The 143,792-nt window shown below is 35.2% G+C and overlaps 11 protein-coding genes, 2 long non-coding RNA genes, 3 other non-coding genes and 5 pseudogenes across 19 annotated transcripts; 10 read left to right on the top strand and 11 right to left on the bottom strand.

Moving 5' to 3' along the window:
- The first annotated feature begins 4,439 nt into the window (after positions 1-4,439).
- On the top strand, positions 4,440-22,384 carry LOC120198222 (annotated as a pseudogene).
- LOC120198221 (ataxin-10-like) lies at positions 22,373-35,409 on the bottom strand. Its single transcript, XM_039199579.1, has 4 exons — positions 35,406-35,409; positions 32,101-32,107; positions 23,566-24,179; positions 22,373-23,457 (listed from the first exon to the last, which is right to left on the bottom strand). The coding sequence occupies exons 3-4, from the start codon at positions 24,170-24,172 to the stop codon at positions 22,565-22,567; spliced, it is 1,500 nt and encodes a 499-aa protein (XP_039055510.1). The 5' UTR covers positions 24,173-24,179; positions 32,101-32,107; positions 35,406-35,409; the 3' UTR covers positions 22,373-22,564.
- Positions 24,725-51,912, top strand: LOC120198219 (tetratricopeptide repeat protein 27-like). 3 transcript variants are annotated; one of them, XM_039199577.1, is made up of 21 exons: positions 24,727-25,196; positions 25,534-25,675; positions 29,037-29,368; positions 29,973-30,054; positions 30,136-30,415; positions 37,109-37,167; positions 37,575-37,664; positions 38,121-38,212; positions 38,369-38,467; positions 38,595-38,672; positions 46,283-46,367; positions 46,494-46,552; positions 46,683-46,752; positions 46,956-47,047; positions 47,858-47,920; positions 48,041-48,107; positions 49,791-50,054; positions 50,431-50,547; positions 50,775-50,927; positions 51,358-51,502; positions 51,874-51,912. In XM_039199577.1, the coding sequence occupies exons 1-20, from the start codon at positions 24,781-24,783 to the stop codon at positions 51,451-51,453; spliced, it is 2,736 nt and encodes a 911-aa protein (XP_039055508.1). In that variant the 5' UTR covers positions 24,727-24,780; the 3' UTR covers positions 51,454-51,502; positions 51,874-51,912. The 3 variants fall into 3 exon arrangements, 2 of the variants coding, with proteins under 2 accessions (XP_039055509.1, XP_039055508.1); XR_005523342.1 differs by lacking the exons at positions 51,358-51,502; positions 51,874-51,912 and adding an exon at positions 50,244-50,313 and having other exon boundaries at positions 24,726-25,196; positions 50,775-50,799; XM_039199578.1 differs by lacking the exons at positions 50,431-50,547; positions 50,775-50,927; positions 51,358-51,502; positions 51,874-51,912 and adding an exon at positions 50,121-50,214 and having other exon boundaries at positions 24,725-25,196; positions 49,791-50,063.
- Positions 51,913-54,025: 2,113 nt separating this feature from the next.
- Positions 54,026-55,072, bottom strand: LOC120198454 (annotated as a pseudogene).
- A 540-nt stretch (positions 55,073-55,612) lies between these two features.
- Positions 55,613-55,684, top strand: TRNAM-CAU. Its single transcript has one exon. It is a non-coding gene; the product is annotated as a tRNA-Met (tRNA).
- A 192-nt stretch (positions 55,685-55,876) lies between these two features.
- LOC120197945 (flavonol synthase/flavanone 3-hydroxylase-like) lies at positions 55,877-56,983 on the bottom strand. Its single transcript, XM_039199345.1, has 2 exons — positions 56,575-56,983; positions 55,877-56,490 (listed from the first exon to the last, which is right to left on the bottom strand). Exons 1-2 carry the CDS (start codon positions 56,928-56,930, stop codon positions 55,899-55,901), a joined length of 948 nt encoding a protein of 315 aa, XP_039055276.1. The 5' UTR covers positions 56,931-56,983; the 3' UTR covers positions 55,877-55,898.
- A 1,836-nt stretch (positions 56,984-58,819) lies between these two features.
- Positions 58,820-63,284, bottom strand: LOC120198455. The gene is made up of 11 exons (XM_039199801.1): positions 63,089-63,284; positions 62,872-62,922; positions 61,840-61,970; positions 61,421-61,543; positions 61,226-61,296; positions 60,619-60,785; positions 60,216-60,269; positions 59,609-59,718; positions 59,147-59,260; positions 58,932-59,057; positions 58,820-58,847 (listed from the first exon to the last, which is right to left on the bottom strand). Exons 1-11 carry the CDS (start codon positions 63,263-63,265, stop codon positions 58,820-58,822), a joined length of 1,152 nt encoding a protein of 383 aa, XP_039055732.1. The 5' UTR covers positions 63,266-63,284.
- Positions 63,285-65,723: 2,439 nt separating this feature from the next.
- LOC120197819 lies at positions 65,724-67,108 on the bottom strand. 2 transcript variants are annotated; one of them, XR_005523316.1, is made up of 4 exons: positions 66,976-67,108; positions 66,780-66,886; positions 66,056-66,121; positions 65,724-65,973 (listed from the first exon to the last, which is right to left on the bottom strand). It is a non-coding gene; the product is annotated as an uncharacterized LOC120197819 (long non-coding RNA). The 2 variants fall into 2 exon arrangements; XR_005523317.1 differs by having other exon boundaries at positions 66,056-66,115; positions 66,773-66,886.
- A 152-nt stretch (positions 67,109-67,260) lies between these two features.
- On the bottom strand, positions 67,261-68,592 carry LOC120197821. The gene is made up of 3 exons (XR_005523318.1): positions 68,498-68,592; positions 67,495-67,603; positions 67,261-67,318 (listed from the first exon to the last, which is right to left on the bottom strand). It is a non-coding gene; the product is annotated as an uncharacterized LOC120197821 (long non-coding RNA).
- A 782-nt stretch (positions 68,593-69,374) lies between these two features.
- On the bottom strand, positions 69,375-71,504 carry LOC120198456 (heavy metal-associated isoprenylated plant protein 41-like). Its single transcript, XM_039199802.1, has 3 exons — positions 71,293-71,504; positions 70,949-71,147; positions 69,375-70,368 (listed from the first exon to the last, which is right to left on the bottom strand). The coding sequence occupies exons 1-3, from the start codon at positions 71,492-71,494 to the stop codon at positions 69,375-69,377; spliced, it is 1,395 nt and encodes a 464-aa protein (XP_039055733.1). The 5' UTR covers positions 71,495-71,504.
- Positions 71,505-90,249: 18,745 nt separating this feature from the next.
- Positions 90,250-91,471, top strand: LOC120197862 (40S ribosomal protein S19-3-like). The gene is made up of 4 exons (XM_039199258.1): positions 90,250-90,393; positions 90,564-90,654; positions 90,748-90,931; positions 91,399-91,471. The coding sequence occupies exons 1-4, from the start codon at positions 90,310-90,312 to the stop codon at positions 91,469-91,471; spliced, it is 432 nt and encodes a 143-aa protein (XP_039055189.1). The 5' UTR covers positions 90,250-90,309.
- Positions 91,472-92,368: 897 nt separating this feature from the next.
- LOC120198294 (DCN1-like protein 1) lies at positions 92,369-98,859 on the bottom strand. Its single transcript, XM_039199631.1, has 11 exons — positions 98,640-98,859; positions 97,928-97,989; positions 96,148-96,284; positions 95,751-95,809; positions 95,591-95,614; positions 94,863-94,945; positions 94,688-94,752; positions 94,444-94,493; positions 93,954-94,055; positions 93,384-93,443; positions 92,369-92,706 (listed from the first exon to the last, which is right to left on the bottom strand). Exons 1-11 carry the CDS (start codon positions 98,640-98,642, stop codon positions 92,569-92,571), a joined length of 783 nt encoding a protein of 260 aa, XP_039055562.1. The 5' UTR covers positions 98,643-98,859; the 3' UTR covers positions 92,369-92,568.
- Positions 98,860-99,919: 1,060 nt separating this feature from the next.
- Positions 99,920-102,743, bottom strand: LOC120198457 (annotated as a pseudogene).
- Positions 102,744-105,094: 2,351 nt separating this feature from the next.
- LOC120198458 lies at positions 105,095-107,550 on the top strand (annotated as a pseudogene).
- Positions 107,551-118,014: 10,464 nt separating this feature from the next.
- On the top strand, positions 118,015-121,269 carry LOC120198566 (metal tolerance protein 10-like). Its single transcript, XM_039199877.1, has 6 exons — positions 118,015-118,214; positions 119,638-119,750; positions 119,930-120,175; positions 120,287-120,367; positions 120,475-120,705; positions 120,808-121,269. Exons 2-6 carry the CDS (start codon positions 119,703-119,705, stop codon positions 121,150-121,152), a joined length of 951 nt encoding a protein of 316 aa, XP_039055808.1. The 5' UTR covers positions 118,015-118,214; positions 119,638-119,702; the 3' UTR covers positions 121,153-121,269.
- Positions 121,270-122,381: 1,112 nt separating this feature from the next.
- On the top strand, positions 122,382-122,469 carry LOC120198663. The gene has a single exon (XR_005523386.1). It is a non-coding gene; the product is annotated as a small nucleolar RNA snoR116 (small nucleolar RNA).
- A 94-nt stretch (positions 122,470-122,563) lies between these two features.
- LOC120198662 lies at positions 122,564-122,668 on the top strand. Its single transcript, XR_005523385.1, has one exon. It is a non-coding gene; the product is annotated as a small nucleolar RNA Z103 (small nucleolar RNA).
- A 6,482-nt stretch (positions 122,669-129,150) lies between these two features.
- LOC120197903 (14-3-3-like protein GF14 kappa) lies at positions 129,151-129,909 on the bottom strand. The gene has a single exon (XM_039199299.1). It carries the CDS (start codon positions 129,907-129,909, stop codon positions 129,151-129,153), a length of 759 nt encoding a protein of 252 aa, XP_039055230.1.
- Positions 129,910-130,985: 1,076 nt separating this feature from the next.
- LOC120197956 lies at positions 130,986-132,287 on the top strand. Its single transcript, XM_039199353.1, has 2 exons — positions 130,986-131,411; positions 131,505-132,287. Exons 1-2 carry the CDS (start codon positions 131,101-131,103, stop codon positions 131,989-131,991), a joined length of 798 nt encoding a protein of 265 aa, XP_039055284.1. The 5' UTR covers positions 130,986-131,100; the 3' UTR covers positions 131,992-132,287.
- Positions 132,288-135,277: 2,990 nt separating this feature from the next.
- Positions 135,278-135,828, top strand: LOC120198304. Its single transcript, XM_039199642.1, has 2 exons — positions 135,278-135,668; positions 135,754-135,828. Exons 1-2 carry the CDS (start codon positions 135,334-135,336, stop codon positions 135,773-135,775), a joined length of 357 nt encoding a protein of 118 aa, XP_039055573.1. The 5' UTR covers positions 135,278-135,333; the 3' UTR covers positions 135,776-135,828.
- Positions 135,829-137,454: 1,626 nt separating this feature from the next.
- Positions 137,455-138,297, bottom strand: LOC120198459 (annotated as a pseudogene).
- Positions 138,298-143,792: the final 5,495 nt, after the last annotated feature.

Consider the following 143,792-nt stretch of genomic DNA (forward strand, 5'->3'; position numbering starts at 1 on the left):
AGTGTTTGATAAAGACATTTTAATTGGTGTTTCTCAAAAATAAATTGTGAAAGTTGATAGTAATTATTGGTGATTTTGTCTGAAACATATGTAATTATCGATAAATTTGAGATAAATTGAATAAAAAATAAATTAAATTAATACAAATTAAATTTAATGAAAAAATGGATCACGATAAAAAAAAAGTTACTTAAAAAAACAAACATGTTTACATGTTTGAGATATGCCATGTTTTGGAGAACTAGGAAGCATTAATCTACAACCGAAAAGAAAATGAAGGTCTTAGACATCAAAATTGGTGGTATTATACATTTTATCAAATATGTATTTTAGAAAAAATAATAATTATCCCGTGACAAATAGTATCAAAACGACCCTTTTATTGTTTGATTTACATCGAATGTTTCAACAATAGAGTAAACATTGCGAACAATTATGATGATATAAAGACATTATAAGATTTTTTTTAATTAATCTAAGGTAAATACAAAATAGTATTTATTCGAAGATAACTCACAATCATTTGACCTTAAACACTCGTACCCCTTATATTTATGGTGTTCGAACTCAAAACCTCAAAAAAAAATAAAGACATCATAAGATTAAATGAAATAAAATATCACACTCCATTTTCAAAATACAAGAGATATTATAAATTTATTTTATTCTTATTTTTACTTAGAAAAATAATTTAAAAGACAAGAAAATGTCACCAATGTTTTGTTGGAATGGTGTGATAGCATTGGAGGTGCTTTGTCTATTCCATATGATAAAAAGAATTAATAAAAATATTTATAGTAGTATTAATGCTATAAAGTAAAAGAAAGTCCATCTATGGTTTATTATTTATTGTTTTCCTCAATCATAAGCAAACTTTTAAATCTTAGCATAAATCTGCATTTAATTGTACTCAAAGTACTCTACACCTCACGTTTCCTTTCATACTACTTTTTTTCTTTAAAGTAACCTTCAAATCTAAGCAACAGTTTGACCTTTAAACATTTATTTACTAAGTATTAGTTTAATCAAGATTGAGGAATCTTACTGATATGATTTGTTGTTATCTCATAGTTCAAAATAATAAATAAATGGATTGTTTTTATAAATAATATTCAATTCACACATATGTATTTGATCTAAACCCGATGAATTTCGACTGATTCTAATCTAATTAGTTTTTTTATATAAAATTTAAATCAAATCAGGGTAGGTTTTTTATGAAGGATGTGATCAAATTGAATTCAGGGTAAAAGTAAAAAGTATGACCATACTCAATAAATATCATAATTATCCTTTATATATTTAGGGATTATTACAATAATATCATTCTTTATATTATTATTTTCAATTAGGTCATTGGCACACACGCACCCACCCACACCCACACATATATATATATATCTCAAGTAGGGTCTGAAGCGAGTGTGTATTTTGTCCTCAAAGATAGGATCAGATTACAAATCTGGCATGTCCTCATAAAATTGAGTTAGGTAGAATGCGAGTGGAGGAATTTAAATTTTGGATCGAGTTTAGGTGGACTAAAAACCAAACCCGATCCTACTTATGACCATCTTTAATGCTCATATTTTGGTCAAATATTTATTGTGGTATCTCTATTTTAAAAATATTTATTTAAGTACAATTATTAGTATTTTAATTGAATATTCAGGGATGGTATTACAAGTAGTATCCATTATTAAGACATCTAGCCGCAGTTAGCAACAGTCTTTGATGCAGGTACCATAACATTACGCGAATTGATACTTTTAACTAACAAGTTAAATAAAAGTTAAGATACCAATTTGAATATCCAATACAAATGTGGGTACTGTTTATGATATTATATCATAAATGAATAATTGGACTATTTTTTATTTACAAACTAATTATTTTAATGTGCAATCTCTTAAGCTTTAGGTCGGTGGCCATTACTCGCTTTCTTTATGTTTTTCCTGCCGGAATTTCTGTGATATAAAGATATGATAGCAGAGGAGTGGGGGCATACGTGTTTTGATTGGGATCCACATTTTAAATTATGGAATTTCAATACCTATAAACTAACAACTTGTGCCCAATTAAATATGGATTGGGATTGGATGTTGATGTTGAGTAAGTTACAAATTTATTGTTTAATTTTTTAATTTATATTTTGATTATTAAAGTTTTAAAAATATATTTTATTTTATTAAACTTTTAATTTGTTTTTATTTTGATTCTTCATTTTTAAATACATAATGGTGTTATGACTGACATTTTGAAAAAATGTGAAATGCCCTCAAAACTTTTTTTTGTGTGTGAAAAAAAATCATAATTTTGAATTCTCCTGGATTCATCATTAATGAAACATATTCTTCCAAATATTATGGTGGGAAAATGGGGAATGAGAAAGTGTGTTGTATATTTTGATTCTACACTAATCAGATGATGGGTATTATATATTATAATGATTTGGGGTTTCATGGCATTTAAGTTTAGGGTTAAGTTTTATGAGTTTTAAAGTGATTTAGATAAAACCTAAATTGATAGAGTAATAGGGGACAATAGAGTCGATTCGTATATATTTTGTTCATGTTAATAAAAATAATTCATATCAGCATATGGGGCTGCCATGTCGCCCTTGTATTTATGATTAATACTCGAATGATTAAAATAGGAGTAAATAAAAAATTTAGTGAGTAAACTACAAAATTTTAAACTTAAACAACTAAAATAAGAGTTAGAACAAAGTTGAGTGATGAACTTGGAATTTACCATTTGATTTTCGAAACCAAATGAAAAACTTATTTTTAAATTTTAGTTGCCATTCGGCGTCGATTAAGATCTTTGCGTTTCTATAAAGGAAAAAGCAAACAATATATAATAAAAAATTGCTAGCATTTAATTAAATACACTAAATGAACTATTATAGAAATATATACACCAATTATATTTTAAATTTTAGGCCTATTTTGACTTCTATGATTATATGTTATTCAATAAATTATTTTATTTTTTGAGATTTAAGATTTAAATTTTATGATAATATTTTTTTTAAAATTTATAACGTGAAAATAGAAGAAGAAGAATGAGAAGAAAAAACTTATTCATACTATAACTAGTATGAATTTATCGTTGGTGCTTGATTTTTAAATTTATTTAATTATTAGTAATTAATATCTCTAATCGTATTTTCTTTGGTTGATAGATGACAAAATTAATTTTGATACTGATTGTCAATCGTTTGTATTTTTTATATATTAGGTTGGGTAGCCCGCCATGAACTCATGGGTAATTGAAGTCAGGACATTGCGCAGAAATATTTGTTAGGAGATGTAAATTTAAAAAACATTATATTGAACTTTTAGGGGTGTTGAGTTATAAAATTTCAGATATTACGAAATTAGATAATTAATAAAAAATAAAAAGAATTACAGTATAAAAAATTTAAAATTTTTAGGAGCACTCCCTCGGTCCTAATAGAACGACATAAGTTTAACAGGGCTATCACATGGTCTTTGTTGGGTTAAAGAGTTAGCTTTAAGTCTTAAATTTATTAAATGCTAAAATCCCAAAGTTTAACAATAAGCTTTAAATTTATAGATTTAAATGTTTTATCAGTAAACTTTAATATTACATTTCATAAGAATAGTATTTTTATGTATTAACATACGAGTTAGCAATAAATAAATTACACAATAATTTCAGATCACTCACATGATTTAATTTGAATAAAGAAAATTAATATATATTACTTATTTTGAATAATTTTTATTTTATTTTATTTAAATTTCCGTTATTTTTAATTTCAAATTTGAATTTATATTATTATTTTTATTTTAACAAATTATTTTAAAATGTATATAATAGTTAAACTGTATATTTTAATATAACCAAACGTAACATAAAAATCATAATTTTGAAGGCTTCGTGATTCCATAAGGACGGTAACCAGGGCTTCTTCCTTGTTTTAGCAAACACTGATGCAGGGCCAATTTATTATCACGTTCATTTAGGGTCAGATATCTATCATATACCCATTAAGCTCTATTATTCTAACAAATATTGAGGCCTATATATCTAAGTATTACATTCCTATTTAGCACCTATCACCTATTATTGTAACACTTACAGGACGCAAGCTTGTTTCTTTGTCATGCATGGGAGAAAAAGTTCGCCAACATGCAAACAAAGGTACAAACCCATGCATTTTGATGTTAAGGAAAGGATCACATGGGAGCAGAGTCTACGGTAACAGCGAATGCATGGGTTATTAAAAGGCAAGGGTAGCCAGAAGAAAAGAAGAAGAGAATTTTCGAAATGTGGGTAAGGTCTATTCTTTTTTGAATCTTTCTCTTAATCTAATTGTTTCGATTTTGGGTACTCTTTACAGTTTTAATCTTTTGCATTTGTTTTGTTTGTTAGATTTCTAGTTTAACAGGATGATCGTTGTTTATTTGTTGATGCACCGGGTTCCGATGATTCTCATCGCAGTTGTTGCATTGCTCATCGTAACTCCGGTAATCGGTTACCGTCTATTGCCGGAATTAGAACCCAAAAGCTTCGTGAAATTAGAGGTCTCATCAAAGTTGGACAACATAAGATATCACATGGGACCTGTCCTCACCGCCGATGTCAGCATCCACGTGTAGATATCGAATTTCATCCATTGATATAGTTTTATATAATATGTTTTTATTATTACAAACTATATTATAAAAAATATTCATTCATTTCTTTTATTTAAATACAGGCCCAATAAACAAGTTACAAAATAACAATGGCCCAAGTCAGCTACCCAAGCCCAACAGCAGGTCAAGCCTGGTGCAGCAAATTAGGGTTGTTCCAAACCCTAGCTCATCCCAGCCGCCAGCGTTAATGGTCGTTGGATCTAGACTAGATCCAACGGTTCACAATAGACCCCACTTTAGGGTTTCAACCTCCACTCGTTCCAGCGCCGCATGCATGTTCCAGCGCCGTTTCCACTACGGACTCCTCTACACCGAAGACTCCGCCGGCCGTTTCGCTCATCACCAACACATGAAACACAAAGCAACGTCGTGTGTTAGTCAACAACAAGAAACCGAGTTTCACTCGGAATCAAATAGGCTAAACTTAGGATATTTTTGTACTATAAATAGAACACATAAACGGTTGTAAAAGAGGAGAGGATTTTACACTTGATTCACACACGAGATCACTGTGTAACAACTACTTACACACAATAGTGAAGAAGGTTCAAGCACTTGTAAGGATTTTCAAAAAAAATAATAAAAGATAACTTTTTTACCTTGTTTATTCGTTTCTTTCGCTTCTGCATGTTGAATGTTGCTAGAAATTTGGCTTGGAAGCCTTAAAAACCCGATTTTTAGCCAATGACTGAGAGGGAGTTCTCGGAACTTTGATTCCAGATCTACGCTCCCTAGAGGCTGTTTTGCAAAAACGACGTGCATTTTCGGAATGAGGGTGTAAAGATCTATTGAAAAAATAAAAGTTTTTTAAATTTTGCTGCCGATGAACGGCGACCGTCGCCTTTCAACGGCAGCGGCGAGGCGACGATGGGTGGCCGAAAACTGGGTTCTTGAAGACCACGACGATTTGTTCTTGAGCCTCAAGAACAATCAGAGAAAAATGATGGGGGGAGGCTTTTCTGTTTCAAAAATGAGAGAATATGAGAGTTTTAAAAAAAATTGACTTAAATACTAAGCCCGTTCGACCCGCGCGACCCGACCCAGTGGTCGAGGAACCGCGTGTTTTTCCTTTAAAAAGGGTAAAATTCGCTTTTTTGACCTTCCTGTTTTAAAAATTTCATTTCACCCCCCAAATCTGATTTTTAAACCCAATTTCCTTTTGATTTTGACCCTCCAGTTTTAAAGGTATGTCATTTTGATCCCAAATCCGGTTTCCAAACCTCGAATTCTTCAAAACTGGCCCTTAAATTTTGATTTTACTTCAAATATGTCCTTTTTAATATATGTATATATATATATATATATATATATTTTTCATTTGTTTTATTTTTATTTATTTTTATTATCTTTATTTTTAAGTTAAATAAACTTTTTTTTTGGATTGATTTCTGTGCTCATGATGTATATATTCTACTATTATGTATGTTAGCTGTGCATTCCATAAATTTACTGGGTTTTCGAGCGTTGTGTACTTCCTAAAATATATATATATATATATAAATTTCAGTATCTTGCATGTTAGTTGTCATGCATTTCTACACACCTTTTCACTATGCATTTCATAATATATATATATTATACTATTATGCAAGTTAGTTGTGCATTTCTACACATCTTCTCGAGCCTTGTGCACTTCCTAATATATATATATATACATATATTTCATTATCATGCATGATAGTTGTAGTGCATTTAAAAATTTACACATTTTTTTATTTGTGCATTTCATAATATAGATATATATATTAGTATTATGCATATTAGTTGCTATTTGTGTGTTTTTTTTCCTTTTAATTTCACTACGTTTTTTATTCTTTTGTTCTTTTTTTTCTTTTATTATTTTATTGTTTTATTATTTTCTTTCGATTTACCTTTTTGAATATATTTTTTATTTTATTTTTCTTTTTTGATTTATCTTTTTTATTGTTTTTTATATATTTTCTTTAATTTATTTAATATTTATTATTATTATTATTATTTTAACATTTCTGACTTTTTAAAGAAATTTTAAATCCATCAGAGGTAAATAATTTGGATCATATGTTACCTTTTAATTTAACTTGCAATTTTCTTAATTAAGACAATTGGAAATTACGTAGTATCAAAAGGGCGGTTCAAGGGTGCTAATCCTTCCTTGACCGTAACCGACTCCCGAGCTCGACATATTTCTGGTAAGACGCAGATTAGGTAAGAAATAGGGTATTCGATCAACCCATTTATTTTTAAATAAATGATCGGTGGCGACTCCAATCCACATTTTTCAAGTTGAAGCCCAATTCCGGGGCCCAACCAAAAGACGGTTGCAACAGCTTGGCGACTCCACTGGGGACCAGGTAAGTGAGTCAGGCTAAGGTAATTTCCAGTTGTCTTTTTAACGAAAAGGGTAAGTTTAAATTTTAAGGTAATATTTTGATCCTTTTTACTTACTTTTGATTATATTTTCGAGTAAATAGTTGGATTAATCGTTTTCTCATGATTTCAGCCTTCAAAGTTTTTTTTTCATCTAAGGCTCTATACCCGAGCTTCAAACCCTATTTTAAGTGGGGGTAAAAGCGACGCCTTCGTGTGAATTTATTCACCGTGCAGGCCTAGCAAGTAGCCTTCATGATTCATATACCTTATGTCTTCGTGTGAATTTATTCACCGTGCGGGCATAAGGGAATGTGTCCTATCGAGTTTAACTTAGTCCACACAAGCCTGTGATGGGTTTAGGACTAAGGGTCTGGCAAGCCCAAAGGGGCACCGGCAAGGAGAACTCGAGTACCTTTTTTTAGAACCTAAACCCGAAGACTACAAGAAATTAGGGCTCACCCCAAAACCATATTTCCGAAACCTAGGATATTTTTACCTTAACCATGTCTTTTTTTTCTTTCGTCATTTATTTATTTATTTATTTTACTAACATTTTTGCCTTTGTATTTGTTTTTTTAGCATTTGCATCATAACAAGAGGTTATTGATCTTTAAAAAGTGTTTATTACACACAAAATAATATGAATTAATGGACAAAGGTGTTGTAATACAAGAGATTAAGAACGCCGAGGCACGACTATGGTCTGAGATGACTCAGAAAGAGAAGGGAGACAGTGTTCAGGGGAACTACGTGTCATAGCTGGTTAGCTATGCCTCTGTCAGCCTGAAACATAATGATGTCCAAGAGTTGCGAAACATTTGGGACAGTTGGAAGAATGACAGAAAGCAGAAGTTCAGCCAACGATATGGTGATATTGCCCTCTTACTTCATGTCAAGACTGATGAACCCCTGCTCCGAGCACCGATTCAATTCTGGAACCCGGGATATAGTTGCTTCACCTTTAACCGGGAGGACATGGTGCCCACTATCGAAGAGTATACCACGCTACTGCACTGCGAAAACATCATACTAGAGAAGGCATATATCAAACATATCAAGGGTCAGCCTTTTAAGAATGGACTGGCCAAGATTGCAGGGGTTGATGAAAAGTGGGTGACTGATCGACTCCGACACAAAGGTAACGGGGAAGGAATCGAGTGGATCCATATAAGCAACTAATGAAGAACCACCCTGATGAATGGAAGACTATAGATCTTTTTGCACTGTGTCTGTACAGTTTGATTATCTTTTCGAAGACTTTGGGGTGCATCGACGCAGTCGTAGTAGAACTATTTGAACAACTTCCAAGGCGAGTCAACCCAGCGCCGACCATCTTAGCCGAGACCTTTCGGTCTTTTAATCATTGCAGAATAACTGGTGGAGGAAGGTTCATTGGATGTGTTCAACTCCTTCAAGTCTGGATTCACAACCACTTCTGGAAGACTAACGGGGTAGCCTACCGCCGATTCAGCACTACCTATTCACCGTTGGGAGAGTTCATCACTATGAAATGGCATGAGGGCACTTCAAAGGAAAAATGGTTGAAGGTCTGCACTCATATTCAGGACCGGGATATTACCTGGAGAGCCCCTTGGTTGTTCCTCAGTGACGTTCTTTTTCGATGTGGGGATTCTGACACTATGATCGTACTTGGACTTTGGGGTGCAGTTGGGTATGCTCCGTTATTGGCACTTAGACAGTATGGGGCACTTCAGTTTGTCCCAGCAACATACATATTATCTACATCAGAGTTTGTGTATCACGGTGATAGTTATAAGAAGAAGATCAAAGAGATAGCCGAGTCATGGGAGAAAGTATCCCGGATGCATGTTGTGGCTACTAAAGATATGCTCACTCCAGACTATTTAGAGTGGCGAATATTGCGAAAAAACAACAATACCCCGGTGCCAGACTGTGAGGACACATAGACCATGGAGGAACATCTCAAACCTACCCCTTCTGAACTTGAGATAGTCAAGGCAGAGTTTGAAGTTGTGAATAATGAACTGAAGCAGAAGATAAAGGAACTTGAAGCTGAATGTTATCAATGGAAACTCAAGGCCGACTCACAGAAAGATAAAGCAGACAAACTAGAAAGAGAACATAAAAGAGTCCGTTTTGAGCTTGAAGACTTGAGAAAGGGGTATCAAGATACGGTCAAGGATAACTCCAAGTTGAATGTGTCTTATGAGTACTGAAAAGATGAAGCTCACAGCTTGAAAAGAAAGTTCGAGGGGCCTGATGAGAGAGCCTGGAAAGAACAGATAAAAACTGCCCAGAGACGCTTAGTAGACAGCCAGCATCAAAACCAACGCTTGAAAATCCAGATGGCTGATCTGGAGAAACAACATGAGAGAGATGGAAAAACAATAGATGAGTTAGAAACTATTATAGATGGGTTCAAAAAGCAAGCGAGCGAGCTTCAGATAGTACCCTTCGACAGGGGTTTGCAGTGGCGTTTCCGTTGGGAGCAAGCACAACAAAGGGTAAAGGCCAGAGACGCAGTTATCCGAGACTTCCTAGATCAAGTACAGAAGGCAGCTCACCATCTACATGGCCTGGCAAGGGAAGCTGGAGTGGTTCGACAAGGTATACAACCAGTGACAGATGAAGGAATAAAACTTGTCAACCTACTAGAAGTTGTTTGGGGTTTAGAGGGTTTAGTTCGAATGTACCTTTGATTGTTTTTATGTCTCTTACAAGATAAAACATTTTTGTCTAAATAAAGATTATTTATAATAATGAATACTTTTCTGGATCAGTTCCTCTAAATCGTATACATCATGCATTGCATACTTTGCATTTTATATTTCATGTTTATTTTTATATTTTCCATGTTTTTACATTCATATTAACTAACAGAACATGTCTCAGAAAGGGAAAGAGCAAACACCAAGCTTACCATCGCAAATATTAAATACGCATCACCCGCACAATACCCGAGCAAAGAAAAGACAAATGGAGGCCATAATGGAAAAACTCGAGGAGAACATGGCAAGATTACAAAAAGAACTGGAAGATAAGATGGCTCAAAACAGTCAGAGCACTCTGGAGTCTATCAAGAAAAACCAGGAATCCTTGGTCGACCAAATAGTGGCCAAGTTATCAGGTTTACAGCAAGCTAGTGCAGTAGGGGGAAGTCCCTCCGAAGGGGTAACCATATCACCAACCTCACAGGTGATTATGTCACCCGAGATCTTACCCGTACCACAAGAAAACTCTTCTGCTGTCAAAGGAAAAGCACCATCTGCTGTAAAGGTGCAAACTTCCAAAACTAATCCTGATAATCATCTGGATGATTACAGTATCCCGGATTTCAATGAAGATGACAAAGCGAAAAAGATGGAAGAGAAGATCAGGATGATAGAAGATCGAATAAAAATGGTCCAAGGGGACCATGATTATTATGGAGTGGACGCAAGGGAGCTGAGCATGGTTCCAGATTTGGTGCTTCTACCAAAGTTTAAAGTTCCTGAGTTTGAGAAGTTCAATGGGAACAATTGCTCACCCGCCTATATCACTATGTTCTGTCGGAATATGACAGGATATGGAGGGAATGATCAACTCCTGATCCACTGCTTTCAGGAGAGCCTATCTGGTTCAGCTATCCGTTGGTACAATCAGCTCAGTCAAACACACATCAAGACATGGAAAGACTTAGCCAAGTCTTTCCTATAACAATATAAACATATCAACGATATGAGACCAGACCGGGTTATGCTGCAAATCCTGGAAAAGAAGCACAATGAGAGTTTCCGACAATATGCGCAGCGATAGAGGGATTTTTCTGTACAGGTTCATCCACCCTTGGATGAAAAAGAGACTAGAAAGTTGTTTGTACAAACCCTGAAGGCACCTTACTTCGGACACCTGGTAGCAATTACATATGGAGGTTTCTCAGATTTAGTCATGGCCGGTGAAATGATTGAGTTGGCCATTAAACAAGGAAAAATCGAGGGATGAGACTCCAGTAAGAAACCTCCCATGAAAAACAAAGACCGAGAGATCAACAATGTCAACACTTATAACATCAACAAGGGTGTTACGGTCTCAAGCTCAAAAACCACTGCAACTGTACCATCTAGTACTTCTACCCAAACTCAAAGGGAACCAAGGAGGGAAAGGGAAAGGGAGCAGTTCGATCCCATTCCCATGACATATAAAGAGTTATATCAACAACTCCTCGACACTCACGTAGTTTCACCTTACCCAATGGATCTAATAAAGCCCCTATATCCGAAATGGTATGATGAGAACGCGAACTGTGAATATCATGGTGGTGTGCAAGGGCATTCGATTGAAGGTTGTCTCACATTCAAGAGGCTTTTACAACGAATGCGGAACAAGAACTGGATCACCTTCAACTCTAAAACACCAAACGTCGCCCAGAATCCCTTGCCTAATCATCCGGAGGCCGGAATTAATGCAGTCATCACCAAAAATGACAGGAGAATCAAAACCAATGTTTCATAAATCAAAGCTCCTTTGGCTTGGGTATGGAGCCAAATGGTAAAGGCAAGGCTTCTTGTATCCCAGTCATATGCAGTAAAAAATGAAGGTGGTAGCTACTGTTGTTACCACGACGAAGAGGGGCATAAAGTGCAGGAATGCCCCGAATTCAAGATATTAGTCTAGCTTATGATGGACCCGAAAGAGCTGGAGTTTTATGAAGAAGTTCAGGATTCCCCAGAAGCAGACATTTGCGCTACCGGAGAATCATCAGAAAAAAGACTCGGCAGGGGTAGTCCTTTAATCATCACCCCTAAGGCAAAGACGACAACGACAACTCCACAAGCAAAGGTGGTGATTACAACACCTCGACATTTTCAGTACAAGGACAATCGACAGGTGCCATGGAAGTACGGATGCCAGGTGAGTACTTACAAAGGATGTGACAACAATATGGGGCAAAGACAACTAGAGCCCTTCAAGGAAGACGTATTGGCTATCAATGAGCCTATAAATGAGGAAGAAGCTAAAGAATTCCTCAAATTTCTGAAGCATAGTGAGTACAGTATTGTAGAACAGCTCCACAACTTGCCAACACGTTCTTCAATGTTGACACGTTTATTCAATTCAGAAGCACATCGGGAGGCACTGTTGAAGGTCCTGAATCAGACATTCGTGCCACAAGACATACCAGTCAGCAAAATAGATCGACTGGTAAATAATATTCAAGCTGATAATCTCATCACATTTTCAGATGATGAGATTCCATCCAGAGGAAGATGCCGAACGAAGGCATTGCACATCACCACCTACTGCAAGGGGCATGCTCTGCCAAGTGTATTGATCGACAACGGATCAACCTTAAATGTGATGCCTTTAGTAACTTTGAAAAGGCTGTCAATAGATACCTCGCATATGAGAGCCTGCCAGAACATGGTCCGAGCATTTGATGGGACCAAAAGAGAGGTTATTGGCAAGATAGAGGTGCCACTGACTATCGGACCTGCTACCTATGATATTGAGTTTCTGGTAATGGATATCATGCCTTCCTACAACCGTCTTCTGGGAAGGCCATGGATTCATCAAGCTGGTGCAGTTCCATCCACATTGCACCAAAAGGTTAAATTTGTTATTGACGGGACCCTAGTAATTATCAATGCTGAGGAAGATATTGTGGCAAGTGTGACCACGGAGGCCCCATACATCGAGGTGGAAGAGGAAGCGGTGGAGTGTTCGTTCCGCTCCTTAGAATTTGTGAATGCCACCTTTGTGGCAGAAGGAAGAAGGATTCCTAAACCCCGGCTTTCCAAGTGTACCAGGATGGAAATCATACAAATATTGGGATGAGGTGCCAAGATTGGAAGAGGGCTTGGAAAGTTTCTGCAGGGAAAGATTAATCCAGTCCTTTCTATTTCAAAGCCAGACCGGTTTGGGCTCGGCTTTCATTCCAGTTACCATGAGAAGAGAAAAGAAGTTCAGAAGAACCGAGAGAGAAGACTAGCCAGGTTGACTCGAAGTGAACTTTAATGGGAGCCCATGACATTCCCGCCTCTTTGCCATACATTCAAGTCAAGTGGTTATGTGTTTCAGACCACATTGTCAGACTTAGAAGCGGATTTGGAAGATTTAAGCATCAATGTTTTATCCACTGGGAATGCTGATGACACAATTAGATCTGGGATATGCCCTCTGCCACTTGGGTTCGTGCCAGCCGTTGGTCGGTCGAAGAACTACCTGTGGTTTACAAGAATCTTTCAGAGTAATATTCGAACTATCCCTATTCGCCTATACCCGAGGCAATAGGTGATCTTTTGTAAGGGTTAATAAACATTATGTTCGAGTTCAATAAAAGATGCATTTTTTCTTTTCTCATGGCAAACAAATTTTCCTTTGTTTCTTTTTGAATTCATTGTCTATCTTCTTCATTTCGATACTTTATTTCCACTTTCCCTCAAATTTAATTCTTGATTATTTCGTGTGGGATATTTTCCTCTCACACATGTACATTTCCCTTATTTCAGATTCCCAGATAACAATAATGTAAGCACTAATGATCCTGATCCGGAGGTGGATTTTCAATCGGCCATTTACCTCGGGGAATTTGATGAGTGCGACACTGAAGAGGAGTGCAACTTGCCTACTGAATTGTTGAGAATGGTAGAAAGAGAAGATAAACAAATACTGCCCCATAAAGAAACAATCGAAATCTTGAATCTGGGTACTGAGAAAGATCGAAAGGAGGTTAAAATCGGCACGACTCTTTCGACGGAAGCAAGACACAACCTGATAGACTTACTTCAAGAGTACAAAGAGGTGTTCGCCTGGTCGTATCAAGACATGCCTGGATTAGACACGGATATGGTAGTCCACAAACTACCACTTAAACCATAATGCAAACCAGTGCAGCAGAAACTGAGAAGGATGCGACCAGAAATGCTCCTTAAGATCAAGGAAGAAGTTAGGAAGCAATTTGATGCTGGTTTTCTTTAAGTGGCCAAATATCCGGAGTGGGTGGCCAACATAGTGCCTGTGCCGAAAAAGGACGGGAAAGTACGCATGTGTGTCGATTACCGGGACCTTAACAAGGCAAGTCTCAAGGACAACTTTCCCTTGCCACACATAGACACTCTGGTGGACAATACAGCCGGGAACAACTACTTTTCATTCATGGATGGATTTTCGGGGTACAATCAGATCAAAATGCATCCCGAAGATATGGAGAAGACCACTTTTGTCACGATGTGGGGAAATTTCTGTTACAAAGTGATGCCTTTCGGATTAAAGAATGGTGGGGCAACATATCAGAGAGCTATGGTGACTCTTTTCCATGACATGATGCACAAAGAAATCGAGGTTTATGTCGACGACATGATTGTCAAGGCACAAACCGAAAATGAACACGTCGAGCATTTGAGAAAGCTCTTCCAAAGATTGAGGAAGTTCCAGCTTCGTCTGAACCCTAACAAGTGTACTTTTGGGGTAACATCCGGGAAACTGTTAGGCTTCGTAGTCAGCAGAAAATGCATAGAGGTTGATCCTGACAAAGTTAAGGCCATCCAGAATCTATCTCTAACTCGAACACAAAAGGAGGTCCGAGGTTTTCTGGGCAGATTAAATTACATAGCTCGGTTCATATCTCAGTTAACCGATAAGTGTGATCCAATCTTTCGACTTCTCCGAAAAAATAGCCCTGGGGCATGGGATGAAAACTGTCAGATTGCATTCGAAAAAGTGAAAGAGTACCTGTCTCATACTCCTATCTTGATGTCCCCCATCCCAGGCAAACCTTTGTTCTTGTACTTATCCATATTCGAGAACTCAATGGAAGAAAAGAAAGAGCCATCTACTATATGAGTAAGAAGTTCACCGGTTGCGAGGTCAGATGTCCTCCTATCGAGAAAGTTTGTTGTGCTTTAGTCTGGGCTACAAAAAGACTCAGACAATACATGTTGTATCACACCACATGGTTGATTTCCAAATTAGATCCTTTAAAATACATGATGGGTATACCTGCTCTATTTGAAAGGTTAGCCCGATGGTAGATATTATTGTCTGAATTCGACATGGAGTACGTGAGCCAGAAAACCATAAAAGGAAGTGCCATATCAGATTTCTTAGCAAGCAGAACCAATGAGAATTATGAGCCATTAGACTTTGATTTCCCAGACGAAGACTTGATGGCTTTATCCTTAGAAGAAACATGTATTTCAACAGACAGTTCCTGGAGAATGTACTTCGATGGGGCATCAAATGCATTAGGGCATGGTATCGGGGCCATCCTGATCTCTCCAGAAGGGATTCACTACCCATTTACCAGCAGACTGAACTTCGATTGTACCAATAACATGGCAGAGTATGAGGCATGTGTCTTGGGAATTCGAGCTGCACTGGGGCAAAATGTAAAGACCTTGCGGATATACGGAGATTCAACATTAGTAATCTATCAACTCCTTGGAGAATGGGAAACCAAATATACAAAACTGATGGAATACCGGAAGCTAATACTGGATTTGCTCGAAGAGTTCGATGAAGTCACTTTCCACTTTGTGCCAAGAGAAGAGAATCAAATGGCTGATGCTTTGGTTACCTTGGCAGCTGCATTCAAAGTTGGCAGGGAGTCCGAGATGATACCAATTGACATGCAGTCGTATGAGTACCCGGCTCATTGCTACCAGATTGAAGAAGTAAAAGACACTAAGCCTTGGTACGATGACATTTTACAGTATATCAAACATCGAAGCTATCTAGAGGAGGCCACTGAAACCGATAAAAGAACTATTAGAAGGATGGCAGCTGGATACATCCTTGACGGAGAAGTCTTGTACAAGAAAAGCCATAATCAAGTTCTGTTAAGGTGCGTCGATGCTGAAGAGGCAAAAATGATAGTGGGAGAAGTACATGACGGAGTTTGTGGAGCACATGCAAATGGACATATGATGTCGAGACAGATAATGAGATGTGGATATTTCTTGTCCACACTAGAAAGTTATTGCATCAACTATGCTAGAAAGTGTCATAAATGTCAGATTTACGGAGATAAAATAAATGTTCCACCACATCCGCTTCATGTCATGACGTAACCATGGCCTTTCTCTATGTGGGGCATGGATGTAATTGGACAAATCCATCCAAAGGCTTCGAATGGTCATCGTTTCATTCTTGTAGCTATTGATTATTTCACTAAGTGGGTAGAGGCTGCTTCCTATGTCAGTGTCACTCAATCTATTATCTGTAAGTTTTTGAAGAAATAAATCATATGTCGGTATGGTTTACCTGAAAGGATCATTACCGAGAATGCTACAAACTCGAACAATAAAATGATGAAAGCTGCTTGTGAGCAATTCAACATAAAACATCATAATTCTACTACCTACAGACCAAAAATGAATGGTGCAGTAGAAGCAGCAGACAAAAACATTAAAAAGATAGTGGAGAAAATGACTGAGACCTACAAGGACTAGCATGAGAAGTTGCCTTTCACTTTGTTCGCTTATCGAACCTCAGTACGAACCTCGACTGGGGCAACTCCATTTTCACTAGCTTATAGAATGAAAGCAGTACTGCCCATTGAAGTAGAGATTTCGTCACTACGGGTCTTGACAGAAGTCAAACTAGATGACACAGAATGGGTGCAATCCAGATACGATCAGCTTAATCTGATAGATGAAAAGAGATTGAAAGCCATTCACCATGGTCAAATCTATCAGAAACGAATGATTCGAGCACATGACAAGAAGGTACGCCCAAGAATATTCCATGAAGGAGATCTGGTGCTAAAGAGAATTTTGCCAGTTCAGAAAGATTTCCGAGGAAAATGGATGCCAAATTGGGAAGGACCCTATGTCGTGAAAAAGACCTTTTCCGGAGTGGCCCTTGTCCTGGCCGAAATGGACGGACCTGACCTGCCACATCCCATCAACTCAGATGCAGTCAAGAAATACTACGGTTAGGATGAAAACCCGAAAGGGCGTCCTAAATAAAAAAAAACGTTTAGGGCGAAAACCCGAAAGGGCGCCCTAGATAGAAAAAAGAGAAAAAAGAAAAAGAAAAAGAGCAAAAAGGTGGGTTCAAGGTGAAAACCCGTAAAGGGCATCTTGCAACCAAGGATGGGTCCAAATTGAAAACTCGAAAGGGTAATTTGGATAATTCAAGAAATCCAGACAGTTGAAACCCCCGACATCTAAATTTTCCATAGGCTCATCGAGTCGGAGAAAGGTTGCACTCTCCTGAATGTTGTCGCATTCTCAAAGATCCTTTGGCAAAGGCTGTATTCAAGGTCACCTAATGGCTTTTCAGCTCAGAAGTGCCCACATTATTGAAATCTAAGATATTCGTTTATACCTCATCATGTCTTCATCTTCCAAAATGGTTGTCATTAATAAAAGACACTCCTTTTCTCTACACCAATTCATTTTGAGCATCTTGGATTGCGCTTAAACTTAATGATTTATTCACTCATGCAAAAGATATTCGTATATTACTGCACAAAGATTCATTGAAAAGTACAGGTACTCGGAAGCTGATCAGAGCTCATGCATATACTTAAGATGGTCGAGAGGTAATTCTCTGATCAAGGATAAAAAAACAAACATCAGATTTGAACATTTGAAGAATTCAAGACCAGGGGTCGAAATCCTCAAAATTCCATACATGCAATTTGTTGAGATCCACTTTAAAAGTTTCCATGACGGAGGATATCACTCAAGACAACACAAGTTCAACTTCACAACGAAGGGACGGCTGGTTGTCAACAAATAACTTCTCAATTTCGGAGCCAATTTCAACTTCACAGTGAAGGATATTGGACTCCAGACAATGCAAGTTCAACTTCACGACGAAGGGACCGCTGGTTGTCAACAACAACTTCCCAATTTCAGAGCTAATTTTAACTTCACAGCGAAGGATATTGGACTCCAGACAACGCAAGTTCAACTTCACGACGAAGGGACCGCTGGTTGTCAACAACAACTTCCCAATTTCAGAGCCAATTTCAACTTCACAGCGAAGGATATTGGACTCTAGACAACGCAAGTTCAACTTCACGACGAAGGGACCGCTGGTTGTCAATAAACAATTTCCTAATTTCAGAGCCAATTTCAACTTCACAGCGAAGGATATTGGACTCCAGACAACGCAAGTTCAACTTCACGATGAAGGGACCGCTGGTTGTCAATAAACAACTTCCCAATTTCAGAGCCAATTTCAACTTCACAGCGAAGGATATTGGACTCTAGACAATGCAAGTTCAACTTCACGACGAAGGGACCGCTGGTTGTCAATAAATAACTTCCCAATTTCAGAGCCAATTTCAACTTCACAGTGAATGATATTGGACTCCAGACGACACAAGTTCAACTTCACGACGAAGGGACCGCTGGTTGTCAACAAACAACTTCTCAATTCAAGAGCCAATTTCAACATCACAGCGAAGGATATTGGACTCAAGACAACGCAAGTTCAACTTCACAACGAAGGGACCGTTGGTTGTCAACAAACAATTTCCCAATTTCAGAACCAATCTCAACTTCACAGCGAAGGATATTGGACTCCAGACAACACAAGTTCAACTTCACAACGAAGGGACGGCTGGTTGTCAACAAACAATTTTCCAGTTCCAGAGCCAATTTCAACTTCACGACGGAGGATATTGGACTTGGAAGGGGCCACTCATGGTTTCAACTTCACAACGAATGAAATCGTGCATACAAGCAGCATCCATTTTTAGATTGGATTTCAACTTCACGACGAATGATATCCAATCATCAGGTTCAACTTCACGACGAATGAGCCATATGCAATTCTAACTTCACAAACAGATTGACCCAACTTCGCGACGAAGGAGTCATCTATAACACCACAACACCAAAGTCTCCAGGTCAAGTTTCACCTTCACGACGAAGTATCTTGAGCCAGAAGACGATTCAAAAGCCACTTGCCAAAAGCTATGAGTTTGATTTCAACTTCATGACGAAGGATATCACGCTCATAAGTTTTCAATTAAACTCAACCTCACGACGAGGGAGTCATTTCGTGATTCATATTGACAAACTGGTTTCAATATCGGGTTTCAACTCCAAGACGGAGGATATTTGACGTGGCCGAAATTTATGTCTTTTAATCTTTGCTCTATTTTTGTCATACGATAATGAGCAAAGAGGGGCAGCTGTAGACATCGAATTTCATCCATTGATATAGTTTTATATAATATGTTTTTATTATTACAAACTATATTATAAAAAATATTCATTCATTTCTTTTATTTAAATATAGGCCCAATAAACAAGTTACAAAATAACAATGGCCCAAGTCAGCTACCCAAGCCCAACAGCAGGTCAAGCCTGGTGTAGCAAATTAAGGTTGTTCCAAACCCTAGCTCATCCCAGCCGCCAGCGTTAATGGTCGTTGGATCTAGACTAGATCTAACAGTTCACAGTAGACCCCACTTTAGGGTTTCAACCTCCACTCGTTCCAGCGCCGCATGCATGTTCCAGCGCCGTTTCCACTACAGACTCCTCCACACCGAAAACTCCGCCGGCCGTTTCGCTCATCACCAACACATGAAACACAAAGCAACGCCGTGTGTTAGTCAACAACAAGAAACCGAGTTTAACTCGGAATCAAATAGGCTAAACTTAGGATATTTTTGTACTATAAATAGAACACATAAACGGTTGTAAAAGAGGAGAGGATTTTACACTGGATTCACACACGAGATCATTGTGTAACAACCACTTACACACAATAGCGAAGAAAATTCAAGCACTTGTAAGGATTTTCGAAAAAGATAATAAAAGATAACTTTTTTACCTTGTTCATTCGTTTCTTTTGCTTCTGCATGTTGAATGTTGCTGGAAATTTGGCTCGGAAACCTTAAAACCCCGATTTTTAGCCGATGACTGAGAGGGAGTTCTCGGAACTTTGCTTCCAGATCTACGCTCTTTAGAGGTTGTTTTGCAAAAATGACCCGCATTTTCGGAACGAGGGTGTAAAGATCTATTGACAAAAAATAAAAGCTTTTTAAATTTTGCCACCGATGAACGGCGGCCGTCGCCGTTCAACGGCGGCGGTGAGACGGCGATGGGTGGTCGGAAATTGGGTTTTTGAAGACCACGGCGGTTTGTTCTTGAGCCTCAAGAACAATCAGAGAAAAATGATGGGGGGGGCTTTTCTGTTTAAAAAATGAGAGAATATAAGAGTTTTAAAAAAAATTTGACTTAAATACTAAGCCCATTCGATCCGCGCGACCCGACCCAGTGGTCGAGGAACCGCGTGTTTTTCCTTTAAAAAGGGTAAAATTCGCTTTTTTGACCTTCATGTTTTAAAATTTTCATTTCACCCCCCAAATCTGATTTTTAAACCCAATTTCCTTTTGATTTTGACCCTCGTGTTTTAAAGGTATGTCATTTTGATCCCAAATCCGGTTTCCAAACCTCGAATTCTTCGAAACTGGCCCTTAAATTTTGATTTTACTTCAAATACGTCCTTTTTAATATATATATATATTTTTCATTTGTTTTATTTTTATTTATTTTTATTATCTTTATTTTTAAGTTAAATAAACTTTTTTTTGGATTGATTTCTGTGCTCATGATGTATATATTCTACTATTATGTATGTTAGCTGTGCATTCCATAAATTTACTGGGTTTTCGAGCGTTGTGTACTTCCTAAAATATATATATATATAAATTTCATTATCTTGCATGTTAGTTGTCATGCATTTCTACACACCTTTTCACTATGCATTTCATAATATATATATATATATATATATATATATATATATATATATATTATACTATTATGCAGGTTAGTTGTGCATTTCTACACATCTTCTCGAGCCTTGTGCACTTCCTAATATATATATATATACATATATTTCATTATCATGCATGATAGTTGTAGTGCATTTAAAAATTTACACATTTTTTTATTTGTGCATTTCATAATATATATATATATATATATATATATATATATATATATTATGCATATTAGTTGCTATTTGTGTGTTTTTTTCCTTTTAATTTCACTACGTTTTTTATTCTTTTGTTCTTTTTTTCCTTTTATTATTTTATTATTTTCTTTTGATTTACCTTTTTGAATATATTTTTTATTTTATTTTATTTTTCTTTTTTGATTTATCTTTTTATTGTTTTTTATATCTTTTCTTTAATTTATTTAATATTTATTATTATTATTATTATTATTATTATTTTAACATTTCTGACTTTTTAGAGAAATTTTAAATCTATTAGAGATAAATAATTTGGATCATATGTTACCTTTTAATTTAACTTGCAATTTTCTTAATTAAGACAATTGAAAATTACGTAATACCAAAAGGGCGGTTCAAGGGTGCTAATCCTTCCTGACCGTAACCGACTCCCGAGCCCGACATATTTCTGGTAAGACACAGATTAGGTAAGAAATAGGGTATCCGATCAACCCATTTATTTTTAAATAAATGATCGGTGGCGACTCCAATCTACATTTTTCAAGTCGAAACCAAATTTCGGAACCTAATCGAAAGACGGTTGCGACACCACCCAATCTGGTAAGGCGCGTGGCAGAATTCCCAAAAGAATATTATCCGCGAGTTTATCAACTCAATCTCCGCCGTTCATTCCAAGCATCCTACGGTTGCCGGGTAGTGGAAGACCGTACAGCTGTACACGGACAAAACGGGCGCCAACGTTTCCCGTAGGGTTCACGTAGCGGAGGAAAACGATTGCTTTTACTCCCATGGGAAGTCCCTCACGCGCTCATCAATGCAGTACGTGATAAGAAGCGCTGTAACAGCTGGCACGAAACCGTTGCCAGTTACCAAGAGCGGGTTGTACCTCTTGCTCACATCCGCTGACGTGGACGTGCAGAATTTTTGCAACCAGATTTGTGGGTTCCACAGTTTGACGTGGAAAACAATCATGAGGTACACGCTCCTATACGCATGGGTGGGTAACTCAGCAAAGCTTTGCCCGCAAACATGCGCTTTCCCTTTCTCCGTACCAGAATACATCCCGGGGTTCAAGGCGTTAAAACCACCCAACAGTGACGTGGGAGTGGACGGGATGATAAGCTTTATCGGACACGAGCTGGCCGAGCTGGCCACCGACCCACTTGGAAACGCATGGTACTCAGGGCAAGAGGTGGGTCGTTTGTAAATAACGGATATATGCGAAGGTATTTATGGAACCGTAGGTGATGTGCCTTACATGGGACATGTATTGAAGGGCAAAGATGGCGCCACGTATAACATGAATGGAATCAAACGTAGGTACTTGGTTCAGTGGGTCTGGAATCATGTCGTGAGTAACTGTACTGGGCCTAATGCTCTTGATCAGTGGAATCATGTCATGGGATTTTGCTATAATTAGTGTTAAATAGTTATCATAACATCCGTAATTGCACACTGCAAGCACGATTTAGTATTATGATTATAATATTCATTACAAGGACTAATCCAAGCAAAACCAGAAATAGTCGGTCTTGTTTCCATGTATCAATTCCTCACATAACTGCCCAAATCAAAACACAATTTCAAGGACAATGTCATATTTTCTAATGAGTCAACTACACTAAAATAGCTAAATAAAATTACTCCACAGGCTTTTGGTAGCTTCCTGGGATGTTCACGAGCTTTGCGCGACGAGTGTTTTGATCAACCTCCACTCTGAGACCAAGTCTGGTGAGTTCAGGTGTGTCGACCGTCCCTTGTAACTGTAAATCAGCCAGAGTCTGTTGGTTTTCTGCATTACCTTCTAGTAAGTTTCTCACAGACCAAATCCCCCATTCCCTCAAATACGGGTTGTCATCATCAGTTACACACTGCTGTAACAACAGTGGAATCCCATTCTTCTGTCTTATTTCATCCTGTACGATCTTGCTTCTATAGGCACAATTTCCGATTACCGCAACCAAATCTCTCCGGAATCCTTTGTAAGGGCAGAGCTTAGATGAAGGCAAAATCTGTTCTTGGTTTTCACTATCTTTCAGGGTTTTTCTTATGGTTGATGGCAGCTCAAGATCACGAAGCAAAGATAATAAAATGTCTAAAAGTTCATTGGAGAGTAACATACCAACATCTACCGAATCTTTCTTCAAGTCTCCTACACTGTCTCCGGCACAGATATCCCTCAAAATAATGAGAGAATATCCCATAACATCAACCGATGTAGAGCCAGTTGGAAGACCAGACTTGCCTCTAGTGGTAAAATCAACAATCGTTAAGGATCTCTTAAATATTTCAAGAACACACGATACAGAATCATCGGGAACTCTTACTTCATCAATTCTTTCATTTAGAATCTCGGACATGATTCTCAGAAGAAAAGCCTGCTCTGATGAGAAATAATTATCCCCTAAAGCAGTGTTTCCCCTGTTCTCAGAGGCATTGCCTTCACATAGTTTAAAGAAGAGTGATGGGAAGTGAATGTCCTCTAGACATAATCTTGAAAGAAGTAACTTAAACCAATCTTCTCTGAAACCAACTGAGGCAACAACATTAAGAGAAAAATTCAGAGTTAGCTAAATCTATTTAAAACAAAGTACAGAACACAATAATAAAAAACATAAAATCAAAGGCTCATCATCAGCACCTGAAGCAACAGTACGAATTAAACCTGCTACAATTGGCAACCCCGAGTATCTACAGAGTTCAGTAGCCAGTCCAGGTCTTCCACCACAACAGGTGTACAAAATCATACATAAAGGATCACTAGTCTCCTGACTAGGGATGCTTGCTAGCATGAAAAACTCATTTGGGAACAACTCAAGCCAAATAACCTGTTGATGCTCTACTCCAGCCAATGAAACATTTGCCAGAACTTGCAAACTGATACGAATAATTCCAAGTTCCAGATCAGAAGCAAGTGCTGCAGACCTCAAAACAGTGGCAACAGTTTCTATTCCATTTTGCTCCAAAAACGAGTTCTGATTGGCAACTCCTCCGGCACATAGATTCCTAAGAAGCTTCAAAGATTGGATGAGATATTCTCGACTTGATGTGCGATGGAGAGATTCTACAAGCTTCAAAACAGAAGGAAGGATATTCCTTAATGCAAGTTCTGCACGGCCAACAGCATCCCTAGAAGCTTGTATAAGAATCTCAAGGGCTTCACGTAGCGAGGATGAATTTGATGCGCTAAGTAAAGGCTGCAAAACATCTTCCCGATCGTTGAACTCCGGCAATGATTCTCCGACCATTGCAGAACTCGCAAACAAGATAAGACAATTATATGCAATAAAAGGACATGAAAATCAATTCACATTCTTCAGAAGTTAATGATATATCTAGAACCAAACAAGCCGTCCCAAATAATTTACAGTTTTTTTTCAAGGACTACAAATTCAGAAGCCATATATAAAAACTTCCATCTTCTTCAAGCCCGTAAATTTGCAGATTCAAACAAATAAAACAACAATCATATGGGTTAAGCTTAATCCAGTAGAGTGTGATCGTATGATAGTAACTGATAAAACCAAACAGAGAAGTGTAAGGCACCTGCTACTCTCTGAATCTCCTTAATCCTTCTTCTACTTCTCCTCAATGTGGGGCTTTTGTTGAAAGTTTCAGTGAAAGGGAATGGAATATGAGAAGCTGAAGAAAAGATTCAATTTGGGATTTAGGTTTTCTTTTTCGAAGTTAATCCTTTATAATATATAAATATTGACATGTCGGTATAAATAACGCGCGTGCCTCTCAAATACTTGGTAGTAAAAAGTCGTTAATTGACACATTTAGCCTCCAATTGAACATTTACTTTGTAAAACCCTTAAGCCCTTGATTTCTCTGGCTTTTCTCTAGTAGCTCCATGAACATGGCGGAACGCGAAGTAGAAATCCTACGAGGGCATGAGCTACGACTCCTTCGCTGCACCCTACGTCCGCCTCCGTCTGATTCTTCTTCTTCTCACTTCCAACATTCAGATGAATTTGCTACTTCAATTCCTCCTCTCCACGCTCTTATCTCCAACTTCCTCACTTCCGTCGAGTCCGGTGACTACTTCGGAGCCCTTTCCTCGGACGCCGCACGACTCGTCCTTGCCTCGCCCGACTCCGACCTCTCTTCTCACTCTCCCGACCGAGTTTACTCCGAGTTACTAGACCGAGTCGAATCGTTCATTAATGAACCTTCCATTAACAATGCGGAGAAAGCTTGTAGGGTTTTTCTTGTTGTGTGCGTTGCTGTGGCAGCATTATTCTGGTTTACTCAGTGTAATTTGACTGGGTAAGGCCTTCGATTTCTATGTAAATGAAATACCGTCTATTTGCAACTCTTTTATTGGCCTCCTGCTTTCCGAATAATATATATTATAGGAACCGAGTTTTGATATAAATTCCAACAATATTCTCTAAAATCGGAATAAATAATTTACGTTTTCATAAAGCCAGAAAATGTGTTCAGTATTTTATTTTTATGTAAAAAATATGTCAAATTTGAGGTTGCATCTAGTATTTTGTTTGTTTTTAATCATTTATGAATTTTATTTTCTGCTAATACTTTTGTTATAAGACTAAATTTTTCTCTCCTTTTTTATATAAAATATCATGACTTCAAAAATTAGGCCCGTGGATGGGTTACCGAAGCGTCCACTACCAATGAAGGCGTGGTGGGAAGGAAGTGAGATGGTGGAATGGGAGAATTGGGCGAGGAATCAACTCATGGCTGCTGGCTCAGATTTGCTTGGCAAGTTCTCTTATCTTCAGGTATGTATATTATCAGTTCATAAGCCTGTCCTCCAAATTTATAGAAATAAAAATTGTTAAGTTCTTTCTGTTGTTGCTGCTTTTACTATTTGCTTTTCACCTATGAAGTAATGATCAAAAACTTTTAGATTGCAGTCTATAAGTGAAAGAGAAAGGAGTTTGAAGAAGTAAAACATGGATGAATATTTTTCCTTAAATCATTATAATATTTTAGTTGGCCTTTTCTTTAGTTATTTACTCAGTTTTTTAGCCTCATTGTAGAAACCAAGTAGGAGAGTAATAGAGAGACTGGTTTTTCTTGATAAGATGTAGGAGCTGGAGGATGGAAAAGTGGTGGGTGATTTTGTTTATTAATGCTTAGTTAAGATAGAAGGTGATAAACCTCCACCGGATCTTCTAATATCATACAACGTGTTAGTGAGAGAAGCGGGAGCTTCTCTCTAGGGCCCAGGTGTTTTAAAAAATAAAAGTGGTTTCTCCTCCGACAGTGTTTCGTCGTCCGCTGCCGCCGTCTGCCGCCGCCGTCAGCAATCCGCCGCTATACTCGAACCACTGTTTGACGTCGTTTTTTCCTGGGATGGTCGTCCGCTCAAGGTGAACACAGATCTGGACCTTTTTTTGCGAAAAACTCTGTCATTCGTCGCAGATCTACACTCCGTCAACTGCAGATTTACGCCGCCTCTCGCCGGCCGAGTTCGACTCCGCCACATTACCGATCGCAGCGCCTTATTGCGACCTAATCTCGAGCTTTCTAGTGTCGAGCATCGTTAAACAACTGAGAAATCACCATGGAACCCCAACCCCCGTCTTAGCCCAGCCGTCTTCGAGGGTTTGTTTCAGCTGACGTGAGGCATTCTACCGTCCCTCCTTCATCATTTAGGATTTCACAACTCCTTGAACCAGACAGCAGTGGTGCAGCCGGTGATTTTCCTATGGAGTCTGCCAAGGAACTAGAAGCGAGAGTTAAGGCTCTAAAAGCACTAGTGGCAGATTTGAACAAGCGGGTAAAGGATTTAAAAATGAAGGAGAATGCAGTTTCACCAGGAAATTTTCTCAGAACCTCTGGATCCGCCGGTGCAGCCTCTTCTTCTTACTCCAGTAAAGACATACGTGAAAATGAGAAAGAAAAGGAGAGGTCAAAGTTTCGGAAACGGAACAAACGAGTTTTTACCAGACGCATGCTGGCCGGATTGAGGCAGTTTGGTAACTTCCCAATTCCCCCGCATGCTGCTAGGAACGATGTTCTGGCAGCCTTGGCACGTGAGGCTGGTTGGACAGTTGAGCCCGACGGCACCACTTACCGAAACTCTCCTATGCTCCAAAATCAACAAAATTTGGGAACTTATTCAGGGAGGTCGGGTGATAGTCCATTATCATCCAATCCTTTGAAGAAGTGCTTACAAGAAGGGAAACATAGAAATGGAAAGTTGTCTTTAGCACACGTAAAACCAGCTCTTTCTGTTGCTCATGTTGATCATAATGGATCCAAGGAGATCAATTCGAAAGGGTATTCCAATGTAAAATTGTCCGAAGTGGTGGGAAGTAGAAGAAACGGGTTTAATAATCAGTCAAAGGAAGGTCAACCAAATATCGTCAATGGGTTCAGAAAGGGTTGTTACACGATTTTTATCGAGAACCTTCCAGAGAAGATCCATTGGAAGAGACTTGGATCTATATTTGGCTCACATGGTCAAGTTATTGATGCATTCATTCCCCAAAAAAGAAACTCGAAAGGGTTTCGCTTTGGGTTTATTCGCTTTGCTATAATTGAAGAAGCAAGGACAACGATTTCTAAGATGAATGGTAATCATATTTACGGCAACAAAATTAGAGTCTTTCTGGCTAAATATAAACCTAGACAGTCTTTCTGGCGAAAGTCCTCGACAGCTGTTCAAAGTAAGTCTGGGATGGAAGATCTTCCGAGGTTTAAACACTGTGAAGTTGAGGGTGTTGTGGACAAAGATAAACTTCAAGTGTTGAACAACTGTCTTGTTGGGTGGTGCAAGAACTTTATCAAGATTGGTAATCTTGCTAACCAAATACAAGCCAAAGGACTAGCGGGTTTCACGCTAATGAGAGCTGCTGGAAATGTAGTTCTAATGGTTTTTGAGGACTCGGATTTGTTGAGAAGCGTGAAGGAAGATAAGTTAGAGACTCTTGCAGAATGGTTTTCCAGAGTGGAAACTTGGTCAGAGAGTCTTGTGGTGGAGAGTCGGCGCGTGTGGTTAGTTTGCGAAGGTATTCCTTTTCACGCTTGGAATTGGGATACTTTAAAAAACATAGCTACTAAGTGGGGCAAGTTAATAGCAATTGATAACAGTTGTGAGTTCCCTTCGTCTTTTGACCGAGTTAAAATTCAAATACTTACAAATGCTCAAGGGAGAATTGATGAGTTATTAGAGTTGAAGGTCGGGGATAATTTATTCAAAATCTTGGTGCATGAAGTTGACCCTTCCTTCAAACCTAATTCTTGGGTCCCTGAAGATTGCGATATCTCTTTAGAACTTGTTCCTCCAATTGGACTGTGATTGTTCGACAGCTGTATTCAGAGGCGTTTTTTAGTTTGTGGTTGTAATTGTTGGTTTTTGTTTTGCTATGTTATCTTACATCTTGAGGTGTATTTTAGAAATAGGGTTATTGTCTTAGGGGCTTTTTGTTTGAAGATGTAAGATTTTTAGGTGATATGGTTTGTATTGGTTTTTATTCCCCTTTGAGGGTTCGGTGTTACCACTTGTACTTGGTCTTCTATTTAATAAAATATGAGGTACTCTTTTTTCCCTTCCAGTGTTCTTCAACATACTTTTAAGTATGTGGAAGAATATGAAGGGAGTTTTTAATGAGACCTCCAACTTCTATCAAAAAAAAAAAAAGATAGAAGGTGATAGGAAAGAACATAGAAGTACTTTCTATCTTCATCCATGCTAACAAAAAGTGAATCCAATTTGAAAGATTATTGAAGAGGACATGGGAGACATGCCAGTTGAGTGTTGCTAATTTACAGTTTTGTTTGCTGTTTGACAAATTATTAGGATTTTGTTGTCTTTTTTACTTGACGTCTGCAATTTATTTTTGCCTTTTCTTAAAATAGAAGCAGATGATGAAATGCAGATCATATATTATAAAAAATGATAAGTTAAATAATGCACGCATGTACATATCTAGCTGATTTCAACTCTTTATTGTGATTTCAACTATTGTTTTATACAATAATATTAACATCTCCGTATAAAATCTGAAAATTGAAATCTGTTCCTCGAATAATTTGAGGATTTAGTTTGTCGTTGTGGACATGTTCTTGATTTCAACTTTACAGTTTGATTTCTATAAATTTACTTAAGATTGTCTTTTTTTTGCTTTGTAGTACATAGTTTTTGCCAAAATGTTACTCCTGAAGACACGAGATCTACTATTTGAAGCAAGTGTCACGTCCACATTTAAAATCAAGAGCATTTCTTGGTGGCTGTTTAGAGCTTTACTTATTCATCAACGAATTTTGGATGAGCGGTCTTCTTCACTTTTTGACTTATTGCAAGTATTTAAGGGCGAAAATTCTTATCATTTTGGAAGTTTGGAAAAAGTGACAAGTTACTGGGGTGATCAATTGCAAGATGGGGAAGCATCAACAATTGTTTCAATGGTTCATTTAGAAGCAGGGGTACTAGAATATATTTATGGCAGACTTGATCATTGCAGGTGAGTTTCAAGAAAATATGGTGTAGGCTTATTACCGATATATTGATGCTTATTTCGAAGGGTATTAATTGAACCAATTGATAGGAAAATTTATACATAGCTTGATCTGATCTTAATGGAATTGTACATACATTTGTGGAGCTGTTCATTATTGCATCAATTAACTGCTCATTATTTTGATTCATTGTTGCATGCTTCAGAATTTGAGTGATAAGTCTATTCCAAGTCTCATCTTTTGCCTGTCAATATGTATTTGTGATATTACACAAGAAATAGTTGTTTTTAACAGGTTTTACCTAGTCGACCACACCTTTTCTCAAGGCATGGTAGTTGCTTACGGGTTTTTTTTTAGTGTCAACATTTCATGCCATTTTTGAAATATGTAGAGGGAAATGTGATTATTGAATAATAAGGGAAATTTTGAAAGCCTTGTATTCTCACTCTTGGAGGTCATGTTATGCTTTGCTATTTTTCTCTTCAGCACAAACCTCTTTTTAACTCCAAACCATGATTATTTGATGAGTTGCCTGAGGTTCCTAGTTGTACAAGGTTCTTCTGTTTTGAAGCTTATTTTTGTTCATTGAAGTCAGTTTCCTCGTTGCAGGTTAGACTTCGAGTCGGCCGAATTGGCTGCTGGTCTTCAGCTCTCTGTTACTGGCATTCTTGGGTTACGAACTGTACATCAGGTAAACTTTGAGGTCTTCATAACGCATTTGTTATGAATTTTTGTTCAATTATTATTAATATTAGGAATCATCTTTCCTTAGGTAGAACCAAAGGCACAAATGATATTGGTTGCAAATACAAACTCGGAATCAGGAAGTGGTGATATAAACACTTCCATAACTCCCAACAATCAGTTGACTAGTCCAAATGTCAGTGAAGCGTCTGACATATTTATGACTCCAAAGCTGGTAGAGAATGGTAATGATTTTGGAAAGAATGAGTGTGGTGGTGTTGCTTCCACTTTAACAGCAGTCCAGCAGGCTGTGGTTTTAGCACAATGCCTGCTAATTGAAAAGGGTTGTCCACATGGTGAAATGCAAGGTATGGGGATCAAATATTATTCTATTGGACCCTTTTACTGGTATGAACGTTGCTTTTGGTTTTTGTAACATGGTATTATAATTATTTTGCTAAGGCGAGGAGTCTTCAGAAAAATAAAATCTTCCTGAATCAGTAGGCATGAATTTGAATTCATTGTGGGTGCCTTCTTTATGTAAAGTAAGGACAATAGGCTTGACATTGTTATCTAAGCTAGGAAAAGGTCTTGACATCATGAATATTGTGTTCTTTGTAGTCTCTTCTTGTATAGTTTACGCCTATTCATATTAGATTTTTTCATATTCTTGTGCGAGCATCAGATGTATTGCCTCCAAAAGTAAAAGTAAAACCCTGTTGCTTAAACCATAGCTCCTTTTCACAAGCACTTCTTTTTTTTATTCCTAGTCACCCTTCAATTATTCCCTGTCCTTGCTTCAAATTAATGAAGTGATTCTTTATCTTCTGCCGCTGTTCGCTTCTCAGATTTTAGCCTGTTTGGATTTGGCCAATGAAGAGTAAAAAAATGCTCACAAATTTAAATTATTCGAAATAATTAAGAACAATCAGTTTATTTGTTTATTTTTTTTTTGATAGGAATAGGAGGTCTCGTTAAAAACCTCCATCATCGTTGCCTCTTAAAAAGAGGCAACAACCTGAAGGAGGAAAAGAGTACCTCAATTTTATTAATAAACCGAATTACATAAGATACACTTTACACTGACAAATCCTAACAGAAACACAACATACCAACGATGACACTCAAAACGTTCAACCTATCCCCTCCTTAGCTAGCTTGTCCGCCTCACAATTACAGCTCCTAGGGACCCATCTAACCAAAATGTCCTTAGCAGAAACTAGGGCAGCAATGTCCCCGACCAAAGTTCTGAAAAAAGAGGGGGTCAAAATAGGCCTCAAGATCCAATCCACTACCTTAGAACAATAACTCTCTATCACTAATCTACCTTTCCCCGCCCAATGAGATGAAAGAAAAACAACAATTCCCTCTTTAATTGCTTTCAACTCAGCAAACAAGGGCGGACCAGGACCCACAGCAGTAGAGAAGGAGATAAGCTTAGAGCCGTTCGAGTCTCTCAGAATTCCCCCTATTCCTCCTTGTAAACCATCAGACCTTACCGCCCCATCCACATTGAACTTAAAGAAATCTGGTGGAGGGGGGTGCCAACACGTATCCTTCCTCAACTTAGGAGGGCACACTCCAATAGTGTCAGCAAGCCTTGGATCCCCTACCAATAAGTCGACTTGGATATTTGCCTTAGGATATTTTGCTAAAAACCAGTTCGCCAGCCTGAATTTGGAGATGAAAAACAGTAAAGCCAAGTCAAGTTTACCGTTTTCGAACACCACCGAATTCCTAGCTATCCAAGTAGACCATAAAACAACACCGGGGATAAACTTCCAAATAGAAGACGAAGCCATAAGATGAGGCCAAGAGCACAATAGAGACTTAGGGTCCTTAGGCAGAGCAGTTACTACATCCCAAAGACAAAGGAACTTGCTCCATAACTCCCCCGCAATCGGACACACAATAAAAAGATGTTGAATTGTTTCATCAGCCTTAAGACATAAAGGACATAAAACATTATCCAATGGTATCCCTCGCTTTATCAGCTCTACTCTAACAGCCACAAAAAAGTTTGAACCTTTGGAGGAGCCAAACCAGACCACACCCAACTGCTCCACTGGAAATTCCCTCTAGATCTGCCCGAGATGGTCAATCTACATGATTTAGCCGAGAACTGACCGTCACCAATCCCAGACCAGGCCAAAAAATCATCGACTGACTCCAACAATCCAATGTTGTCCAGCAAGGACATTAGGGAAATCCACTGATCAAGTTCCCAGTCACATAAATTCCTCCTTAATTGAATATTCCAAACCCAACCACTGATTTCCTGACTACCAAAATCAGCTACTCTCCCCCCTTTATTAGTAGAAAGAGCAAAAATCCTTGGAAATTGTTCTCTAAGAGTTGAATTATTTACCCAAACATCATTCCAAAATGCAATAGATCTACCATTCCCCACTTGCATCTTCGAGTTTGACCTCAAGCAATCACCAATTTCATCCCTCTTCTCATAGTTACTCCTAATACCTCTCCAAACCCAAGAGTCTTGAGGAGAAACTGCCGAACTTAAAGATAAGGATAAGTTGCTGCTATTGTGAATGCAGCAGAGCAAGTTCTTCCATAATGAATCCTTCTCGTTAGCAAACTTCCAAACCCACTTCCCCAGTAGCACTCGATTGATCAAACTCAGGTCCAAAACACCCAAGCCCCCCTCGTCAAACGGTTTACACACCAAATTCCAATTAACCCAATGAATCCGTTTTCTTTCTGGACCTTCCCCCCAAAGGAAACTAGCCATTATAGAATTCAGCTTACGATTAACCTTGGGGGGAATTTTAAAAATGGACATGAAGAAAATCGGCAAGGATGACAACACCGTCTTCACTAGCACCAATCTCCCCGCTAACGATAGAGTTGAAGCTTTCCAACCCGCTAACTTCGAAGAAAAATTCTGGATCACTGGTTCCCACAGCAGATCAGAGTTCTTGGACGTACCAACCGGAAGACCAAGATAAGACATAGGCAGAGTACCCACTCCACAGCCTACCACCGAAGCCCTTTCTTCTAAAAGTTCCTCTCCCAAGTTAACACCGAACAGCTTGCTCTTGGATAAATTAAGATTTAACCCTGACATTAGACTAAAGATCCTCAACACTCTCCTAACATTCAGAATTTGAGTAGGAGAATCCCTGCAGAAAATAATTAGGTCGTCTGCAAATTGTAGGTGGGTCAACAAGAAAAGATTATTCTCCCTACCAATACTAAACCCTTCAAACAAACCATTATCAGCAGCCTTTACCAGCATAAGGTTCAGCAGTTCCCCTACTATATTAAATAGCAGAGGAGACAAGCTGCAGCCTTGTCTTAGCCCTTTGCCCATCATAAATTCCTCAGTGGGAGAACCATTCACCAGAACCGAAATAGAAGCAGAGGATATGCATAGATTAATCCAAGAAATCCACTTATCTCCGAAGCCCATAACTTTCAAAAGCCTCAATAAGATCGGCCATTCTACCGAATCGTAAGCACGCAGAAAATCAGCCTTAAAAACAACTCCTTTCCTCCCCCTTTTCCTCCAAAAATCAATAGCTTCATTAGCTAAGAAAGCACATTCGTGCAGCTGCCTACCCGGGATAAAGGCAAACTGAGTAGGGCTTATAATATTTGTAATGACAGACACTAGCCTTCTAGACAGAACTTTAGAAATAATTTTGTACAGACTGCCAACTAGGCTAATTGGTCTGTAGTCTTCAATGCCTTCCGGGTTACTGGTCTTTGGAATCAAAGTAATAAAAGCGTGGTTAACCCCATGCTCCCATTTCCTTCCATTGTAGAAATCTTCAACAAACTTCATAATAAAAACCTTCAGGCCGGGCCAGAATTTCTTAAAGAACCCCATCGTAAAACCATCCGAACCCGGCGCTTTGGAGCTGTCTGACTGCGAGATTGCCTCCCACACTTCTTGCTCAGAGAAATGCCTTTCGAGAATTGTCACCTGATCATGATTCAGTTTAGCAAAGTTCAGATCCATAGCATCCACCTCAAGAGTTGAATTCGAGTTATAGACAGCCTTGAAATAGTCAGAGATAAAGCCTCTCAGCTGAACAGGGTCCGAAACAACCACCCCACCCACCTTCAATGCAGAAATGGAGTTAATTCTGCTTCTATTCGTTGCACAATGGTGGAAAAACTTGGTGTTTTTATCCCCCTCGTTATTCCACTTCAATCTAGACCGCTGTAGCCAAATACTCTCCTCCTTCCTATGCAAATTCCACAGTTCCTTCCTCGAACAGACAAGCAGTTCCCTTTCTTGAGCAGAGATCCCCCCACTCTGAAATTTCAGCTCCAATCCATTAATCCTCTCCTCCAAATCTGAGATTTCTACCGAAAACCCTCTGTGATTAATCCTTGGCCAATTCTTTATAGCTAGCTTAGTCCCTTTGAGAATGGAGAATAAGCCCCTACCCCCGAAACCATTCCTCGAAATTGCAATAGAATTTTCAACCACCCCAGGAAACCCCTCCTCCTCCAGAAGATAATTAAAAAAAAACGAAACGGCTTAGGACCCCAATTAAAACTTTCCTCAGCTAACACGACAGGATTATGATCCGAAAGGGATTTAGGAAGCATTCTTTGAATCACATTAGGAAGAAAATTTAAAAAAGATCCAGTAATAAGAAATCTGTCCAGCCTAACCCAAGTGGGGAACTCTCTAAAATTACACCAAGTGAACCGCCCCCTACCAGCGGTAAGTCCATCAGATTATAAAAATTAATAAAAGATCTAAACAAATCCATAGAGTGCCAATTCTGAGTAAAACCACATTTCTCTTCCGGAACGAGATAAGCATTGAAATCCCCCCCTATACAAACATGCACATTCAAACTACCCGCATAACACATGAACTCTCTAAAAAACTCTTCTTTGTCAGCCTCTACTGATAGGCCATATACATTTATTATAACACACTCAAAATTACTCAACTTAAACCTCCCTGAAATAGCCAAAAATCTCCTGTCCTTATGCTCAGAACCGGCCTCGAAAACATCCTCATTCCACAAACACATCAAGCCCCCTGCCGAACCATCAGCAGGAGAAAAGCTACTGCCCTGCAGGAAATTAGCCCCTAACTTCCTTCTCAAGCCACTACGACAGACTGAAAGCTTAGTTTCTTGTAATAACAGAAGGGACGACTTTTCAATAGAGACCAACCTAGCCACTGCTCTGATTTTTTCCTTCTTCCCTAGCCCCCTAACATTCCAAGTAATAAATTTAAGATTAGACATGCGAAAAAAACCTCACAACACCCCCTAACACTCCTACTCAGACGATCAGGAATCATTACATGGCCCCTTCAACTGCAACTTAACAATCTCCTCTTCTAACACCTGATTCCCCCCTTTAAACGAGATTCCCAGCATGTCACAAACCTCCCTAGTAGCAGCAGCTTCTATCCTAGCTTCCACATAATCCTGCACAGACTGCGTGGGTTCCCTGCCTTGGTCCAAGGAATCCCTGACCAAACTCCTAAACGCCCTACTATAAACTCTATCACAGAAATTAATGACCACTTCACCTTCCGAGCCCACACTGCCAGAGTGAGTAGGGGCCACTCTAAACCGTCTCTGAGAACTAAGGTTGTTAGATCGTGAAAGGACCTTGACTGGACTGGTTCTATCTCGAGGAGACGAAATAGGATCTCTAACACTCGAATTAGAACAGCAATCCTCATTAATGTTTAAACTGAGGCCCTCCATGACCAATTTCATGTTCAAAGGACCCACTGAAATAGTACCCGGACGGAGATCCCTAAGGCTACCTCTCTGCCCATCAGACTGCTCAATAACCAGACAAGCCTCCTGGCCACATTGAGAAGACTCCCCCTCCTCCCTAGTACACATCCTCCCCACCAAATAACTGCCAACTTCTGCAGGAAGGTTTGATCTAATGTTGGAATGAGTAAAGCATTTGTCCCCGGCCCAATTACATGCCGGCCCAGAGGGACAAACCGCCTTAGGAGAGACAAGGCAGTCCTCATTACCATCCAGCTGGGCCTTAACGACTGGAAGAGAAAAATCTCCAAGTCCCAAACCCCTTTTACAACCTTCAATAAAGTCCCCCCCACCTTCCTGCTGACTTGGATTCCCACCACTTGCTGTCTCCCCATAGCAAACATTCACATCCCCCATATCCTTTAAAACAACATTCTCAAACTCATTCCCCTTGATAAGCATACCACGCCCACGTGAATTATCAGTCGCTCATTGGTTCTTTGTATGGAAGTTTCATCCTATAGCCTTCATAAAATTATTTTTAAACTTTAGAAGTCTTTGATGACCAATTTCGCTCACCTTCATCTTCAGTCCAGAGAAGTTCCAGGAAAAGGGAAACAATCACATGTACTGTTTGTGGAACTTTGTAGCCATATATTGAGAATGATTTTGTAGCTATCCCTTCTATGTTTTATCATCGCATTGTTATTATAGGTCTGATATTATTTAAGTTCAGAAAAATAAACTGAATTCTTCATTGGCTAATACAAAAATACTTGAATATATAAGTATGGAAACTAATATATCAATGAGTCCCTTAGTCCTAACAACACAAATTAAGATCCCTTAATTTAAGAGATTAATATACACTGCATAATAATGGAAGTTATGGATATCTCCTTATTTAAAAGAGTGACTGAGTTCAGGTGTTAAGTCTGGTCAGTCATTCTTGTGACTGTTGTTGTAGCATAGATGGTTTCCGCTGTGTTAGTGTGGTTGTGTAGGGTTTTTTCGGTTGCTTTTGGTTGTTTGTTTATGTTGGGGGTGGCCACCTGGTTGTATCTTTTGAATCTTATGGTTAATGGAATCTTAAGGCACTCTTTTCCTCCTTCCGCTGATTAAGGAGCTTTTTTACAAGATCCTTTAATCAATAAGGAGGTTTTTAACGAGGCCTTCAATTCCTATAAAAAAAAAGAGTGACTGAGTTTCGACAAACTCGGATATTATCCGTATAGAATAGGAGTTGGTTTTATTACCTATCTTTCCTATCAGAAAGTTAAATTAAATGTCTAGGCTACTTTTCTTTATTTAAAACTTACTGCTCTATTTCTGTTTCAGGTTGGGATATGGCTCCGTATATAGAGGCAATTGATTCTCAAAAACCTTCGTTCTTCATTGTAAGCTGATTAATGCAAAAGTGTCTAGTTATCTGGGTCAAACAAAGTTGTACACAAGTTTGTTTGAGGGGTTTAAATAGTTAATATTTAACTGTATTAAATGTGAATTAAATTCCTAGATGTTCTTTTTGATTTACATATGGAGTTTTTCTTTAAACTAAGTTTGCCAGAATTGGATATGCAATCTTAATGTAGTCGAGATAGCAACATGATGCTTGTTGATCAGAAGAAAGATGATATAACCACCATCAGAATTATCTATTTGATGAACTATCAGTTTTTAATGAGGCCTGAAATTCTTATAAAAAAAAAACTATCAGTTTTTTTAATCGCAAAAAGTTGTTTGGCATTGAAATTATCTTAAACGACATTAATTTGGATTGCTTCTTGCTTTAAACTTTTGTCAGTTGAAGTGTTTCTGTAATACATTACGAATTCGATGGGAGTCTACTCGCAGTCGCACAAAGGTGCGTGCACTACAGATGATGGATAACTTGGTAAGAACAGTGTCCATACATTGATACTTTTTCTGGCCTCTTTTAAAAATATGGTTTGGCTTTGCCATTTTATATTCCTGCTTGTCCTTTGCTTATGTTCGGTTTTCTTTCTGTAATTGTAGTGTCCAATTAGTAATGTTACATTTATTACTATCGAACGTTCTTTTTTGGTTTGCAGCATACACTCATAACGTCTACATATTAATTGATACCCTATACTAGAAATACCATGATGGATGTCAAAGTTTGATGCCTTTTCTACCTTTGTGTTGAGTAACTAGGCATGCATCTTGTAGGAATTTTTCTAAGAAGTTAACTTTTGATGTTTATAAGAAGCTGCTTCTTTTATCATTGTTTCTTTTCTTAAGTCTACTGTATGTGACGTCAACTTTTTCAGTTTTAGTATTTTTTGGAGTCCATTTTGTTTTTTAACAAAATTATTCTGCACTATTTCAGGTTGAGAGTATTCATAAGCCTTCACTTGGGGTTCCACTGAGGCTTCCTTTTTGTTATGCTGTTTATATCCCGACAATTCCTGCTCTTCGGAAGTAAATATATTTTTGTTTTTGCATTAGGTTACAGCATATCTTATAATGTTGTTGGCTGTAGTTTGTATATGTATCTTCTTTAATAGAGCCAATTATTTTAACAATTTCTTGCAGTGTTCCTTTATTCACTTTTTCTCATTTTCCTCATAATTTTAGGCAATATGGTGAGATTTTAGTCAGCTGTGGTTTGATTGGAGAGGCCCTTAAAGTCTTTGAGGATTTGGAGTTGTGGGATAATGTAATATACTGCTACAGGTATGATGAACTATATTGTCTCTTTTCCGAGTTAGATTTCCTTCTATGTTCATCCGTACATTTTGTTCTTTTTGGAACTCTATGTTTCATATTTCAATATCATGTGAAATGTGACTCGCGTAAACAGAAAATTGGAGAAGAAAGCAGCTGCATTTGAACTCATCAAGAAGCAGCTGTCTACAGCACCAAAAGACCCAAAGTTATGGTATGTGGATTCACCTATTTTATTGATCTTCTCATATTGTATTTTTTATCCCTTTGATTTCAAATTAAACATGTTTGTTTCAAAGCTTGTGCCTACGCTAAAAATGCCAGTTTCATTGACTTGGCTTGGCTTTTTTTCGTTGCTTCCTAACTTGCTTTCTTTCTACCTGCTTTTACATTCTAAATTTGCTTAAAAGAGGCGATCAGAATTAATTGAACTTGAGCAAATAACTAAAACGTAGACTGATCATAACATAAAAATTCTATGTAGTAAGTGTTCAAAATATTTTTTTGGTTTTATATCGAAGTGCGCTTTTGCCTTCGTAAAGTCAAACATCAATAACAAAGTTAACAGCAAAGAGTATACATTTCCACATTTCATTTTGATTTTAGTATAATACCAATCCTAACATAACAAGTCTATATAAAAGTAAAATCATACTTGCAAAGTGCACTTTTGTCTTTCAAAAAGTTAGAAATTGGATTTCAAGTGTTGAAAAATTTAGATTTTTCATTTTTAAATCTTTGGAACTTATTTACGTAGTTGACGAATTGTCGAATTCCAAAGTGAAAAAAAATTAAAATTCAATTAAGAAAATAAAATTTAAATTTAATAAAAAATTATAAATTCCAGTTGGGACCTGCCAACAAAACTTAATTCCCTGTTTACATACAAGTGAAGTACGATTGTCATGCAATCTTAACAACGATGATGAAGATGAATCCATTTTTGAAATCTGTAAGATCTAATATGTTACTAACAAGCATCCGTGAAACGGAAAGAAAAAGTGAGGCCATCCTCCGATCCATCACTATAATCAAAACTAGCAATCAACTTTCACAAAAATGCACCAAGTCTTCCCTTCTTAGGTCTTTCAAGGTGGAGAGAATGCAGAAAGTTAGAGAGAGAGAGAATGAGTTTTCGAAAAGCAAGTTTTCTGTTAACAAGTTTAGAGAGGTCCATGGAGGAGTTTTATGGTCAGCTTTTGTTGACAATCTTAGTAAGCAAGTGCGTCGTAGTGAGTTATGGAACCGTTTTAGTGTTTATGGGAAAGTTATTAAGGTGTTCATTCCTCTTTTTAATAACAGACCGAAGTATAAGGTTAGTACGTTTGCTTTTGTCCACTTCGCTTGTAAGGAGGATCTGTGTAATGTAGTGGAAAATATGAACAATGTCCTGTTTGATGGAAGGAGAATCTCAGTGTCTGTAGCTAAGTATCAGAAAGCCTCTCCGTTAAGGAGGCAGGTAGATGAGAGGGTAGATGGTTCATCTAGTGGGGCATCAATGAGGGAAAATGTGGGAAGAGTTTTGTCTAATACTGAAAGGGCTAGGAAGATGGAGTTGATGGGTAGGTTTTATGATGGTAGGACTTTTAAGGATACGGTTGTTGGGGTGAACAAGGTTCCAGAGGGTGTCAAGAAGGACAATTTTTTTTCCTATGGAGGAGAGGAGAAAACCTATGGATGTTTTTATTCCGGTGGATGATAGGGTCTGGTTAAGATCGTCTCTTACCGGGATTTGCAAAGCAATATTTGAAGTAGATTTTGTGCAGAAAGCGTTAAGAAATGAGGGTTTCGATGTTAAGGTCGTTAGATGGGGCTTTGCAAAAAATGCTTGCTTGGTTGTTTTCCAGTCGGCGGAGGAAAAAAGGAGGGTGACAGAAGGAAACTGGGAAGCTCTATCTTTCTGGTTTGAGTATTTGGAACCTGTTTTGGATGAGGGTGGCATCCCCCAACCTTTTTTGTATGGTGTCCATTATTGGAGTGCCATTAAATTGCTGGTCCGTTCCTTTCTTTACTAGTTTGGCATCTAGGTGGGGGGAGTTAGTGAAGATCAAAGACGAAACTGCCCAAAGAGTGGACTGCAGGGTGGCGCATCTGCTGATTAGGGTCGTCAGTCCTTTTGACATCCCTGAGCATATGAGCGTGAATACTTACGGGAGGAAATTCCTGATCAAAATTAAGGTGGAATGTGGTGATGATTTTTTTCCTGAGTTGTCAGGATTGGTGGAAGAGGATGTTCCAGAGGTTCCTGGGGCGGGGAATTCCGCTAAGTGCAGTCAAGAGGACGTTCAGGTGCAGAATGGTTGGCACGTGGGTTGTCAAGACAAGTCAGGAGCTCATTCTAGGCTGTTGGAATGGGCCCAAGGATCCCACCATGACAATGTCTTGGAAAATGGAAAAGGTTTCAATGGGTGTTCAAATTCAATATTTAATTATTCGGTGGACAAGTGTAGAGGAGTGGAAGATGCAGTGGTTGTCTCCACCCAGCATGGGAAGTCGGAAGCCTTTATTGGAGGAATAGAAGGTGGAATGTGTATGGGGGGTGAGTCTCTTGAGCATGATAAAGTTGACTGGGAGAATGGGCTTCGGATAGGTACATCAAGTCCAGTGTTGAGTGGTCTGGACCCAGTTATTGGCCAAAAATTCTGTTCTGCTGCAGATAAGATTAACGATCCAGCTGGGATTGAAGATGGTATGGGGTCTGTTAAAGTGGTTAAGGTGGTAAGCTCATCAGGTGGTTCACAGCCTCGGTCTGCAAGTTCTGTGAAGTCCGGCCCGGTTCGCAGGAAGTTAGTTAGGAGTTTCAAGAGGTTTTACTGCAGGTCTAAGAGAAGAAAGTTGTGGATTAAAGACGTGCAGGCTGGTAAGAAGGATTCTCGAAGGGAGTCCAGTAAGGAGTTAAGTAGGGCTGCAAGTTCAGAGGGTGGGAATTCTGAAATTCCAGTAGCTGCTGGGTCTTCAGAAAGAGACAATGGTGGTCCAAGGATGAGGAGTCTTAATAGGAGATTTAGAAGATCACTCTTTAGGGAAGCTGTGGAACATGCCAGTGTGTCCACATTATCCTCATCAGCTTTTCCTGTGCTGTTGGAAGAAGCTGTTGCTACATGGGAAATCAGTAAGATTCTGGGAGTTTCTTTCAAGGAAGGGAAGGATGCTTTTTTACAAAAGATTATGGACTTGGAAAAAGGCTCGAGTGCGGTCAGCTGAGGTCGGGGGCAATTCATAGGTTTTTTTCTGGTTTTGTCATATAAGTTTAGAATGCAGAGGCTTATTATTTTGTCTTGGAACGTTAGGGGGTTGGGTAAAAAAGAAAAGCAGAGAGTTGTTCAGAAATTAATCTCAGAGAAAAAACCATCTTTTCTTTTTCTTCAAGAAACAAAACTTGAGAATTTACCTTTCGCTTTCTTGAGAAGGAGTGGATTGAATAAGTTGCAAGGTTTTGTTGTGTCTCCAGCAGAAGGCTCTTCAGGAGGTATTTTTAGTTGTTGGGATGAGTCTGTTTTTGTGTTAGAAGAGCATCATATTCATAAGAGGTTTTTAGCAGTGTTCGGGAAATTTAAGTCCAACCAACTTAAATGTGGGTTTATTAATGTCTATGGTCCTTCTGTGGAAGAAGAGAAGGCAGGGTTTTTTGAAGAACTGGGACTGTTCATTAATGGTTACAATGTCCCTTTGTGCGTGGGAGGAGATTTCAATGCCTACTTAACAGAGGATGAGAAGGATGGTATGGCTCAAAATAGGAACTCGATGGAAATCTTTAGGCTTTTTATTCAGCAAACGGGTCTTATTGATTTGCCTCTAATAGGGGGGAAATTTACATGGAGCAGCAATCGGGATGTTCCAACTGTTGTTAAACTAGATAGGTTCCTGGTTAATGTCAGGTTCTCAGAAGAATTTTACTGTATCAACCAATTTTTACTACCAAAGTCTATCTCGGATCATAATGCTATTGTTCTTGAGAGTGGGGAAGATAATTGGGGGAAGAGGCCTTTTAGATTGTTCAATTATTTAATGTCTGAGGATGGTTTTGAAGAGAAGGTGGTTGAGTCCATTAAGGAGTTCAAGGAGGAGAAGAAAAAAGCTGGAATTTTGAGCATTCTAAGGAATACAAAGGCAGCCATTAAGAGCTGGTCTGGGGTAAGGAAACAGTTTCCACGGCTGGATATTGCTGCTCTGGAAGATAATATTCATCAGTTTGAATTAAGTTTGCAGCAAAATCAGAGTGCCAATGTAGATGTCAATGCGGCAGAATTGAGGAAATGGAGAAATGAATTGTGGAGACTTTACAGAGTTGAGGAGCAAATTTGGTTTCAAAATTCAAGAGAAAAGTGGGTGAAAGATGGAGACCGAAATTCTAAGTTTTGTCACACAAGTGCTTCCATTAGGAGGAGGATGAATTCTATGAATGCAATTCATGTTGATGGTAAAATTATCAAAATCCGGTTATTATAAAGTCTACTGTCAGAGAACATTTTTTTAAAGCTTTTAATCATCGTTCTACCTTGGAAGTGGAGGATATTAATTTGAACTTCTCAAGAATTTCTCTCGAGCAGCGTTTGTTGTTAGAGAAGGAGTTTACGGAAGAAGAGATTTGGGATACCATAAACTCGTGTGATAGTAACAAAGCTCCTGGGCCAAATGGGTTGAATATGGGTTTCTTCAAAAAATTCTGGCCTCACTTGAAGAGGGATATTCTAAAGTTTTTCCATAATTTCTTTTTGGGAAAGGAGTGGGAGAATGGCATTAATCATTCTTTCATTACCTTAATCCCGAATGGTTCTAATATTGGGGGTTTGGATGATTTAAGACCTATTTCTCTCGTAGGAGGGATGTACAAGATTCTGTCCAAGTGTCTGTCGAGAAGGTTGAGAGGTTGCATCAAGGATATTATCAGTGACTCACAATTTGCTTTTATTCCGGGTCGACAAATTTTGGATTGTTCTTTTATTGCTAATGAAGGTATCGACTTATGGAGGAAGAAAGGTTTGAAGGCTTGTGTCTTTAAGGTGGATTTTAAGAAGGCTTATGATACGGTAGATTGGGACATTCTCTTTAAAGTTTTGGATAAAATGGGTTTCGGATCAAAATGGTGTAGCTGGATTCGGACTTGTGTCACTACAGCTTCGATGTCAGTGCTGGTTAATGGTGTTCCTACGGATGAATTTTCGTTGTCTAGAGGTCTTAGACAGGGTTGTTCCCTCTCCCCTTTGCTGTTTAATCTTGTTGGTGAATTGCTTAATCTTCTGATTATCCAAGCAGTACAGTCAGGCCTGTTTTGTGGCCTGACAGTTGGCAAAGACGAGAATGTTGTTAATTTGTCTCATCTGCAATTTGCAGATGATCTCATCATCTTCTGCAATGCATCGAAGACTCAGATTCTTAATGTTAAGAGGGTTCTTCGAGTTTTTGAAGTTATGTCAGGCCTTAAATTGAATCTCACTAAGAGTAAATTATTTGGGATTAATATTTCTGAGGAAGTGGTTGCTCAGTGGGCTAATGCTATAGGTTGTTTGGTAGGTCATTTCCCGTCCGAATATTTGGGGCTTCCTCTTGGTGCTAAGAGAAATTCCCAGCACATGTGGGATCCAGTAGTGCAGAAGTTTTACAACAGATTAACAGGCTGGAAGGCTAAGACAATGTCTATGGCAGGCAGATTGGTTTTATTAAAGGCAGTTTTGTGTGCTTTACCAACCTACTATATGTCCTTGTTCAAGATTCCTGTTTCGGTATATGATAAACTCAATGCTATCATGGCTAGATTCTTATGGGGAGGAGGAGTTGGAGGTTTGCTTATGGAGGAGGTTTGCTCTAGTTTTTTGTCGTTCAATGAAAAACTACCTACTAATGCTTCTTGGATCTGGAAATCGATGGTTAAGAACCATTTCAATGAGGATCAATTTGGAACTAAGTTTCGAAGTTTGTTTAATGTTAGGATGGGGAATGGTGGGAGTATCAGATTTTGGTTTGATAGTTGGGCGCTTGATGTCCCTCTTAAAGTGGTTTTCCAAAGATTGTTTGCTCTGTCGATAAACAAAAATGGGAAGCTTAATGAGTTTGGGGAGTTTCGGTCTTCAGTTTGGGTTTGGCATATTCAATTGAGAAGGAATTTAAGTGATTGGGAATTAGATCAGTTTGCTGAGTTAATGGATGTTATCCATAATTTCACTCTAAATAATGAGATGTCAGATGGTATGGTTTGGAGAGGGAATGGGGAAGGAATTTTTTCTGTTAATTCGTGTTTGAAGTCTTGCTGTCCTGTTTTGACAGCAGATTCTTTTTGGATGAAGCATATTTGGAGGGGTTTAGTGCCTCCTAGAGTGGAGATCTTCATGTGGCAGGTCGTGTATCAAAGGTTGCCAGTTAAACTTGAATTACAGAAGAGAGGAGTTTCAGCAATTGTTGATGTTGTTTGTCCATTATGTAAGAAGGTGGATGAATCCTCTTCTCATTTATTTTTTACTTGCTCGGTCGCGTGGTCTATTTGGAATAATTTTGAGATTTTGGGGAGTTTGTTCAGTGTTACAAGCTGATGCTAAAAGTTTTTTGTTAGCTTGGGGAGATTTGGTGCCTAGTTCTATAATTTGGTCGTTCATTCCGGGAGTGGTGTTTTGGACAATCTGGAAATGTAGGAATGCGATTGTGTTTGATAAGGGGAGTTTAGATCAGACTGATCTTTTCTTTATGGCAAGATATCGGCTGGTTGCATGGTTCTTAGCTGTCTATAAGGAGACGTCTATTCTAATGGACTGTCTTATTTGTGATCCTGCGCTTGGGGATTGTTGCGCTAATTCTAGATCTTCAGTCATTAAAATTAAGGCCTGGACTCGGCCTCCAAAGGGCTACATAAAGTTGAATGTGGATGCAGCTGTTACTGCAGATTGGAGGAAAAGTGGAGTTGGGGGAATTCTAAGAGTGGAGAATGGCTCGGTTGTGGGTTCTTTTCAAGAGGCTTCTGGTCCGGGTCCTCCCATTTTGATAGAACTAATGGCAATTAAGAAGGGTTTGTTTTTCTTTGCTTCAATCCAGCAACAGTTTGAGGATCGCTTGATTGTTGAAACTGATAGTAAAATTGCGGTGGACTGGATCAAGAACTATGATAGATGTCCCAATGTATATGTAGACCTTGTGAACGAAATTGTTACTAAGTTAAGAGGTTTGGGAGGCATTATTAGATGGGTTGCTAGGTCAGCTAATGTTGAGGCTGATGCCTTAGCTAAGGCTGGTATTGGCTAGCTTTAAAGTCTTTTGGTTATGTTTGGGTCTGTTATTTTTAAGCTATGGGTTGGTGTGTATAGGGAGTCTATATGATTGTTCCCTAAGTATTATGTAATTTATGCGTTTTAATGAATTTTAAGGCACTCTTTCCCTCCTTCCGCTGATTAAGGAGCACTTTATGTTCCATTAATCATGAAGGGGGTTTTAACGAGGCCTGCCATTCCTATAAAAAAATATATATATGTTACTAACAGTTTATCTAGAGTAATAATAAACTAGTGTAATAAAATAAAATATTAATTTTTTTAAAATTTACCTTTTCAGAATATGATATTTTTGATAATTTTAAATGAGATATTTACTTTCATAAATAATTATAATTAAAAATTTTATAAGAAAATGAAGTGTTTATCTTCTTAGTCCTCTACCTGTTGCGACTGAAAGAGGCAGAAACAAATTAAATCAATTGAATTAATGGCATGATTGGCATCATGCATTTACTCTGTGTACTAGTTTTTGGTTCGGTTGTTTCTTCTTGAGGGATCAAAGAGTCATCACCCTAGCTTATCATAGTAGCTGCTATGATTTTAATATGTAATTTTTATTTTGTAGGTGTTCATTGGGTGATATTACACATAGTGATACCTGTTATGAGAAAGCCTTGGAAGTTTCAAATGATAGGTCAGCGCGAGCTAAGGTGACTGACTTAGGTTTCTTATAACTAAATTGGTTTTAGTATGTTTTGTTTTAGTATTTTCATTATAATGGTCTTTAATTAAATTTTCATTTCCTTTTTCTTATTACTTCCTTTTGTATGTGCCAGCGATCTCTTGCTTATAATGCATATGGAAGAGGAGAATATGAGAAGTCTAAGATCTTATGGTATGTTTACTTTATTGCTTCTCTACTTTTCTGTTATAATGTCTCATAATTTTTGTAGCTTATAATTTATTTGGGTCGACATAAAATGAAAAGTATTATTTGGCTGACAAACTGATTACACTTGAACCAGGGAGTCTGCCTTGGCCTTGAATTCATTGTACTCAAACGGATGGTTTGCACTTGGTGCTTCTGCACTGAAGGTATGGAGCTTGATATTTCTGTTTTGCTTCTTGCGCTAGGCAACACGTAGATCTATTTATCAGGTTTTGCACCAATTTTGCATGCAGAGAGTATATATAACAGTATGGATTTCTCATTCAAAAAATAAGAAGAGATTTTTAAAATGCAGGTTTGTTTCTTTGTTATAAACCTTTTAACTTATGATTAACATTATCATGTACAGGCTAGGGATATTGAAAAGGCGCTTGATGGTTTTACTCGTGCCGTGCAACTTGATCCCGAGAATGGAGAGGCTTGGAACAATATTGCTTGTTTGTATGCCCTTTTCTCTTTCATCGTTTATCTTATGTTTTCATTTTCTTTCCCAAGATATATGTACTTTTCTCCTCTTCTGGAAATGCCAATCACTGCTTTTATCCCTGGGATAATTTTGTGTTTGGGGATTCTCCAATAAAATGGGGTTGGGTTTTATATTTTGCAGCTTTAACATTTTTTTCACAGGCTCCAATTATTATTTTTCTTATATATGCATCTTAACTTTGGATTAATAACATTTTCTAGATTAATGAAGAGCTCTCTACCCATGTCCTCTAAATGAATGTTGGACACGGATGCTTCATGGAAAATGAAGAGCTGGAGCAACATAACATTCTACATTTGTGCCATACTTAATCAAAAAGTACAATTAATCTGTAAAAGTGACATCTCTGAAGTGGAAATAAAGATTTACAGTTGGGGTTATCTAAAGATTTTGGTTTGGTACAAGCTACTATTGAAGAAAGTTTTTGCCTATGACATACTACGGAACAATTGTTTATTTTGTAACTAACAAAGTCATGTTCAAGTTTCATTTAGACTCGTTTGGGAGTTTAGAGATGTGACTTTTGAGATCTTTAAAGCTTGGTTCCTTGACTTTTTGAGATATATCTTTGTTGAACCGCCTTTTGTCATATCTTTTGATCTGAACCAAATATCACTATTTGAGTTTTCTGCTTCCTTCTATGTGGGAATTACTCTGTCATAGTTCTTATCCACTTTGATGGAAATTGTGTCATTATTTTCGATCGTATAGATTTTGGTTCATGGAAAATTTAATCAATTGGAACATATCTGTTGATCATGCAGGCATATGGTTAAGAAGAAGAACAAAGAGTCCTTTATTGCCTTCAAGGAGGCCTTGAAATATAAGTAATGCTTTTTTTTACTTTGATTAAATCACACAAATCACACATTATGCAAACACCAGGCCTGTATTTTCAAACACACTGTTTATTGGTGTATGGTACTTGCAATCTGTTTTGATTACAGACGGGACAGCTGGCAGATGTGGGAGAACTACAGTAATGTTGCTTTTGATGTTGGCAATACTGGTCAGGTAATAATCCTGCCTAAGCTGTATGGTTTTGAGGTGTTACTTAGCTGGTAAGAATTAGCCATGTTACCATACCCCATCTGGTATAACATTGTGCAAGTCCTCTCTTTGGCCCTTATCGGGGGGCTCTGTTTGATTCATGTGAAGATTGCATTATGCAGATGATAGGTAAAATTTTATAGCATTTAACTATTATTCCCTGATTATTTTGAGTTTCAGATTATTCAAGTTTAAGTTGTTAGGTTAAGTTTGAGTTCAGGTCACTTTTATATATATATATATATATATATATATATATATTTTTTATAGAAGTAGGAGACCTCATTAAAAACCTCCCTCTTAGTTGGCTCTTGAAAAGAGGCAACTAGCCGAAGGAGGAAAAGAGTACCTCAATTTATTGATAAGTCAATAATTACATAAGATTACACCATTACACTTGTAGCAACCATAAACAGCCAAACCCAATTACTACTTGTAATAAAAAACTAAAACAGTCATCCAATCCCCTTCTTAGCTAATTTATCTGCCTCCCAATTACAGCTCCTAGGAATCAGTCTAACAATAATCCAAACCCTTTTTTATATTAACTTGTAGTTTTATTTATCTTTTCTAATAACACACACACACACACACAGAGAGTATGCTTGATCTAGGTTTAATGTTGTCATTTGACTTAAGCTGAGGGTCAGTTTTTGGTTGATCTGGGTCTGGATTACCTCAGGTTCGTTGTTTACTCAAAATATGTTCAGTGGGTTGGTTGCAGTTTTTTCTGTTTATTCAGGTTTGGGTTGTTTAGATTTAGGCTCTGCTTAGAGGGTGGAAAGAAAAACGTCCAGAAAGGAGAAAAAGTAGGATGGAAAACATGTTATTTCTTCTGTTGATGTGCTTTGTATGAAAAAAAATGCAAAATGGAGAAATTTTTTCAAGTTTTTCCATCCACTGCTTTTTTTTTTATGGATTAATTGTCAGATCTGTTGAAAGAGGTTTAATTGACAGCCTCTCCCTCCATTTGCTGAATGTGGACGGATTGGGTTTGTGGGCTTGGAAAGAAAACATCCATCTCTCTCCTTTTCTTTTCGTTGATTTTCTCTTTTATCGAAGCACACCTAAGATCCACTTTGTTTCCCCTATTCCATCCTTTCAGTTTTCTGCTGTGCCAAGCAAATCCTTAGAGTTAAATTAGGTTAAGGGGTTCAGCTTCAGATTGTTTGGGTGGATTATTCCGGTCAGTTTAGCCTTTTCCCGGTCCTCTTTGAACCCAGGAGAAAAAGGTTATTCCTAATAGCTAGTAATATGTTACAGACAGTTCACTGTACTGTCTTTGCCACGCTGCTGGTATGAACTATATGAATCTGCCCCGTTGTGTAAGATGCTAAATGATGAAATAGTTAGTGTATAAATGGAAACGACTTTCAATGAGATAGAAAGTAACTTGTGGTTTTGAATGAGACCATTTGGTAAGATAAATCTAGACCTTTTTGGATATAAATGGAAGCGCTTAAATTATGACTTAGTTTTGTGCATTTAAATGAGACCTTGTGACTATTCTTTCTAGTTAGTCACAAGATTCTCTTCATGTGAGCATTTTCTCAAGTGGCCGTTAGTTGAATGACTATTACTTTCATTTTGAAGTAGAATATACATCTTTTGTTTTTTTTTTAATATTCTTTTTACTTATCTTTGTAGGCGCTGGAAGCTATTAAGATGGTTTTAAATATGACCAATAATAAGAGAATTAATGTTGAATTACTCGAAAAAATCATGCAATATTTGGAGGAAAGGACTTCAATTAGACTGCCTGCTGTAAACAATGTTGATGATCTTTCCATTCAGACCAGTTTCAATGCACTTGTAAATTCTGTTAACCCATCTGGAAATGCTGAGCAGACTGCTGGAAATTTGGGAGGAAATGAGCATTTGGTGGAGTTTCTTGGGAAAATTCTACAACAGGTTTCAAATTCTTTCATGGTTCTCATGTTCTAGTATCTTTTCTCCTTATCACGAGTGTTGGTGAACTCTCTCACTTTGGGAGTTAAAAGTTGTCTCCTTACAGGGTTCTAATGCTTAGCGCCAATCACAGAACTTCTAAATTTGTTGTCATATGGATCTGTATGTACTTAAACATGCTACTTTAGGCAGGCATTACTTGGGCTGTGCGATGTGGCTAAATTATGCCTATGTTGATGATATACTTGCGTTTCTAATTGAAGTGAGGCTACTCTCTTTGTAGATGTAGCTAAGATACAAAAAAGTAAATAAGTTATGCATTTGGAAACAGTAATTACTATCACCACAATATCTAATGCATTTGACTTGTCCGATACAGATAGTTCGAAGTGAAAGTCGGCCAGAATTGTGGGGCTTATATGCAAGATGGCATAGAATTAAAGGTGACCACACAATGTGCTGTGAAGCACTCTTGAAGCAAGTTAGATCATATCAGGTATCTCCATTTACATTTACAGTGCCTTATATGCTATTAATGCTATTAATGCTACTGTAAATTTTATAATTTTAATTTTTTAAATCATTATGATCGACCAACTATATATGCTTATTTGAGCTTCTGACTCTGGACTGGGTTAAGTTGTAAACTCTTCCCTCCCCAGGAGAGCTTTTTAGTGATTTTATTGTTGTTATGCCATGAATTTAAGTCTCTCTCTGTCTCAGGGATCTGATTTGTGGAAAGATAGAGACCGCTTTAAAAGCTTTGCACAGGCCTCGTTGGATCTTTGTAAGGTCTACATGGATATCTCTTCTTCTACCAATAGTCGTCGAGAACTACTTACGGCTGAGATGCACTTGAAGAACACACTAAAACAGGCAAGTTGTTTGGTATTACTATTGTAGATTGCGTTGTTGCCAGCATTTATGATTTATCTTTTCTATATTTTAACTTTTAAACATTTTCCAACTTTTTACGTAATTCATTTTTAGTGATTCATCTGTAAGGATTTGAAATATATTCGTTTTCATCATACATTTTAAGTTGAAGATTCTTTAGGCCCCAAATGCATGATCAATCCAACAAATCATGTATATTGAGCATTAGATCTAACAGTCCGATTAACTAAAACAACTCAAAACGAAATGACTTTGCAATAAATAATTGTTACTCGAGTGTAGTTGATCTCGACTTTTTCTTAGTCACTAGTGCATGGTAAGTCAGTCATTTATGTTTATCCTTAGTCATGTTGTAACAACTTGCTAGAAGTATGAATTACTTGTAATGTTGTTGTAAGTGGCATTTTAGGCTGGGGCATTTTCAGACGCCGAAGAATTCAGGAACCTTGAAACTTGTCTTGATGAAGTAAGAATAAAGCTGCAGGCAGAGTTTACAGCTACTTAAAAAGTCGGAAGTAAGAAAGTTTTGCAGGATTCACTATCCACTTCTGAAGGTAGGCTTGCACCTTCTTTTATTACCATGCGAATCTATGTTTTTTGTTTAGGCTAAATTTGTGTGGTCATAATTGGTGTTGTCAAGATGGCGTGTCTAGGCTAAATCATGTATATTATTAGCCCATAAAATATCAACATAACTGCAGATAAACTAAACCACCGTTTAGAGTTTATTATCATCTTGATATATACACTTATATATGTATATATATATATATATTTGGCACATATGTTGACATTTATATGTGTACACATATTAGGCACATACATAAGAAAGACGCTCACAAAAACATAATCTAGTGCTTGGATGGCACCTTGATTCCACAACATTAGTCATAATCGTACATTGTCTCTTTTCTTTTTCATGTAGGGAAAACATGGCTGACGAAACGAAGGCGATACAAATTACGAATTGCTTATCTTCTCCATGGTTGTTCCAGCCAAGTGGTCAACGGTAGCCAAGAAAGCCATAGTCAAAATAAGAAGAGCAAAGAATTCCCCTACAATTAGTTTTTGTTCTAAAACCATATTTTCTCTATGCACTCGAGTTTTACCAGGTGGAGGACTTAACTTACTTTTGGAGAAATAGAAACATAATTTGAAGATCCTATGCGTTTACAAATGTAATAGTTATGTAAAACAAAAGATTTATCGTCTTCAAGTTGTATGATTTGTGTTTTAGTTGTTTTCTTTAAATTATTTTATATCCGATACTAATATTTAACCATGGTCATCATATTAAAGGATTTGAAAGGTTTTCTTTCCATCGGCTTCCCTGCCTTGCTAGTCCCTAAAAGTAAAAGAAACCATTTACAAAGTTTTTTGGTATCGGGTTCGTGTCCCTTATGCTGTAAAGCTGAAGGAGACTACTCAAGTAATTGAAGGTGTTCAATCATACTCTGCAAAACATTGTTGTGGGGGTTCAATATCTAATTCATATGTCTTCCATTTTTGCATTTTGTAAGAAAAAATGTATTCTACATTCAAGAATAGTTGGAAGTGAAAATAGGTAGTATCGCATTTTCAGTATTTTAACCTAATCAATACATGCTATGGTTTATGGAATAAATTCAAGACCTTACAAACGAGTAAGATCAAAATTATTATACCACAAACAAAAAAGAAATATTATGCAAAAAAGTTACGACTAAAATCATCGACGAAAGGATGGTAATTTTTATGAGGATTCACGTTTATGGGTGGTAAATTTTTTTAAAAAGTATTAAGAAAGATTATTTATTTGTTTAAATTTAATTTTTAATATAATATTGAGGGAAGATACAAATACCAAAATTATAAGTTTCAGGTTTTCTCCAACAAATCAGAGTGCCGCAGCGGAAGCTTGGTGTGCCCATAACCCACAGGTCCCAGGATCGAAACCTGGCTCTGATATGTGGAGGTTGATTTCTTCTCTAACTGTTTCTAAAAATTTTACTACTTAGCACAGCGCAATCATCTAACAACCTAAGGATAGAGCTTTCTCTCTTCTTTGGCCAACTGCGGAAAGTTGATACACCTGATGTTTATCTCAAATCCTTCGATCACAGCAACCTTTATTTGTAGTATCCCAAGAGAAATCGGCAAATTAAGCAACTTGATAAGCTTGTACTTGCATCATAGCCAACTAAGTGGCATGGTTCCTAGCAAGATGGAAAGTCTTGCATGCAATCAGAAACATACACGCTGGGATCCCTACGCAATGTTAAGCCTCTCGACTCGCAACTTCTTCAAGTTTTTTTATTGCCACACAATGCAATTTTTTTTGGGGATAAATTGAGTGTTTTTATTATCCAAGAAGCAGTCAAAACCTGCTACAAAGAACAACTACATCATCAACAAAAGAAAACTACAGCCCCCAAGCAGTTAAACCTGCTACAAAGAACAACTATATCGCCAACAAATGAAAACTACAGCCCCCAAGCAAGACAAAGACTCTGATTTACAGCATCAGAACTAATGGTTTTGCTATACACCTTGATTCAAACAATGCCTTTTAACTCCCCTAAACTGCCTATAATTTCTTTCTTCACATATACAATATATGTAGGCACACCAGGCCACACGCAGAATATACACCAAGAGTGACTTCCCTTAAAACCGAGAAATGGCCCAGTCAGCTCACCCCAGCTTCTCCCAAGTCCGTACACACTGCAGAGTCTCAAAATAGACTCCCAAATCTCTCGAGAAAAACCACACTAAAAAAATATGTGATCTCGAGACTCCTTCCCTCCTCCATCACATATCCGGCACCCCTCATCCACATGAATTCCCATTTTTATCAACCTATAAGCAGTAGGAAGTCTGTTAAGTATTGCCATCCATGCAATAATAGAATGCTTAGGAACATTCGTAGAAAACCACACAAGCCTCTGCCATTCAACTTTGTCCTTCCTACTACTAGTCTCACACCACAACCATCTAGTTGTTATCCTTCCCCAATCAGGATTACCAGCACACAATGCAAATTGAAAACGATTACAGACAAGAAAATGGATAACACATTAATGATGATAATGTTCCATTTAAGAAGTAATTTCATAATGGATTATTCCTATTTGATCTTCAGGTCTAGCGGGAGGATGAGTCTTGTATTGCTGGGTGATTTGCCCATGTCTTTGGTGAAATGTGGCAATGGTTCAACCCATTTGTCTCCCTGCAAGTTATGGAAGAAGGCAAAAGAGTATCGACTTCTGTTTAGGCCTCACCACTCCATGAGTCGCGCTCTTGAATTTGTTGTTGCTCAATACCTGAATAACATCGCATAAGTTGACGACTAATGTGCCTTTTGTAGGGATAACAGGGATCCATTCCCCGTCCTTGCGAACTTGCAGACCACCTGCATCATCCTGGAACACGAAGCTGAAGCAATTGCCATCTTCGTGTTGTGTTAAGCCGTTGTTATAGGAATTGGTGGCGGGGAAGTAACGGAGAGCCACCATGAAATCCCAGCTCTTGTCATGGTTGAATTCTTTGAGGAAGTTTTTGGGGGAGACCCAAGCACTGATTCACGACTCTCTCCACAAGTGCGGCCGTTTTTGTCAACTTGGAGAATACATCTTCTGGCACTTGTCTACCAAACACAGTGAATGATGTCTAATGAGATATAAGTTTCATCCATCTTAAAATGGTTGGAGTATTAATAGTGTGTTAGCTAACGATTTTATCTATATCGGGAGTTTTTTATTCTAATGTTAAATATTAGGGGGTAAAATGTTCAAAAAAGAAAAAAAGAATAGAGATCAAAATGATAATTTTAATAAACTTTAGGGGTTGTTTTTGATATCATGACTTTACAATAATAGTCGTAACTTTTTATAATTTTGAATATTTTCTCTTTTTAATAAATTTAATAATTCTATCCCAAAAAAACCTCAAATTCAAATTTGATTATTAATAACTGAGTTTAAAATTAAATATAAAAATTAATTATTTTTTTATAAAATAAACAAATTTGATTGAACCTAATCTAACAAACTCAAACTTTTTTTCTTCTCAAATTTCAAGTTAATGCAGATCTCTTTCCTATTGAATTCCAGTTATCTCAATTACACCTCCAAACCATAACTCATATTTTACACAACACATAATTGAAATTAGCATAGACCAATAGTCTAGCGATAATTATATATACCAGCAAGTGCTATTTGTTTTTAGTATGTCTATTTGGGTAAATTACCCTAATAGTAACTAGGATTTAGGATGCTATTGATTTGGTCATTCGAAAAATTTTAATCACTCAATTGTTAAATTCTCGAATCGGGTATGACTCGTGGTACCACCTTGTAATAATATGATCTTATACACTACTTTAATTTGCATGGCTTTATACTTTATTCTGTCTTTGTACTGACACCTTTCTATTTGTTATAGACTTATAGGTCTATGTGGAGCTTGTCTTTTTATGCATTATGTGCTATTAAAACAGCAGTAAAAGCTTTGCACAGGCCTCGTTGGATCTTTCTAAGGTCTACATAAATATCTCTTTCTACCAATAGTCGTCGAGAACTACTTACAGCTAAGATGCATTTGAAGAACACACTAAAAGAGCGTGGTGAGTTCTCAGTAAAAAATAATTGATATTAACTTAATTTTCTATACCAAAGCAACAAATCAGAGTGGCGCAGCGGAAGCGTGGTGGGCCCATAACCCACAGGTCCCAGGATCGAAACCTGGCTCTGATAATTTGAAATTTTTATCGTCAGCTTTCTTGAAATGGCATGGTTCGTAGCACGACGGAAAGTCTTGCATGCATTTAAGAACACTCACACTGGGAATCTGGGATCACTACAAGCCTCTCGACTTTGAACTATTTCGAGTTTTTTTATCGTCACGCAAAGCAAATTGAAAACGATTACAGATAAGAAAATGGATAACGCATTAATGATGATGTTCCATTTAAGAAGTAATTTCATAATGGGTGATTCCGATTTGATCTTCAGGTCTAGTGGGAGGATGAGTCTTGTTCCTCACCCTCAATTGCTGATACTCACTAAATCGAAAACCTCTGTATTTGGGAGGTTTGCCCATGCCTTTGGTGAAATGTGGCAATGGTTCAACCCATTTGTCTCCCTGCAAGTTATGGAAGAAGGCCAAAGAGTATCGACTTCTTCCTTTAGGCCTCACCACTCTGTGGGTCGCGCTCTTGAATTTTTTGTTGCTTAATACCTGAATAACATCGCCTAAGTTGACGACTATTGTGCCTTTTGTTGGGATTACAGGGATCCATTCCCCGTCCATGCGAACTTGTAGACCACCTGCATCGTCCTGGAACACGAAGCTCAAGCAATTGCCATCTTCGTGTTGTGTTAAGCCGTTGTTCTCAGATTCTGTGGCGGGGAAGTAACGGAGTGCCACCATGAAATCCCAGCTCCTGTCATGGTTGAATTCTCTGAGGAAGTTTGTGGGGAGACCCAAGCACTGATTCACGATCCTCTCCACAAGTGCGGCCGTTTTTGTCAACTTGGAGAATACACCTTCCAGTACTTGTCTACCAAACACAGTGAATCAAATTTGTCAAGTTGATGGAACATTTTTTGTTTTTAGTCCATAAATATAGAAGAAAAAAACATACTTGAATTGAGGAGGGTTTTGAGGGAAAACGTTGAAGCTAGATCCCGGTGGAAACATCAAAAGATACTCATTCTTGTCGGGCGATTGTTGAGGCCGAGTGTTGTATCCGGTACGGATAGGCGCATCCGACGGTGCACTGCTTTTCAGTTTCTCTTCGGACTGATAGTCGAAGAAAATCCTGGAAAGTTCCAGGGCACGTTGCAGCAAGTCTACGGGCACACCATGGTTCACGATTTGGAAGAAGCCGTGCTCTGAACAGGCTTTTGTAATGATTTCCATGGCCTTTTTCTTGCCATCCACGTCATCTTCGCTGAAAAACGGTGAGAGATCAACGGTGGGAATCAGGGCCTCAGCCATAACCAATGTTATTCCGACTAGCTAGATCGATTCAAGCCTTTTCTTTTGCATTGATGAACTGTGGGGATGTTTTGTATATAAAATATTAGGATGCAAGTCATTCCAAAATCAACCACCCACCCACTTCAGTTGTTTTTTTCTTCAAGTTGTGTCTTGTTGCTAGTTGATTAGATGCCTTTTTCCTTCAACAAAATGGATAACAAGATTCTCTTTCAAATGCCTTCACGATATATAAATATAACAAAAGAAAGAGACAATCTCTTGCCAAAGTGGATGTACGGTGATGGCACTAAGTTCAAGTATTTTTATGCTTGATTTACGTTACTCCAAAGCAGTACCAGACATTTCTAGGTTTAATTAATATTATCTTCTTTCACTGCTAAATACCATACTGTAGTTAGCTCACATACCTGCAACTACTCCAATTATCCTTCAGTTAATTTGTTATAACCTTTAGCTATTCTGTTGATAGCCAATACTCTATAGTCACAACTAAACTCTTGTACATAATAGAGGATTAGCTTTTGTATAAGAGACACATAGTAATCATTTTGAATAAAAAGATAAGTTCTGTATAGTTTTATGTTCTTCATCTTCTTGCTTCAACTTCTTTAAAGTTCTTGCATACCATTTCTTTATTTTATTGGGACTTTTGGCATGGTATCAAAGCGTGAAATTTCCGGTCAATAATTGATTCTAGTGACCGATAAAGGTCAAGACTGGTCGTGGTTATGGAGGCTGATCACGCCCTCATTGTCAGTTGTACGAGAAAACTGGACATTTGGTCCATAGGTGTTACTATCATATCGATCAGTCATTTTATGGTGTTTCTAGAAACAACAAAAACAATTCATTTGTTAACCATTGCTATTACAATGAATCTACACTACCAGTTACTCAACCTTTGAATGTTTTCTCAATCTGCTTCAGTATTTTTTTGAGACTCAAGGTTCCACAATATGCTGCACCAGTTTCAATAATGAATGCTCTCCTTTAGTTCTTCATCAATTATTACATGCTCCAACTGTTAAAAAAAATATTCGACCGTCCATAGCAATCATAAATTCCAACTTTTATTCTGTTTCCATCGTGAGGTAGAAAAGAGATAAATGATGATGAGGTGATTTCATCCTTTCTGTGTCTTATTCAAGAGCTTTTATAATGTTTTTAACTGTGGGTGTCAAATATCAATCATAAGGTTATTATTTTCATTTGTAGGTTAGCAGACTAAGTCTAGATTTGATTCTAATAAATCACATGGGCCTATCAGATATCATGTCGAAAGTTCTTGTTTCTCGAGGTGTAAGACTCTGGAGGCTCTTTCTCTGGAAATGTTCTCTCGAGACCATGACTGTGGAAGGGTTCTCAGGAAGCATTAAAGCGCGGAAATGATATAGCGGAGACCTTTGGCGGATGTATAATAATCCTCTGATGAAATTTTTTCCGTATCTTCTTCCTTCAACGTCAAAATTCAGTTCCTTCTCATTCTTCCTCTCAGTCTCTTAGCTTGGCATAAAGTTCGTCTTGTAGCAAAAGTTATTCTCAAGAAGTTGAGTTTGATTATCATTAGACTTATATTCCACAGTCTGTGTATCAAAAAAAATTCTTAAAATGAAGAAAAAAATTACATATGAATTTAATACTCGGGTTCAATACTCAAAACAAATCTATGCCTTAAAATGAACAAGGCTCTATTAGTTAATTGTTCTATTAGTACATGGTACATGCAATACACTTTGTTCAATACACACACATACAGGTTAAAGAAATGCTTACTCATGAATGAAAATAACCCATCTTTTATCGCAACAGCACCATATGCATTCCACACAACTTCATTGATCGGTCCAACCATCTAAAAAGTTGGTTCAGATGATATTTATCACAGGTTAAATGATGTTGCAGCTCCCTTGACGGCTGAAGAAGGCAGACCAACGATTAGTCACTTGAGGGAACATATGACTGCATTTTTAGTAAATGCATACAAGATATGGTACGTACCTTATTGTTCGTTCATAACGGGTCAAAATTTGCTCAAATTTAAGCCACTTCGGACACGTCTCTTCAAGATGTACACTTTTTGGACCATAAACGTAAGCCTCAAAGATGAATTGCAGACTCCTTCCCCTGCTTTGCCACAATCAGAGATGCCACAGGTCCTGTTAGGTTATGGAAACAAAGCAGACATTAAATGATATTTATAGAGTTTAACCTACCTTCCTTCATACTCTGATAACCAAGCCAAATACGCCGCTCCAAAATACATGGACGCAAACGGATTCGTCAGATCTCCTACATAATCAACTCGATAAGCCCTATAGCGCATCTCTCTTCACAGACAAGTTAGGAGTTTCAGAAATATTTGCTCATTGCTATAAAATTAAAAAATGCTAAAGAAAAGGCAAAATAAGGAAATAAGCTAAGTTCTATGTTAAGAAGCCAATAATCGTGCGAAAAATCACGGTATTAGATCGTAAATGTACGGTAAAGTTTAGGTATAAGCATCATAATGCCTCCAAGTTGCACAAAATAACTTCATTTGAACCCAAGGTCACACATTTCTTGCACGAAATAACTTCGAGCTAGAAAAGGTAGAATGGACGTATACTATGGGTTTAAGTTCTTCTGCACACATTTTTTCATAGCAAAGAAACTCAGTTTCTCATATTTTCACTCACGTGTAAAGCCAGAAAGCAGTAGAGTAGTCAATTCCCATTAGTCCAGTTGATGATTCGTTCCCGTCTATAAAGCGATTGCTAACAATATCGGCCAGAGCACAAAGTACTGCCTGTACAAAACGTTAAGTGTCGGGATAAAAGTTAGTTCCTTCACCTTCCTACAACTTAGAAACCTTATTTATGACACTCAAATATATGAAGTGTATTCAAAAGGCTGAACCAAAGACAATGCAGGGCACTCTTAGTTAATATATTATTTACAAGAACTTTGCATTATATGCAATAGTTGACACATTTATTCATCATTACCAATGCATTTGAAATAAGAAATTACCAATTAATATACCACTGTGCACTTATATAAGATTATATTCTTATTTTTCCTTCATATTTTTGGGGACACCAAGAGCATGCTCATACAGACTAATCACAAATTCTAGCCCTACAGTTTGATTGTGAAGCCTAGCTTGTGTACACTTTAATTAGGTTCATAAAACAAATGGTACATGCTAAAAGTGTTGAAATTTACATGAAACAATCATTCGCAAAGGGAAAAACATATATAATTAACTGCCTGGTAACATTTTCCTATTTCTTATGTACTTACAGGATTTATTCCCCTCGTACTGAAGTACTTGGAAACAATTATTTCTGCAATTGCCTGCATTAGGAGCTCCATGTCAAGAATTTTAAAAGCAACACTTTAGCTTGGTAATTAGAAAGATGAACAGCAAAATGGCAGAACATTTCTGGCTATATCAAAGCAACATTCTGTAACAAGCATATGGAACTGTTGAGGAATAATTATAAAACTAGTTTAACAGGCAACCACTTTGGCACTTACACTGTTGACCCTTAAGATCCGGCATTATATGCCCTTTGGCACAAAAACAAATACTTATCTAACACTGGAAAGGTAATGATACTTTACCTGCACTCTTGACAAGATGTCGGAAAAGGAGAAAGAGAAAATAGTTATTTCAGGATATTAGTTTTCTGTGGATTCATACCCTCAGTTCTACTCGAGAAAGATAAGGTCTCTTCTCTCTATCACAGGAAAACCGCACATTTCCCCTAATTTCCTTAGATTTAGTCCATTCCTTGAAGACATCAAGATGATTCCACATCAGTTCCATGTCTTCAGAGGAAACTCTAATGTCCCAATATAGGTCATCGCCTGCAGATCCACCATAGCATATCATCTAAGCTAGCAATATAGACATGAACTACACAGAAGTAGAGTATAATGTTCAAAGAGGGAAAGGCCACTTGATGAGATTTTGTGTGCTCCGTTTTTTTCACCGAGTCAAAGATTAGATTTAGTAGATTATCCATGCCTGTTATTTTTACTAATTTTAAAAGAGACTATATAGTTACCATTTCACTACTTGAGTTGTTTAAATTAAACTCACATTTCATGCTAAAAAGAGCATAAAATCTAACAATTAATTGGTAAAACAGAGACATAGAGGTGGCTTCACTTTGCCTTGCTTTTATTTCAGTAAAAAAAAGGTTTGCATTACTAGATATGATGAAATAAAATTTGATTACAAATAGACTGATAATAATGACTAAAAGTAGAATAAAAAAACTACAATTAAATGAGCAAAGAATAACCCTTAGACGGTGAAGCTGGTGAAGTTGGCGAAGTTGGTACTTCAATATGCAAAGGACCATCAAAATGTTTTCTGCACAATAATGTTTCAAACAATACAATAGTTAATTTTAAATCAAATACCTGAGAAACCTGTATGCATCCCTTGGAAAAGTATCATAACTAAATGGAGAATTTATAAGAGGGATTATAGAAACCTTGATTGAAAACGTTCTTTCACTAGCAGATAACCCTTCCAAAGAGGCAGGGTTGATTTATGATTTGCTTTTCTTGCACTACCACCTCTATATGCTCTGACGACAAACTCTTCAGTCCTAACTCTGCAAATTCAACATTGATGAGAGAAAAAAAAATACAATATTATTCTATGATCTCATAAAAGAATGTCGAGATGGATACAAATCGATTACTGTTAACTCACTTGCCCTCAAAGTTCGATAACCATTTTAGGTAAGATGCTCCAAAATAAACATTTACGAAAGGCCTGTATAGAATATCTGGATCTTCATCGACTGGAAATAATAAATAATTTTGTTCCCTGCCAGAATAAACTTCAACTTTATTAGGGTTGGCTTAGTTAGAATGCACTCGTAGAGGAACAAACATAAAATTCTACCTGACAATCCACTCAGCTACTTTAGGGTCTAATTGAATGAGTCCTATTGTAATCAGATTGTTTTTCTTATCATATCGTGCTGCAAGAGGCTGTCTGTCACTTTCTAGTTCCGCAATAGCACAAATCATCTCCTGCACAATAGTGAAAATTTTACTTATCCAAAAGAAGAAAAAAAAATTGAAATTTTATTAGGGTTGGTTTTTGAGCAGGATAGCCTGTAGTAACTAGTAAAATATGGATTCACCATAGTTTCCATTTAGTTGATTTATATGGACAGTTTAGATTAAGTGAAAAACCCAGGTGGTATACCCCGAGTAAATGGGTACATGACATACCTAGTGCAAAAAAAAATGTAATACAGGGATATACTGATAATTCACAGAAAAATTGTTCCTTTTCCTTCACTTAGTTTTCATTGAGTGCATGGTTTTTCTCCTTATTTGCATACAGGATTTTCTTAGAAAGTGAGTTATCGAACTTTTCTGTGCATACTCCCCTCTGCTTCGCTTCAAAGAGAGATTACTTTTCCTTCACTTAATGTTTATGAGTGTCGGACATGGATATTTTCTTCAATTTTTTTCTAAGGCGTCTTAAAACTGCCTTGTCATTAAGAAAATTTAAAATAACAAGAGCTTTCCATTACTATTTTAAAGTTCTGGTTTTCGGGACTTCTCGACAATAATATAAGAAGAATAAGTAAAGGCTGAAAATATAACGATTTAAATCACTATGCTATACTAAATTAAAACTAAATTGCACCTTGGTTATATTTCTACCTGGAATAACACGGTCTAATACTTCAAACGTTATCAGTCCTCATGTTTTTTATGCAAAGTTGTGCCTTTTTTTTTTTTACCTTTTCCGCTCCTAGTGTAAAAGAATAGTTCATTTAATGACAAGGTGAGAGTAGATGTGAAACTAAAATCAAACAATTATTTCAGACACCTAATATTAAACATAACCTCCTCACCAGAACTACAATCTGACAAGGAATGCTTCACCAGAACAAAATTCGGGTTATAGGTGACATACCGGATCTACCTGTGAATCGAATTGTCTACGTGTAACGATTTCAGCCACAGCCTGAAAGAACAAGAAGCAAAAGAATTTATAACTTCTCAACCATACAAGCTTTAGGAAAAATATTCGTCAAGATTAAGGAACTTTATGAAGTTCTCATCGTCTATCCGAAAAGGACAAACTACTCAATCTTTCGATAACAGCATGATATGCCATTCAAGTAAGCTACCCTCATCTCTGTTTGTGTCAAATAAGGCTGTCCATCAGGATCCCTTAATAAGTGAACTCTTAACCCTTTAGTCTCTCCAGCATCTTCCCACTCGGTTCTCACATCAGGGTGGTTCCACATTGCTTCCAAGTCCTCGGGATCAGCACAATCATCCCAATATTTGAAACTGACACTCATCCTCACAGGAATGCTCAATTCTTTCTTATGCCATCTATCTATAAGAATAGAATCGGGTTTGATTAATGCTCCAACATTTATATTAAATATCAGACGGTAAACAACGAAACGGACAATGGAAAATGCATTTACTCTATGTTGAGAGAAAGTCAAACCATGAAGTTATTACAATTAATTTTTTATTTTTTTTTGCATCCAACAGATAACACAGGATTATCGATATCAACAGATTCCAGTTAAACGAATGACTGAAAATGAAAGCATATTAAATTCAAAATCTTGATGTTAAAACGCAGAAATACAAAGGATGAACAATACCTGAATGAATTATATGGAAGATATCGAGAAGAAATGAAGGTAATTCTTGGAAGGGTTAAGAAAGTGTAAAGGTGGAAACAAAGAAAAGAAGGGTAAAATGGATGGAAATGGGTGAAGTGGGGAATTAAGAAAACAAATGAAAGATGGAGGGCATGCCATTGTTAACGGCGTTGGTTTCTGAAATTTCACTTACCATTTTTTAAGGGTGAAGATTAAAGAAGAAGAAAGAAGGCGGCGTTGGCCAAATGGAACTCCATCGCAGCATACCATGACACTTGTCATTCTTCACGCTCTCTGTCAGCTTCCAATGATGTTTTCTGTGATAATCCTTCATTTTATTTTTTTATACGTTGACATGGAAATCATTCGTTAAGCCATCTATATGCGTTGAATTAACAAACATTACAGCTTTATGTTGCACCTCGCGAGAAGTTGATAGTATATGAGGATACTCGTGGTATCGGGTGTCTATATGGCCTTAGAATAGTCTCACTGAGACTCAGACTTTTCTTTTCTTCTAATCGAAAAAACAAATATTAACAATTTATATACAATGAAATTTAAAATATATAAAAATAAGTAAAATGTGTTTCTCCTTCTTGTATGCGAAAGATTAAGCATTTTTAAAACCCATATCATAAGTGTTTATTATAGGACGATACTCTCAATTTTTTTTATATTCACAATGTCATGATTCGAACTTATAACCTTTAAAGAATCTAATAAGAATTCTATAAGAATAAAGAAAAAAATTCCTATAAAGAAGTGATCTTCAAAAGGGATAGACAGTGATCTTGACCCTAAAATAAATAAATAAAAAGTCGTATAATACCTTCAAAATTTTGTAATTATAAATTAATCCAATAAAAAAAGTACACTTTAACCTCCCAAACGTTTACAACTTCATCTTGTCCCTTGATAAAAATTTTGATTTTATTGACTAAATATCAACTTAATTGATATGATTGTTATTATAATATCTAAAAAATATATATTCAAACACGTTTAAATTTGTAGCAGTTCTAGCTGATTATGGTTTATCTATGCTTGCTATTTCTTATGACTTTCGCATGACGGTTGAGTTGAATTTTACACAAGTCATTATCAAAAGCGATTCCGCTATTGTTGTTCGTCAATTGAAGAATCCTCACAATGACTTTTTGATGCTTCATTTCTTTCTTGATAAAGCTCGACGCGTAATAGATTCTAACCCACAATCCCACGTTATAATATCCACTGGGTGGCTATTGATGCAATTAATGATCTTGCTACGATCGCATCCTTTTCGTTGTATTTTGTATGTAGTTATCTTCCATATATTTCGGATGTTGTTGTTACCGATGCAATTTTCGGCTAATGAATGCATTATCTTATTTTAAAAAAATTACATTATCCCCTAATTTAAAAGTCTAGAAACTTTGAATTGTTTATTATACCGGCTATATATTATATTACCCTTAATTTGCTAAAAAGGTGGATGCTTTTGATTTGTAATTTTTGTCATTGGTGTTATGTTTGGTTGTATAGGTATTAATGCAAGGAAAATTTCATTTATTACACATGTTCTAAAATAATTTGTTATAAAATAAATAAAAATTAGTATAAATTTAAAATTAAAATTAAAAAAATGTGTAAAGATTCAAGTAAAACGTACTCTCTATGTCCAACCAAAGTTGTCAATATGGTAAATTAATCTCAATTTACTATTCAAGCACGAGCACAAATCAAGCTTTTGCATATACAAATTTTATATTAATTAAACTTACTAAATGATGATTTTTAAGCTGTAAATAATAAAATTCAAAAACCTTACGCAACAACCAAATTTAAATATTTATAAATAAAAATAAAGTCTTCAATAATTTATGTTACATATTTCAAAGCAATTCAAAGATATAAAATATATTGAAAATAAAACTCGATTAGTTTTATTCGGATCAGGTATTAAGATGCTTGAGGTTTGGTTGTCTGATAACTCAAGCTGCTCGACCTGAACAATTACCGAATCAAATTCAAACTTCTTTCGAGTCAAACTTGAGTAGCTTGCATGCCAGCACAAGTGACTCATTCACCCCCAATTTAGAATTACTCCTTACAAATTGATAACCGTGAAGGAAACTGTAGAAATAAGCTATGGACGAGAATCCAAAAGACTAAGCTTCCTTTGCTTAATTCATAAAAATGAAACCAAATCATCCTACCAACAATTTCACAGTTATGAGTGCTTTGTGGGTGTCGGAAGTAGAATACATAATGAAGTTTAAGGCAATAACGCAGGTGTAGGGATCCAAGACAGCTAAATTTATAAAGCTATGAAGCTCTCTTAGGGACAGACATGTTAGCAATGAGATGAAGCGTGTAGCCAATGATAAATAGATGAAACACTAGACCTACAAAAGAAATTGCAAAGATAGCCATTGATTAGCGTCATAAACTTCAGAAAAGCATAATACCAAAACGATCAAAACTTACCGACAACAGCAAGGGAAATCTCAGGAAGCTCCAAAACTATTTCCCAGTAACTTGAGCTTTCTGCACCTTTTGCAAAAGAAGTAAAAAAAAAAACCAAAGATCATGATAGGATTCATTCTCTTAGAATATCAGAACAGATATTGATCCTCTATTCAACTAAAAGTAACATAAATAGAGATAATTCTACGAATTCAACACAATAATTATTAGTAGAAAAAAAGGACATGCTATATCATCTAAATATTTGCTGAATTCAACAATCATTCAATATTTAGCGACCAATAAGACGCTTTTCAGAAATCTGGATTGCGTTCTTTACATCCTGAATACTGATTAACTACAGTCTAAAATGAAAATGTTCAAGGACCTCAGATAAGGGATGGAATGACTTCCAACAGCTACTAAAACAATTATATCTATTTTTGTTTGGTATTAATGAAATTATTTATTTATGAAATCCCATTGATTTGTTTCTTCATTCTCAATCTTCACTTTTCTGACACTATTATCTAGTATCTACCCTATGTTACTTGGACTGTGGTGTGTCAGAGACGAGTCTCTCAGTAATATCCAATTTTACCTCCCAATTTTCTGGAGATATAGAAAAATGTGATAATCAATGCTAACAAAATAAATTTACTCTGAAATTTACTTTTTTGTTAAAAATAAGAATGTGAAAAACAAAGACATTTTTACCCCAAAAAGAAGAAACTAAACTCCTTACCATGAATCCTGAATACTTCCGAATGGCACAATATATCAAGAAGGAGAAAACAATAGATGACATGACCATAAAAAATCTCAACAAATTCACTCGGCTGCGCTTCCGACCTTAAACAAACAACAAAGATCTAGCATTAAGCTAAAGAAATGCCAACCTCAAAAATAATTATACAAAAACATGGGAGTTAGCAAGAAACCTAATGCTCCTATTATCAATGAAATGAGACCACCAGCAGTAGTTGCAATTTCAAGTCCCCGGGAAGCCAAATCCTCTGATGCTGATTGAAAAAGTAGTAAAAGTAGGCCTAACAAAAGTGTGATAGCGTGCAATGAAAGAATGCTATAAAGGTGAATAAAAGCATAGACAGATTGATACTTCTAAAGGATAAGAAAATTGTGGTTTTTACTTTCTTTAACACTAGAGTGTACCCCAAAGTAAGAAAAGCATATAGAAGATTTTCTATAAAATGTAACAGTAGCATACCTGAACTAAAAAAAGTGAAGACAGAATAGACTTTGTACGAGCTACTTTCTGATATCCTACAGCTTAATATCAAATAAGGTAAATAGTTTCTAATAGGAGAAATAAAGATGCTGATTAAGTTGTTGCAAATTAGGAGGAAGAAGAAACAAAGTCATTGATTGATAAGATGACAGATACAGTAATTTTAAATCTAAAAAAAGAAATAGAATAATGAGAGGTAGATAGAACATACAGAAATCAACAACCATCTGATACGAGTAATCTGAGCCATCTGTACCAGAAGGCCTCCCCGATGCCGACACTCTCCGCTGCATCTTTGCTAATTTTGCCTTATTCAACTCCTTTTTTAAGAACTACGTCATTTCAACTGCCAGATAATTTGTTTTTAAGAACTAAACTACAAGCATTATTGAATAGATTAAGAATTCATTATTTAGAAAAGAAACCATAATATAAGCACAGACCCTACACAAGTGACTGCATTTATCGGCTGAATTCAAAGATAGGACAAATCCACGAACCAAAATAAGTTTAACTAGTTGCTTCTTTTATTAATGAAATATGAAACACCATCAAGAGTTTTTCTGCTTCTGCTATAGTTTTATCAGAAGGAAAGCTAAATTGCAAACCAAATAAGGACAAAAATCTATTCTCCATTGCATTTCTAATTTTCACTAGAATTCTCCGTATACTATTCCTGGTTTAATTTTCAACAAATTTTTAGATTTCCATTATTATTCAAAAAGAAGAGGCGGGGGACAAATATTCAATAACACGAATGGCGGAAAACGACATTTCTGAATACTTACTTTAGTCAAAGCCACAGTAAACAATTCTTGGATCAAACAAAATTAGTTGACCTTATTCCCATGTGTAATAGGCTAAAGGGAGGTAGGGTATTAGGCTGCCCAACGCGAGGTTGAGAGCAGGTAGAAGACCTCTGTTACGAATTATTCTGTACTTGATCCCACGACACAAGGTTAAGAATCTTGTGCTTTATCAACTGAACTAGACAATTCCTGGATCAAACAACAAATAACTAATTAGGGCATGGGTGGTCAGATCTAAATTATTAGAATGCACTAAACCCATTAAAAATAAGTCGCAATCAGGAAACGTTCGCAATACTAAACAGGGAAAAGCATGAACCAATAAGAAACTAAAAAAAAAGAGATCTCTGGAAGGAGAGGACATTGAACAGAAAATGAAAAAGGAAACTGGAGAAGCTGCTGTACCGTTGAATGGAAGAACACCGTGCTGCTAGCGGTGGCGCCAAGTAAAAAGAAATGCGGGAGAAATAAACCTAAAGACCAAAATAATCTACTACGTTTTCAACTGAAAAACAATAGACTTAAACCGTAGATATTGAAATATATTATTTTCACTAGATTTTGTTGAATATATTTTAGTTTTTTAAAACCGTAGATATTTCTGTTTTTGTTGAATATATTTTAACTAAATTAATTTTTTTTGGATATATTAATATTATTTTTATGGGTAGGTTTATCAATGGGACTATATATTATAGAGAATTATATAAAAGTTACTATTAAGTTACATATTTAGTCATCTACTTATTTTTTTTTTATTTCGTTTTGATTATCTAATTATTTTTTTATAATCACACCTAATTTATATTTCTGTTCCATTTTGATCAACATCGTTAAAAAATTAACAGTGATGTTAACATATCACTATAAAATAATATCATATCATAATCGAAAAAATTATCACATCAACAATATTGTTTATTTTTTAATAACAGATGACTAAAACGAAACAAAAACATAATGCTTGGTACGTTTTTGAATAAAAAGTTGTTAGATGACCAAAACGAAACCACATGAATAAATAGGTGATTAAATACATAGTTTACCCTAAAATTTAAACCTCTATTATAAGAATCAAGAGAGAGAGAGGCACTAAACATCACGGGTAAAGCAAAACAAACCAAACCAAACCAAAGATGTCGTTGGTTAAGCTACTTCCATAGACAAAATATAGTTAGTTTCAGAGGAAGCCTAGGCGTATCCGACTTTTACATGGTCCGAAGCATTTTATGCCGCTGCGCACTGTACCTGGCACAAACAAAAACCCAAAAGATTCCGATATTTATAAACGGCGAATACCCCATCTATTAGGCGCATTCAGCTGGTAGGCTTGACATGCTAATGCCTCGCGCAGATATGGCCTCAAATTGTCGATCCGGCGAAGCTCATGTTCATGCTCGTGCTTGTAATTTAAGTTGCCATTTGAGGTTCTTGGCAACTCTACCATTTGTCTGTCAGGACCACGCCTCCGTTCATATCTTGCATCAAAATCAAACCCCAATCTTTCAGGATATACCACACCATAACTATTCCGTTCATATTTTCGGACCAATTCATTTAAATTTCTGTCGGAAACCTCGGAGTATCGATTCCCATTGGGAATTGTAGAGGGCAGCCCATCATGCAGTGAGATGTGATTCACAATATGATTCCTCTGAACATAGTTGAAATCACAAGTTGGTTGCAGCTGCATTGGCATTGGAATGGTATCAAAATCATACCCCAATCTTTCAGGATATGCCACACCATAACGATTCCGTTCATATTTTCGTATCAAACCATTTAAGTTTCTATCTAAGACCTCGGAATATTGATTCCTATTGGAGGTGGTAGAGGGCAACTCAACATGCAGTGGGATGTGATCCACAGTATGATTCCTCTGAGGACAGTTGAAATCAGAAGTTGGCTGCGGCTGCATTGGCATTTGAATGGTTTGAAAGAGCCGAAACCTTTTACGCATTGAACGCAGTCTTGAGGTTGCTTTATACACTTTCGTAGATCGAGGGAGAAGACCGAATTTGAAGGTACTGCACTCACCGAGAGGAAAGGGCGCATCACATCTCGAACCATCCCCTCTCTTATTTTGATAACTAGGGTAATCTTTGATATTGAAATCCACAAGCTGAATCAACACCAGAGAGCTTCCGGAAGCTAATTCCTCAAGATCCCACAGGCAAAATGGAGTGCTGGTTTTGTGGTTTACATGGATTTCACCATTAGCTCGAAGCATGCCGCTTGCACTCCTAAAGAAACCTTGTACAAGGTTCTTATGCATCCTGTCTTAGTACAACGAAAAACACATTGTTGAAACCAAAGGGAAAACTGAATAATTTCATAAGATCTCTTGATTCTTAAATACAAGCATCAAGATCTAATTTAAAAGAAACCCAATTATGAAGCATAAAAAAACACTCAATCAACATCACATCTCAGTTTTGGACTATAATGTTGATCCTTGACAAATTACAGAAAAAGATACTTACGAGGTTTCCCTTAGTCCCATCAAGGATGAAAAGTGAAAATGACACATAGGCATGGACGGTCGCATGATTTTACGTTAGTGAGCGGAACTTATAAAATTTTTAAGGGCTGAAATTATAAAACTTATATACAAACCCGAATTCAACGCACATAGCTGATAGCACCACCTTATTCAACACTCCAATTCAGGTAAATTTGCTCTACCAATTAATGTGAACTTCTAAAAGAAATTTGATATAACTAAGATAGCAAAGACATTGATGATATGAACAGGTAAGAAGATTGTCATGCATGAGCATATATCACCATACACTAAACACACATCTAGAAACATGACATATCAATACGAGAACTAAACGCAAAGAGGAAATTTACCGAATCATACGAGCATTATCTTCCCTTCCATGAAAGCCAGCATGTGGGAAATTGAAGATGATTCGATCAAACTTTTGATTGGCTAAGACAATATGATGCTTCATTTTGGTTGCATCCACTTCAAAGAGCAATGATGCCCCTAGCTTCTCAAGATTTCCCAAATTTGACACTGCGTTCTTGTATTTCTTCTTCAAATCATCTATTTAACCACAACAACAATAAAATGACATAGCAAAATTAGTCAAACCGTTTGTCAATATTTCAGAATTAGTAGCAAAGCGCAAATCAAAACTTTGGGTTTTGCCACATAATACGAAAGCTGGGTTTTTGTTTTGTTTATATACCATAGGAGTCTAGAGAAGAAGCATAAATGTTGGAAGCAGAGGCAAAGGCATTGGCCAAACACAAAGAGAAAGAGAAATCGCCTTCACCAACTAACAGTATTTGATGGTTTGATGAATAGTGAGTGATCCATTTCCCTTCTTCTTCGTCTATTTTTCCGTTTTCAGCTCTGAGCATTTCGTTTCTTGGCTCTCTGGTTGCCATTGGACTTCAAAGGCCACTTTTTTGTGTGAAGAAAAATATCAGAAACGCTGACTGAGTAAGGCGATCACTCTTTAAGTTACCCCGGAAGTTGAACGGCCGTGTTTCCTTGTTTTCAAAGTTGTTACAGACGGTAAAGAGGAAATCACAGGAAAAAGAAAAGTATCCTCAAAAAAAAAAGGAAAAAGGAAAGATAAATTTGAAAAGAACCTTCATTCATGATAATTCTGATATAATATAATTTAGAAAATATTAAAATATTTTCATTTAAATAAATGACAATAATAATTTATTGAGCGGTTTCATTGATAAAAATGAATGTTATTCTTTTTTTTTTTGGTAAGAAAATGAAAACTACCTAATTACTTAAACCTAATTGCATTCTTCAATCACGAGTTGGCTTATATCAGCAGGAGGCTCCTGTAAGATTCTGGTTTGGCTATCTTCGAAATTGACGCTTCTTGCTAGTTTATCAGCAATTTTATTCCCTTCTCTTCGGACATGTTGCAATCTGACGTTCCAATCCCGGTTTATCAGTTCCCTTATGTACGGTATTATGGTAATATTTCATTCTTTGTTTGTGCTATTCTTCAGTGTCTGTATTGCTTCGAGGCTATCTACTTCAACTATGAGTTGTTGGATTCCTTGTTCCCATGCACATCTTAGCCATGTATATACTCCCCATAATTATGCTTCCATTGTAGAACATATTCCTATGATTTTTTTGAAGCCGATCCTCCATTTTCCATTCAAATCTCTGATTACTCCTCCACATGCTGCTTTACCATCTGTATTTCTACGGGCTGCATCTGTATTAAGTTTTTCCCATCCCTCTGATGGAGGTAGCCAAACTGTTGGACCAACCAATTCAATTGGCTGTGATTTGTTTGCCTGGTCTCTTTCTCTATTTGCATTATTTATTGAGTTTGTCATTCTACGGCTTCGTTCTAATATTCTTGTGTTATCTTCCATAGGATTGTTGAAGACAATCGAATTCCTCATGATCCATATGTTCCATAATACCGATCCGAATAGGATTTCCCAATCTTTACTTTCTTTAGCAAACATGCTTGGTCTTGTTAAATTCACTTCAACCCAATTCTTTATGTCCATTGTTAGGAAGTTCTGTAATCTCTCGTTTTTCACCAGTGTTGTCCAAATAGGGGTCACGGTAATGCAGTGTCGAAAAATATGGTTAATATCCTCTGTTTGTGTCACACAGATTGGGCAATTACCATCAATTGTAAGATGTCGTCGAAGTCTTTCTGCATTTGTCAGAATTTTACCTTTGCAAACTAGCCATAGGAATGTTTTCAGCTTTTGTGTTCCTTTGTATGCGTGAATTACCTTCCATATAGGTTCTTGAGTATATTCCCTTTGTTTTATTCTAACTTCATATGCTGTTTTGACAGAGAATTGATGATCCTCTCTCTTTAACCATCCAATTCTATCGTTTTTTGCAGTTGTGTGAGGTCCTTTAATCGCTGCCAGTCTCAGAAGTATATGCAGTGGTAGAAGGTGTTCAATCTGCCTCCAGTTCCAATTACCATTTTCATCAATCATGCTTTTTATGGTTGCTTTTCCCACCTGATTATGGTCTCGTTGATTGACCAAATTTATTAATGGCCCTATTTCTGCAATCCAGTGGTCTCTCCAAAAATCGGTATGTACCCCATTTCCTATTATTCTGGTTATGTTGCTTCGGACATCCTCCCATACCATGCTTATCCATTTCCATAGTTTGGAGCAGTTTTGGCTTCTAATGTTAGTCGGTATCTCATCTTTGCATTTGTATTTCGCCTTGAAAACACGAACCCACAATGCGTCTTTTTTTGCTATTAGATTAAACGCCACTTTCATTATAAATGCTTCATTTTGCTCTTTTATCTTTCTAAATCCAAGACCTCCATCCGATATTTTTTGGCATACTTCCTCCCATTTTACTAATGGCAACCCTCCTTTTCCATCTATTTTACCCCATACAAATTGTCTGATGATTTTTTCCAGTTCTCTACAAATTATTTTGGGTAATACTGCTGTCTGCATGGTGTAAGTTGGGATGGCTGCCAAAACAGCTTTTGCAAGTGTAATTCGACCAGCTAGTGACAATGTTTTTGCCTTCCATACGCTTAATTTAGTTTGAACCATTTGTACCAAGTAATAATAGTATTTCGAGGTGGCTCGGGAGTGTAATATTGGTACTCCTAAATATTTCCCTAGATCATCAACCATAGTAAATCCAAATGATGTGCTTATCTGATTTCGCAGTGCTGTTTGTACATTATTAGAGAAGAAAATTGTTGTCTTTGCAATGCTTACTTTGTGTCCCGAGACTTCACAGAATCTTTCTAGAACTGTTCTGATGATATTGAGTTGGTCTAAGGAGGCTTCTGCGAATAGAATCATGTCATCTGCAAAAAATAGATGGGATATCTTTGGGCTGCTTCTTGATGTTTGGAATGGTTTCCATCGTCCTTTTTCGATTTCTATTTTAATTGCTTGTGATAGTCTCTCCATACATAGAACGAAAATATAAGGAGACAATGGGTCGCCTTGTCTTATCCCCCTTGATGGTTTAAAAGCGTCTGTCAATGATCCATTCCACGATATTTGTGTCGAAGCTGTCGAAACACAGTGGTAAATAAGATTACATAGAGCATCTGGGATACCTAGGTCTCGTAATGTATCATCTATGAAACTCCATTCCAGTCTATCATATGCTTTTTCCAAGTCGATTTTTATTGCCATCCAGCCTTTTTTTCCAGATTTCCTTCTCATAGAATGTATTACCTCTTGGGTTATTATGATATTATCAATGATGCTTCTACCCGGAACAAAACTGGTTTGGTTATCTGATATCCATTCTGGTAACAGGGGCTTCAGACAATTAACTATGATTTTTGTGACTGTTTTATATAGCACTGAACAAAGGCTGATCGGTCGGAACTGGTGCATTTTTTCTGGTTTAGCTACTTTTGGTAAAAGTATCAGTATTGTCTGATTGAGTTGTTATGGCATTATTCCTTCTGTGAATATTTTTCGGATCATCATGCAAACTGAATTCCCAACTAAGCTCCAATTTTTCTGATAAAATAACGCATGGATTCCATCTATTCCAGGTGGCTTAAGTGGTCCCATTCCAAAAATAGTTTCCTTGATTTCCTCGTTGGTTACTTCTCATGTAAGGCTTTCTTTTTCATGCTCTTCTATTTTTTTGAACTTGCCTCTTATTTCATAATTGTATTTAGGATCCTCATTGCTTGAGAATAGTTTGGTATAAAATTGGTTTGCCATTTCTCTAAGTTCTTCTTGTTCAGTACTCCAACTGCCATCTTCGCGTTTTAAGGTTTCGATTTTGTTTGCTCTTCTTCTTGTTATTGTTAAGGCATGATAGAATGCAGTGTTTCGATCCCCTTCCAGTATCCATTTTGTCCGTGCTTTTTGTCTCCACAGACTCTCCTCCTGGTCTAGTACAGTGTCGAGTTCTGTCCGTAATTGTTTATCCAACTATACCAGAAATTCTGAGTGTGTTCGGTGTAGAGCTTTGTCTATTCCTGTAACATCCGCAATACCGGGTTAGTGACTAAATTGAAAAGTTTCAGAATTTGGTGATTAACGTATAAGAATGAAATAATTTAATGATTATTGGAAATATATGATGAAGGTTATCTAGTAATTATTAAAAGAAGTTAAGGGTTAAATGGTCATTTGACCAGAAAGATTTTTTTTATCTTTCTTTTAAAGGTGATATAAACGTGGGAAATGAGAAACATCTAGAGTTCTCTTCTCCTTTCTTCTTCTTCATACGTGGGAGAGCCAAGCTAAAGGTGAGTTTTCTTGTGGATCAAATTCTTGATGAATTTAAGGTTGCTTATTGATCCTTAGATAATAACTAAGCTTAAGGAAAGCTTAGATTATCTTAAAACCATAAGATGAGGAGTATATGAAGAATTAAAGAAAGGAAGTAGAAAAGTGAAATCTTGAAGTAGAGTTCATAATAAGAATTGAAAGTGGGATTTGACTTGTTATAAAGCTAACTAAGAAGTATGAGGTGTTAGAATTCAAATTAGAACATGTTGGAATTTGGGTTAGATTCTTAAATTCTACATGGAGAATTAGATTTCTAAGTTTTAAAAGTATTTAATGGATAATAATTAGTTTAAGTAAGAGTATGCAAGTTAGGGATATTAAAAGAGGGGAAATATAAAGTGTCGAGTAGAGTAAGAAGAGATTTTCGTGCTTAAATGACATTTCTGGGCAATGTGCATCGATGCACATTCATTATGCACCGATGCATCAATGATAAATCCCATAAATTTATTGAAGGTGCATCGATGCATATGAAGTGCATCGATGCATTAATTTAAATACAAACATCGAATGTCGTCAGTGCATCGATGCATAAGGAGTGCATCGATGTATTTCTAATAAAATGAACATCGAATGCCCTCAGTGCATCGATGCACGCCTCCATTAAAAGATGAAAATGGCTTTTCTTTTAGCCTAAGAAATGATAGTTTAGAATATACTAATTAGTATACTGATAAGTATCAATGAATTACTATGTAGATTCAAAGCCTAAACGAGTTCCGGAATCATTGACAAGTAAGATCGATAAAAAGGGAAGATAAGAGATTGGAATGGACTAGTGAGGCCAGGTGAGTGCATACAAGTTAGTTTATGATGTTTAATGGAAATAAGACTTGCGACGAGTCTATTTCCTATATTATAATGCATTAATTTATGATCATAGGCATATGTTTGATTTGGGTATATGTGATATATATTACAATATGTGTTAAATGATTGTGTGAATACATGTATTGTGATAAGTATAGGAATTAATATGAATGGTCTATACGATTGCATGGGAATGTGAAATAGGTTATATGATAAGTGGCCATACATGTTAATAGTATAAGTGATCAATTATAAGAATTTATATAATAGATTTATATGACTACATGAGAAAGGTGATGAGTTAAATAAGATTAGACTATAGAGTAATATGAGAATAATATATTAGTGAAGGGAATTTAGTATAAATGATGATACCAAACCATAAGATAAGTATTTACTTATAGGATAATATGATATTATATGAATATAATATATAACTTTATGAGGAAGAATTAGGTGTTATATGATTTAGGTATGAAAATGATCTATGCGTAAGTATATTACGTGATTATGTGACTATGTGTGAAATAGAGTAAACTAGGTAAGTATAAGATATGTAAATATATGGCTATGGAACAAAGTATGTAATAATACAATGTTATTTGATTTATGATTTTGATATGTGCATGGATACATGAAATGGATATAGGTTATTATATATGTTACATGATTATATGCATGTGTGATATATGCTATGAGACATGCCCAATATGAAATGAAATAAGCCAAGTGACTATATGAAATATGTGAGATATGAATATAAAATCATATGAGAAGTGAAAAGAATTATATGAAAATAGACTAAGTGATTACATGTATGTGAAAGAAGCTATGAGATTATATGAACATGTGATATGATATGGAATACATGGTTACACATACATATGGTATGTGACAGAAGAGAAATGACAAGTAATGTGAACTGTTAAATGACAATGCCCATGTTATGTGTCATGAGAGCTAGGGGTATAGTTGGCATGCCAAGAGTCGAGGGTCTATGTGGTCCTTCGGGACATATATATATTCTTTGGAACATGTGTGAAGTCTGGTGAGACACATACTTGATCCCTAGCATATGTATATGATTCTTAAGGAATGATATGTGGTCCTTCGGGACATTGTGGTCCTTCGGGACATATATGTATTCTTTGGAACATGTGTGAAGTCTGGTGAGACACATACTTGATCCCTAGCATATGTATATGATTCTTAAGGAATGATATGTGGTCCTTATGGACATTATTATATGGCACTACGGTGCAATTCTACGCGGCACTACGGTGCAATTCTATGTGGCACTTCGGTGCATTTATATGAGCTGTGGTGACAGCATTAGTCCACAACCTCCATAAACTCACATACCTATAGTTCTCACATATGTACATGGGCTAATCCAGAGATATGAACAAATATATGTTAGTGGTATGATAAATATTATAGAAATGATATGATGTTGTGTGTGTATAGTGTTTGATTGGAAAGGTTAAACATAAAAGTATGTGATTACATGATAAACTGTTAACGATGAGTTATGTGTATGTATGTATTTACTGTAATTAATCTGATATGATTTTATATGATACGAAGAAAGCATGTAATTTGGTATAACATGATAGAACATAACATGCATGTATTGATATATGTTATAAAGTGCATTATAAGTTTTTATGCCTCACTAAGTCTTCGACTTAGCATGTGATTGTTTCACACGTAGGTTTCGAGAAGAGTAAAGAGTAATGCGAAGCAAGACAGGTCAGTTCTCCTTACCAAATGTCATATCAGAAAATATATATGTACTGGTTATAGAGTGTAGTTGGCATGTAGTCTAAAGATATAAATTGTATGAACTCTGATATATTTTGTAAACGTTTTGAATAAGTTAAATGTTATCAAAGTTTTTAAATTACTCACTATTTTATACGAATAAATGTTTGAAAGTCAATGTGACACTTCAGACTCGTATCTGGGTCGGATACGGGTTGGGGGTGTTACATTTAATGGTATCAGAGCTAAGGTTTAGCCGATTCTCGGCATAAACTGAAGTCCAAAGTGTCATAAAAGGTGTACATGCCAACATAGATTGAAAAATTTCTGATCTGATAGTTTAATGAATATGTTGTCTTGCTAATAGAATAAGAATAGTTTAATAAAGTAGAAATCCGATCGTGATAATTTCGAAGTAAGTGAAAGGTGATATTCCTGATTGTGATAGCTATTCACCTGCCCTGGCCAGGCAGGATGAAGAGCGGACACCTCAGGAAATGCCTAGTAAGGTCAAAAGTTGATTTTAGAAAGCTGAAATCATATATGAATAATGATATAAAGTTTTCATTATTTTGAATCGGAAACACGATATAGAATAGTTTTGTTATTATGTGGATAAGATAGAATATGGTGAACACGTGTCACCATAAGAATGTTAAAAAGATCTAATGACGTGGTGAGTACGTATAGAAGAACTTAAGGATAAGTGCATCAGTGACAAGTGTATAAGATGTATAAAGTCAGAGCTTATGAGTTTGAAACGAAGTGATAGTATTGCGCATAAACAAGAGTATGTTTATGATAAGGGTTTGCAGTTAAGATGGAAAGAGTTAGCATTGGCTAACTAGAGTATGTGATAAAAATGTACTGGAATTATAAGATTATAAGATATTGTCAGGATATGATAACCAAATCTGCAATGGATATGGATACAGTTGCATATTTGGATCATAGTAATGTGGTATAGTAAAGGAAAAGGAAGTAAGAATTTGTATATTTAAGTAAAGCTGAGGATTGATAAGAAGAGTTTGAGAATGTGTATATCGATGATTAGATTATAGGACACAGGAAGTCAGAATGATGAGTTTGAACAAAAGAAATTTCAGAATGTATGAGAATAGAGGTGAAATTGATAAGTTGAGTAAGCGAATTTTGAGATAATTTAGATTGGAAAGGATGTATATGATTGGTATAATAGGACTTGTGCCCTAGATTGAACAAAAGTTATTATCTAGCTGTCAGAGTAAAGGTGCTAGAGTTATAAGATCGGAGGAAAGATAAAGTGGAGTTAATCAAATATGATATGAATCTGGATGTGGTTATGTATCTTGATCATACCGATATGATGTAGGCAAAGAGATAAGCATTGGTATGTTTTAAAAAATGGCTTTAAAGAAGAAAATACAAATACAAGAGATGATAAAGAATAAAGACCGGTAGAAGAAATAGGGATATCAAAGTTATGAGGATGCAATGAAGATGGTTACACAGAGATAAAAATAAATGATAAGACAATAGTATGTGAACATGGAAGGAAATATATGATTTGTATATAAGAAGATTTTGATAATAAAAGGATAAATGGATAAATAAATGAAAAGATGGTGTTTAAATGATTAAATATGATAAAGGGTTATAAGGAAGTGCAGATTATAAGTTTGATTAGAAGTAATAAAAGTATGTAAGGTTATATGAAGAGATTATATGTATCGTAATACAGACAATGATGAAAGAATGAGTAAAAGTTTGGAATGTGGAGAATTAATTAGAAAATGAGGAAAGAAATCAATTGATTGATTTTTGATTTTTAGTGATAAGAATTGATGTTACTGTCTACAGGATAAGTAACATTATATGAATGGAATCAGAGTTATGAATTTGAAACAAAGGGATAGTATTGTGTATAAGAAAGAGTGTGGAGATGATAAGGATTTGTACTTTAGAATGAAAGAGTTAGCGTTGACTAACAAGATTTTGTGATGAAATTGTATTGGATATAGTTGTATATTTTGATTACGTAAATGTGATATAGTGAATGAAGTGAGGATTTGTATGGAAGTGTAAATGATAAGTTCGATATAGAAAAACGAAAAGTGTACAAGGTGATGTGAAAATATTGTTTGACTCATTAAAGTATATGTTTAATCACAATTGAAGAATATTTAAAGTTGTGTTTTGGTCAAATGATGACGAAATACAAGTTTGGTATGGTTATAAGGTAATTAGAGAGTTATGAAGAAATAGATGGATTTATGATATAGAGTGATGAGATGGATATTACTGTCAACGTGATGAGTTACATTATATAGAATTTTAGAAAGGTCAAAGGAAAAATGCATAATCGAATGAGAGAAAAGACAACAATGGATTGGTATTACTGGTTATTGTTTATATGATAAGCAACAGAAGATGAATGTATAAACGAAAAAGATAGTTGGAAAACTAAAGGATTGAAAAGTAAGTTTCTGATGATGACAAGAAAGAATAAGTCAGGGAAGCAACATAAGAACATTAGAAGATATGTTCTTATTAAGATGTGCAGTGAAAATTCGAGGACGAATTTTCTTATAAGGAGGGGAGAGTTGTAACATCCGCAATATCGGGTTAGTGACTAAATTGAAAAGTTTCAGAATTTGGTGATTAACGTATAAGAATGAAATAATTTAATGATTATTGGAAATATATGATGAAGGTTATTTAGTAATTATTAAAAGAAGTTAAGGGTTAAATGGTCATTTGACCAGAAAGATTTTTTTTATCTTTCTTTTAAAGGTGATATAAACGTGGGAAATGAGAAACATCCAGAGTTCTCTTCTCCTTTCTTCTTCTTCATACGTGGGAGAGCCAAGCTAAAGGTGAGTTTTCTTGTGGATCAAATTCTTGATGAATTTAAGGTTGCTTATTGATCCTTAGATAAAAACTAAGCTTAAGGAAAGCTTAGATTATCTTAAAACCATAAGATGAGGAGTATATGAAGAATTAAAGAAATGAAGTAGAAAAGTGAAATCTTGAAGTAGAGTTCATAATAAGAATTGAAAGTGGGATTTGACTTGTCATAAAGCTAACTAAGAAGTATGAGGTGTTAGAATTCAAATTAGAACATGTTGGAATTTGGGTTAGATTCTTAAATTCTATATGGAGAATTAGATTTCTAAGTTTTAGAAGTATTTAATGGATAATAATTAGTTTAAGTAAGAGTATGCAAGTTAGGGATATTAAAATAGGGGAAATATAAAGTGTCAAGTAGAGTAAGAAGAGATTTTCGTGCTTAAATGACATTTCTGGGCAATGTGCATCGATGCACATTCATTATGCACCGATGTATCAATGATAATCCCAGAAATTTGTTGAAGGTGCATCGATGCATATGAAGTGCATCGATGCATTAATTTAAATACAAACATCGAATGTCGTCAGTGCATCGATGCATAAGGAGTGCATCGATGCATTTCTAATAAAATGAACATCGAATGCCCTCAGTGCATCGATGCATCAGGAGTGCATCGATGCATGCCTCCATTAAAAGATGAAATGGCTTTTCTTTTAGCCTAAGAAATGATAGTTTAGAATATACTAATTAGTATACTGATAAGTATCAATGAATTACTATGTAGATTCAAAGCCTAAACGAGTTCCGGAATCATTGACAAGTAAGATCGATAAAAAGGGAAGATAAGAGATTGGAATGGACTAGTGAGGCCAGGTGAGTGCATACAAGTTAGTTTATGATGTTTAATGGAAATAAGACTTACGACGAGTCTATTTCCTATATTATAATGCATTAATTTATGATCATAGGCATATGTTTGATTTGGGTATATGTGATATATATTACAATATGTGTTAAATGATTGTGTGAATACATGTATTGTGATAAGTATAGGAATTAATATGAATGGTCTATACGATTGCATGGGAATGTGAAATAAGTTATATGATAAGTGGCCATACATGTTAATAGTATAAGTGATCAATTATAAGAATTTATATAATAGATTTATATGACTACATGAGAAAGGTGATGAGTTAAATAAGATTAGACTATAGAGTAATATGAGAATAATATATTAGTGAAGGGAATTTAGTATAAATGATGATACCAAACCATAAGATAAGTATTTACTTATAGGATAATATGATATTATATGAATATAATATATAACTTTATGAGGAAGAATTGGGTGTTATATGATTTAGGTATGAAAATGATCTATGCGTAAGTATATTACGTGATTATGTGACTATGTGTGAAATAGAGTAAACTAGGTAAGTATAAGATATGTAAATATGGCTATGGAACAAAGTATGTAATAATACAATGTTATTTGATTTATGATTTTGATATGTGCATGGATACATGAAATGGATATAGGTTATTATATATGTTACATGATTATATGCATGTGTGATATATGCTATGAGACATGCCCAATATGAAATGAAATAAGCCAAGTGACTATATGAAATATGTGAGATATGAATATAAAATCATATGAGAAGTGAAAAGAATTATATGAAAATAGACTAAGTGATTACATGTATGTGAAAGAAGCTATGAGATTATATGAACATGTGATATGATATGGAATACATGGTTACACATACATATGGTATGTGACAGAAGAGAAATGACAAGTAATGTGAACTGTTAAATGACAATGCCCATGTTATGTGTCATGAGAGCTAGGGGTATAGTTGGCATGCCAAGAGTCGAGGGTCTATGTGGTCCTTCGGGACATATATGTATTCTTTGGAACATGTGTGAAGTCTGGTGAGACACATACTTGATCCCTAGCATATGTATATGATTCTTAAGGAATGATATGTGGTCCTTCGGGACATTGTGGTCCTTCGGGACATATATGTATTCTTTGGAACATGTATGAAGTCTGGTGAGACACATACTTGATCCCTAGTATATGTATATGATTCTTAAGGAATGATATGTGGTCCTTCGGGACATTGTGGTCCTTCGGGACATATATGTATTCTTTGGAACATGTGTGAAGTCTGGTGAGACACATACTTGATCCCTAGCATATGTATATGATTCTTAAGGAATGATATGTGGTCCTTATGGACATTATTATATGGCACTACGGTGCAATTCTACGTGGCACTACGGTGCAATTCTATATGGCACTTCGGTGCATTTATATGAGCTGTGGTGACAACATTAGTGCACAACCTCCATAAACTCACATACCTATAGTTCTCACATATGTACATGGGCTAATCTAGAGATATGAACAAATATATGTTAGTGGTATGATAAATGTTATAGAAATGATATGATGTTGTGTGTGTATAGTGTTTGATTGGAAAGGTTAAGCATAAAAGTATGTGATTACATGATAAACTGTTAACGATGAGTTATGTGTATGTATGTATTTACTATAATTAATCTGATATGATTTTATATGATACGAAGAAAGCATGTAATTTGGTATAACATGATAGAACAGAACATGCATGTATTGATATATGTTATAAAGTGCATTATAAGTTTTTATGCCTCACTAAGTCTTCGACTTAGCGTGTGATTGTTTCACACGTAGGTTTCGAGAAGAGTAAAGAGTAATGCGGAGTAAGACAGGTCAGTTCTCCTTACCAAATGTCAGATCAGAAAATATATATGTACTGGTTATAGAGTGTAGTTGGCATGTAGTCTAAAGATATAAATTGTATGAACTCTGATATATTTTGTAAACGTTTTGAATAAGTTAAATGTTATCAAAGTTTTTAAATTACTCACTATTTTATACGAATAAATGTTTGAAAGTCAATGTGACACTTCGGACTCGTATATGGGTCGGATACGGCTTGGGGGTGTTACAATTCCTCTCAGTCGTGCCAATAAGATTTTTTTCCTTTTTCCTATACGACCAAAGACGTCTGAGTTCCATTTTTCCACTTCAGTTTTGAATGTGCTAATATTTTCGTTTAGTTCCCCGTTTTCTTTCCATATGGATTTGATAAAGTCTTTAAACTCATGGTGTTCCTGCCATGCTGCTATGAAGCGGAATGGTCGATTTTTATGATCTTGTTCGTCTGTTGTCAGCCTTAGGAGAAGGGGTCGATGATCTGAACCAATTCGATCTAGATGCAGTACCTGTGAGTTTGGAAATGTTGAAATCCACTTTGTGTTTCCGAGGCAACGGTCTAGTCTTTGTTGTAGGTTCCCACGATTCCGTGTAAATGGTGGACCATGGAATCCTAAATCTAATAATCCAGTAGAATGCATGAAATTGGCGAATAATCGGCTTCCATTTGTGTGTGTCGTCGCACCTCCTCTTCTTTCATCTACGTCTAATATCACGTTGAGATCTCCCCCCAGGATACAAGATGTATTATCGTTTGGTGCTAGTGCCTCTAGTTGGCTCCATAGATGTTTCCTTTTAGACCCGTTTGGGTTTGCATAAATTGCTATGAATTGTGCCCATGTATTCACTTCCTTAGGCCGAAATATACCATTAATGAATTGATTTGATATATGGGTAATCTCAATTTCCATTGTTTCTTCCCAAAGTATCCAAATTCCACCTCCAAATCCATGTGCTTCTACTCGAAGTGACTGTGTGAATCCTAGTTTATTGATTATTCTGTCTGCTTTTGTTCCACTCGTTCTTGTTTCGAATAATGCAACCATATTTGGTTTGTGTTCTCTAACAAAGAGAATAAATATTCTTTTGAAGGTCAGGCTTGCAGCTCCTTGGCAGTTCCAAAACATGAAACTAGTCATTTAGTTGAATTTGTGAGGTTTCGGATCCTTGTTGTCCAGCAATTAACCGGGACTTCTCTGTGTCTCCCTTCACTTCGCTGTTCTTTATCTGTTGATCATTTATCACAATGTTTTTGCGTATTGGCACATTAACTAGTGTTGTGGCTCAATGTTGACATGTTCATCATTCGAGGCTGTGGATAGCTTATTAGATACCGTCTGTACCCATTCTTTGATCAGGTTATGATTTGCAGGGCGAAAAGTTGTTTATTTTTTTTACTTTTAATCATTTCACATTGTTTTCTTTTCTCATCCTTCCAGCTTCTTCTCCCCTTTTTGGGAATTTAGCCCTATGTGTTTTTTTTCCCATGCTTTGTTCTTTTATGGTTATGGCTGTGTGGTTTCCGTTCCCTGGTGTGGTTATATGTTCCACTGCTTCCATGTTCTATCCTTCTATCATTGGAATTACTTCTATTGCGTTTTTTATGTTGTCTGGTTCGTGCATTTTCTTTGCTGGTTTTGGTACCATGTTGTTCATGTTGCGATTTTCCCCCTTGTTTGATGATCTGGTAGGTTCCTTTTTGTTGTTTCTCCATTTACTAGTCTGGTTCTGTTCTCATTATCTTTTTTATCATCTGTCCTTATTTCTATTTCAGCCATGTGACCATTATCTTCTTCGCACAAAATAGTGAAACGAGAGCCCCCTATTTCAGACTTTTGTTTCGCCTTGTCTTTCTCAGTCTTTTGTGTCGTCGTTGTTTTTCTTCGACGATTTTCCACCACCATCCATGGTCCAAACATTGTTTCTTCTGATGTTTTTGCAAGGTTATGGTTGTTTTTGTTCCTTTCGTTAAGTTCTTCCTCACCTTTAGATTCTATATGTACTTGATATGCTGCACATTGCTCTCTTGTATGCCCATAAACCCCACAATGGAAGGAAATCTGTTGTAATCCTTCGTACTCTAGTTTTTGTGTGAATCTATCTATTCCAATACAAGGAATTAGTGGTTGGTTTAGATCTACTAAAACCGCGATTCTTGCAAACTTACCTCTTTCCCCCGCCTGAGTGTTATAATCAACTTTAATTACTCGTCCGACTACTGAAGCAATTAGTCGAAAAAGTGCTTTTGTGTAGTATCTATAAGGTAGTCCTGGCAACCTGATCCATACTATCACTTGTGATGGATGTTTTTCAGAAGTTGAGAATGATCTACTCCACGGTTGGACTGTCAAATAGCTTCCATATATTGTCCATGGCCCTTCTGTTAATACCTTTGTATAGTCATCTTCATCTGCAAATTTGACTAAGAAATAGTTGTTTTCTAGGTCGATTAGTTGTATTTCTCCAATTGGTTTCCATAGGGCTTGGATCCGATTTAGCAGGGCTTTGTATCCTATCATCCGTCCTAACAGCCGAACGATGATGACATTCCTCATGTTTTTATCAATTTGATCATGAACTTTTTCCGAGAATTTGATTGTTGGGAAGGCACCCGATTTGTCGATAACGTAGTCCTCATCCAATACCACAATTTCATCATCATTAATACCACAGCTTGTATTTAGCGTTTTCCTTGCCCTAGATGTGTTGGCTACCATGCTTGCGTAAGTTGCCTTCCCTCTTATCTCTGTTTCTGGTTTATCTCCTGTTTCTTTTTGTATTGCGCTTTCAATTTCTTCTACTTCATTCATGCCGGATGCTTCGGCCATGTCTCTCTTTGATAGATTATCGGCATCCATCTCTTCTGTTTCTGTAACACTATCGTTGATATTTCCATCCTTTGTGTTCTTGATTTTCTTTGGATTTCTTTGTTCTTTCAGATTCGCCTGATATTCGGTTCTTTCTAAAGCTGGTTGTAAATTGGTCTCCGTCTTCTCCTCTGGCGGTCTTCCTCCAAAGGTCCCATATAGGTTTTGTTTTTTGATAAGGTTTTCTTGCGGGAACGAGGGAATTTTCCCAATCATATCGATGTCAACTCGGCGTCTTATTGACTGTACGATTCTTGATTTTTAAACTAAAATTTTATTAAAAGAAATTACCAGGCCTTTATGAATGTTATTCTTTTAAAGGGTTTGTATTCGAGCAATTACGTCTATAAAATATATGTGCATTAAAAATAATGATAAATTAATAAATAAGATAAAAGTGATTAAAAAAATTAATTGCCTAAAAAAATCTACTTAAAATAAGAATAAGATCATATTTGAAATATTATAGAATTTCAATTTTCTTTTATTTGCATTATCCAACAACCTCCTATTAATAAAAAATAATTTTTTAAAAAAAAAATAAGAAAAACAACAGAAAAATTAATTACTTAAATACCAATAAACAAATCGAAAATAATATATATTGAAATGAATAATTCTTCTCTTAACAAGTGAATAAATATGAATTTATTAAAATAAGAGTAAACTCATAGCAAACGACTAATCTCTTTTCCAAATAAATTACGTGATAAATAAACAATTTAGCCTATACATCTCGAATGTTGGTAAATGTTATAGAAAGATAGCTCAAAGTATTTCATAAAAGGTGACTAGTTCTTTAAACTTACGAATGTGATTTCATAAAGTATATCTTAATATAAATCATCTGAGTTAGAGTTATGAAATCATTAAGAGTATCAAATACCTCAAGTCTATCTCAAAAGAACCACCTAAATCTTGGATTATGAACCCAATAAGAACTATAAACACCGCCTTTCCACTTAAGTGAATTCATCAAGCTCGTCTCACTAAGACCAATCAAATCTTGGATTAATCATTCAGAGTAAAAAGTTTAACATTATGCATATACATTGTTCGTTATAGAAACATTTAAAGATGTACATTATGAATCTTTTCATGAATTCATTTGACCACGTAACACTTTAAAAAAACTAAATTTGGTATTCACCATGAATTATAGGCTTAAGATCAATCTCCTTCGACTAATCATGAACCATTTCTTTTAAACTCTTAAGTTAAGGGATCAATATAAGTCTCTTTAATCTCTTCGTACTTCAACATAAGTATTATATCTTTACTTTTATAAATTGATGCCTTTTCTTATAATTTTAGGTTTGGTTTTTAACCACACTTATAGTGAGTTATAAATCACGTAAAAATACAAAGGATTCTTAATAAAATAGATCTCTATATCATTTAACCTCTTACTCAACTGAGTCGAGCTATCGTCTCAAACTTCAAAGTAGAAATATTAAAACTAATTTATTTTACAAGCTTTCTCAAAAATTACTTTATCCGAGATGAAGACACACTCACTAGAAAAAATATATATTATCAATTATCTAATCGTAATATCATTTTAAGATTACATGATATTTTCTGATAAATTATAATATTTAAGTTATTATATTTTAAATGTTTAAGTAAATATTTAAAACTTTTCTAATATCTAATATATTAACCATAATATATTAACCATGTTAATGTTATGTCAAGAAAAATCTCTCAATAATTAATAATTTTAATATTCTTACAATGTGAAACATTGATTCCTCTTTATTATTTGTAAACATTTATGCTGAGAAAGTTATTTGATGAATCATCTCATCAACGGTAATATTTTAACGGCGAGTGATCAAAACTAAATATTAGGTATGATTTTAAAAATAATAATAGTTTTGTTATCAAAATGAAACAAAAGTGATAATTATGGTACTTAACATGTAATTTACCCAACGTTTTTATGTAAAAGGATTTTTACTCAAAAAATATCTTTTATCAATTTTAATCTTTTAATACTAGGATTTAACATATATCATCCAAATTTTGGACATTTCAACCCAAAAGGATTAAAATTCTCTTAATTTCATGTAGTTTATTAACGTATCATTCTTATACATATAAATTACAAACTTATATAATTCACAACATATTACATGAAATTAATGATCCCTTTATTTTCAAGACATTCTATATTTTTTTAATATTTTAGGGTTTATATTATTTTAATCACCCCACATTCTCTAACTTTTTTAATAGAAATTTATTCTTTAAATGTAAAATTTCTTGGTAAGTTTCATATAAGACATGTAAATATATTTTTCATAATTTTATTCAAGTAAACTAGGATAAATTCACAGTTTTTTATATAAATAATATGAAATAATTACAAGGTAATATCCAATCTTTGATTAAATTCATCATACATATGTATTTTCATACTATCTAATTTTTTCAATGCAAGACTTCTTCATCCCTATAATCACTTCATAGATCTCTACAGGATTTCAAATGATATTATTCAAATGTTGGTCCAAGTTAGGGATGGGTATGGGTCGGGTTTGGTCGGATTTTCGGTCATCCTGACCCGACACGAGAACAATGACTCATCCACTCGAAATCCGACCCGACCCGACCTGACCTAACCCGATTTTTTGAGATAAAATCCGAAGACCCGAAATAATAATAATATTATTATTTTTATTTAATAAAAATAATGATTTAATTGAAAAAAATAATATATAGAGGTGTATTATTGTAATTATTCCTAAATATATATGGTAAAATTATTTTTTTGGGTCGGGTATTTTTCACCCTAAACTCGAGTCCGACCCGACCCGAACACAATTTTTTAAAAAAAAATCGGACCCGATCGGGTCGGGTCAAAAACCCATCGGGTTCGGGTCCCATGCCCATCCCTAGTCCAAGTTGAGATGGTTTTCAATTTTTTTATTTTTTTAATAAAATTAAATCTCTTAATTCTGTGTTATCTAAAAACGAGTAACAGGATGATCCAAAATGACATACTGAAGTATATAATTAAAATTAAAATTTGATGTTAGTATAGGAACTAGGATCAGGACAAATATTTGAGATGAAAGGTTGTTATTCATTCACAAGGACAGTTTCTTTCGAAGGTCATACACATAGCATCACCCCAAAGTAGGTTCATGATTCTAGACGGAGGCTTTTTTGTCGATGTGGCATCGGCAACTCGATTTGTTTCTCGGTAGGCATGGTTATGTTGTTCTTCCCATTGTCTTCTCTTTATGGTATAGAGATTGAGTTTCTTATCAATTCTGACCTGATTCGAGAAAAATATCAATTTAAGGAGATTTCATTCAACTTAACATTTGATCCATTTTATGTAAAATTTACATTCGAGTTGACACACACATACATATATATAATTTTTATAGAGAGGATGTATGATTACAATTATAAATATATAAGAGATAATTACACTATTATTTTGGTCAAGTTTAATTTTTTTTCCAAAACCCGAATCTGATCTAATTCGATCTAAAATCGATATTTTTAAAAGCTATAAAATCTAATCGAAATTCCTTGAATCTGATTTCTTATTTATCTCTACTTCTCTTGACTTTGTAATGTTCCATATAAATATGTGATTAAGGATGGAATCATAATGAAATTATGAAAGACAAAATATTTAATATTAAAATAAATAGAATTTATTTTTTTAATTATAAAATTAAAATGTATCAAAATAGATTAAACCAAAGAAATTGAAGACAATGCATCTCAATGGTTACAAAACCATTTGGGCCTAAAATTAAACGAAGCACAAAGCCCTAGCTCCCTTCAAATCTTATATATTGCCTTCTCTCCTCTAGGGCCGCACCAAGCGTATTTGGCTACATCATCGGTGCGATCTCTGCCGAAGCAGAATACACAGACAATGGAGGCAGCCAGAACAGTTAAGGACGTTTCCCCTCATGACTTCGTCAAGGCTTACGCTGCCCATCTCAAGCGTTCCGGCAAGGTATTTTCCTTTCACCGTCATCTCCTTTTCATTCAATTTCTCAGAGATGTAGTTAGGTTCGCTTCTTAGTTTTTCATTTTAGGGTTTGTAATTGATCCATGGTTGTCCTTCCTTAAAATTAAAGGCTTTTTCTTCTCTAATCCTACTTTGTTTGTTCTGAAACTGAAAAGATCGAGCTTCCTCCGTGGACTGATATCGTCAAGACTGGTAAGCTCAAGGAGCTTCCTCCCTACGACCCTGATTGGTACTATATTAGAGCTGGTATGTACATTATAATTTAGCTTATAAGCCAATGAGTCTAGTTTTGTATGTGTATTTATGCTCTTATCAACGTTATTTGCTTTTGATTTGTAGCTTCCACGGCAAGGAAGATATACTTGAGGGGAGGCCTTGGTGTTGGTGCCTTTCGGAGGATTTATGGAGGGTCTAAGAGAAATGGAAGTCGCCCACGCCATTTCTGCAAGAGCAGTGGATCTGTTGCCCGTCACATTCTTCAGCAATTGCAGAATGTGAACATCATCGATATCGATCCTAAAGGGTGAGTTTTCATTAGTGCCATTGTTTTTTGTCGTTGCAGTAGTCTGATTGCTACTGGAGTTAGTCATTCATTGCTAGTACTATTATGATAGCTAGTCACCCCTAACAACGATTGTAGATGAGAACAATTTTGCTTGCATCATTTCTTATTCAAAAGATTTCATATGCACGTTCTCAAAATTACTGATACAAATTTTGGAAAGGTAGAATGTTGAAGCATATACCCTTTCTTAGGAGGGAACAAATATATTGATATAAATTTATCCAAAGATAAATTTTGTCATGCACAAAAACCCTAATATGTTCAAGAAACTTTATATTGGTTTCTTAAGATTAAATCAAGAAACTTTATTGTGGAGTTTCAGAAACTATGTAAATAGAATGGTGGTTTGTAACTGTCTGTTATATTGTTCGTTAGTTGCTTTTGTTACTTGCTAAGATGAAACTGAACTTCATTTGGTGTATCAGTGGAAGGAGAATCACATCAAATGGACAGCGTGATCTGGACCAAGTGGCTGGAAGGATTGCAGTTGCCATCTGAGAAATTTCAAGAGAGCTGTTATTGAAGGTTTTGTTTATCAATTTTCGTGTTGGTATATCAGGTGTGTCTGTGAATCTTTTCAATTTAGTTTTGAAAAACAACGTAGGCAGTGTTAACTTTGATCATGGTGAACCTTTGAATTCCAATGAGAAATTGTATCGTGAAGTTGCCCAATCTGATTGGTTGGTACACTGGATTGTCCAGCACTGAAACCTTAGTGGTTATGCAATTTTGTGTTTCTAAAGTAATCTATGTCCACTAATTAGCTAGGAATTCATTTTGTGGACGAATTTTGTTTGTTTTATTGGTAATAAATGGTGGATTTAGTGTTATTAGTGGAATTTTTCTGAAAGTTGGATGCGTGCTCCAAGGAGCTTTTGGGGGTGCAAAATGAATTGTGAGAAGTTTCCCCTTAAAATTCAATAATTAAATATTTTAATTCTAAAAATTAATAATACCCCATTGAACCATGATGCTATAGCCGCTAGGCATTGCAAGAAAAGATTATTCATAGAACATTCCAAATCCTCTTTTATCGATTCAGATCTTATCGGGATGCATCAATTCCAAATTGGCCAAGGAAATATAAATCATTAAATGTCCAACCCTCAATTTTCATTTTTTTTCATCAATTGGCATCATTACCACTTAAGTTTACTTACCAATTGATGATTATACATGTTTGTGGCTTAAAGCCGTAGAATTCTTAAATTTGAAAAGTTGAATTTATTCAAGTATTTTGAAATAGGACCAAATTGATAGAATGTGCAAAATTTGAAGACTAAATATGTAATTATGCTAGTAATGTCACCATCTACCGTTAGTGACTAAATGAAAATTTTAGAAATTGAGCAACAAACAAAAACATGATGATAAATGGGCGACTAAATAATTAGGTTTTCCAGAAACTTTGTTTTTCAGCTGTTCAGCTTGTCTAATGGGTGATGCAATTCAGTTTAATACAATCCCATGGAGTAAAAATGTGTAGATTTTGTCGATTGAAATTGATATAAAGACCACATAGGATACCCTGCATCTTGTTTTCAGAAGATCAAAGACTTACACAACACAAATCTCACAAATCATGCAGCAGTTGTTCATCGTTTTTGGCTCCAATCAGTCGTTGACTGGCTACTCAAAATGATGCCATTTTCGTTCAAGTATTCCACAAATTCATCTATGAGATAGGGCCATGCACCTTCGGCATCATAGTTTGATAGTGAAGGGTCTATTGTCTGCATCACAATACGACGTTAAAAGAATTAACCAATGTATTCGATACACAATTTACATGCAGTAACCTGACGTGAAAGAATTCAGCACGCATTAACAATTCAAAACATCAGGAACAATCTCAAAAAGGACAGAGCATAAGCCCAAAAAGAAAAAAGAAAAGAAAAAATGGATTAGCAAGAAAAAAATCCAACTATTTCTTCCTCTTTTATGTATGAATCGATAAAATAAAATTTAAGTTGTTAAGATGATGTATAAAAGAAAGAAAAATGTAGGGGTGCCAGCGATTGCTCCTGATCCTAGACAACAAAAGAAATAAAGTGGTTTCGATAAAAAAAAGAAGAAGAAAGAAATAAAGTGGTATACACGATTTAATTGATACCCACTACTCACCAAGAAGGTCAAATGCATCCAAGTAACTACAACATTTTTAGCATTATCCCATATTGTAGAATTTTAATCTGACAAGCCAGCCTCTTAGATCTATACATGCGACATTGGGGAATTCATTCTCGAGTAATGGTGTCATGCATGACACAATGAAGTTAGTGCAACATAGTCTGGCAGTGGCATTAAGTTTTCTAACAATTTGCAGTTGACGGCTAAATAAAGCTGATTCAAATGTATATGCAAGCAAGACTACAGGAGAAACAGTGATATTGAAGCTTTTATATCTTACCCTAGCGAACTCCAAAAGTTGAGACCACGTATCCTTGGAGATTGCTTTGTTATGTCGAGCCTGGTCCGAATGGCATCATAGCATAAAATGCAATTACAAAACAACAAAAAGTTGAGATTGATGCAGAAGAAATGCAAGAAGCCTCATAAATTTTTATAATATCTGGAAAACCTAGATAGGCAGAAGGATAGTACATGCAATTTTATGGAGCTTACTACTAAATGCAAAAATTGCATCTTTTATGGAAGAAACAATGAAAAGAACACCAATTTCTAAGTTTTCAGCTAAAAGTTCATGGTAAAGATATTCCTAGGAAAACAGCTACCTAAAAGATTGACTTAATCATAAGAAATAATAGACCTCTGTATTTATGAATGATCACTTTTTTCAGCAGAAATGTCATATCATATAAGTTCATAATTTAATTTATAACCTAAACAATGAATCCTATACCTTAGAATTATTACCTAAAGAATAAAGTTTAATTTATTGCATGTCAACTGCAAATTATTACTCCCAAATTAGTGATTATGACTAAGAAGGAAAGAGCACAATATTTTTCTAAGGTACCTGTAAGAACTGGCACCAATGATCCACCAATGGCCATTGCTTCTCAGCAAACAACAATTGCCACATACCAATTGCAGTATCCAATGCCAAAGATTTCTGACCCTGAGACATGCAATAAAATATCAGTACATGCATACAGCTTAAGTACCCATTAATATCAGGGCAATGCATCTTTTAGCACAATGATATTCTAGTTGATTCAGAAAGCATTAAATCAAAGTAGACTTATTTTTAAAATAGCAGAGAGACAAAATGAAACTGAAGGCCAAAACTTTGCCTTTTGTGACATAAATATTCAAAAACGGATCTAATACAGGAATAGCCATGTCAGGAAGACAGCCTCTGACAATAAAAAAAAAGGAACACCATTCCAAAAAAATATCTGCATGCTAACAAATTTTACCAAAACCATTCACTCAATTAGTGGGAATTCTCTCTCTGCCAAGAGAAAACTTACTATTAAGGATGATTGGCATGAAAGATGGTATACCTTTTCTTTTGCCCAGCCAAATGCAAAGTTATATATCTCACCAAACTTTTCTGCAGTCAAAAGAGGCAAAGATGCAAATAAGTGTGCAACACCAACAATATAATATGTTTACTTTTAGAGTCAAAGCATAATAATAAACCTAACCTATTTGACAAGCTAATTGTCTACATACATATGTGTGTCACAAGCTAAAATAAATTTTAATTGAACACTGAAATTATAATCTATAAAGCATTGATCATACGTTCATCTTTAAGTTCAGAGCGCATGAATGATATCCTCTCACGAAACTTCTCCAAAGAATCTATCCTGCCATTAAAAAAATATTTCTTTCAGCATTATCTCCACAGTAGGTCAAATGTCCAATAATACCATTTCAAATTAGAATATTTTGAAAAACAAAAAATATAAATACTTACCCTAGTACCTGCAACCCAGTGAAGAACTCTTGTTTGGAATATTCACACATGGTAGAAGCCTTCATGTGCCATGAAAGAACTAACTGCAATTTACTAAATTATTAGTATAGCTGTCCACAAAATATGGAAATCAGATAGGAGCTAGTAACAACTTGTAAATATAATTGACATCTTATCAAAGCTCCTACAAGGTTATAACTTTCTAGTGTTAGTGTAACATATATTCTCAGGTACCCAAAACTATAGTCATTTTCATTCGTCATTAACATAAGAGACCGAAAATCTGTGCTAGCCAGAAGTGGTGAGCAAAAATTCAACCCTATAATTCTTCTACCTCGTTAGCTTTTGTTAAGAGTAAAACCTTGCTCTCACAAACTCTAAATAGCAAACCATTTAACTCCAACCAGGTACTTTAAAAGATAATTTAGAAAAAGTTTTACCGCCATTTGTCAAGACTACTACAACTATGTAAATCCTGAAACTAATAGTATTCATGATGAGAAAAAAGCAAATACCGAGGTCAACACACACATGCAGTGTAAAAGACAAGTGGCAGAGAGATAAAACTAGCCAACAACCTCTGCCAAATTCTAAGACCTTTTGTTAAGACTTTGGAACCTTGGCAAAACATAAGCTAAAGCAGATAATATACTTGCAGAAACATAATAATTTTTTTTTCATATGAATGCCTTCTATTACAACCGATTGTGCTTCTGATGCAGGCATACCATAACAATATCTTGAGGATCCACCTGTCAGAAAAAAAAGGTTCCCACATCATCCAAATTTTGAAAAAAAACATAATTTTATCTACATATGAGATAATAGAAAAGCAATGCAAATGGGTCAAAATGCCACATCAATGCTTAATTGATAAAAAAAGGCTACCTGAAGGTCGTCGCAAAGAAGAGTAATACCATCAACCAATATCATATCTGTGCAGGGATCTGAACAAAACAATTAAATTTTCTTATGAAACGAATCAAACATGGTAATACATACAGCCGAGGTATAATAGATGGAAAGCAAGTAGTGGATAGTGACTTCATAGATTTCACAAAATCAAAATATTAAAATATATAAATATCTCCAATAAACAAGAGAATTCAAAGGCATTCTCTGTCAACCTTGCATCAACAATACTAAAACAAAACGAGAATATACGGCAAACCTCTATCTGCACACTTATAGTATTATCTAACTTTTCAATGGCACTAAAGAAAGACATATAGGAAGTCCAGAGTACAAATTGGGGAGAGAGACAAAAATTAGAAAGAGCACTAGCCTTTATATCTGTTATAAAGCTCTTCCAAATGTTTAGTATCAGGATAACTTTTAATTTGTGGCTGGCTGTAGAAAAAATCAAAAGCTCCTTCAAGATGCCAATCACTGGCCTTCAAAGCTTGAAGAGAAGCTTTTTCACTGCAATTAAATAAAGAAATGAGTAAAATTCATGAACAATAGAAGTGAAAGAGAGAGTATCACTAATGCATTATTACAAACTACAGAATATGCTTAATCTAGTTTTTCAACTAATAAACAACAAGATGAGGGGAAATACCACACCTGTGGTATTTACAAATGCTATGAAAAGTATATTAAATTGAGAAGGAATTTATGTAATTACATAATATGATAGGGTCCTGAAGCAACCAGAAAAGTTTCAAGTTTTAGAAATTAGAAAGGAACACAACAGAAAATTTACATTAAAATAACAATAGAGAAATGATTCGTATACTTCTTAAAACAATTAACAAATATTAAAGGATATTTTGAAAATCTAGGATCATATGGTCTTTTATATGTTACTGCAAAGTTTGTGCTTTTAAGAAGCATGCATAGTAAGGTCTCCTCCATAACAGTAGAATATACTTAATTTAGTTTTTCCAACTAATAATCAAGAAGAATAAAGGGATATTCCACACCCATGGTATTTACAATAGGCATGAAAAGTAGTTTAAATTGAAAAGGCATGTCTAATACTGGATTATAAGGTAGGTTTCCTAATCAACCTAAAACAGTTCAAGTTTTAGAAAGGAAAGTACAGAAAATGTTTATATTAAGAAGTGGCTTGAGTGAATAAGCATAGAATTAATATGTTTTTGAATGTGAGGTTCTTGCTTTATAGAAGAACGGCATATGGAATTGACTGTAATTTAGTAAAAAAAGAAGACTATAAAACTGATTAAATAACTAGAAGCAAAGATATCATGTCTGAAAGCATGCACGTTTATATGTACATAAACATAAAAATCATTGAAGGGGTACAAGGTAGTTTAAATTTCAAGGAAACCAACGGGTACGCTAAGGAAACATAAAAAATTAGAAAAGTTAACTTTCTTAATGGCCATAATCAGATGGTATTAGCATAGGAGCATAATAATAGACTAATGATAAAGTTATTTAAAATTCATTAAAAAATCGATATTTTAGTTCAATAGTTCAATAGGGAAGCAACCATTATCAATGTCATCAAAAAGCAAAAAAGTTGTGTGGGAGCATCATCCAATTGATTGAGTCAATTAAAGCCCACCATGACAAAAATAGAAACAACATTCTTGCCAATTAGCAAAGAGAACACTTCTAAAACCATTGTCCATATGATGATATCAACACTGCTGATCACTATTTCAAATGAACAAGATTTGTGGCAACTAAGGGCACATATTTGAATTAAGAAAATGTATTTCAATGTTTTAGTTAAACTTTGAGATCAATCAACTCCTTAAGCTAAAAATTAAAAACAGTGAGGTTAATAAGAGATAAGCAAATGGGCTGAATCCAAGTCTTATATTGGGAAAAAAATGAAGGAAAAGGAAAAGCCAGCATTCTTCACTTTCAACAGTCAATAAATCCACCAAAGGCATGCCAAGGCTGATTATGAAGGCTCAAAAGGAACTTGTATAGTTATTAGTATGTATTATATAATATCCTGTTTCTAAGTTCTCCATATTACTGATCCTTATTTTCAGTCATTACTCATGAACCATTTTTCAATCAATATTCAAACTACCTCCACGCTAGCAACAATTTTGAAAATAAACCACCAAAGAACATGAGGTTACCTAGCACCAGTTATTGTCATGAATTGCTGGACTTTGCCACGATGACTTCTGCCCAATTTGTGCTGTCGAAAACAACAAAAGCATTCACATGAAATAAGCTACAAATTTTCACACGCACTGAGTGGATGCAGGTTCATGTGGCTAAAACATTTAAAAATAACAAATGGTTTTATGTCATAAAGTTTATCTCTAAGAGAATGGGGATAAAGGACGGCAACGAGTTGGGTATATCTCCAAATTAGGGCTAAATATTTAAAATAATACAGAGTTGAAATTGAAACCAACTCAGCTTTGGGCAATAAATTTAGCATAGAAAAAAAAAGAAAAACCTGAAGCAAACCCATGCAGAACAATGAAAATAATTTTGTGCAAATCAATATAATCTAGAAAAACAAAACACTGATGGATGATTTCTCTTCCGTCAGTCTTTTATGCTGTTCCTTTTTCAAATTCAGCAAAAAACCTATCCTTTATTTCAGCTAGTTCGCTCGATTATGCTTTCTAGAACTCAAAATTATATGGGTGTTTTTTTTTTCAAACCTGAGAACAGAGAAATCTATATCCATAATAACCCATAAACAGAACTTACAGATAAAAAAACCAAATTACCGTGAGTAAAACGATCAACAGTTTCTATTTAAGATTAAGAAGCAGCAATCAAACATAAACCAACGAACCCAAAATCTATCTGAAGGAAAAAGAGAGAACTAACCATTTTGGATATTGTTGTGGGAAATAAAACCCTAAAATCGTCGTTAAAAGAGCTTGGACAAAGCTCTACAGAGGAAATAAAGAGGGAATGAGATTTCAGTTTTGGGATTAATCTCTTTGAGTGTTGAGTGTAGGGGGACCAGTTGTATCTGAGTTTTTCTCTTTAGAAATGGACTGGGTTTGAAAGCAGAAGAACATCCCTTTATTTTCTCGTGTAGCTAGAATTTAGTAGGCGGATGGCAATTTAATTTGGAAAATATTTTTAAAACATATATTTTAAAAAGATTGGATTTGAGATTTTTCATATTTAATATTAATCTTAATTAAAAAATTATAAATGTCTCAATTATGTTTTTTATCTTTAGGTATTTAAAGTTTTTTTTATCAATTTAAGTATTTAACGTTTTCGACGTTATAATTTTAAGTATTTGAACAATCGATTGTCGTTGTCAATTTCTATGGATATCTCCAATAAGATATGACGGCATCCAACATCAAGTAATTTGTTTGTGATTTGGTTTAAGGATTTAAAGATTAGGGTTCATGTTTTGAGTTAAGGGTTTGGGTATTGAAAATTTATGGATTTAGGAGTTTGAGAAGACGACAAGAACAATTGTCGGTCATTGGGTGGTCGATGATGGGTGAGTAGCCATTTGATAATGACTGTCGAATATGACAGACGACGATAATGAGATTTGAAATTAGAGATTTGAGGGGTTTAATTTTTATTTTTGAAATTTTAGAGAACTTTTAATTTTAGAAAAATAATGATTTTAATTTTTTATTTAAATAAAAATTTATGAACGTGACACGTGTGTTATTTTTTAACGGTTGTGTCGAACGAGACATCTAAAATGATAACGTTAAAAAAATATGACACCTAAATCAAAGAAAAACTTTACGCACCTAAAGTGAAAAAGAGACATAGTTTGTACACTTAATTTTTAGTTAAGCCTTAATTTGTTAATAAATATTTTTTAAATATTTATTTTAAATATAATATTATAAATTAAAAATAAACTAACTTAAATGATATCCAAATTCAATAATATTATAATATATAAAATAAATCAATTTAAATTATAATAAAAATATTATAATAACTCATCATAATATTTTGATATATGATAAATTTTAAATATTTTTAAGTAATTGATATAAATTATTGAATTAAATAAAAAAATTAATCTTCAAACTATGTCATTTTATAGTTTATATTTAGTGTTTTTAATTGTTTCTCTATATTTAGTGCCTCCAACATTTATCAACAAAACTTAGCTTTTATTTTCTACTTGAAGCATGATCTTTTGACTTGTTTTCAAGCTTTAATTTACACATTTGCAATTGATTGAGTTGCATCTTCATATTCTCCACCTCTCTTCTAATCATCTGAATCTCGTTTTGTGATGTTGTAAATCCCTTCTTCAAAACTTTGTTATTATTCACTTTCAACATCGTTCGAGTTGTCGTCCTCGGATTCATGTTCAGCCTTGTAGTCAACATTGATCTAGCCATTGTTACTTGCTCGAGAAGCATGAACTCCGTCACAGTCTTCAACGGCAATCAGTCGTTCCTCATCGCATGCCGGCGTGCATCTTCCGATAGTCTGTGATACTCCATTGCTGTGCACACACTTGTTCGTTCTTCCTCTGCTAGACTCGGATGTGCCTGCACAAGTATCACATTTACATATAAAGATGTTAGATTTACTTGAAATGATGCATGTACAAAAACTGATTCGAAAATAACAACTTATATTACCTTGAGGTACATGTCAATAGCTCGATAGAGGCTGTTATCGCACGGTCGAGCGTTTGTCGGTAATGAATTGACGAGCGATTTGAAATCATCGACTGCAAGGTTAACATCTCTTGCAACCATAGCAAGATAACCATCGATCAACCTTCCAACATTGCATAGTCTTGCCCCAGAGTTTTTCATGGACAAGACAACATAAGCTTGGACCACTCTGATCTCAATTCTGACATCATGCGTGGAGTCGTCGTCTCCATTGTTTTTAACCAACAGAACATTGCTCCAACATGGAAGCTACTCTTGTTTCGAGTTTTTCGGACAATGCCAAATCGATTTGCGTTGTTAATCCTAACTAGAGAAGGCAAAGTAGAAAGTTACATGAAACTGAGTTTTTCTCCGTCGGAAGCATGTTGATTAAACTTTCGAAGGTAATTCTTTGTAGCTTTTGAGCCAGATGCTTCGGTACCACCAGTTCATCGAATACAAATGTTTTTCTAGGAAACCATTTCGTCATCTAGTGAGCTATACACGATCCGACGAGCTCCGATTTCATCCCTCTTCGTTTAATCGACTCGATCACTTGGATAAAATGATCGATCCGAAGGGTTGAAACGTCTTGGAACCACCAAGTATTGGTTGATTCTCCTACATTCGAGCTCCCATTGCTATTTTCTCCTCCTCCTCCTGGAGTGAAAGCTTTCGAGTCAGTCGAGGCCTTCCAAGCGATGGAGTCCGAGCATCGCTTCACGATTCGCAATTCTTTGGCCCAAGGTGACACGGATTCACAACTTTTGAGTACCTTAAAAGTGTCTTTCCAAGAAATTTCCATGGAGAAATGCCTCTGCCTTTGAAATGAGATTTCCATGGTGAAGATCATCACTCATTTCCAAGAAATTTGGGGTGCAATAGAGTGGAGCGACGGTGGTCGCCGTTACATCAACGTTAAAGCCGTAGCAAAAGTTCACGACGGATTCGAAGGTCTTGGTTCCACCGGGAAGGTCAGGAAGCACAAGCTTGAGGTAGCCAGCTCCATTGTCTCCATGTGCCTCACTTCGTTTTGCAAATACAAGTCTATTCAAATACCCACTTTTCGAAACCATAGCTAGCTATATAAAATAAAAGAATTTTAAATAATGTTAAAATTAAATTAATATAAAGACAAATAAGCTATATTACGACCTTTTTTTTATAAAACATTATTACCGGGACGGGACATAAATAGAATGCGGAGAAATAAAAAAATAGGGTAAAGCTACATTATTAGTCATCAAATAAGTGTGCAGTTTAAACTTAATCAAAATGAATTTAAAATGGAGGAGAAATATAAGAAATGAGGAAATTATCCAAAATTAAAAGTTCATTCTTAGCCTCTATGGCTTGGTCCCCATGGTACTCTCGTGGGAACTTGAGTAGGAGTGGGTGGCATCATATCTCAAAGGTAAATAGTTCATTGTTCTCTTACTCAAGTTAGCTTGGAGTGCCTTCAACTATTGCATTTGGGAGGAGCATAATAAAACAGTGTTTGGGGACTCGTCCAAAAGTGTGTTGGGGGTTTTTAATACGATAAAGGGGCTGGTTCCTTTTAATCTTTATGATAGAAAGATTGCTAGATCCTGTAAATGCTAGGCTTTGTATAGACTAGCCGAGCGTCGGGTTTTGTTGATACTCTGACTTTTATAGTACGACTTGTCATCTTCTTAGGATATTAATACATATATTTTATATAAAAAAAACAATGACGTTTAAATTCGATTCAAACTCAAAAATGAAATTACTAATTCAAATTGACTTTAATAATTTAAAATTAAAAAAAAATCACAATTTTCAATTCAAATTAAATTTTATTCACCTCTAATATCAAATTCAATCTTACTTAATAATATTTTGACAAAGATAACGACACAATCTAACTTCAATATTAATTTGGGTAAAAGTATAATAATTGTCTAGGTTAGTGCATGAACAATATCTACAAAAAATAAGTTGTTTCCATCTGTTAAGATGAATCCCATGCTTCACTAAAGAAAGACAAAGTGTATATACATGTTGCTCACCTTGTGCAAGTGAAAGCTAAAATCTCCAACCTGCACCACCAAATCACTTGCAACTTTTGCCCTAACAAACCTGCAGAATCACATGAAATTAACAGAGAATAATATAGATAACACCAACATATATATGAGAAAAAGAATTAAAAGCAAACCAGTTGTTGTTTCTTCTTTCCAGTTGGTCAGCAACAATACTAGGGTCGGGTGGATAAATGACACAGCGGTTAGGCTTCCCTCCCAGCACCGAACCATGGCTCCGACATTCTTCCTCCACCTCTCTGCAACTCATCATCTTTAACCTCATTCTTCTTCCTATTTTCCTGTAATTTTCCACACACTCCCATCTCTCATTGTTGCATTCTCTCTATATAATAAATTATCAGTGTGCGTGGCGGATTGGTGGGGTACTGGGGGTTTGTTTATTGTGCTGATTCACGAAGTAGTTAAGCCACGAAGATGGTTAATTTATTACCTTTTGCCGTCTCTTGGAATATATGGATGGACGGCTTACAGCCAGCACCTTGACAATTTATGTTCTTCATTCTCATCCATGTATGTCATCATCATACCAATCACCTTTCTATGTCAGTGTCATTAAGGTGATCCAAACTCGACTAAAAAAAAATCAACTTAACTCAATTTTTAAAAATTTAAATTTAGAATTTCATAAACTCGACTTAAAAATATCTAAAGAAAGTTTGAGTTATAAAATGAACTTGAATAACTCAAAATTTTATGTAATTAGTGGTTAATGATTAGATTTTTAAGTTTGAATCGAGTCCTTCAACTTTGTATAATATATATATATCACATTTGAAAAAAAATATAAAGAAATAAATATATGTATATCATATATAGTAATAGAAATCGGTTTAAACTAGAACCAATTACTATCATAACATTATAAATGTTTTCAATTATATTTAAACATAAATCGAATAACTTGATTTGGCTCAATTTCATAAACTCGTCTCAACTAAAGAAAATTAAATAAAATTTGATTATTAAAAAAGACTCATCAACTTGACTAACTCAAAATTTTTAATTTAATTTAACTCGACTCAATTGATTTTTAACCCTATGTGCCACCATATATATATATATATATACACACACTACCAATGATCGATCTTGTATATATTTTTGTGATTACTTTTTTATTAGTTTAAGAATAATTATAATGTAGTTTTTGTTTTTGTGATTATTTAAAAATAAATAATTTTAGTTAGTTCAATACTAATTAATATTTCGATAAGAGCTGGATTTTCATGGTTCAGAATACCTCGAAAAGGAGTATCATTCCGATCCTAATATTTTGTGGATAATATATGGTATAGACCCATATTAGAAGAACATTTATTCTGGTTGGTCCAAATGTAGGACCCGAAAAGCCGCCAGGAGAGAGACCTCTACAATTCAATAGGCCACAAAAACTTTCAAGAGTTCTTGAGAAAAGTGCCAGTGCAATCTCAGCTCAGCTCGTGGTACACGTGGCAATCCACTTCTCTAGTTTATCTATGTAATTTTGAAAAAAAAAATTATGGTTTTGATTTAGTAGTTGGTGTCATTTATTGACAAGAGTTGCTGAGCTTGTATTCATGGGTTTTCTGTTCATTTCCTTATTTTTTTTTTTAAGATTGAACGTTTTATGTTTTTATTACTTTTTATTTGTATTATCAGAAAATTTATTATTGTATCATAATTTTATGTTTTTTATATCATATAATGATTTTTAAAAATGGGAAATAACTTGGAAAAATAAAATGACTATACAATTTGATATGAAATACCAAATTCAATGTTAAAATTGTTGTACCAAAAAAGAAATAAAAAAACCCAATGTTAAAATGCTAGAACTTAGGTATTCTTTACTTGACTGGACTTATCCCCCTGGCATTTGTGTCAATGTTGCGAAATTTGGGCTTTTAGTCCACAAGTGTCCAACTTCAATAATTACATGATGATAATAACCAACACTATTTGGTCATAGGAAATAGAAATCGATGCTGATATGTACATTTATAAAAATATATTATATTAAAAATTTGAAGAATAAATATGTTATTGACCAATGTAAGAAATGTTCTCTCTGGTTAAAGATTTAATAAAAATAAAAATTAATAAATCAACTGATTATTTTTAATTTTCTATAGCTACTGACCAAAGGAGATGGAGTAAATATTTACGTAGTTAACTTTATAAAAAAATTGAAGTCGCCTGGGGTTAAGTATTGAATTAAACCCACTAAAGCGGTTTTTAGGGGGAGTTGGATTAGATCAATTTTATATTTATTCAGACTTGATTTAAAAATTAAAAACCCTTTTATCAATATCTAATTTAATCTGAATTTAAGAGAGATTATTAAAAGAATTAACTTAATTTTTAATTAAAATTCATACCGACTTGATACGTATATATATTTATAGATATAGAAAGGATATTATTATTATTATCCTTGAATATAAAAAATAATTATAATATTATATTAATTAGATCAAAATTTATACTTTAAATTTAAATTCGAGCCAACCCATTTAAATGTTTAAAATAAAAAACTTACTCGAACCCGCCGGGTCTAGGTGAAATTGCCGTCAGTAGGTTTTTATGGGCTCAAAATAAGAACCAGAACCAGTGTTGGTGCAGAAAATCTACCATGGCAATGCGTGTCACTCGTCTCTCCCAGTGCTCCGTCGCTTCCAAGAAGAGTCTCCGAACTCCCAAACCTCTCTCCACACTGTCTTCACCTGGAATAACCCAAACCGGAGAAACCCCAACAACCTCCACCAACTACCAAAGTGGAACCTTCCTTGACCACCATGAATGCCACCAACGTATTCTTTCCTTGTCAGCTTTTCTCCAACGGGGCCAAACTGAAGCTGCCCAAGCCCTCAATAAATCTCTTCTTTCCTCCAAATCACACTTGATCTCTTCAATCTCTTCCCCGCTACCTCACCTCCCTTGAAACTCATTTTCTCAAATATTCTCTTCTCCTTGTTAGCTCAATCCAAAATGTACGCTGAAGCCATGGAGTTATACAAGGCTATAAGGAAGGAAGGTATGCGACCTTCTATAACTTCTCTTAACTCGTTGCTTGACTCTTTGGTGTCATCGAATCAGTTTGGTAAAACCCTCGACTTGTTTGAAGAAATAATAGGGTTTGGCTTTAGAGCTAATAAATTTATGTATGGAAAAGCTATTCAAGCTGCTGTGAAATTAGGGGACTTGAAAAAGGCTAATGGTTTTATGGGTTGCATGAAGAACGAGGGGCTGAGTCCAAGTTTGTTTATTTATAATGTTTTGATTAGTGGCCTTTGTAAAGAGAAGAGAATTAGGGACGCAGAGAAAGTTTTTGATGAAATTTCTGAGAGAAAATTGGTGCCAAGTTTGGTTACATATAATTCTCTCATTGATGGGTATTGTAAGGTTGTGGAGTTAGAGAAGGCTTTTGGTTTAAAAGAGAGGATGGTAAAGGAGAATGTGGAGCCTAACATTGTTACTTTCCACACATTGGCTAATGGCCTTTGTCGTGCTGGTAAAATCGATGAGGCAAAGAGGGTTTTGAAGGAAATGGAAGCTCAAGGATTTGCTGCTGATGGCTATACTTTTAGTATTCTTTTTGATGGGTTTTTGAAGAGTGGAGATGTTGAAAGTGCATCGACTTTGTATGAAGAAATGAGTGCGAAAGGAGTTGGGATCAATAGATATATGTTAAGCAATTGGTTGAATCATCTATGCAAGGAAGGGAATTTCGGAAAAGCTGAAGAGGTTTTGTAGAACAAGATTGGGAAAGGGTTTGTGCCTAATGAGGTAGTGTTTAACACCATTGTGAATGGATATTGTCGAGTCGGTGATATGAATCGAGCTATTTATATGGTTGAGCGTATGAAAAAGTTGGGGTTGAGGCCTGATTGTGTTACGTTCAACACTTTGATCGACAAGTTCTTTGAAATGAAAGAAATGGAGAATGCTGAAGAATAGGTAAAGAAGATGAGAGAAAAGGGTGTTTCGCCCAACGTCCAGACATACAACAATCTAATTAACGGCTATGAGAAAATGAAAGTACTTGATATGTGTTTTGCAATTATAGAAGAAATGGAAATGGATGAGATTAAGCCAAGTTCTGTAAGTTATGGTTCCCTCATAAATTGTTTAAGTAAGGATGTGAGGCCTCTTGAAGCCGGAATAACCTTCAGGGATATGATAAGTCGAGGGGTGTTACCTAACGCGCTGATATATAACATGCTCATTGATTGAAATTGTGCAGCCGGGCATGTGACTGATGCTTTCAGTTACTTTGATGAAATGGTGAAGAGTGGAACAAGACCGACAATCGTAAAATTCAATACACTCATCAATGGACTATACAAGAAGGGAAAGGTAACTGAAGTTGAAGCTTTGCTTCCCGATATCATGAGTAACAGGTGTAATCCCGATGTCATCACCTACAACACCTTATTATCAGGGTATTCTAATCAAGGCAATGCCCATAAATGTCTGGAGTTGTATGAAAACATAAAGAGTTCGAGCATCAAGCCGACTTTGACTACCTATCATGCTCTCATTACTGGATGCAATAAGGAAGGAATTGAGCTTGCAGAGAGACTGTTCCACAAAATGGAAGAGATGCATTTGACTCCCGACCTACTTGTATATAATGCAATGATTCACTTGTATTCAGAGCATGGGGATGTTGAGAATGCATTTTCCTTGTATCACAAGATGATAGACCAGGGAATTTCTCCTGACAAAATGACCTACAATAGCTTGATTCTGGGACAATTTAAAAGGGGAAACTTGTTAGAAATAAAGGATCTTGTCGGTGATATGAGGAGCAAGGGATTGGTTCCCAAATGTGATACATATGACCTTGTGATTAAGGGATATTGTGAACATAAGGATTTCATTGGAGCATACACTTGGTGTCGAGAAATGTTGGAGAGTCATTTCCTTCCACTTTTCACTACTTGTAATGAACTTGTGATTGGCCTTAGAAAGGAGGGAAGGTTACAAGAGGCTCAGATTATCTGCTCCGAACTGAAGGCTAAAGGAATGGATTATTGGAGCTCTGGTAAAAACTTATTAGCTGCTGCCAACATCGATACTAGATGACCGTAAAAAGTAAAGTCATGGCATTGAAGGAGCACTGAACAAGGAGAACTGAAAAAGTTTCAAGCCTAATAGTTGATATTCAAATAAAGTTGAAGGTGCTTAAGATGGTGGTTTGAATCAAAATGCCCTTATTTTGGCAAATGACCCTTTGTTGTTGATAATGCTGATGAGTGGTTGATGACAAGAATGCAAGAAATGTCATTCAAAAGATTAATTTTCACAGTTGATCTCCCATTGATATTTGTCTGTTTACCTATGTTATGGTTGGAGAAGAAGAGGGACGAGGAAGCATCGAATAAGAGAGACAAGGAAGTAGTGAGGAATAATTGGGAAATATGAATAGAGGGTTAGGGATTGGGAATTAAATCACGTGAGATGCACAGGGAAACTTACCACAACAGATGAGCAGGCCTGGAAGGATAATGGAGTGATGGAGCAGCCCAAACACGAAGGCCCAGTACCTGAGAAAGAAAAGAAAAAGAAGAATCATTCTGTTAGTTAGTTGTTATGAAACTTGGACAGCTGGCAGGAATTCTATGGCTCATGTAACTAAATAATACTAGACTTGATTGTAAAAATTTCCTTATGAAATGAATGATGAAAACTTCTTTCTGTAATCTCTCTCAATTCTTCTTCTAAAACCTATTTTTTCTTCGATATTCTTCTCTACAAAATCCAATCTATAACAAATTGGTAATCAAAGCCTCGATTCTGGAAAAGTTTAGAGGGTATGCCAAAGATGAATCAAGTTATGGCAGAAACTGATTTGTCTGGGATTCAAAAACAAATTGAAGATCTAGTTGCGTTGGTGAAGAAAGGCCAAGATGAAACTGATCCACTTAAATGATGAGAAAATCAGGAGAATATAATCACTGCTTTAGAATCCAGAATGGCTACTAATCAAGGCTACGTTGAAGAACTGCTTAGAATTTTGGCAGGCAGAACAGGGGAGCAGGAGCATTCTACTGATGAACAGGTACAATCTCCTGATACTTCTAAAAATAAGGAAAAGAATCATGTTTTGGTGACTGTGGTGAATGAAAAGTCTAGATTTACTTATAAACCGGATGAACCTGGGATATTAAAGACTAAACCTGATGCTTTTTTAGCTCTTAAGAATAGTTTTAGGCCTGAAAATCAAGTGGGTGAAAACAGTGATTCTAGACCTAATCTGTTTGGACTGGAAGCTGAAAAAAAGGGGCCAGGGGTAACAGTTCAGGAACTATGTAGCACAGACCTAAGATAGAACTACCATTTTTTAATGGGGTTAATCCTAGAGGATGGATTAAAAAATGCTTGAAATATTTCTCTATTTGTAGTGTTCCTGTGGAGCAAAGAGTAGAGGTAGTTACTATGTATTTGACAGGCAAAGCAGAAATATGGTTTGATGGATATATAATGCAAAAGCACCATGTAACATGGCATGAATTTGAAGCTGATAACTATCACATATTTAGTGATAGATCTTTTTGTGATATTGTGGAAGAGTTCACTAAATTGACTCAAAAGGGGTCAGTGGAAGATTATCAGGAAAAATTTGAGGAGTTACAGCCCTATATGTTGTTGCAGAATCCTACTTTAACTGAAGAGTTCTTTGTATCACTTTTTATTAGTGGACTCAGAGATGACATTAAGCATAGGGTCAAGGCTTTAGACCCTAAGAATTTATCTGAAGCATTTAAGCAAGCCAAGCTCTATGAACTGTCAGTGGAGTTTGAAAATAGAAGATTCAGGCCTTCTTTTAAAATCCCACCCAACCCAAACCCGATAACTACATCCAAGACAACTGCACTGCCAGTAACTACAAAGCCTCATTCAATACCAAATCCTAAGCAAAATCTTATGGATTATAGAAGGCAAAACAGTATTTGTTTCAAATGTGGTGAAAAATATATTCCAGGTCATCAGTGTAAGACTAGGCAGTTGAATATGATTACTGAAGAAATTGAGACTTCTCTATTAGAAGTATGTCCTACTGATGCTGAGCAAAATCAACAACAAGAAGAGGAAAATCTGGAAATTTCTATGAATGCTATTACTGGCTGCATTGGCCATAATACATTAAGAATCCAGGGCACTATTCAGGGAAAACCATTGAATATCCTAATTGAAAGTGGCAGTACACACAGTTTCTTGACTCCTAAATGGGCTGATGCTGGTATACAGATTAATACTGCTTATCCTTTGGCCATTGCTGTGGCTAATGGCCAACAGTTATTTAGTTTCTTACTAATGCACCTGCTACATTTCAGGCTCTCATGAATGAGTTGTTCAGTTCTTTTCTTAGAAAATATTTTTTAGTCTTCTTTGAATATTTTGGTTTATAACAGCAATATACAACAACATGTTGAACATTTACAGCTTGTTTTGGAAGTTTTGAAGGTGAACCAGTTATTTGCAAAATTATCCATGTATTTTTTTGGCCAGACTAAAGTGAAATATCTTGGTCATATTATCTCTGCTGCAGGAGTGTCTACTGATCCTAGCAAAGTGGAAGTTATGCAGAATTGGCCTCAACCTAAAACCCTTAAATCTCTCAGAGGGTCTCTCAAAGGGTTTCTAGGTCTAACAGGATATTACAGAAGATTTATCAGACATTATGGTATTATTAGCAGACCATTAACACATATGTTAAAAAAGGATGGTTTTCACTAGAATTCTGCTGCTTACAGTGTTTTTGAAGGTCTTAAGAAGGCTATATGTTATGCTCTAATTTTAGTATTGCCTGGTTTTTCTAAGACATTTTATCTAGAAACAGATGCTAGTTCTGGAGGTGTAGGGGTTGTTCTGTCTCAAGAGGGAAGACCTATTGCTTATTTGAGTAAAGCTCTAAGCCCTAGACACTCAGCATTATCTATTTATGAAAGAGAATATCTTGCTATTCTCTTGGCTTTTTCTAAATGGAGGCATTATTTGGAGAGTGGAACATTTGTTATTAAGACTGATCATGAGCCCTTAAAGTTTCTTTTGGAGCAAAAGTTAACTATAACTATTCAAAAGAAAGGGTTGACAAAGTTATTAGGATTAGACTATACAATTCAGTATAGAAAGGGGAAATCAAATATGGTTGCTGATGCTTTATCTAGAAGATGGGAGGATCAAGCTCAATGCTTGACTATGGGAGTGACAGTTTTGATACCTAGTTGGGTTCAGGAGATTGAAGAAAGTTATAAGGGTGACTCTTTAGCTCAGAATTGGATTTCAATTATGACTATTAATCATGTGGCTGAGAGTAAGTGGAAGTTTTCTAGGGCTGTTCTTAGATATGATGAGAGAGTTTATATTGGAGCTACTGGAAGCCTTAGATTACAGATTATACAATCTTTACATGACTCTCCTCAAGGGGGACACTCAGGGGCTCAGGCTACATACTATAGGATTAGGTCTAATTTTTATTGGCCAAATCTTAAATCTATGGTTGTTACTTATGTTAGATGTTGCCAGACTTGCCAGCAAACTAAAGTGGAACATTTAGCAAAGCCTGGTTTATTACAGCCACTGCCTATTCCTAACCAGGCTTGGGAAATAATTTCTATGGATTTCATTGAAGAGTTGCCTACTTCACTAAAGAAAAATTGTATTTTGGTAATAGTGGATAAATTTACCAAATACAATCATTTTCTACCTTTAGCTCACCCCTATTCTGCAGCAGAGGTGGCTAAGCTCTACTTAGATAATGTGCACAAGCTACATGGCCAACCTAAAATGGCTATTTCTGATAGGGATAAGACCTTCACAAGTTTATTTTGGAAGGAATTTATGAAACAGTTAGGCACCAAGACACTGTTCAGCACTGCTTACCATCCAGAAATAGATGGTCAAACAGAGAGAGTTAACCAGTGTTTGGAGAAGTATTTGAGAGGGTTTTGTTTCTATAAACCTAAGCAATGGGCTAAGTGGCTATCACATTTTGAATAGTGGTACAATACCACTTATCATAATGCCCTCAAGTTAACCCCTTTTCAGGCTTTATATAACTACAAACCACCGATTATGGTTTGGTCTACAGTACACACTATTGCAGAAATCATGAACAACAGAGAAGTTACTAGACAGTTACTTAAAACTCAACTACAGATGGTAAGTAATCGCATGAAGCAGCAACAAGATAAAAACAAAACTGAAAGAGTTTTTGAAGTTGAAGATATGGTCTACCTGAAATTGCAGCCCTATCGGCAAACATCTATTGCCCTGCGAAAGAATTTGAAATTAGCAGCAAAATATTATAGGCCTTATAAAATTCTGGAAAAAACTGGAAAAGTCGCTTATCGATTAGACTTACCATAATCCTCTCGCTTGCATCCAGTCTTCCATGTGAGCCTTTTGAAGAAGTTCATCGGTGATTCATTGATTGCTGTCACTGAACCTCCTACAGTAGATAAAGACAGAGGATTACAAATCAAACCCTTGAAGATTATGGCAAGACGAATCATAAATTGAAAGGGTAAACTTGTGACTCAACTTTTGGTTCGTTGGGAGAATCTGACTGAAGAAAATGATACTTGGGAGGATTATGGAACTCTCAAGGGCCAGTTTCCAACGTTCGATCCTTGGGGACAAGGCTCGTCTCGAGGGGTGGGTATTGTTATGGTTGGAGAAGAAGAGGGACGAGGAAGCATCGAAGAAGAGAGACGAGGAAGCAGTGAGGAATAATTGGGAAATAGAGATCGAGGGTTAGGGATTGAAGATAGGGATTGGGAATTAAATCACGTGAGATGCACAGGGAAACTTACCAAAACAGAGGAGCAGTTATGGAAGGATAATGGAGTGATGGAGCAGCCCAAACACGAAGTGTAACATCCCAAATCAGGGTCAGTGACTAAATTGCAAATTTTGGAAACTATATGCTCGGTTTCGAAACAAGTTAAAAGTTCAAGGATTTAAATAGAAAAATTTCAGTGTTAGATTAAATGGTAATTTTTGGAAAGTTTGAAGGGTATAATGGTAATTCCATAAGAAAGATTTTTATTTTTCCTTTATATAGGAGATGACACGTGGAAAGAGATGAAAAAAATAGAAAAGTCTGGAGACTTTAGTTCAACCTTCTTCTTCTTCTCTTCCCGTAAGCTCCATGGAAAAGGTAAGTTTAATTTCAACTGGTTAATTCTTGAGTTTTAAACTTAGTTTTGATTCTTGGGGTGTTAAGAAAGATTATTTAGAGATTAAAGCATGTTGAAACTCCAAAATGAATGAGTTATGAAGGATTAAATGTGAAGAGTTTTTAAGTGAATTATTGAAATAGAGGGAGTTAATATATTGTGAAGTTGAATTTGACTTGTCAATGGTTAAATTAAGAGATTTGGAGTGATAGAATTGGATTTAGAACATATAGAAAATTTGGTATGATTCTTGAATGATATGTGGAGGAGTGAATTTTTAAGTTAAAGAGGTATTGAATGAAAATTAATTAGTTTAAGTATGTATATGAAAGTTAGGAATATTAAAGGTAGTGAAATATGAAGTGTTGAGCTGAAAATGAAGTGATTTTCGAGCTCATCATGTGATTTCTGGGCTAGGGGAATCGATACCCATTGAAGGGGAACCGATACCCCCTCAAACGAACTAGAATTTACAGAATGTCATGGGGGAACTGATACCCCCACAGGAGGGAACCGATTCCCCCTAAAGGAAGAAAATAATATTGGTTTATTAAGTTCGTTTAAGTTGTTAGTATCGAATTACAATATGTAGGTATCTAATAATTGTCTTGAAAATGCATAATTATGTAGATTCAGAGCCTGAACGAGTTCCGGAATCATTGTCAAGTAAGATCGATAAAAGGGAAAGATAAGAGATTTGTATTGACTAGTGAGGCCAGGTGAGTGTATACTAGTAACATGTAGTGTTTAATGGAAATAAGACTTGCGATGAGTCCATTTCCTAGAGTAATATGCATGAAGTCATGAACATGATTATGTGTTTGTTATGATTATATGTGATTATATGTATTACATTAATTGTATGTATGCATGACTAAAGATATTGATATGTTTTATATATATTATATGATTTGTGTAAAACACTATTATGTAATAATAGAATAACATGAAATAAGTTGTATGATAAAGACTGAAATGAATATGTGAAATAAGCTATAAGTTAATGAATCATTGACATATATATATGAATATAAGATAACCAAGTATAAGTCATATTATATGGTATAAGTGATTACATGAGAAAGGTTAAGAGACTCTACGAGGATAGTATAAATTTGAGGGCATAAACATAAGTAATGATACATAAGTTTTATAGGGAAGATTTATATACTTAAAGGAAACTACAATTTATGAATTATAAAGTGAAGAATTACAAAACTTTATGAAAGAGTATTATAGAAGTCATGGGAAATTGAATTAAATAAATAGATAAAACTAATATATAGATTATTTATGTGAGTGAAAGGGGAAGTGAGATATGATAAGTAGAAACTATGTATAGGATAGAATGAGACTATTTGAACTTGTAGTATAAACTTTATAAAGGAATACTTAGGTAAACTCATTATATGATACAATTATAGAGTATTGCTATGCAAATTATATTAAAGAGTATATATAAGTATATGAGTAAGTTCATAGGTTATTGATAGGAGATATAAGGTTATATAAATGTATGATAATATGAAAAAGTGAACTAAGTTTAATGATGTTGAACCGTATGAGTAGAAGTTATATGATTATAAGTAACATGATTACAAGATATGTTACTTGACATGAGATATATGAAAGAGAAAGTATATGTCATATGAAACATTATATGATTATGTGATTATATGGAAAAGAATACAATTATATGTGATAAGCTTTGTGATATGTGAATCATATGAAAATGTTCTACGCGTAAGTGAATCATGTGTCTATATGTATATGTGATATGTGATTTATATGACAATGAGCTATGTGAAAGAACTATGAGACTATGTGTATATGTGAATGTATGTTAACTTAAATATTAATGCCCATGTTATGTGTCTTGAGAGCTTTGGGGTATAGTTGGCATGCCAAGAGTCGAGGGTCTACGCGGTCCTTCGAGACATATAGGTATCCTATGGAACATCTATGAGGTCCTTTGCGACACATATTTGGTCCTTAGCATATGTATATGATTCTTAAGGAATTTTCTACGTGGTCCTTCGGGACGTTTATGTATTCTTTGGAGCATGTATGAGGTCTTTTGAGACACTTACTTGATCTTTGGTATATGTATATGGTTCTTAAGGAATTTATATGTGGTCCTTATGGACAATCTTATATGGCACTACGGTGCAAATTCTACGCGGCACTTCGGTGCAATTATACGAGCTGTGGTGACAGCATTAGTGCACAACCTCTATAGACTCACATACCTATAGTTCTCACATATGTCCATGGGCTAATCAGGAGATAATAACAAATATATGTTTGTGATATGATAAATGTTGTAGAAATGATATGATCTTGTGTATGTATATATTGTTTGATTAAGGGGTTTAAGTATAAAAGTATGTGATTAAAAGATAAACTGTTGATGATGCTTTATGTGTATGTAGGTATATTTTGTTAGGTAATCTGATATGATTTTGTATGCTATGATGAAATAAGGTGATTTAGTATAGCATGATAGAATGAAACATGCATGCATGGTTAAATGTTATTAAGTGCATTATAATTTTTATTTGCCTCACTAAGTCATCGACTTAGCGTGTGAGTGTTTCACACGCAGGTTCTGGAAAGTTAAAAGAAAAGCTAAGAGAGCAAGACAGGTCAGCATCTCCCTTACAAATTCCAGATCAGAAAATAGATGATTTAAATGATTTTAGTTATTATGAATATAATTGGCATGTACTAAAGGATTGAGTCAATATGCTCTGATTAATTTTAGTTATTGTGGTCAAGTTATGTAAATAAACTGCTTTTACTTTAATTAAAGCTTTAATTTTTCTTTGAATTTTGTCAAGAGTCAAGGTTTGAAAAGTCAATGTGACACCTCGGACTCGTATCCGGGTCGGGGGTATTACACGAAGGCCCAGTACCTGAGAAAGAAAAGAAAGAGAAGAATCATTCTGTTAGTTAGTTATTATAAAACTTGGACAGCTGACAGGAATTCTATGGCTCATGTAACTAAATAATACTAGAGTTGATTGTAAAAATTTCCTTATGAAATGAATGATGAAAACTTCTTTATGTAATCTCTCTCAATTCTTCTTCTAAAACTTATTTTTTCTTCGATATTCTTCTGTACAAAATCCAATCTATAACAACCCATCAGTTCTTGTTCATGCGTGTAAGTCATAATTCTCCATATATATTTTTTATGGAAGCTTTTAAAGATATTTATCAGTAAATTTATAAATAAACTTATTCAATTCGTACAAGAAGTTGTATTAACTTTCTAAAAAGATAGCCTAATGACATGACCATGTGTCCAACTGATAACAAAATGTACATTATCCATTATTCTATCCCTTGCACATAAAAGCGTTGCTTTTTATAAAAAGAGATATTATCTTCAAGGGATCATTAATTCAACTTTAATTAATTTAACATTCCAATCATGGGCGGAACCACCATTTAGAAAGGGACCTGCTTAGTTGATATCTCAAAATTTATTATTATTATTTTAATAAAAATTTATATAAAATATTAAAAATAAAATTTATATCATCTGCGAACATCATAATTTAAATTTTCTCATTTCATCATGGATATAATATCCGAAGATGATTATATCAATATGACTCATAAACAACTTGTTATCTCAATTACTATGTTATTAAATTAGTACAAATAGAATTTTATTATATAATTTAAACTTTAAATTTATTGAATGAATTTAAATACACAAATATCAGAATTTCAATCATAAACCAGAAATGAGTAAACTGAAATTTATGAAATAAAATCAATATCAATAAATAGATAAAATTGATAGATTTTGAGAAGAGGAACCCTCTCGGATATGAACAGCCAGGAAAAGGAGAGGGTATGAATACTGTGCAATTTCATACCACACCTTTACAAATGGTCCCCTATGAATTCCCCAAATTGCCACTCATTTTCATTTCTATAAGTTAAATGTTGTTTTTGTTTAGTTACAATTATAATTAAGATATTCATATAATTATAATAAAAACTGATTATTATAATGTATAGACGAAACTATAATTACGATGAATATATTTATGCAATTACAATTGAAATTAATCATTTTAATACATAAATAAATAGATTAGAAATCAGAATAATTCTAAATAAAACCTACGCGTAGTAAAACTCAAAATTATGAACTTAAAGAACTTAAGGCCTCAACTTTACTAACATAATTACGGCCTTCTTAACATATAGTTTTCAATTTTAAACTTTAATATCTTAATTTTTTTTATTTTAATCTAGATTTAAATATTAAAAGTCTTTCAAAATTATTAAAAATAATATTTTATAATATATTTCTATTACTACCATCAATATTTATTTTATTTATTAATTATAATCTTATTTTATATAAATTTATTATCGGAATCTATTTTTTTGTAATTATTTTCCTCTTTTAACTATAACTTTTATTGAAGAATTTAACATCATCGAAAGAATATTTTTCTTCTAAATAATCATCGGTATTTGATTTATCGACTGACTAATTTATATTAAGTTTTACAAAATTTCATTATAGAACTCTCATCCATCCTAATTTGTTCCATCTATAAATGCTAAAATTCAAACTATGACCTTATTTAAAAAAATTAATATCTCGAATCACTAAAACAACTGTTCATTGATTTCATCCAAAGAAATTTAGCAATGTGACCATAATCTCGGGCGACAGAAAACACAAAATCCACAAAGAGATGCCAGTTTAGGGTAAAATAAAAAGGATAAACTACGCATTTAATACATAAACTATCAATTTTAGTCTATTTTAATATTTAAACTTTCGTTTTTTCCAAAATCATATCTAATATTTAGTGTTTATTTCATTTTAGTATCCTAGCGTTAAAAACTTAACAGACGAGTTCGTCGGCTACCCGTTTACAGATGTCTCATCCGTCGGTCGATTAAGCCCAAACTTTCCAGCCTATACCTTTTCGACCCCCTGAACGCGATTTCGGCTTCCATTTCACCGGGAAATGCCTCAATCTCCTCAAATTGACGATGAACTCTTTGATTTCTTCATCCTACGATCTCCATGGTCGACTCGTCATTCTCTTGTGGTCCACCATTCAGATTGGTAGTCTGTGCACCAGAACTATGCCACGTCAGCTCGTTCGTTAAGTTTTTAACGACTGGATACTAAAATGAAATAAAAACTAAACATTAGATATGATTTTTAAGAAAATGAAAGTTTAGACATTAAAACAGAATAAAACTGATAGTTTAGGTACTAAATATATAATTTATCCAATAAAAAAATACTGAGTAGGGGATGTCTTTGCGTGTTAGTACTATATAACAAGGACCGGTTTCATGAGTTATGTTGTGCTGGTAATACAAGGCAACAAACAATGGAGCGCAACGAGAGTGACAATGGCAGCATCAACGTTGACGATTACGACACACAACTTCTCCCTCATCAACAAGGAACCTCATCGTCTTCTTGGCGTCTCAACCTCGACAAGTTCCGCCTTCCCCAGCAGCAACGCCTAAACTCCGATCACGATTCTCTTTCTCGTCTCCTTTGAACCCCTAGTAAGTTTTGGTTCCACCTTCAGTTTCTACTTCCCTTTTTCTGTTTTGCAGATTTCTATTTTCTCAGGCAGGATATGTTAATGCTAATCAGTTAATGTAATCGGTGAAACTTCATATCTGAATGCTTCAAAAAATGAAGAATCTGAATACTGAATAATTTTCCACTCTTATCATGAAAAAGTCGGTTGAGTCCAGTTTTCTACTTTTGTTTTCCTTTTAGGAGGAAAAACGAGAACATTGTTTGGACAAAAATGAGTTATGAATACGTAAGATTTTATGGAGTTTTCTAGGAGACTAAAACTGGTTTATGGAATAGCTGAGAGATTTTCTTTTTCTCTTCTTTAATCGTTTCAACTGGTTCACTGGGGAGAAAACTATTTTGATGACTAGTTTCATGTACAAAACGATACTTGAATTCATTTACTGAAAAAAACTTTACTATAAAGCTGAATCAATAATAGGAAAGTTTTACTGTAGCATAAAAGTTAAATATTCCTCTCATGTACGGTTTTGATTGCCAGTATGATGTTTGACTAAATATCTGAGAAATAATGTTTTGCTTTCTGGGAATCATTTGTGTTTAATGCCTGGGTAAACGTTGCATCTTTAAGTTGGTAATAGACATTTGTTTCAGCTTTAATTCTGGTATACTCATGATCCAGGCAATTCTTTCCTTGATTAGTTAGTGGAAATGTGGAATCCTACTAGATTGTGTCTAAAAGTTTGGCCATGTTTGGCAAAAGTAGGTTTAGTGAGCTTATTTGTCGTCATGTTCATTATCTATTCATAAAGTGTCTAATATTTAAAAGGGCATTGTCTAAAGTCGATGGATTTCATTGTAAACTTTTTTGCCTTCTTCTGCTGAGGGGCCATTGTTGTTTTTATTTAACTAAGCAATAGCAGACTATCTGCTAAAAAGCTGGAAGTGTTTTGTCCATTGTGTCACTCATATATACGAAAGATCATTATTGGGTGCACTTTTCTTGTTAATTCAGCCCCTAAAAAGACACTCCAAGCTTTAATTATAGTGTTTGGGGAGGATTTCTAAGGCGTAAATTGATTTTCTTAAACATGGAATTAATTATAAACAAAGTTATGAGTAGACACTAGCTATGGGACTTTCTATGATGCTATGAAATAAAAAGGGTCACAAGATTTTCTTTGATGTTATAAAATCGAAGTGGTATGCTACAGGTACGACTTCATTTTATCGGTACATATTGACAAATATGGTCAGTACCTGTAAGATGCTATTAGCTCCAGTTTCATTGTTCCCTTGTGTTGTTTTCCATGTATAATACTTATGTATCTATAACAAGTTATAGTTTCATCGTTTAGTCAGTGTGTCAAAATAATGTGAAGTATAATCTCTTATGATGTTATGGTTGTTTTTGGATTCTCTTTCTTTCACTTTTGACTTCAGAGAAGCAGAGGAAGGTTTCAGAGTACTACAAAAAACAAGAAAGGCTCCTTGCAGGATTTAATGAGATGGAAACCATGAATGAGATTGGCTCTTTGCCTGGAAGCCTAACGGAGGTTGGCTGTTTACTGTTTTTGTTGAGTGATTTTCCGACTCTTTCCTCCGAACTTTGCTAAGTGTCGTCTGCTGGACAATTAGTCAAATCCCCCAACAAATAGAACTAAGCAAAATTCTAGACTGTGAACTGCTTCTCATTTTTTCCTTAAATGTTGTATTAACACCATTCTGTATTCAGGATGAAATGGAGCAACTAGCAATGAGTGAGAGGATGGCAATTAATGTGTCCAACATTGCTAACATGGTGCTTTTTGCTGCCAAAGTTTATGCATCTATCGCCAGCAGATCTTTGGCAGTTATTGCATCAACTTTAGATTCACTCTTGGATCTTCTCTCAGGATTTATTCTTTGGTTCACAGCGTATGCCATGAAAACCCCCAATCAATATCACTATCCAATCGGAAAGAAACGAATGCAGCCCGTCGTAAGCTAATTATTTCTCTTCTCTTCACTCCAATATAAACTTGTGGTTCATCATAAACATGATCTTAGCTTCACAATAAATGGACATGTTTAACAAAGCTTTACAATCCAGGGTATCATTGTTTTTGCTTCAGTAATGGCAACTCTAGGCCTACAAATATTGCTGGAGTCTGTCAGGGAACTTATTGCTAAGGTATGCTACTTAGATTCAATTAAACTTAGCTAGCATCAAGTCTTTTTGGTATGGCCAAAACGCTTTTTACTCATTTCGTCCCTTTTGTGGCTCTAACACACATGCAGTCTCACCCCAAGATCCATCACAATCAAGAGAAATGGATGATAGGTATTATGGTTTTCGTCACGGTGGTGAAGTTCATCCTAATGATCTATTGTCGGCAGTTCAAAAACGATATCGTTAGAGCCTACGCACAAGATCATTTCTTCGATGTTGTTACCAATTCGGTTGGTTTAGCAACAGCTGTTCTTGCTATCCAATTCAAATGGTGGATTGATCCGACCGGAGCTATCATCGTGAGTTCAAGTTTGAAGTCCCTTCTCAAATCTCAATGACATTCATTCTATTAAATATGCTTAGAAGCTAATCATTTACATCTTTTCATTCTATAATTGCAGATAGCATTATACACGATGAGTACTTGGGCAAGAACTGTGATCGAGAATGTATGGTCACTAATCGGAAGAACCGCCCCACCCGATTTTCTAGCGAAATTGACATATCTAATATGGAACCACCATGAAGACATACAACATATTGACACAGTTAGGGCATATACTTTTGGTTCTCATTACTTTGTGGAGGTTGACATTGTGTTGCCTGAAGACATGCTGCTAAACAAAGCACACAACATTGGTGAGAAACTGCAGGAGAAGCTAGAGCAGCTACCCGAAGTCGAGCGAGCCTTCGTGCATATCGATTTCGAGTTTACACATCGGCCTGAACATAAAACCATGGTCTGACGCTTGACCTTAGACATGATGCTTGCATGCTGGTCTGATTTACCATGTTCATATATTTGTTCATCTACTGGTGTCTGTTCTCCTTGTAGTCTTGAATGAAGCCTAATTTTACTTATCATTAACTACGCATGGATGGATTTATCTCCTTTTTTACTTTGTCTGTTACATAATTACTAGTTTTTTTACTATATTTAATAAATAAGTTTTATTAAATTAGTATGCATAAAGTTTTTAGAAGTTTAACTAGTGCAATTAATCTATATGGCATGCAATGTTATTATATGAAATTATATGTATGAATTGACTATAATAATGTAATTAAAACGAGCTCAACTATAATCAATTTAATTTTAAGAACATATAGTTGATAATTTATTTTTTGAAAATTATAATATATATATATATATATATATATATATATAGGTGGGGTACATATTTTGAATTAAACAATCAGATCGAGTTTGGATCGAACAAAATCTTCTTATACTCGAGTTGAGTCATATGCAGATAAAAGTATTCAATTTTTCAGTTGAGTTTAAATGGATAAAAAATCCAACCCGACACATGATCATCCATAATTAATCTTTCAGGTGCAATTAAAGTTGTTAAAATTAATTTATAATTGTATAAAAAATTAATTATTAATTATTCTTTTTTTAAAAATAATTTACCATCCCTAATTAATCTTTCAGGTACAATTAAAGTTGTAATAATTAATTTATAATTGTATAAAAAAATTAATTATTAATTATTCTTTTTAAAAAATTAATTTACCATCCCTAATTAATATTTCAGGTACAATTAAAGTTGTAATCGTTAATTTATAATTGTATAAAAAATAATTATTAATTATTCTTATTTTAAAAATTAATTTTCGAATCGAGATTGAATTAGATTTTCTCCCGATTATGGGCAAGGACGTAATTTTCTTGCTAAGAGTAGTTAGGGTTTCTCTTCCCTCCCCTATTTATAATTTGCATCCCTCAAGTGTTCTGCATCAGAACTCGCCTCGACTCGCTGCTGTTCTCCTCTCTTCTTTGCATTTTTATTTCTCCATCTTTTCCCATACGTTTGGTTATAAATTATATTTTTACATCTTTGGATATTTCTTTCTCTGATTCATTATTCCAAGGATTAGTTTCTGAGTTATCATCTTTTCTTGATTCAAAATAAATCTATGTATTCGTTTTTATATTTTTGTTTCAGTTCTTGTTGATATGATTTTTTTAAGGCTGTGATGACTGAAAATTTTACCATCAAACCCTGAGGGCTTTTGGTCTCGTTGATGTAAACATACACTGTTAAAGATCTGAGCCTATTTAAGAAAATTGTTTTTCTTTTTAATGTATTCTACAAATTTTGAAACGTTTATGCATTCTGATGTCTCCATTTAATGTGGAGATGAAAGAAGATGGAAGTGATGATTATTTCCCCAGATGATCGAAGGTGAACATACTGTGCGATTTGTTTTCTCTCTAATTCTTTATAGATTCCAAGCCATAATATCGAAATTTTTTTGGTTAACAATATTAGTGACTTTTGAAGAATTAAAAAGCCACACTATTGATACAATAATTATTTTGGTAATGTAGTAATAGAATAACTATTCGACACAGTATATATTCACTCTCAATATCACCTGCATGTATTTTTCCATATCATTACTTCTGCCGTCGTCACTTTGAGAATAACTTCTTTGTTATTGTTTCTGTAAGCCTTAACTGCCCGATGATTCCAACCTTGTGGTCAATAAAACTTTACCAGGAATGCTGCGACCCTTAAGCAACCTTAATAAAAGGCACAATAGAAAATTATTAGTTGCACTGAACACAATAATTTGAGAGAAGTAACCTCATGAAATAAACAAAAATTGGGTGAACACTCCACAGACATAACAGTGGACTAGTACTTATTCATGGTTCGAAATAGACAAAAATGGTAAACACAGTAATTGCATTTCCATTCAAAATAAAAGGCAGAAGACAACAATAATTTCCTAAAACTCATAAAAGCCACACGGAGGAGTTAACATAGTGGGCAAAAGTGCCCATATAAGGCAGGTGGGAATGTTTATTCCTAAACTAATGCAGTGAGGCGATTAATTCCCCAAATAGGGTGATTGTTACAAGTTTACATGCAGTGTTTAGGTTCTCTTGGCGTCTTCAGAGAGTTGGACCAGATTTCTCGCGTCTTTAGGGTGAATTCCATTGTTGAAATCCTGGGTGTTTTTACACAAATATCACATTAACAGAAATTAATTATTTGTTAGGCATTGTTTAAAAATATTTTACGGATCTAGCAAATTTTTAAATATTTTCTATAAAATTACTCTTGCATTAAATTATACAATAAAATTATTTCTACCAATTACCACTTGACACTTTCTAATGTGTTTTTGACTATTTTAAAATCTTATGTGATGCATGTGTCGCGTCTTTCTGCAAAATTATTTATGCATTAAATTACACAATACAATTATGTCTACCAATTACCACTTGACACTTTTTGATGCATTTTTGACCATTTCAAAATCCTATACGTATAGTATATTCTAGAGGGGAAAGATGTTAACCACAAGAGAACCATCTTCTATGATAAATAGAGACTGGGCTTGTGCAATCAAGCAGAGCTTGAGGGATCTAAATTGAATTATCAAAAGGGTCCTTAAATCTAAGTGCAAATTCCAACAATTTAAACCCAATAAAAAGAAATCAAAAGTTGTGGGAAATCAAAGTTTCTCCTCGAAAAGGGAAATTCTTCCACGCGACTGGATAACTGGAATTGAAATTCGAAAGATCCGGACATATTTCTCAAAAGGGTATCTAAATCCAATGGCAGAAAAAAACACAAGTAGGAGAATCCAGATTCAAAACATTGAGAAACAGATTTCATAAAATCTATCTGGCTGAATTGTAAGTACTATACAAATTTTGTTTTTGATTATAATTTATTTCATAAAATCTATCTGGCTGAATTATACATATAAATTTTGATTATAATTCAAATATATATCGAAATTTTGTTTTAAATTAATTAAATAAATTAATACATCTATTTGAACAATTAAAGGTTGAGAAATGGTAAGATGAGCATAGCTTGAAATAGGGGTGCACAAAAAATCCGAATATCCGATTTTACGAAAAAAATATTCGAAACCGGATTTGGAAAAAACCGGTTTTTTTTAACCGGATCGGATTTTTTTTAAACCGGTTATTTTAACCGGTTTGGAGAAAAAAACCTAGACCGGTTTTTTACCGGATAAAAAACCGGTTTGAAAAAAACCGGTTAAAAAACCGGTTTTTATCCGGAAAAAAAACCGGTCTGGGTTTAAAAAACTAGCCGTTAATATAACCGTTGGGGGGGGTTTTGTGACCGTTTTTGACCGTTTTTTTCTTTAAAAAATTACCATTTTACCACCCTAAACATGTATAAATAGGTTGGGGATGTATTTGGTTGATTACAAATTTCTCAAATCTTATTACACAACACTTAAACATCTCTCAAATCTTACTTTTGTAATTTTTTGTTCATCATGAGTAACACGGCTGAATCTTCCGTCGGGGGAAACCTTGAAGTCGTGAGAGTGATCGAACACACTCGAAACAAAGACATTTGGGATCACTACGATTTATGTGAGATGTCAAATGGCTCGAGGAGAGCGCGTTGTAAACTTTGTCTAAAGTTTCTTGCATCGGAAGGAAACACAACGTTGAAGAACCATTTGACAAAATCATGCAAGGCACTTCGCTCAAGATCGGATCCTAGTCAATCGAATCTTACACCGCAAGGTGGTGTTTTTGTTTACGACAACGAAAAATTACGAGAAGCGTTTACAAAGTTCGTGATTACAAAAGCATTGCCGTTCGACCACTTTGATGATGAAGATTTCACGATAACAATTCAACAACTAATGCAACCACGCTATACTCAAGTAAGTCGTACTACCCTTAGAAGAGATGCTATAAAAATGTGGCGTACGACGAGGGAAAAAATGATTTTAGGATTCCAAGAACACTGTTATGGTGTGTCGCTTACATGTGACGTTTGGAGTTCCCCTCATAATACCGGAAATTCTTTTTTAGCCGTTACGTCACATTGGTTAGATCAAGATAATTGGCAAATGATGAAAAGAACAATCGCGTTTGAATTATTCGGTGAGCCACATACCGGTGCTAATTTATTTACACTTTTAAAAAGGGTAAATTGTCTTTATAAATTAGAAAATAAAGTTTTTTCTATATCCTTTGATAATGCATCGAATAATACAAACGCGGTTCCAAGATTGAAAATATTACTTTCACCGATTTTAGACGGTGCGTTTTTTCATACCCGTTGCGTTGCACACATAATTAATTTATCCGTGCAAGCCGGTTTGGAGGTTATTGAGCCGATTAGATTAGAATTTAAAACAATGATAAAATCGGTTCTTTGTAACAACAACAAAAGACTAAATGATTATAAACGATTTTGTAAGTCCGTTAATAAAAAAGCTTTGGGTCCTAATTTGGATTGTCCAACTCGTTGGAACTCAACTTGGATGATGATGCATACTGCCTTAAGGCAAAGGGAAACATTGCAAACATTTCACGATCGACTTTTCGAGAGGGGTCATGTCCCAAACATTTATCCGGATTCGAGTTGGGAAACTATAGCCAAAATAACCGATTTGCTTGAGGTTTTTAAAAATGCAACAACTTTTTTATCCGGTGTTTATTACCCTACTAGCCCGTTGGTTCTTAATCAAATATTTTTGTTGGCTACCCGACTAAATGACTTTGAATTTGAAACCGAAGTTTTTCAAGAAATTGGCTTTGCAATGAAGGAAAAACTTTTAAAATATTTTAAGGAGATTCCCCCCATTTTTACTTGTGCCGCCGCTTTAAACCCAACGTTAAATATTGGTGGGGTTGAAACACTAATTGAACAAATTGCGTTTGCTTTTAATCTAACCGATGATGAACCCAACTTTGTCCAAAACCAAATAAATTATTTTAACAAATGTTTTCGAGATATGTTTGCAATTTATTTAACTAAATACAGATCAAGTAGTGTAATACACGATCAAATGAGAATGAATGCGGAATCATCTAGTAGACGTCCAAGTAACATAAATTTGAATCTTTTTAACACTCTTGTAAATTCCCAATCCAAACGATCACGTACTACCACCCCAAGTAGCGAGTTGGGAAATTATATGTCATGCGATTTTCTATCAAAAATGACATTTGAAGAGTTTGAAAGTTTGGATATTTTGGCTTGGTGGAAAGAAAAGGAAGCACAATTTCCGATTCTAGCCGCCATGGCCCGTGATTTACTAACTGTCCAAGCTTCTACGGTAGCTTCGGAATCTGCTTTTTCTGTTAGTGGCAGGGTTATATCGCAACGGAGATCAAGACTAAGTCCCGAGTCGGTGAAAGTATGCATTTGTTTAAAGGATTATTTGGATGGAGCGGCTCATAAGCAACATATCACTACCCTAGAAGATGCAATTGATGCCGATTTGGAAGCAAACTTACACATTGAAGAAGTCGAACTTGGAATATCCCCTCCAAACGAAGAAGGCGAAGATGATGAAGAAGAGATGGCAATGTAGTTTATTTTATAACTTTATTTCAATTATCGTAAACTTTGTTTCAATTATCGAACTTGAAGTTTTTAAGTATTTGAATTTATCGAACTTGGAAGTTTTTAAGTATTTGAATTTATCAAACTTGGAAGTATTTAAGTATTTCAATTATGTTGAGTTAATTAAGTATTTCAATTAAGTATTTGAATTTATCGAACTTGAGGTTTGATGCTTTCTCTTTGATTCTCTCTTGATTCTAGTTGCTTGATGTTTCTTGTCTTTGATCAATGGCTTCTAAGCTTGCTTAAATACACCTTGAATCACTTCTGAACGTTAGTGATAATTAATGAAGATAATATAGCCGTTTAAGTGTGAAAACATTTAATAAAAATGCTTGGAGCGTGGGGGAATCGGTACACTCTCATAGGGAATCGGTTTCCTCTCATAGGGAATCGGTTCCCTAAGTGTAAAATTCAAATATTTCGACCGTTGAATAGGGGGGAATCGGTACCCCCTATGGGGGAATCGGTTCCCTCCGAGCATTCTGGAAATCTCGGAGCCAAACCATTCAGTGAGGAATCGGTACCCCATTGGGGGGGAATCGGTTCCCTATGAGCAATATGGAATATTAAAATCGGTTTTTTTATAACCGGTTCCACCGGTTAGGATATCCGGCCCTCCAAACCGGTTAAAAACCGAACCTGTTATTTTATAAACCGGTTTTTTTTCTATGAGAAAAAATCGGATCGGATAAAAACCGATCCGGATCGGATTGAAATCCGACAAATGTTCATCTCTAGCTTGAAACTACATTTTATCCTATCGATGAAAGTTGTAAATTGAATATTTGACTTAAAAGATTGGATTCTAAAGGTTTAGGGTTCGATTCAATTGATGGTTTAACTATTAAATGAAACTGCCATTGAAAAATGATGATTTTGTACGATAAAGGAAACGTTTATATTGTATTTGTAGTATTTTTTTAATTAAATAGACATTAAACTTGTGTTCATGAGGAAAAAGTAAATTTGATGGATAATTTTGAGACTCACTGATTATTGTTGATAATGATTAATGGTTAATGGTGGTCGAGATTTGGATGAAGGAAGAGAAAAATGAAAGAATAAGAGAAACGGAAAGAAGAAAAAGAAAAAAGAAATTGAGAGGAAATTTTTTTATATAAATCTAAAATGACATCATTAATTGCATGAACTAATTTATCTTAGGCCCGTTAAGGTCTTGAATTTGAGTATTTTGTATGTTAATAATAAAAGTGTTTATTATAAAAAGGTTAAAACTTTTTTGAATAAATTATCTTATTGTATTCACCTTAATCATTAACTCTTTAACCCTTTTAAGATATGAGCAAATCTAAAATTTTATGATTATATTTAATGTTTTAAACTTCAATTATCAAACTATAATTTATAAAGTTTAATGATAAATTTTGTAATTTGTCCTTAAAATTTGCAAATAATTTAATTTATTTTACTATATTGAATGTAGTATTTCAATATTTGTAAGTAATTTTATTATAATATTTTGACATCCCAAATACCATGTTCAAACATGAAGATGCCCCCCCCCCCAAAAAAATTTCTCTGTTCTATACTCTATTTAATGCATTTGATTTTATTATAATAAAATTTTAAAATAACATTTTATATATTTTAATATATATATATATATATTTATATTATTAAAAATCTCTATGATTTTAAAAAATTTATTCAACGACATCCTTAAAGAATTTTTATTATAACGAATTCTTAAAAGTTCATTATAAGTAGTTTTAATATTTGATCGAAAGATTTTTATTCATTTGGAAATGAACGTTCATATATTTCTATATTGAAATATTGCAGAATTGTTTTAATAAGTAAAGAAAGAGTTCTTTATTTCTTTGCTTTGAATACAAGAAGTCTGCCTAACACAGTATACACTATTGTTTTTATACACACAACCTTAGCAGTATAGGTAACCATCTAACTCACTAACAAACTCATAACAACCTATCTTCTAGAATATCTTCTAGAACTTCTCTACACCTGGACATGCATGAGCTGCATGCACATGCATGGCATTACACAAGCACACTCTTCATTCACGTGAGCTTACATTATTCTCTCAATATTCTCTCTACTTTCTCAACCTTCTTGATGAAAAAATGAACACTTGAATCGAAAGTGCGACACCTCCTTCCGTTGGACTTGAATTGAAAGTGTCGATGCTTCCTTCCGTTGGACTTGAATCAAAAGTGCCGATGTTTCCTTTCGTTCTTCTTATTCACCTTCACTTCTTTCTTCTTCATCCTCTTATACAAGGTTCATTGACATATTTTTTTCTTTTTTTTCCTCACTAAAGGACTATATTATCATACTTATTACAAAATTACCACAAGTTATAGGGGCACCGCCAATTTAGCACGCCTGCTACGGCTCATCTAACTGGTCATGCACATCCGACGTCCAAAGAGTAAGATTATCCCTTAGCAGTTGCATTATGAGAGTGTTATCTTTGTATGATTCCTCGCCTAAAGTATCAAACTCAGCGATTGCTTCATCAAATGCCTGTTTTGCAAGATTGCAAGCGCGATCAGGAGAGTTGAGAATTTCGTAGTAGAAAATAGAGAAATTGAGTGCCAATCCGAGCCGGATCGAGTGAGTTGGGGCCAAATCGGTGATGGCAATGTCCTGAGCAGATTTGTAAGCAGTGAGAGTACTCTCAACAGCTTCCTTACGTTCGACTCCAGTCTTGAACTCAGCCAAATACCTATGATAATCACCCTTCATCTTAAGAAAAAAGACCTTGGAGTCTTTAGCGGAGGCCGAAGGGATGAGCCTGGAGTCAAGCAACTTCAAGATCCCGCCACAGATGGAGGAAAGCTCGGCCTCTATCTTGGCTCGATAATCACGGATGACAGCCACATGATCCTCGTTACCACGTCTCTCATCATTCTGCTCAATGGAGGAAACGATCCGCCACGAAGCATGTGGTGTGCCGATCATGTTCTTGTATGTGACGGAGAGGAGGTTCATTTCCTTGACGGTTAGTTCGCCGGATAGAGTTGAGCCAAGGACCAACTTTTGCATGAACTGAACCATCTTATCGTATCGCTCGACTTGCTCGGATAGCTTGGATAGGTACACGTACTGATCGCGATTCAAGTTATTAGGGACCGTCGTCGCCATTTGCAGGAATAGGTGACCTTTCGAGGGAAACAACATCAACGACGGCAGAAGCAATCACGATAGAGCCAACGAACTCCATGCAGCGAAAGAAAAATAAAGTCAGGATCGTTTGGCGAATGATACCATATTGGAATATTGCATTAACTGTTTCAAGAAGTAAAGGAATAGTTCTTTAATTCTTTTCTTTGAATACAAGAAGTCTGCCTATCACATTATACACTACTGTTTTTATACACAACCTTAGCAGTATAGGTAACCATCTAACTGGCTAACAAACTCATAACAACTTATCTTCTAGAACTTCTCTACACATGGACATGCACGAGCTACATGCACATGCATGACATTATACAAACACACTCTTCATTCACGTGAGCTTACATTATTCTCACAACATTCTACAAACAATATTCGAATCTGACATCCTAAAACTAATAATTATCTCTTAACTACTAAGATAATTTGGTTCTTATTTTTAATTAGTTCTTAAACGAAAAGTGATGGATTCTTATTACTAGAATATCTATATTAAATATGATAACACATGTTAAATGAGTAAGTTTTTATATACAAAATTAGCTCTAAAAAAATTAGTTAACCCTTATTCTCATATATAATGGGGTAAAGGGGAAGTAAGATAGTAGGCTTCCCCCAACGCCAGGTTGAGAACAGCTTCCGTGGGAGACCTCCAAATTATTGATTTTTAAAGTATACCCTTTTTCTTATTCTACAATATTGATTTTTAACATAAGATATTAAAAATATTATATTTATATTATAAACATTTTTTTATTTATTTTTATATTTTTAACGAATGTTTTAATATTTATATACGAAATTTGAAAATATTTATTTTTTTACAATTATAAATATTGATTTTTTAACGATGTCTTATTTTATAATTTTAATCTTATTAATATGACTTTTGGATGATTAGTTAAATACCAAAAAAGAAGAAGAAAAGAAACAAAAGCCCTCAAATTCGGTCCACGCCACGTTCAACACTTGAAAAACACATTCCATGGCAACCTTTAAAACCACTTATTTTGTTCTCAACTTCACAAAATCAGGCGAAACGCAGAGTCACACACAAAAATCATCTCTTTTTCTTCTTCTTCCTCGCTTCCTTCCTCCCAATTGAAAGCTAAAAAAACTTTTGAAGACCAAAAAAATTGAATAGTAGGGGCCCCAATGGCGTTTGTGTTACCTAATCTTTCTCCTTGCCTTCTTCTTCTTCAATCCAAAACGTGTTCCAAAGAAAAACAACACTTTCAGCCACTAGTTTTTTCCCAAACTCCGAGACTCAGTTCCGAAACTCTAACTGTTCAATCTACAACACTTCAAGGATCCGCGGTTAGCTCTCCTTCACTGCATCAGGACAAGCTCGACCAATCCCAACCACAAAGAGATGAGTTTTATGTCAACCTTGGACTTGCTGTTCGGACTCTTCGCGAGGATTTGCCTTTTCTTTTCACCAGAGATCTCAATTATGATATTTACAGGTAGTTTCTTCTTCTGGGCTGTCTTTTCTTTCTTTTTGTAATTTGGGTTTTCTTTTTTCTATTTTTGAAGTTTTTTCTTTTCTATTTTGCCAGGGATGATATTACTTTTTTGGATCCTTTGAATACATTTTCTGGTATCGAAAACTATAAATTGATCTTCTGGGCATTGAGATTTCATGGTAAAATATTGTTCAGAGAGATTTCCCTTGAAGTTTTTAGGATTTGGCAACCTTCTGAGAATGTCATATTGATTAGATGGAACTTGAGAGGTGTCCCTAGAGTTCCATGGGAGGCCAAGGGCCAGTTTCAGGGCACTTCGAGGTACAAATTAGATCGAAATGGGAAAATCTATGAGCATAAGGTTGATAATTTAGCATTTAACTTCCCACAGCAGCTTAAGCCTGCTGCCTCAGTGTTGGATTTAGTTGCTGCCTGCCCGGCTAGTCCTAATCCAACATTTCTATGGGGTCCTGTGGATACGTATCCATCTTCTTGGGTAGCGTTTTATCGCGCAGTTATGGAGACATTGGATCGAGAAGGATATTTGCTCTCGCAAGATGGTTTGGCTACTTGTTCATAGCCTGAATTACTACACGCTTCATATAGAAGTGGTGAAATTTTATACTATATACTTTTATCAGAACATTACATTTTGTATAATGGATATGGAAATAGCCGATATAAAGTTTTGTTGAAGGATAAGGTATATGTACATAGGCGCAAATGCTGGAGGTTTCGTTGCGTGTAACTGTTGAGTTGCCAGAGGAAGAGAAGCTTGCGCGTATCTGGTTCAGTTCTGTTCTTACAAGTTAATATGTATGTATACTGGATCTTAACCTTTCAGTTTAAAAAGAGATTATATATTAGCTTTATTACATAATTGAGTGTCATAATTTGCTTTTGAGTAGAGTCCAAATCATTTTGTTGGTTGCATCAATGCATAAGATGGGTGAGGTGTAATTGATGGATAAAGCATTTGCAGTGTTCATTTCCATCATGCTCCCTATATCTATGGCTGGCGCTTAGGAGGAAAAAATTTGTACTGATGCCATTGTTCTATTGTTTATATATCAATGCTCCCAAAGTTCGTAATATATAAATCACATTTCTGTGAAAAGTGGGAACTTTTGATGTTATTTTATCATTTAGGATGAGTAGGAAGAACCTATCAGTTCACCGAAAATCTTTCTTTCCTTGTTATGCCTATCATCATACTAGTTCCTTGTCGGCCAATACAGCATCACCATACTAGTGTCTTGTCTGCATTTACCAGAAGATTTTAGAGCATATGGGTTCATAATGCTTCAGTTACACTGAACTTCTTTTAGAAGCTTTAGTTTAGACTTTACCTCATCCATTTGAAGCCATTACAAACTATTTGGTGACATAGGCTTGGATGCCTATCATAAATGTTTTGTTACTTGAGTAATACGTGTTTCGCTGTATGATTTAACATATGCCACATGAATCTTTTACCGGCATGATATCATAGGGACATAATATGAACTAATCCTTGAAAAAGTAGAATAATTCGAAACTTTTCTTCAAGGTTGTATCATTCATGTCAACTTTATGGTAGTCTTATTATATAGTCTGGTTTTCTTATACATGCATGTAGCATCTACAACCATACATCTTAGTCACATTATGTTTGAAACATTGCATTGTGTAGTGATGAGATATGGCTAATGTTTTCGGATCCCATATTCATTCTGCTTCATAGCTCTTTTAATATTTTGCCAGTGTATTGTTCCGTGCATAATTATTTGCTGAGCTATGCATCCCTATCATAATGCTGCCACTTGGCGCAAAGCAAGTTCATCGTCCCTAATAGAGAGAAAGGGTCTACATAGCTCAGCAAACAAGTAAGCGGGATGAGTTGTTAAAAGACTAACAAAAAGGATACGTCACACCTTTCACGTTAGCTCTTCATTTGTTAGTTGTTAGATTTAGGTAAGCAAAAAGGCAGCTCTTTAATTAGCTACAGATAATGAAGTCTTATCTTCATGTTGTACTTTGAAAGTTAAATCCATGATATTGCTCATAAGTATTTTGCGTATATTAAATGTTTGACTGAGTCAATGGTATTATCAATAAATAGATCTTTTAAATAATAAATAACTAAAAATCTTTTTTTAAGATTTGAGCACAAAATTATTGATTTATATACATTTTTTTTATCATTATCCTTAGATTTATTTGTAGATTTAATGTTCACTAATATTTGTTTTACAAAAAAATGTTTTATTCTCACTCGTATTGTGTAGTAAAATTTTATTTTTTTATTTTTAAAAAAGATAAGTTATCTTTAAAAAAATTAACTATTTATTAACTATTTTATATTTAACTATTAAATTCTAGGATTTATATAAAATTACCATGCAACTTCCGACGCACGATTTTGGAAGAATCGTACAAGGAAGTAGTATATATATATATAATATAAAATCTTGATGACAAAGTTGGAAACAACTAACAAGAAAAATATGTATCTTTCCAAATTCCAATACTTTCTGACTAAGTTTCATTGCGATACTTTTTATATATATATAAATCTATAATTGATATAAAATAATATTTATTTAAATATTTATAATCATATGACAATGAACGCTTATGATTATTTTTATACTTATTTAAATGTGAGTTAATTAATCAAATTTCTAACTTAATTTGATTAATTTATGAAATTATTTCAAATATTTAACGAGTTTAAAATTTGAACCATACAATATAAAAGGCATATCCATTATTCGAGAACAAAAATAAAAGTACAAACAATTGACTCGGTTATTTATTGAATCTTACACATAAGATTGTAAATGGACTGAGCTAGAACGAATAATGTTATGTTTGTGTTTGTTTGTTTGTTTTTGAAGGTGTTCATGTTCGGTTCGTGATCGTGATCGCTTAAATTTTTAATATTGTATTCTTGTTCGTTTATTTATTTTGAAGGTGTTTGTGTTTGTTTATTTATTGTTCGTGAACGTATTCATTTATATGTTCACAAACGTATTCGTTTAAAGTTTACAAACATGTTTATATAAAGTTCATGAATATGTCTGTTTAACGTTCGTTTAGTGTTTGTTTATATGTTTAATTTTTAGTTTTACCTTTTCATTTGCAAGCTAAAGAAAAATGGTAAAATTATGCAAATAATGTTTAAACTCCTTGAAATTCATAATTTAAATTTTAACTTTTATCATGTGTTCAATTTAGTCCCTACCTTCACCAATATTTAAAATGTAAAAAAATAAAGTAAAACGAAAACGAGAACTAGGTAAACAAGTTTGTTTATGAACATAAATGAACGAGCTCATAAACAAGCTTGTTTGTGAACATAAACGAACTGAACACACATATGTTCGTGTTCGTTCGTTTATTAAATGAACATAAAAAATTTTGTTCATACTCGTTTATTTAACTTAAGAAATGAACATTATACGAACGGTTTATGAACAATTCACCAAACGCTATGTTCATACTCTTTCTTTTTCACTTGGGAAATAAAATCTACTTATCCAAAAAAAAAGCATTATTAATTATTAATATATTCACTATTTTATATATTCTCAAGGTTGAAAGTTCAAATTACTCTATAACATCATTCTCTCGACTACTTGTTCAGTTAGGTTATTGATATTATATATCCATTCAATTGCTTGAAATATTTCATTTAACTTCATGAACAATCAATACATTTAAATAAAAATAAAACAAATTGAAGAACATTCAAATGGATCATCAATGTGAAAGTTGACCCCTTTTTTAGAAGAGTTCGTAAGAAAACAAAATAGATTTCTTAGAGAGCAATACATGAAAACATTATATAATAGGACACGCATACTGCTTTACACATTACAATCATTTAGCTAGGCAATCAGAAAAGAGAACCCTAATCCCTACCAATATACTCTTCATCATGCCTTCTCTTAATATCGAATCCATAGGAACAAAGAAACGTCGACGCTTCAACCGAAAGACGGCAAGGAGAAGTATGAGAAGAAGATTGATAAGGCTGAGGAAACAGAAGGAAGAGCTAAGCAAAGAGAAAGAATCCATCGAAGAAGTGCAAAGGCAAGTTCGAGAGAAAATGGAAGCCGTAGAAGAAGAGTGCGAACAAATAACAGAAGAAACGAAGGAAATAATCCGGCAGACTGCAATGACTCAAATGAAGTTGGGTCTGATGTTCAACATCCTCAGGGCACGACAAGATGGCGATGTTGCTGAGGCTTCCCACTTAACTCAGCTGCTTCGGTTAGTTTACTTGTATTTCATTTTTGCTTTGCATACTTGTACATTATGATTTATGAAGAATTAACGTTATTTATTTTGTTTGCAGTAAAATAACAGTGAGGGCATGACGTGAAAGAGTTATTTATTCAAAACTTTAGTTTGTATTTGTATTATATATAAAGCTTTATTATTTTTATTTCCATGTTATTATCATTGTATTTGGAGCTTTCCTTTGTATTTTCATAAAAGTTACTACCGTGTTTAAAATTTAATATATATATATATATACATGTAGGCATGGTTAAGCATTAATATTTAATATATTAATTGATTATTTTGAATCAGATTTTACATAGACCCATTATGAGGGTAAAAGTCTCACTTGACTCGACTTGAAAAAATTACTCAGAAAATTGAATTTTTCAATTTAATGTTGAAAAATTGATCTTCACTCATAATTTTATAAAGGCAAAAAGGTCACATTTGCCCCTGTAATAGACTCAATTTATCATTTTCGTCCCTATCATATTTTCACATCAATTTAGCCTTCACAGTTGTTTAATTGCATCATTTTATACCTTACCCCTAACTTAAAACCCTTAATTGATAACCCTAAACCATAACCCATAATATCTAAACCCTAAACCATAAACTTTATTCTTTAACTTTAAACCCTCAATTTAGAGTTTTAAGTGAAGTTAAGGTATAAAATGATGCAAATTGAACAACTTCGAGTGCTAAATTGATGCAAAAATACGATATGAGCGAAAATGATAAATTGGATCTATTACAGGGGTAAAAGTGACCCTTTTGCCTTTTATAAACTTGACTAAAAAAATTTAAATAAAATTTGAGTTATAAAACAAACTTGAATAACTTGAATTTTTTTCCAAGTTTTAATTGAGTATCTCAACTCTACATAATATATGTAGATCACAAAGCACGCGCGCGCGCGCGCGCACACACACATATATATATATATATTGTAAATTGCTATAAAAGATGCTTAAATAAGAATCAATTAGTTCTTTTAACATTATAAAAAATGTTTACAATCATATTTAAACATAAACTCGAACAACTTGACTCAAATTTCATAAACTTGACTTGAAATTTTTTTAATATAAAATCTAAATTATAAAATAAAATTCATCAACCTTATTAACACAAAAAAAAATTATGAACTAATCACCCTTACACTCTACCATACAATTCTTAAAGATTGATTTCCCATTGAGCAACTCTTAGGCACTAACACATCTAAACAGAACAAAATACTTGTAAATACAATGTTTCAACAATCTTTGCCACAGAAATTGATAACCAACAGAAATGAAACGAGGACAATTTAAAGAGAAATTCAATACAAGATAGCAACAGTCTGAAAATAATAAAAGTAGCTATTTGAGATCATATCTCCACAGAAAGTAAATCAGCAAGGTTTAAACATGACACAATCTTGACAAAATCAACAATAGATGCCAATCAAACAAACAAGATGATCAGGTCTAGCAAAAAAGAAACAGGATGATCAGCAACACAAAGCTCCAGTGGTCACCGTTACTGGGATGACAGATTGTTAATTTGCACGAACACCCATTACATCAACAATGAATGAATTAATCTAGCTTGCATTGTATTGAATCAATGGTCAATTGGCAGAACAGAAACAAGACTTTGCACATAAGTCGTTGCATAGTATTGTGTGAGCTGACATGGGATACAGAATTCCTCTACTTGTTGCTTCTCCATATTGAACCACACAGGCTTCACTCTATAACCATCACCATAGTCTAGTAATATTTTATCACCACTCCTTGAATATGCTATAGCTTTGCAGGAAATTCCATAAGATTCCTGCCATTCTTGACGTAGAAACTAGTTTAGTCCATGACTCGTCAACTCCGTATTCCTTCATCACCCACAACTCAAGATTATTTTCACCTTCTTCCGGAAGACCAAAGAACATACCAAGATCAAGACCGAAGATGAATCCTTCCCCGGACCAATGCAAAGAGCCGTTAACATGGACACCGTCCTCTGTCTCATCAACATCAACATAAAAGGGAATTTCATAAGGGCATTTCTTGATTCTCCTCCAAGAATTAGCTTTCAAGCTATAAATCATAACCGATCCCTCCCAAATCCCATTATTACCACCACCTTGTAGTCATCCCGTATCATATCGTACCCAAATCCAAGAAGGGAAAAATCACCCATTTTCTCATCTACAGTTTTTAAGTTTGGTAGATAATGGCAATTTCCGGTTGATGGGTTCCACAAAGAGCAATTCTTCTTTATGGTATACAGCAAGTAAACCGTTGCACGTACCAAATATTCTGGGATGCGGTTCTCTCCCTCGACAAGTGAACGATCAAGGGAGTTGTTGTTCCTCCAAGTTACCTAGCGAGTCAAAGTCTACTGAATAGGCCTCTGTATCAATAGCTATATCGTACGGTGAAGAAGGGGTGTGAAGAAGGAGCTTGAGATTGGTGTTGGTTTTGAAGGAGTTATGGAGATGGAGTCTAACAAAATCAGAGCCACCTATGAGGGAATCCTATGGCTTCGACACACATTTGAAGCGAAGGAGCGTCTTCACCGGAAGCTGAATAAGTATACTGATGATTAGGTCAGTTGGGAAAGCAGTCATTGCTGGATTTGAGTTGCTACACAAAATATACAGTTTAGTTAGCGGAGTTAATTTTTCTAAGGCATAAATAAAGAGAGAGATTGTAAAATAAATTGCAGCAGCATAACACTTTCAGACCCTAACTAATCCAAACAAGAAGATCTCGATCTTTAAAGAAAAGAATTAAGAATCACGTTACTTTAATTAAAATAGGGCAGTAGAAATGAAATCCTTGCGGTAAGTAAAAACTACTGTCGAAACGATTTTTTTTAAAGGTGAGCTTTTAAAAATCACGTTAATTTTTAATTTATCTCTTTTGATTAATTTTTAATTTAAAATAAATACGATATAAAAACTTTTCGTTTCAAAAAAATTTGGATTTCCTTTACGATAAAAAAAATACAGTTCAAAGAGTCGCCACCAATCTTTAGTTAGGGTGTGATTGTGCACCCAAAAATATTTGTTAATTTAAATAAAAATAAATTTTAATTAAAACAACAAATTAAGGTATGCGTTATCAAAAAATAAGTTTGGGAGTCAGTTACGTGTGGGGAAGAATTAACACCCCACAACGCCCTAAAACGGTACCTAATCGATTAGTTAACGTCTTTGCAATGAACTTTACAAATTCGAATTTAATTTAATTTTTGATCCCATAAAATAAATATGTGAATTTAATAATATTCAAAAGCACTCAAGTAAATTAAATTAAAAATTACCAAGTCGTTTTAAAAATATAAAGAATATGCGATTATTTACAAATATCGAGACCAGATCTTAAAAGTTATAACAACCTTTTCTCGATAAATTTAAATAGCCGAACATTTCTTTTTCTTCCATTCCCAAATTTTAAAGTGATAGATCGATTTTTAGGTTTCACTTTCGGGATACACTTTTAATTTAAAATGGTCATAACGACTCTCTAATCAGTTAAGACAGACCACTCGAGACAATTTTAAATTAAAAGTATATTACCATTAATCCAATTATGTAATATGTCGAGTTATGCAAATAAGGTTACCATGCGAATCATGCAAAAAAGAATGTCATGCCAAAATAAATTTAAAAAAAAAACTTTGAAAAACATACATGCACATGTTAACATTAATATATACACATCTATTTTATAAACATGCTAGTGAATTTTCAATATCCTAAAATGATTAAACCTACACCTCTATTATCATCACATAAACATAACATATGAAGAATAACTATCACGTTAAAACAATTAATAATTAAAGTTTTATCTCATTAATGGCAGTGTACAAGAACCTTAATGCTGAAATTACTATTTAATGACGTGGTACATACATACATACCAGAAAATAAGCATTTCACGCAAATAAAAATACAAACATCTACAATTATGAACCAAACAAAATATATTGCATATAATCCATGCTTATGGGTATTCAGTACCACCATTAAGTATAAAAACAACAATTATTAAAACTAGGTATATAAAGTGTAAGTCAGTCAGTAGATTAAACAAGTCGGTTATGGGGTTAAATTATCAAGTAATAAAATTATGAGTTAAATGTGAAAACAATCATAAGATGAAGGTAACAGAAATTGAGGACTAAAAAGAAAATCGCTTAAAATATGAAGGCTAAATTTAAAAACGTAAAAGACTGATTTAAGGACCAAAACGCTACATGTCAAACGATAATGGACTACACATATAATTACTCCACTTACCAGACACGGGTTCACCTAAGGCTAAACGTTGCCGTTTCAGTGAATCTATATGCAGGGTAAAAAAAAAAACAAACCCTGATATCATTCTACCCGGCTATCTCTCTCACCTCACACTCAAACTCCCTCTCACATACCCCATGACTTCTCCTCTGCTTCTCCCTTACCCACGCTCAATCAAAATCTCAACCACCATAGCCACCGGCCGGAAATCCTAATGGCCCCCCCGATTCTCACCGGTTAAGAAAACCTCTCCAATGACCACCCTCAACGATGACTCTCCACTTCTCCAGCGACCTAACGAGACCAAAATTCCTACTCCGGTGAAGACCCAAACACGTCAAGGTGAGTTAGACCAAACCTTTCTTTTAACCTTACTCTTCTATTTTAAAATCTCGACCTAGAAACTAACCATCAACCCATATACAAGGTTTCCCAAAACAATTACCAATGCTTCAATGTTAATCCCAGTGACCCAAATCGGTAAGCCTCCGACCCTTATTTCCTTTTTAAAACAAATACCACACACATACAAATAACTACTAGAAAGTAAATGAAACAAGATAAAATACCTCCTTGTTAATGTTTTTTTGTTTTTGGTTGCTTTTGCTTGAGAAGATGCTATTGCCCCTTTTGAATGATTGATACTTTCCTTTGAATAGAATCGTGAAATCAGGAGGAAAAAAGTGATTTATTTTTTATTGTTTTCCAAATGTTGAACCAGAAAACTTTTACAAATACCCCTCTTTCCCTTTCGTTCTGTCTCTGTAATATTCTTGCTCGTTTTTTCTTTTTTCTTTTTTGTTGTGTAACCCTCTCAAAAAAACTAACCCCCTCTCTTTATCTAGTGGTTAATTAAAAATTAAAAACCAACTTACAGTTTAGTATCACACCCACGATCAAACATTGTTTCTCTCTTTCCCGCTGGATAATCATTTTTGTTTTGCAGGAATTCACGTGGATTGGAGGCTAGGATAACATGTTGTTTGGGCTGATTTGGGCTTTCCTTGGTCCAAATTTGTATCGTGTACTGAATACGGAGCCTCCGAACAAAAACGAGCATCTACAGCTGCCCTCTTTGCTCATTATCGTGTAACGAGAATAGAGCAAAGATCAAAAGATGATCGAGTTTATCCGGTCATGAGAACTTCAAAAGATTAAACCACTCCACTGTTACTTCGGGATAAGTGATACTTGAAAAATATTTAAATGACGGGTCTGCTCCCTATTCTTTCAAGGAGTATAAGACTCGAACAATCTTCGGCGAACGTGTCTGCTCCATATTCATTCAGGGAGTATAAGACTCGAACAATATTCAATAAACGGGTCCGCTCCCTATTCGTTCAGGGAGTATATAACTCGAACAATCTTCATAAAACGGGTCCGCTCTCTATTCCTTCAGAGAGTATAGAACTCGAACAATCTTCAACAAACGGGTCCGCTCTATATTACTTCAGAGAGTATAGAACTCGAACAATCTTCAACAAACGGGTCTGCTCCCTATCCGTTCAGGGAGTATAAAACTCGAACAATCTTCATAAAACGGGTCCGCTCTCTATTCCTTCAGAGAGTACATGACTAAATCTTCAACAAACGAGTTTGCTTCACTATTCTTCCATGAAGGCTTATAGATGACTTACTTCACTACTCTTCCGTGAAGGCTTAAGTTTGAATTGCTTTACAACTCTTTCGTGAAGGCTTAAGTTTGACTTGTTTCGAAGGCCAAACCTGAAAATCAAACATTACCAAACATTAATGTAAGTTTAAAAAATATTATACTCAAATTTAGAATTTGAGAAAATTTCTAAAAATCCATCTTCATCGTGAAAACTTGTCTGGAAGCCATTGGATATGTGAATCTACTTTGGCTTAGTTGTCGTCTAAACATCATTCTTTTCAAGATTTCAAAACTAGTTATCCTCATCTTGATGCTTTCACATCTTCAATCTTCAACTATCCCTGTGACCTGTAGATATTTAAGTCATCATGCAATTATGAATGCCATGATCCTATTCATGCCTAAATGTATGCAATTATGCAATTTAATGTGTTTTCTTCTTCGAATGAACTCCATTTCCTTTTGATCTCGATGGAACTCGGTTTCATCTTGGGCACAGAACATTAAACCAGTTCACCCCAGCTAATAATCTCAATTCCATATCTCTCAGCTTAACAGGACCTTGACGCCTTTCTTTTTTGAAACCCGCCATTACCCATGACCAACTTCTCGATCAATGACAATCTCTTTGTCTTCCTATCATGGCTGGGATTTTCTATGAATTTCAAGATTTTAGTTTCCCGTAACCACACAAGCTTACATGTTTAAACCATTATCAGCTTCAGAATACCTGCATTTTCCAAAACCTTTGGCACAATAATACAAAATGATCTCATATATTTCAAGTTAAGCTATATGTTTTAACTTTTCAAAATAAGATACTTTCAAAAGGGAAACTAACAAGAAAAGACATCTCTTTGTTTATATAAATGCAGAGAATATTTAGGTAACTACATGGTAAACTTTTAACTGGAAAAAGTAAAAGAACAAAAGAGTAGACGTCTTCAAATATCAATAATGCAAATGATTTTGAACTGGCACGCCGTTAGAATGTCTCGAGAGTAGCTTCTGTCGAAAGGATCTCCAACATTGTGATGATGCTTAAGAATGTGAAGCTACTTCTAAACTCTCAAATCTCCCATCATTGGATGCCCTAAACCACTATTGAATCTCATGTGCATTCAATTTCTCTCCTGGTTGTTTTCATCGAGACTCATTAATCTTTAGTCTCAACCCTGATCGCCAACTGTCATTGTTACTATCCATATCAAGAGCTCTTTCCACTTCCAAAATCAATTCAGAACCTCCACCATGCACGAATTCTGAATTTAAACAAAACTCAAGTCGTCCTTTGCGGGTTTTCAACTTGAGACCTCCTTTGGTTTCAAGACGTTCTTTTCGGATTTTCATCTTGAACCCCCTTTTTATTTTTCTCTATTTTTTTTCTTTTTTCATCATTTTTTTCTTTTTTCTTCCATTTTCCATTTTCCATTTTCTATTTTTTTTCTTTTTTTCTTTTTTCTTTTTTCTTTTTTCTTTTTTTCTTTCCTTTTCTCTTTTTTTCATTTCTTCTTCAAGCGAAATATCTCTTAACAGCGTCGGAATTCACTGGATAGGGTAATTCTGATCCGTCCATTTCAGTTAAGACTAGAGCTCCCCCAGAAAAGGTTTTCTTGACAACATAAGGTCCTTCCCAATTGGGCATCCATTTTCCTTTAAAATCCTTATGAACAGGAAAAATCCTTTTAAGCACCAAATCTCCCTCATGGAATTCTCGAAGGCGGACTTTCTTACCATGTGCCCGTATCATACGTTTTTGGTACATCTGACCATAACAAATAGCTTTCAATCTCTTTTCTTCAATCAGATTCAATTTGTCATACCTAGCCTGTACCCATTCTGCCTCATTGAGCTTCACCTCTGACAAAATCCGAAGTGAGGGAATTTCCACCTCAATACGTAAGACAGCTTTCATCCCATATACCAGAGAAAATGGAGTTGCCCCAGTTGACGTCCGTACAGAAGTTCGATAGGAAAACAGAGAAAATGGAAACTTCTCATGCCAATCCTTATAGGTCTCAGTCATCTTATCTATGAGCCTTTTGATGTTCTTATTAGCCGCCTCTACTGCCTCATTCATCTTCGGGTGATAAGTGGTGGAATTATGATGTTTTATTTTGAACTGCTTACAGACCGAATCCATCATCTTATTGTTTAAATTAAACGCATTATCGGAGATAATCCTTTCTGTCAAACCATA

The sequence above is a fragment of the Hibiscus syriacus genome, unplaced genomic scaffold (genome assembly GCF_006381635.1).
Source record: "Hibiscus syriacus cultivar Baekdansim isolate YM2019G1 unplaced genomic scaffold, ASM638163v2 tig00117056_pilon, whole genome shotgun sequence".
Taxonomy (NCBI): Eukaryota; Viridiplantae; Streptophyta; class Magnoliopsida; order Malvales; family Malvaceae; genus Hibiscus; species Hibiscus syriacus.

Coding starts and splice junctions, on each gene's coding strand:
- LOC120198294 (XM_039199631.1), bottom strand. Junction 94,946..95,590: donor ATCCTCAAGATATTGTTATG/GTATGCCTGCAT, acceptor AGTAAATTGCAG/TTAGTTCTTTCATGGCACAT. Junction 94,494..94,687: donor CTCTGAACTTAAAGATGAAC/GTATGATCAATG, acceptor TTTTGACTGCAG/AAAAGTTTGGTGAGATATAT.
- LOC120198304 (XM_039199642.1), top strand. CDS start 135,334: ATGCCTTCTCTTAATATCGAATCCATAGGAACAAAGAAACGTCGACGC. Junction 135,669..135,753: donor CACTTAACTCAGCTGCTTCG/GTTAGTTTACTT, acceptor TTTTGTTTGCAG/TAAAATAACAGTGAGGGCAT.
- LOC120198455 (XM_039199801.1), bottom strand. CDS start 63,265: ATGAGTGTCAGTTTCAAATATTGGGATGATTGTGCTGATCCCGAGGAC. Junction 60,786..61,225: donor ACCAGCTTCACCGTCTAAGG/GTTATTCTTTGC, acceptor GTGGATCTGCAG/GCGATGACCTATATTGGGAC. Junction 59,719..60,215: donor GTACGAGGGGAATAAATCCT/GTAAGTACATAA, acceptor CGTTTTGTACAG/GCAGTACTTTGTGCTCTGGC.
- LOC120198566 (XM_039199877.1), top strand. CDS start 119,703: ATGGAAACCATGAATGAGATTGGCTCTTTGCCTGGAAGCCTAACGGAG. Junction 120,176..120,286: donor AGAAACGAATGCAGCCCGTC/GTAAGCTAATTA, acceptor TTTACAATCCAG/GGTATCATTGTTTTTGCTTC. Junction 120,368..120,474: donor TCAGGGAACTTATTGCTAAG/GTATGCTACTTA, acceptor ACACACATGCAG/TCTCACCCCAAGATCCATCA.
- LOC120198219 (XM_039199577.1), top strand. CDS start 24,781: ATGAACATGGCGGAACGCGAAGTAGAAATCCTACGAGGGCATGAGCTA. Junction 46,368..46,493: donor ATAGGTCAGCGCGAGCTAAG/GTGACTGACTTA, acceptor TGTATGTGCCAG/CGATCTCTTGCTTATAATGC. Junction 47,921..48,040: donor AAGGAGGCCTTGAAATATAA/GTAATGCTTTTT, acceptor TTTTGATTACAG/ACGGGACAGCTGGCAGATGT.
- LOC120198221 (XM_039199579.1), bottom strand. CDS start 24,172: ATGGTCGGAGAATCATTGCCGGAGTTCAACGATCGGGAAGATGTTTTG. Junction 23,458..23,565: donor AATTCGTACTGTTGCTTCAG/GTGCTGATGATG, acceptor TTGTTGCCTCAG/TTGGTTTCAGAGAAGATTGG.
- LOC120197903 (XM_039199299.1), bottom strand. CDS start 129,909: ATGGCGACGACGGTCCCTAATAACTTGAATCGCGATCAGTACGTGTAC.
- LOC120197956 (XM_039199353.1), top strand. CDS start 131,101: ATGGCGTTTGTGTTACCTAATCTTTCTCCTTGCCTTCTTCTTCTTCAA. Junction 131,412..131,504: donor CTCAATTATGATATTTACAG/GTAGTTTCTTCT, acceptor CTATTTTGCCAG/GGATGATATTACTTTTTTGG.
- LOC120197862 (XM_039199258.1), top strand. CDS start 90,310: ATGGAGGCAGCCAGAACAGTTAAGGACGTTTCCCCTCATGACTTCGTC. Junction 90,394..90,563: donor ATCTCAAGCGTTCCGGCAAG/GTATTTTCCTTT, acceptor GAAACTGAAAAG/ATCGAGCTTCCTCCGTGGAC. Junction 90,932..91,398: donor ATCGATATCGATCCTAAAGG/GTGAGTTTTCAT, acceptor TTGGTGTATCAG/TGGAAGGAGAATCACATCAA.
- LOC120198456 (XM_039199802.1), bottom strand. CDS start 71,494: ATGGCAACCAGAGAGCCAAGAAACGAAATGCTCAGAGCTGAAAACGGA. Junction 71,148..71,292: donor TTCTTCTCTAGACTCCTATG/GTATATAAACAA, acceptor GTGGTTAAATAG/ATGATTTGAAGAAGAAATAC. Junction 70,369..70,948: donor GATAATGCTCGTATGATTCG/GTAAATTTCCTC, acceptor GTACTAAGACAG/GATGCATAAGAACCTTGTAC.
- LOC120197945 (XM_039199345.1), bottom strand. CDS start 56,930: ATGGCTGAGGCCCTGATTCCCACCGTTGATCTCTCACCGTTTTTCAGC. Junction 56,491..56,574: donor CAAAACCCTCCTCAATTCAA/GTATGTTTTTTT, acceptor TGTGTTTGGTAG/ACAAGTACTGGAAGGTGTAT.